The following is a 142,767-nucleotide window of genomic DNA, read 5'->3' as shown; positions in this document are numbered from 1 at the left end:
TCTTTGTGGATAAAGTCATGTAGGGTTTACAGTCAGCTGTTTTGCATCAGTTTAAGGATAGATTCAGTCTTGGAAATGTGCAGTTGAAAGAAACATTTCCTGAGTATTAAGTCAGTGTAATCCAGGCACCTAATTCACCAAGTCATACTTTGCCACCTTCAGGTAATAGACAGTACCATGACTCATTGGTGTCAACAACAGCCACAAATATAGCTCCAGCAATACTCTGTCACCTCCACTATGTCTAAAGCAGAGTGATAGCTGTGTTATTTCTGGTAGCTGTGGTGTGTGTGTGTGTGTGTGTTTGGGTAAGGCGGGGTGGTGGTGGGGTGGTGGTGTCTGCACTAAAATGCCTTTTGTGGTCCTCAAGTGTAGATTTATAATACATTATTCTTTTGTTTAACATCATCTTTTGAGACATAGCTTGGCTGTAATCTGCAAATCGGTGCTTAAAAATGTAATAAAGGGAAAAGGCTGTGGATGCACACCTTTACAAGAGGTGCAGGCTGTGCAGCAGACACTGATAATAGGCCCTTAAAATAGTGTTTCCTAGCACCAGTTGATTTTTCAATATCTCAATTTTGCAACTTTTCTTGTGGAATTTTCCACATTCCTCTATGTGTTTTTCTATGTAATTCATATGTACTCTATTCATTTTTTCAACTTCATTGATTGATGCTACCATACTACCATAAATTAGAGGCTACCCTATTTAAGACAGTATAAAAATTCTAAGTGTATCTAATTGATGTAATGAAAGTAACTTATGCTTCTGTATTACTTATTTGAGGAAAATAAATTTGCTCTGGTGAACACGATGATGTAATGTTGTTTATTTGATTTTGCTTCATCGTCTCTGGCTGCCAAAGAGTCCTATAAATACATGTGTTGGTTTTTATGCTTTGAAACTCTGATGAAAGCTCTGCCTGAAACACTGGTGGACAGTGAAGTAAACCTAAGATAAGTAGTCTGAGTGAGCGGCTTTCCTTTGTCTTTAAAAAAGTAATACAGCAACTACTGTGTGATCTGAGAGAAAGTGGAACACGCAGGACTTTTAACTTGGCTTGTTTTTCCTGTGTGGACTAAAACTACATTTTCCTCACTGGAGAGATTTTGGACAGAGGACAACTTTTGAACAATTGTCAATCAGGGATGTGTGTGATGATCAGTCAGTAAATTAATGTGTGGAGGTGTGCTTTGTTGTGGATGGGTAGGCATACAGTAGATGTTTTGCTGTAGCTGAATAATGATGATGGGTTGGGGTGGGGGGTGGGGGGCAGAGGAAAGTTAAGGGGGTCCAGAGTCACTTCCTGTCCACAGGACCCATAATTCCTGGCTGCACCCCTGCTCCTACTGTTTGTGCCTTCACAGTCCAGTAACAAAGTCACTTGACTATCAAGTCGGCTGCTAAATAGCTTACTGTTACATTCAAATATGACTTTGTTGAAAACTTATTTTAATGAAATCAGTTTAAAGAAATGTCAGTTATGATGGTTATTCTGGCCCAGTACACACACACATAAAAATGGGACGTGTATATGAGTGTTATTTTACCCCCGACTGACACAAAACTTGATATTTCTTAAATGCTGAGAGGGATGAAAGTCATGTTTGTGTCACAGCTCAGACATTTGGGTAGAAAATGTTTGGCCTTTCCGACTTCATCATCCAACTTTGAATGGCATTCTGGTGAAATTTCTGGATGGGATATTCATTTTGCAGATTCATGCAGAGGCATGTGAATGCAGGGTCTGGCCATATAAAGTGACCCAACGACCTCTGTTCATTTTTGCATCTTGTCCTGTTTTGCTGCCCTATTTCTCTCTCTCTCTCTCTCTCTCTCTCTCTCTCTCTCTCTCTCCCTCTCTCTCCCTCTGTGTGAGTGTGTTGTTTATTTGACTGAAGTGACTCATCACTCAATAGCACTGGGATCTATCTCCCAGCTCTCAGCCTCATCACAGCTTCCATTTCCCTGACGAACTAAAATTAGGCGAAAATTTTAGCACCAGCACAAACTGTCTCTCCACAGAAAGCCTTATTTTAGAGAAGCACCCCTCTGGTCTGATGAGCTGTGCAGTCACGCACAATCACATACGTGTGACACAAACACAGAATTCTTTATACTGTGTGTGTGTGTATGTGTGTGTATACATAGAGAAAGAGGCAGATAATATTGTAGCATTTAGTTCCTCTGGTAAATATTAAATTATTACTCAGCCCACGTGGTCGATGGTTTTCTGGGCCGTGCTTCCTCATAACCAACATGAATAAATAAGTGATTATTCAGCCACAAAGTCTTGGACTAGATAGCAGTGCCATTTAAAAGGAGTGTCGAGGAGAAGCAGTTTACGCTTTTTTTGTGCAATGCAGTAAGAGTAATTTTACTGCAAAGACACCAGTAACTGATCTGATATGTTTAGAAAAATAAATTAGTCTTGTTCAGTTTCTCTGACGACAAAAAATCAGTTTGAAGGGATTACATTCATTTTAAACACAGATGCTATAGTTAAAAAAAACAAACAAACAAACAGTACATTCTTTTATGTGTTTGTTTGATTGATGTTGCTGACTTTATGTTTGCTTTTTCATTTTTATGTTTGCTTGTTTGATTACTTTTGTGGATTACATGACTTTTGTTATTGCTTATAATGCTCATTGAGGTGAGATTTCTTCTATAAGCCTCCGGGTTTTTATTTTTAATCTCACCTGCACGTCTTTCTTCTTTTCTGTTCTTGATTTCTTGCCATTTTCGCTGTAGCAGAGCCTCATCAATGGTGGCAACGGCATCAGTGATCTTTTGCTTCAGGTCGTTGATGTCCAATGTGATTAAAAACTTTGATAACCACTGAGTACATAGAACAAATCTGATTAACATATCTCATCAATTGTTTTTGTAATAGATTTTTTAAATTGTAAAGAGACTTTGTGTTGAGTATATTGTATATTGTGGTACACAATGTTTGTTTTACGTTCTGTACCAAGAACTGTCTCCACCAGCCTGGCTGTGAGGTCAATAAAAGACAGTACAGCTCATTCATTTATTTTATTCACTCTACATCAAAAAAAAAAAAAAAAAAAAAAAAAAAAAAATCCATTGTTTAAAACCTCTGCAAAAATAATCAGTGCATCCCTGAGATCCCTATTAGTTTTATACCAACAGATCCATAAAAATAATCTGTAGACTCATCCTCAGTATAAACATGTATAAAACATGTGAACTCCTTCCCCAGGGCCACCATCTACAAGCTCCAAGGCGCTCCAACTAACACACACACTGGAAACGTTGATCACATCACAGTTAGTGTACTGAAGTCCTAATCTGTGATTATGTATTTGCAGAAGAACATTTTTAAAATCGCTTATATCCTTGACTTTCATTCAAGATCATGATAATGGTCAAATGTTAATATTGTAAAGCACTGTAGAAACAAGGTCCCATGTGGTTTCAGAGGAAGAGAAAAAGGAGTGAAAGAGAAGAAGGAGAGGAAGAAGAAGTAGTGGTGCCAGTAGAGAGTAAGTAGGACTTATCAGAGGTCAAAGAATAAATAAAACTGCAAACTCTGCACTCTGTAAATTATGCTATACTATGTATATACTATACTATAGTATACTATCTATCTTGTAGTAGTTTTGTGTGTTATGTTTTCAAATAACTTGATTTTACCACAGCACTACATTCATATGAATGCATAAGGATATGAGGGCATGCGGTGTTGTGGAAATAACACTGCTCTTTATTTGGTGAGGAAAGGATCTGATTCTTAAATTTGTGCCGTTTTCTGTCCAACAGCAGCTCTTTAAAATGCTAGAATGAGACCCAGGAGTCATCACACCTCCTCAGCAGCTGGGTGTGCTGAGTTTAATCCAGGAAATCAGACTGCAGCCTTGTTGAAACAACACATTTTCCTAAAAAAAAAAAAATGCATTCGGTACATCTGTGCTTGTGAATTTGTTCACACACACATATGCATCCACAAACCTGCCAGTGCTCTATTTTTGTTTTTTCTTAATTTCTTTCAGGCCACAGGAGGAACTGTGGACCCAGCCGACTCAGACAGGGAGCTACATGACCACACCATCTGACAGAAACAATTACATATGGTTTATATAAGAGGAAAAAACCTCCATAACATAATAACAAACATAGACATATGAATTAATCTAGCACAAACTCACAACACAGTGTTTTGCTATCTTTCCCATATTGATTTTATATTAAGAACATCATGTCCACAGTTCAAGCCTGATAAATATACAGAGGTCCTGGGTTAGTGCTACTCGGCAGTGACAACATCATACCAAAAATAAGTTTCTGAAAATGATTCCTTAATATCACTGACAAACAGCTACAGTAAGTGGCAAGTGATATGTCTACTTTGTCTTCATATGCGCTGCCAACTGTAAAACTCTGTGAGTAATAGGACTGCCGTTGCTGTCAGCAGATATCCACTGAAGAACTTTTGCTGAGAAAATCACAGTCCGTCCACACCACACCCCCGCTTCCCGACACAACAATTTTCACTGGAAGATAGAGGAAGAGAGAAAATGAATATCACTATATCAAGAGACAGTGAGTCAAAGGCAACTGGACTTGATTGTCTTGAAGACATTTTGCCGCTTGTCCATCATGAGGCTTCATCACCTCTAATGACTGGAGCGGAGTCCCGGCTGTTTAAACCTCTGAGGGTTGTTCACGCTTTGATGTCACATGAGCGTCACTCAGATCACATGTGAGTCGCTCGTGGACAGAAAGGGAAACAACAGAACAACTTAAGATGACATCATGCTCCGTGTGAAACACTCAACCTAATTTACATTTGATTTATTTGAACTGATCCACCTTTCCCCCCCGTTTCGGTTCATTATTTCTCCCTTTAGTTTACATGTACAGAATTTATTTGTTTATGTATTATTTTGGTATTATTCCTCACCCACGTTCATTGAGTTTTGCGGGTGCACCGTGTCCTGATGCTTTGATGTTTAATTGTTTGAGTGAATTTGTTGCCTTTGACTTACATATTTGAATTTTCATGGGGTGAGGACTTTCCCTTGAGGGGGACGCTGTGCGTTTCTGTGCTACGCCCCAGTGGCCTGCCCCACACTTCAGCTGCTGCCCCCCAGCACAGACACACACACACACACACACACACACACACTCACTCATATATACACACGCTAGTCTCAAGCACACATAGGTATGAATTATTGAGAGGTACCATACTATGACGTGTGTGGAGGTATTGGATTTCTACTGGGGGCCATATGCTGGAGTTGCTGGAGACAGGGCACGCACACACACACACACACACCATGATTTTATATGGGGAAGTGTCATTTGACGGCATTTTGTTTAAGGAGTTGTGCAGCATAAATGTTGCTGTTTACGGTATGTAAGCTGCTCCCGGGTCAGTCGATGCTCTTGTTTAGTTTGTCTCCAGTTTTCAAGAGGCAGGAATGTGTCTGGAGGCTAGAGGGAGGCAGAGAAAAAAAAAGCCCTTTTCTTCTTGTCAAACAGTGACCTTTAAGGTGCAGGATGGGTGTGGAGGTATGATTTATGGAGGTGTGTGTATGTGTGTGTGTGTGTGTGTGTGTGTGTGTGTGTGTGTGTGTGTGTGTGTGCGCGTGTGTGTGTGTGTGTGTGTTTGTATGCATGTCTTGTTTGTGTCAAGGATGGTCAGGAGGTAGGGAAAATGATCTCTCTTTCACACAAACACACACACACACACACACACACACACTTGTGCGCACGCACACACACACACATACACATAGAGGCGGTTGTGTGTGGGGGAGTGAAGATGAGCGGCTGGTATCTTAGCAACAGCACGTTAACGGAGGAGAGGGGAAAATGCATCGGTGAAGGTGGATGTTACACCAACCTACAGAGACTTCACACACATACACACTTACACACTTACACATTCATACAGACACACACACACACACACACACACACACACACACACACACAGAAACACCCCTAATGGGACAGTTAGAGTACAGTTGGTGCCCCTGGGTTTCAACAAACAAGAACGTAGATGTTAATTACCTTCCATCATCTGACTTACGTTTCACTTTCTCAACAATCAAGTGGGTTCTGTTTACATTAGATAGCTGAAGTCCTCAACCACATCTTTAATGATTTATTGGTAATTTATCACACTGCACAGGTTTAAGTTACACTGATGAAGGTTAACCCATTTAAAGAGACGTTGAGTCTCAGAGGGTAGTAGGATTTTAGGCCAACAAAGAGTGGTTTTCTAGGGTTTGACTTAATGGGGTTTTGAAGGAACATTTTTGGTTCGGTTTGTTCCAGTGGTCCATCTTTAAAGTTGACCGCTTCAGTATACAGAGTTTCCTCCAGAAACTCATTCCTGTCAGGGTGGAAACGCCTCCGAAGCACCATTTAGACCATCATGTGTTACTAGATGTGTCTATCTGTATGTAATAATGAGAGTTGATCTGAGCTCCCACACAGAGCAAAAGCCTCAAACTGCTCTTTAAAATGGCAGATCAGATGTTTTTCACCTTCTTTCAATCACACCTTTTTTTTTTTTGCTGCCGTGTCTCCCTCTCATTCTGCAACCCCACCCCACCCCGAACCACCCCCACCCTATCTCTCACTGCCCAATCTCATTTTGACGAAGCCTCTCCACTTCTTTTTCTCTCGCTGCCGCTCCCTCCATCTCACATCTGTTCACACGTCTGGGAGGTGTTTCCCACTTCCAAAGTGTGAATGGGATTGGAACCGCAAGGGGTGGATGGAAGGACCGATGGATGGATGGGTTGCTATATGTAGGGAAGAGACATCAGCAGGCTAAATGATGGATGGAGGGGAGTGTTGGAGATGGAGATGGTGAGAAGATGTTTGCATCTGGGATTTGACTGTTTTCTGACTTTGCACCACAAATGTACTTGGGAGAGAGGGAAGGAGAGGAGAGTTACTAGAAGACAGAAAGGAGAGGGGGAGGGAAGAGAGGAGGGGAGGTGGGGTAAACATTCGAGAGAGGGATAAGATGAGGAGGTGGACATGCAGAAAGGGACACCTGAGAAATATACATGAGCTTTACACCGCATTTGTCAAACTCAAGGCCCGTGGCACAGTTATATGAGAGATGACTTGATTTTCTATTCATTCTGGCCCGGTTCCCTTTTGCCCACAGCGCAGACACTACAAACTCCAACATGCACTACAACATCCTGTGATATCAACACCACAAAACACCTGCGTGGTCCAGCGGATCACTTGCATCAAGGTATTAGCTTGCTAGCTCAACAGCAAGTCAGCCAAAAACAGTGTCAAAACGAAAAGCGGAAAGTGGTGTTTTACAGACAGGCAATAAAGATGCAATGAAGATAAACCTGTCTGTCTCGTATGTGGCTGTATATAAGATGATGTTTGACTTTTGAGATAGTTTGGCATGTGGTGACCAAATTACCCATGCATGGGTATGATACATGGGTATGATATTAATTTAATTTCTATTTGGATTTCTGTGCCAGTGATGTGCATGTATGAGTAAGAACATGTAGGACTACAGAACATCCTTCAGCAAAATATCAGTTATCTGGTTATTTTTGATTCCATGTGATGAAACTATTTGTCGTTTGAAGGGACTCAAGGTCGGCTTGCAGATACAATATGCCAGAAAAAGGTATGATGCACTGCAGTCATTTTCCACTCTGTAATCAGTTTGGTTTCAGAGCTCTTTGTTATTTTTTTTATAGAAAGACATTTTGGGGAGAAATGTTTCATGTAAAATTCAAACTTGTGCATGAGTCATTATCTGTATTCAGGGCATATTTTGATCAAAAGAATGACCACTTTGGGTAAAAAATATTCAATAATGTTGGCCCTGTTTAGCTCTCAAACTGGTTGTGATTTTTTAAAATGGCCTCTTTAATATGCAAAATAATTTTTCCCTCTATAGTGCTAACTACCTGACTGGGAACACTGGTTTATCAATTTTTGTTCCTCCCAAACCTGATATCTTTGCACTAAAATGTTCTTACAGTAATTAATATACATCTGCCACATCTCCTGCTTATGTTGTAAATTGTGCCTCAGAGATGTCTCATACTACCTGAGCTCCTTGAAATTGTATCATGTTTTAAAAGTGTTATATTGGTGTGTTTTTAAGTTTGTGCCAGTGGTCCAGTTTCTCTCTCTGTGTTGTTACTGAGTTGCCAAACTCAGTAACAAAGTCCAAGTCAAGTCCCAAGCCTTCAATTTCCAAGTCCGAGACACCAAGGTCACATTCAAGTCGAGTCTCAAATCCTCGGCACTCGAGTCTGAGTCACCAGTTTGAGTTGAAATGATCCACACTGGAACAGTATTTTGCTCCACTGTCATTTTATATTTTTTTTTTATATTTTGTACTTTTCATGCCAGTGAATATAAAACCCATGAACGTGGAGCTCACAGGGTGGTGGAATTGTCTTCTCCACATCATCCCGTCACAGTGTGTGTTATAAGATTATTTTTAATTGCCTGTGTACATGTAGGCTTATACCACCAGATGATCAGCTACAAATTTAGGATAGTTCATACTGAACTCCTCTGTGTGTAAGTCTGAGTAGAAGTCTGAGTCATAAATATTCAAGTCTGAATCATGAATCATCAAAATTGACAAAATTGAGGCACGGCTCAGGCATCACAATACTGCACTTTACAAACACTATGGTCACAGCAAAAAAAAAAAAAAAAAAAAATTAAGGGCTTCTTTATCTCCCAGGATAGGAATTAATCTCGAACAAGGTTTGACACTGTAAACACTGCATTTAAAAATAAAATAAAAAAAAAAAAAAAACACTGAAAAACCATTGAATGTTATTTAGTTAATAAATGATTGAGGGAAATGGAAAGAAGACAGACAGAAGTGAAGGGCCTGTTATGAGGGATAGAAATAATAAATATTAACTGATCAAAATAAAGGTGATTAGAATGCATGTGAATTGAAAAACGATGGGTAACAATGGGTGAGAAATGAAAAATAGTGATAAATTTTCAAATGATGTGTTTAATTTAAAGATGATTTGATTAAAACAGTTGTGATATAATGACAACAGAGCCATGTTTCATCATTATTCATCATTAATCATTCACAACACAAAACTGCCATTTATCATTTAAGGAATGTGGCCTCAAGGGTGGGAGTAACCAAGTCACTGAAAAAAATGGAAGTGATAAAAATGCTCATGAATAAATAATGGAAGTGATGAAATGTATGTGAAGTGAAAAATAGTGATAACTTGTCAACTGATGTGACAAACTGATTTGATAAACCAACATTTGTCATTTACAGCAAGCAATTTTTGTGACTGTTTTTCATTTGACATTTATTTTTACCCTTCTATTTTTCAATTCACATGCATTTCCATCACCTCCATTTTTATCAGTTAGTTCTTGTTTCCTCCATCCTTCATAGGCTGTGACTCAGAATGATACTGATTTTCTCTTTTCCGTGCCCTGTAATGTTCATCCTCTTGGACTGTCTTTCTGTCTTGTGCGGTCAACTGTGCTGTAAAATATTTTTTTGTGAATTTCAAGGAGATAAGCAGTAGCTGAGGCAATCCCAGAGAGGGGAGGAGAGTTGTGAAGAACTGGGGAAAATGGTCAGAGAGGAAAGGATGGCGAGAAAAATGGAGGCTGAGGCAAAAGAGGAGAGGTTCACATTAAGGATCTATCACAGAGGGGTGAGACAAGAGCAGGGGGTCAGGAAGGAGGATGAGAGACAGGACAGCATTTAGAGATGAGAGAGGAGGGAGGGGTGACAAGGGAGGGTACTCGGTGTTAAAAGTAAGCAATATTCCACTCCCACTGGGTGTCATTACAGCGGCATGACTTCTGATCAGTGGTTTTAAAGGCTCCACAGGGCCACACCGCTAAGCTGGGCACCATCCTACCATCCTAAATGTGACAGTATAATGAAAGCAGTGTTAAAACACAGTGTTTTTTGTCCCCCTTCCGGTACGTCGTTTCACCTGCTGCGATTCCCAGCTTCTCACCTTCAACATTTTGACATTTTGACTGTTGTTATTTTAATGAAGGCACAGGACCAGTCTGCTGGAACAAAGAGATTCTTGGCTGTCGTAGCAGCTGGCTGCATTATTTTCAGGGTGATTTATAATTTCTCATTCAGTTAAAAAAAAAAAAAAAAAAGGTTTCCAAAGCTCTTTTGTTCTAAAGTGCTGTTCTCTGTATGTTTGTTTGTTTGTGTGTTTGTGTGTGTGTGTGTGTGTGTGTGTGTGTGTGAGAGTGAAAGAGAGAGAGAGAGATGCTGCATTAACATGTACTATTAAATATATTCTCCCTAGTTAATGGGAGAGAGTAAACAACAATTTACCGGCACAGCATGCTTCTTGTTAAATTTGAACAAATAGCCCACTTTGCGTATCTGTGCACCCATGCGCATATATATATATATAGATATATATATAGATATATATAGGATATATATATATATCTATATATCTATCTATATATATATATATATATATATATATATATATATATATAGATATATATATATATAGATATAGATATAGATATATATATATATATAGATATATATATATATATATAGATATAGATATAGATATCTATATATATATGTGTGTATGTGTACACACACACACACACGCACATATACATATGTGTGTGTGTGTGTGTGTGTGTGAGAGAGAGAGAGAGAGAGAGAGAGAGAGAGAGAGCAAGAGGGAGAGAGTGTGGGTGCCACAGTGAGGATGAGAGAAGGTAGCTAGTGCTGGGGCTCGATCTGTACCAGAGCCTGTCTGCTCATACAGCACACGCTCTATAATTGGACTCAGAGGAGCAAGAACATCCACCCGCAGGTTTCAGATTATGCTGAAATATGGCATATATTGCCATCATAACATTCCTAAGTCATATTTCTGTTTTTGTTATAAACCCACACTTGGTACAGGGGCGAAAGAAAATGAGAGAATGTAGGACGACTGTCTGCCAGCAGTGCAGCTCAGGATTAGGGCTGATCGGCTGATGTTATAGGCAATCTGGGAAATTCTGTCACAAAACAGCTTCTAGCTCGTGAGTTTTATTTCTACAAGCATTTTGTATCAAACAATGGAGAGCTCTTGAGGGGCCTCTGGCAGCTACAGTGTACACTCAACGCCCATATACACATACACACAAACACATTGTAAACACTTGATTATATTGACTCAAACACCATGCATTTGGATAATGGCATTTTCTTCATCTGAACTCATCATTCCAAACTCTAGCACAGAAAAAAGGCATCAGATTAATTTTTTTATTTCTGCATGGCAAACCATTTTAAGGTCTTTTTTAATGGACTTTCACCAGAAACTGCAAATGCTGGACATTTGGACCAAAAGTGCAATTATCTGGCAACAAATCACTTGGATTACACTGCACAAGCTGTTTGAAGAAAGCACTGAACATTTTATGCTTTTTAGAGCTATAAAAAGGTGGCCCAATTAACTTCAATAGTTCAGCAGAAAGCTGAGATGGAACTACAAGGGCTAACATGCCAAGGGTTTGGTTTTCCTACTAACTTCAGTAGAGTTTCAGCCGACATGAAGAAGACTAAACACAGACAGACATTTTTAACAGACTGTAACCCACCAGTGGTGAATCTGTGGTGAGGATCACTGGTGATTTTTCGCAGTCCTCCAGCCTTGGAGAAGCGCAGCTCCTGGTTAATAGCAGTTTGGAGCCGATGAGTTGCTGTTGTCCAACTGTGCAGTAAAGGCTGGTGTTGGAGGAGGCTGAGATGCTCTGTATACACAACAGAATGAGGATGGGCTCCAGCAGGTGAGGTGGAAGGGTGAGGGGAGATAGTGGGTGGGACTGTGCACAGCTGCAGTTTTTGTAGTAGTGTAGTAGCAGAAGAAATAGTGATCGCAGTATCAAACATATTGCATTCACTGCACAGACTGTATTACAGTAACCCATCTTTGAGACTTTGATTTGATTCGAGTGGACCTGAGCTGATCTGAGGTTCAGTGTTCAGCACTGTCACTAACAGCTAAAAACAGAAGTCCCCAGTTTGATTCCCAGCCTTCTTTGTCTGCAGTTTTCATATGTTCTTCATATTCTCCTGGTTTTCAAAATCAAATCAAATCAAAACACATCTAGGTCAGAAGGACTGGACACTTGAGACTGCACAACACAATGAATGAGATTGCCTGTCTGTCTCTGCTGGCCTTAAGATAGACTGGTGATCTGTCCACAGTGTGTCCCTGCTTTCTGCTCAGTGCATGCTGGGACAGGCTCCAGCTCCTCATGAATAAGAATAAGTCAGTGTAAAATAAATGAATGATCACAATCCATTCTCAAATAAGGTGGTCTATTTAAACGACCCCCTGTTACATCAACTCTCCTTACAGCAAGTGCTGCCCCCAATCTGCTTCTTGGTAAAGCTTTACCTTTGCCTCCCCAGCCTCCATCTGCTCCAGTCTATCCAGCTGAGCCTGCGGTGGCTCTGAAGTGATAACACGATGCAGTGCTGCTGCTCTGGCTCTCCTCTGTGTACGCTCTTGGGGGGATTTGCATTGCACCCCTGCTGTACCTTCAGCATGCTTGCTGGGTAAGCAGAGAGCAGCTTAGAGCACAGCCAAGAATGGGAAACACAACTCTGTTTCCATGTCCTCATGCAAATGGTTTTATCTTGCAACTTGAGTGTTCCTGACTGAAATTATTTGATTTGAGTAAAAAAAAAAAAAGAAAAGAAAAGAAAAAGAAAAAACAAAGAAAGAAATATAAATATCCATCCACAGTTGTACTCAGAATATAACACATACATGTGCTAAATACATTCTTTACTGTGGTCTTGGGTGTTAAACACATAATGCTAGTGATGCTTTGGTGTTCTACTGAATGACTGAGAAAATGTTTTGTTCCAGTAGCAGTCAGATTTTTTAATGATCACTTTCGGATGTGGCCTCAATCGACAGCATCTTTCAGCTGTTAATCATGTCTCAAATGGCTTTTCATTGTGTTGCTTCTGTTGTGTAATGTGAGTGCATTGTCTATTGTTTTGTTATCTGCATGCATTGATTTGGTGGCAAATGAGTTTCCCTTTGGGGAATTAATAAAGCTATCTATCTGTCTAAGAAAGCAGAAAAACTGCAAATATGCATTAGAAAAGCATTAGAAAAGCACATGGATGCTGCGCTGTAGGCATGATGGACATCTCGAATCAAAGAACACACAAGAAACTGACATACATGCACTGTTTACAACAAGATACAATTTATAGAAGTTAGTCATACAGACTGTAAACAAATAAAGAAACATTATATTCTGACAAATGATCTGCAACTTCCAGTGAGCAAATAAAAAATAATAATTACCAGTGAGATACTGACAAATATATGTATGTGCGCAAGATATACACTGTATACCAAAGGCAGAGTGTAAAGTATAACCTGTTCACCCACTGTTCTTACCAAAAGCACTAAAATGGGAACAAGTAGAAACCTCTCCTCTCCATCACACACCATGCTGACTTTATAATGAGATCCGTCTCTCTGTCTGCCACCTGATCAAGGTGCTACTCTAGGGAACTTTGCTGTTGCTGGAGACTGCAGAGGTTTGCTATTTTATGACCTAGAATTTCATAAAAGCATTGATGCTTCACAGACTTCACCAGCAACCACATTAATTTCGTTCCATTTGCTCCATTATAATATGAGATTAAACTGTATTGATCCCTGTGGGGAAATTAGTTTTTTTGCAACAGCAAACACTGATTGGATTCAGCAGAGAAATGGTAGCAGGACAATTGTGGGCTTATATAAACATGCTGAAGATAACAATTTATAGATTTACTTACAGTTATTACTTTTACAGATGTAATTAAGATGAGGTTGGAGGCAGTATTGCCCATCTACTGTAGATGTTAATCATAAATCCTGAATTTCAAATTTAAAGCCATAACACATTATATTATTCTGCGCCCAGCTCCTAATACACTGATGACATCAATACTGGATTGATGACAGCATGCAGGCATTTCCATTGTAAAATAGCCCAAAATATAGACGTCAGTAGTATCAGACTGTGTTTGGATTGAAAAAATCAGATATGATCAATCCAGTGTCATCCACCACTAAGATTATGGATACAATGCAGTTTGACTGATTAAACATATATTGTGTTATATGTCAATGTTACACAGATGGTGGCAGTAGCAGCAGCCCCATAGTCAAAATATTTTTCAGAGGCTTTTCCAGTCTGCCAAATATGATACTCTGGGGAAATACTGAATACTTATTTTGGCAAAGAAAAAATTAATATTGACATAAAATACTGTCCATTTACAGTTTCTCCGTATGGGTTTAGGCCAGTGGTACTCAAGAGAAAGACCTTCGCTCAAAGAGCAACAAATAATTTCAACTGTCAGACTTAACAATTGCATTACATTCATGAAATTAGTACTGATTATTTATAAATGTGATCCAGTTTTCAAAACTTTGTAGAGTAGATCTTACGTCTGCACTACTATCTGTGCATGTACCTTTTTTCAACAATGTGATACACACTGACATTTTATTTTTCACATTGTACTTGACAACATGAAGTCTGACAGGGGTTTCTCATCAGTGTGCTAAACTGTGTCCTTCATTTCATTTGGCTGAGATTATTAAAAAATCATCAAATTGCTATTGCCATTATGATTATTATCTCTGTTTTCTTGACATGCATGTCAGGCTGCCACACTCACACTCACACTCACACTCACACACACACACACACACACACACACGCATTGTACAGAAGTAGTACCCAGTATCTCTACTATTCCTGCTACTAATCATGATCTTAATCATAACAATAAAGAAAAGACACATGTCCAACCTACACCCTTCCCCACAGTGAGAATTAAGAACAAAAAAAGTGAATAATAATAATAATAATAATTATTATTATTATTATTATTATTATAGCTGGTGGCACAATTTTCAAACTTAATTTAACTAAGAAGACCTATTATGAGCATAATAGAGTAAAGTTTACAAATCAATCAATCAATCAATCAGACAATAGACTTTTCCCATGCAAATCTACTCTATGGTGTCAAGTGAAACAAATACTGTGCCAGCCTGTGACAGTAAAACAAGCAAAGTGACAGATTGTTCGGAACATTGTGCTGTTTGAGTTGTTCTGTACTTAAAATAACATAATTTACGCTCTTGATGACATATTAACATTACTGATGGCAGTGAAGTCGGCCTACACAGTGAGTGTCATCCAGAAGGAGGAAGTGATGTCATAATAATGGAATAATGCCAATTATAAAAGGCCTTGACTTTCCCAAATGAATGTGTGTCTCACTTGGGTGTTCATAACAGGTTTTAGTGATGCGTTTTTGGGCTGATGTACTGTAGCTAAGAATTTTACACATTCCATCATCCCATGTGAATTATTACTCACCTTCATGCTGAACTGCCTTTCTTCTCTGGCTTCTTTCAACTTAAGGCCCTGTGCTCTGGACGCAACCCCTGCATTTTGATAAGCCAGTGAAAGTTAAACAAAACTTGACCAGACTGACAGAGACCTTAAAGTGATACTTCACCCATAATGCATAATTTCTGCATCAAATACTCACTGTGTGCTGCCTTCAATCCCAGATTTAAAAAAAAAAAAAAAAAAAAAAAAAAAAAGTTTTATTCGTGAGATCTCATGGTTAACTCATATTCCAAAAATGCTAGCCAACTCTGATCCAGTGGGAAAAAATGGGTTCATAATTTCAGGATTTTACAACAGCAAAAAGATAAAGTGTCAAAAAGATTATTTTTCTGGCATTTCTGCTTTATTGTGACAGTGGAGAGAGACAGGAAAGGCAGGGGAGAGGGAGGATGACATGCAGCAAAGGGCCTGAGGTTGGATTTGAACCCAGGATGCTGCGATCAGGGCTCAGCTTTGGTGCATGGTACACATGCTTATCCAGTGAGCCGCTAGGGTGCCACTCAAAGCTTTAATTTGAAAATCTCACACTCATCATGCTGTATCATCCAAGTCTCTGGTATCCAGTCATGAGCTCAGTACTTCCAAAACACCTTTCTTTTCGTTCAAATCTTGCTGCAAATCCTGCACAGTCATGAAGCCCGTATGCACAAGTGTGTCCTTCCAAGCTGCACCATTCCTCTGGTGGCAGGAGCCTTTAAAGTGCACCATCTTGTGTGAAACACACATGCTTGTGCACGTGTGTTTCATGAGGATTTTGCAGAAATGGTCATGAAGGCTTGCATACTTGTTACAGAAAACTGCATTATGGGTGAAGTATCCCGTAAAGGTCCTCTGGGGCTCTATGCAACGTGTGTCATCTGCCAATAGGAAGCTATCAGTCAAACCCCAGGTGCCACACAATTTATTCTGTTCTCTTCCATTCTATTGATGTAATGTATGATGAACACACACTCTTATCTATTTCATTTAACTGCATGCTAACCTTTGAATGTGTGTATTCATATGGGAACTGTAGCAACCTGCATACATACACAAAGTGGTGTGTTTGATGTCTGAACAGCCTGCTCCCTGTCACATCTGACTTCTCATTTAGAATTCATCTCATGTTGTTGTTTTGTCCGGTAATTGTCTGAGTGTGAAAGGTGGCTGCAGTGTGTATGAGTGTGTGTGTGTGTGTGTGTGTGTGTGTGTGTGCGTGTGTGTGTGTGTGTGTGCGCGCCTGTGTATGTGGTGGTTGAGTGGCTGTGCCTAGTATTCACGCTTCATTATGAGATGCAAAGTGTTGCCATAGTGAGCACAATTCATTTGGGCTCATTATGTGGCCATGGTGGCCTGGCTGCAGAGCTGTCATTAGCGGTGCCTTACATGGAGGTGAAGGACTCTGCAGCTCCTCTCCAAAGTTGCAGTGGGGGATGGGCTCTGTGGACAGGTCCCTAAATTGGAACCAAACTGTTCAAATGAGAGGTGCGATTATGAATTCCTGATGCCACTGTTCCTTAAAGCAAGGCAGAAACCACAGAAACTGCAACAAGCATATCACTGGATCAACAATCCACTGTAAATCCACTGTAAACCTTTACACTATCAAAGAACAGCTAATGGTGATGTTGCGTTCTCAGGAATAATAATGGGTTTACTATACCTTTAACAGACTAGAATATAATGCAGCCACAGCTTGCATCTTTGTTGGTTTCCTAACAGTAATGTGTGAAACACAAACGCCCTCTTCAATGTCTGTTTTGTAATTTTAACAACCAAACACGTCACCATTGTATTGTTGTCTCTGCATCCTCGTTTTTTTAATGACCAAAAAAACTTTCTGCATTATCACAAATGCTCTCTCCACCTACATATGTAGCCCACAGACAAATGGAAGAAATTCACACTTACTTTATGGGTGTTCTTGAAATACTTTCTGGGAAACATAGAAAATGAGAAGCTGAAATTGAAGCAGACAAGACAGGATGAGGGAAAGGTACAGCAAAAAAAAAAAAAAAAAAAAAGCAGATTACAGCACTTCATCACAAAATAACTCCTTGAATGTACTTAACATCACAGAGTGATGATATGTCGATTTCACCACTTTTTTGCTTTAACTGAGAAGAGCATCAAAGTAAGATTTGTTTTTGTCTGAATCTGCACAGCCTCACAAGTGGATTTTGAGTGTGATCAATCTAAGAAAGGGGGCTGATGACCAGCCAGTCGATAGTTTCAGGAGCTGAGGCTCAGCTCAGCAGCTATAGATGCTCCTGTCAGCTCCGATCAGTGTGATGGAGCAGAACACAGGCAAACACGGCAGCGCACCGCGCCACAGGGTTACTGCTGTGTCAGGAAAACCAATATCTGTCTTTGGTAAGCCTCAACCTGACAGTATTCTGTTTAACAATGGAGGCATATCCACCCATCCACATTGTGGTCCTGCGAAAACCTCCTAATTTCAATTTTGGTAATGTCCACGTTTTAACTTAAATGGAGGGCATATGCTCCTCTCTTCTACAGTGTTTGGACTTTTTCAACACTTTCAAACCTCATTCAATAAAGTCAAAAATACATGGTGGTCCTGATAAAAACAAGGCTGCTTTTCCTCTATTATGCCAATCTAACAGAGGCACTGATGAAAATGCACCTTTTCTGTTGCTATCTGTGTTTGTTCGTCATGTGGTTAGCACGTGTTAGCAACTAGCCAGCCTATCACTCAGCCCCTGGGGAACAGCGTGGGAGCTTCATCTTTAGTCAGTGACAGAGGAGATGTGCACACTTCACTGACCTTGAAAAAACATTGCAGTCTTTCAAACTGAATGAATAACTCACTCCTCCTCTATCTCCTTTTGTCTTGTGTCCATTTAAGTCTGGGCACTTCTGGGGGAAAAAAAGTATTTTTCTTATCTGCATGTATCTCTCTCTCTCTCTCTCTCTCTCTCTCTCTCTCTCTCTCTCTCTCTCTCTCTCTCCCTCTCTCTCCCCCTCTCTCTCTCTGTGCGTGTGTGTGTGTGTGTGTGTGTGTGTACAGCAGTTTTGTACTGACCCTGTTCTCTTCAATCTATATTAATTGCATATTTTAGTTGGCAGGGATGCACAAGACAGGCATAAGATTGGAACGCATTCAGAGGTTTCCTTGCTGCCTTACAAACATCATCACATCCTCGTCATCACAAAATTGAACAGAATTGGAGGAGTAGAGGTAAGACCCTATAATTTAGGCTGATAGGGATCTATTGCTGCTCAGTGGTACCATGTGTTGGTAGTTTTCCCATCTCTGCTAAACAACAAATAAGAGATGGGAGACTGTGTTTTACTGTGTGTTTACAGAGACAGTCATCCTGTTGGATGATGTTCATTATCACTTGCTGTGAGTGAAAATCATTTGGGCCGTCATTCAAACGGTTCTTGGGAGCGTCTGATTGTTAAATGTGTTGGGCATATTGTCTCACGGGAAAACACAGCCCATTATCCCTAGATGAGACTGTATCTTTTTCTCATTAAAAGGATTTAAAGATAGACCTCAAGAGACACATTACTAAAAATTAGAAAAAAACACATCGATTTTACATGATGGCGGTAAACTCATGTTTCTGTAGCTCACTGAATAAAGTAAGACACCTCCATCACCAGGGTTAGGGCTTTGATGCTGTATGTAGGCCAAAAAATAGTCAAGCAAATGGAATATGTTTTAACCCAAAGCTATAATATAAACCGACGCATGCAACTTTGTTTTGCCAATAGTTTCTGAGTTAAAGTTTCTCTGCTGAGTGTCCAGAGGACATCGGGCCCATGCTGCTCCAGCTCTGGTTCACTGAAATGATGTAGATTAAAAAAAAAGCCCCAGGAAAGAATCTGTTGCTTTTATGGGAATTCAAATCTAAGCAAAGCACAAATGTTTGACCCTAAAGGCCATTATATATAAAATGCAAAAACCTCTGTGGGGAATCGAGCAAATGCAAGATAACAAAATGAATGGGAAAAAATGAAGAGTTTTGATCTAATATACAGTACAGGCCAAAAGTGCAAAGCAGTAATCAGAGCAAAGGGTGGCTATTTTGAAGAAACTAGAGTATAAAACACGTTTTCAGTTATTTCACCTTTTTTTGTTAAGTACATAACTCCACATGTGTTCATTCATAGTTTTGATTCCTTCAGTTAGAATCTACAATGTAAATAGTCATGAAAATAAAGAAAACGCATTGAATGAGAAGGTGTGTCCAAACTTTTGGCCTGTACTGTAGAGTATAAAGCGTTGGAGAAAAAGTGGCCCCTTTTATTATACAAGCAATTAGTGGCGCAAAATAAAGACAACATTTTAAAATGTGGCACTTTTTCAAAGGTTGGTCGAAAAAGAAAACATCTTTTTTCAGACTGAATTCTCTGTATCAGTGGTGGAGTTATGTACTATGCAGAGCCAAGAAACTGCTGGTTTTCATGCCAGCGAAATCATCAGCCAAAATAGCTGTGTAGTATACCAAATACAGACAATACTGAGCTGATTCATGAGTAAAAATCCCTCTATGTGGCATCACTTCTGTAAATCAGAGCAACACTAAAAGCTTCACACCAAACAAGACTAACTACACACAAGAAAAACATGTTGTCCCCCACCAGTGGTGCATCTGATTGGGTTTTTGAGAAACTTCCATCAAGAACTCGTGACAAGAGGTCCTTGTGATCGGCCCTGACTGCTTTGCTAAAGAGGTTACTTACTGTGTTGTTCCCCTCACTGCTACAACATCAAGACCAACCTTAGGAATCTTTGTGTCAACTTTGAACATCACAACAATAAACTTATTCAGTCTTGTTTCTCTCAGTTTAGAAATATTGCTAAAATCAGACTCATTTAATCTTCTGCTGGCATGGCACTACTAAACCATACCCGCATCTTCGCTCCTTTAACAAATCCACCGAAAATGCAGCTGCTGGGCTGGTAACCAAAAATAGTTCCCAGGGCCACATCTCTTTCCTTCATTGGCTCCTAGAGGAATTTAGAATTGACTTTGTATTGCTTGGCCCCATAGCAGAGCTGTTGGGGCCCCTACTGTAGTCGTCAGTAGGGGCCTGTTATGTGGGGTGGCTTTTTCATAAAACGTTTTCCCTGCTCTGTGTTTTCCTTTTGTCATTCTGTTTCAGTTATCTGTCTTACCTCCTGTTTATGTATTGCAAATTCAAATTCAAGTGTATTTCGAGCTCAAACCACTATTTAGTCCACATGTTTACAACAAACAAAACAGGACGAAGCCCCCGGACTTTAACCTTTGTAGCAGGCAAGAACACACTCCCCGAAAAACCCACAGATAACAGGGAAAAGGGTGGAAATGTTGAGAGCGACCACAAAGCGAGGGTGTCACTTCGCAGCCAGTCAGGTGTGGAAAAGCTGCCCACCAGCTGGTAAGTTGTCAAATTAAATCAGCCAGTTACACCGAATAAAAAAAATCACATTTTTATTCTTCTTTTATGGCCATTTTATGGCCATTTTATATGAATAACTTTGTAACACTGTGTTTTAAGGGTGCTGTATGAAGTTGTTATTATTATTGTTGTTGTTGTTATTGTTGCTGTTGTTACTATTATGAATATTATTATTATTATTGTTTATTATTATCATTTTATTATTTGACAGGACTACTACCTACCTATAGGATTACTATAATCATACTGTGTTATATCAGTGAAATGATGCGATTAGGACCATCAAGTTGTTCATCCGCACTTCTATTCTATTCTATTCTATTCTATTCTATTCTATTCTATATTAAATTATATTCCATTCCTCTGGTGGCAGGAACCTTTAAAGTGCACCATCTTGTGCACACAAGATTCTCTTTTATAAACCTGTCAATAGACTGGCACAGAGTTTCTGCCAGCTATTACCAGCAGTGAGCCTGAGAGACAGCCTCCAGGCCACGACTACACCTCCCCCTATCTTCTTACCTTGTCATCCTTAACCTCTGCAATGTGAGGCAGGCAGAGTGTCAGTCTGTTCCGAGATAGAGTTGCTCCCCCACCCCCTCCATCACAGGCTCATCATCCAGGGAGAGGCAGCAGAGACAGGCTGGCAGGGAACCCCAGGGAAATATCAGGATCCAACCTGTAAGAAATGGAAAAAGTATGAGAGATGAAAACAGAGAGGCAGAGAGGGAAAGAAAGCTGAGCTGAGGCGAGAGAGGGAATAAATCGGTCTGACGAGAGACAAAGAGAGGGAGACAGCCAAAGTGCGGGAGATAGAGAGCAACAGAGGCAAAAAGGGAGTTCGAGGAAGGGAGAGAGGAGGAGGAAGGAGAGGAGGGGAAAAGCAAAGAGGGAGGAGAGGTGAGCGGTGACAGAGAAGCAGAGAAATGGTATTTAGATGGAGGCAAATTGAATCAGCTCTGCACTGGGGGCCCCAGGGCAGAGAAACAGATTGAGACGGTCATGTCAACACACAGAGATTATTGCCGCACAAACTGTGTGTGTGTGTGTGTGTGTGTGTGTGTGTGTGTGTGTGTGTGTGTGTGTGTGTGCGTGTGTGTGCGTGTGTGTGCGTGTGTGGTGCATGTGTAATATGTAACACCATCACTGCCCACCGTCACTGTCTTCTGCCTCACACCATGACAGCCACTCCTCCTGTCCTTGGGTGAATCCAGGCAAGTTTACAGACACACACACACACGTGCACACGCGCACACGCACACACGCACACACACACACACACACACACACACACACACACACACACACACACACACACAATATGCGTGAAAAGGGAGTCAGAGAGAGACAGCAGGAGGGGGAACAGGAGAATGACAGTGGTGTCACGATACAGGTCAGGTATGTGAAATTGTCTGGCTTTTGACCAAGCTATCATGAACATGTGGTAACAGGATTATAGACGCTGATGGAAAATATAGCAAAAAGTAATCTGGCTAGCAGCATGTGCAGCTCTGAATCTAACAGATGAAATAAGTCAAAGTCACACTGAGAAAAGAGAGGCTTATTTGGAAAGTCACTCTCACTAGACACGCGATGATGTGCCTGGTGTGAGCCTGGATGAGCCCATATGATAGGCTCCTAATTTACACATTCTTAGTATATTCATCTGTTTTCTCCTGTAACCATTAATGACTTACACATAAATGAAGTTTGAACCATCTGATACTGTCCTGCTTTCTGTCAAAGTCCTCGCTTCAGCTCCAGGCAGTTTGCTTTCAGGACAAACATTTTGGATCAACTTTATACATGTTTAAGTGAAAAAATAGAACCACACCAAACACAGAAGATCAAGAGAGTAAGGCCAAGGAAAAAGCCCAAGCTAGCAAAGTTTAAAAAAAAAAAAAAAAAGCTTGAGAATAGTGAGTGAGGGTTCAGTGAGGACTTGAAAGAGTCAGCAGGGAAAGGTCTTACGAAGGTATGTTCACACTGTCAGCTTAGACCTTGTGTGAAGAACAGCCTGTGGACCTATAAAGGAATACCTGAGAAGCCTGGGGTTTAGCAGGTCTGATATGCATGAGGCAGCCTTATTTATTAACTGGCTTCTACATAATTGTACGTTATAAGTAATTGAAAAAAAGATTTTTTGTGACAGTACTGACTTGTTTGTCAAATATAAAATCTGTCAAAAAACACACCAGGGTTCTAGGAGTAACACAGAATATATATAATATACTTTATTTTTAATTTATAATAATTAAGAGAAAACAGTGGGGCCTAGGATAGACCCTTGTGGAACCCCAGAGGAGAGACTACCCAGGGAGGAAGAGAACATGCCTTTTCTGATTTAAACAGTTCTTTTGCTGAGATAACAGTGCCAGCCAATGCAGCACACAGCCTGCAACACCAATCCCATACATTTTGGTTAATGAGAATGATATAATCTGTATCAAAAGCAACACGACTGTCCAGAGGAATCGGGATTTCAGGAGGTGACCCATCCAACAGCCTGAAACTCGTGGATATCTAGATCCTGTGGATCTAGTTTGTGAAGTTCAGTTCTACATTTGTGCAAGCAGAAACATTGTGTTAAATATGTAGAGCAATTTACAGACGAATATTGTCTTTGGCATACATCTACGGAGTATCACAAAATTTTAGTTTCAATGTTTTATTGATGCTTGTTCAATACAAAGAAGGTACCATAATCAGTAATGGAAAGGCACAGAGTATCACACGATTTGACGAAATGATACAAAGTGTGAAACGCAGGATGGATGTTGTGGACATGAGTTAAGTGCAGGGTTATGTGACATTAGCACGGAATCACACACACTCCTACATTGCACCCAGATTATTTCAATGGCAAACTACTACCTTTTTCTGCCTGTCTCAGCCACTTAATCTTTTCATAGTGGGAAAGCAGATTTCTCTCACTTTTAGTCCACAGAGCATGCTACTTGCATTTTAAGATATCATGCTCTGTTAGATTGCCCAGGCGGTCAAAGGAGACAAATGAGGAGAGGCACTAGTCCAGGTTGACATTTGCGCATGAGGCATTTATTCAGATCACTGTGTACAACAGATCTGCTCAACACCTTCCAGCACAACAACACACAACAGACTGGCAGCCTTACAGTTGTGTCGGCTCTAATAATTGGCAAATACCGTTCACAGGGTTACTTCTGACACGCATATCTGCACACATAATTATACCATAAATATTTGCCTAATGAATACCAATAAATATCACATAAAAAATACATTCAAACAGTACAACCAAACTCCCCTATACTCACTTCCTGCTTGGTGTTACTCTCCTGAAACTAATAATAGGTGTGCAAGCCTCTGGGGAATTCTTTTGCCCAAACACCCTGGGGGAAGCAGGACAGGTAGAGATAGGTTTGTGCACAACACGGACATTTCAATTCAGCGTTTCCCTTAGCTTAGCTGAGTCTTGCATTACACCTCTCATTAACAAATATTTCACTACCATTGAGTCATAAGTCAAAGTGCATTATTGGCTCATTCACAGGCGAAGGACGAGGTGGAGCAGCCCAGTGTTCCTGCGACAAAACACAAAATTCTGCATCACAAAGAACAATCAATCATCAATAAATACAGTTTCTTCAAACACCATGTGTTTGTTAATTCAACTCCTGTGATAATTTATGCAAACTTGAGCATCTAGTAATAATATTTACAATTAACTGGAGATCTAGTAATGCCAAATTGCATTATATGGTCATTTCATGAAATTTTGTGAGACCAGGCTTCACACACTGTTCAGATCAATAGACCTGAGCCAAATCAATACCATACTTGTTTGAAGAGGCTGAAAAACGGATGTCTTTCTTTCCTTTACAATTCTGTCTTTTCAAAACACCCTAATAATCAATCAGGAACCCAAGGAATCTATGTAGATGGTAAACTTGAGCGTCAGAGCCGTGAGCATGAGTGTTACGAGTGCAGGAGACAAACTCTGCAGCCTGCACTACAGTTTGTCTTGCAGCAGAAACCTGACAGTTTTTGAAGAAAATTTCAAATGAGCCCAGTCTTGGCAATGACATGAGCATTCATTTGTTTTCTGCTTTAACACCTTACATTTTGGGGTGTTTTCATATTAAATTTTAGGTAGATGTGTCTGTTCTTGAAAGTGGCAGGGCAGTGCTATCAACATTACACATTTTCCCCCTTGAATTCCTTTAAATTCATTTAAGATGCAATAACACTTACATTATACCACCACATATTGTTGGAACTGGAAGTGCTTTTTGACATATGCTGAACATATATTTTGAATTTTGCATTGATTCATCAAATGGTTGATGAGTTACAGTTGTTTTTCCTGAAAACTAGCATTTCATGTATATTCAGCAAACTATCTGAGGGTGAATGGTGAGGGGAAACAAATTGTGGAACAATAAACCAAAAAAGTTTTTGGACAAAATGTAAAATAGCAGGAAATCTTCCCAGGTGCACAATAGGCATGGCTTACATGGATAGATGTGAATCCAGGAAAAAATTATTTTTGTTGCCATCATTTATCATTCAGGAGTCACTGTATGGGCCAGAATGTAAAATGTTATTATAGCACCAGCATCAGGCCAGTTGGTATTTTGCTGCTTAAGCAGTGGGTGAGATTTCAAACCTAGATGCAAATTTTGATCAGTGTTGGTCTTAGAGTTTCAGAGACCCTGATACTTTTTGTGGAGGCGAATGGAGACCCAGAATCAATCATCTGATCAATCAGGACTCCAGCACCTTCAGTGCTTGAACCCCCAAGGACTCAATTAAATAGCCATATTTTTAAACCAAAATATGATTTGTTCTTGTACCACAAATTTGCATAATATTAAAGTTAACATTTTGCATAGCATGTCTCCTCTAAAGGCCTGGTTGTCACTGCACCTCCTATACATTTTGAATCGAGGTGAGCTGTTTGTCTCGCAAAATTATGTTTAGTGTGCAGCCACCATCATGCTTTATGAGTTACGCAGTGTGTCACTTTGATATGTTTTGAGGACTCTCAGCACTAATCTTACCATGTCAAATTCCTTGATTTATTAAAAGTAACATGAGGGATTGAGGAAAAGTCTCTCTGATCCTGATGAATGCTGACCGCAACATCATAGGCATTTATCATCATCAACAACAACAGAGATGGTTTTGTTCTCTGCTGTGCAACTGAGCCCACTGTGCTGCTATATTTAGTTTGCCAGCCTGCTCCATAAAAACATAGCTAATGATGAAACTAGGGCAGCCCACAACACATTCTCCCAATGACAGAGTCCCTAGCAACCTGCAGCAATGCTCCCTAAAGGCCTTGTTGTTAATAATAACCCCAAAACATGCTTAAGTCATTTTTCAGTGCCATATTTTGCTGGAACGGTAAGCTAAGTGCTAACCTGAATGATTTTTCAAATGCTGATTGCTGATAGTCATGCACAGCACGTTGATCAACAGGCATTCGGTATGTTTTCTTAACTGAGCTTTGTAAGATAGATGGGCAGACTGATGATTGATCAGTGTAGTAGTTAAGCTAATCATTATGCAAACACTGCACCAAGGAATCTGTATTATGTGGAGTACAGAGCACACTGACAATACAGTAGCAGGGTTGAAAAACATTAGAAAAGTGTGAGACATCTGTTTCGCGTAACACTAGATAGATAGATAGATAGATAGATAGATAGATAGATAGATAGATAGATAGATAGATAGATCATTAATAATGAAATGTAACAAAGCAAATTAAGAGCAAATCAAGGTAACTTGAATATATTCCAATATTTGAAATATTCAGGCTAAGTCTACACCATGACTTCCTTCCACAGAGGATGAATTACAGTCTGATGACACTGTGCACTGGTGGATTGCTGTAATGAATAATTAACCAGAGGGAAATTGTGATCACTTTAATGGAATCAGCCTGCTACATCACTACCATGGTGGAATAGTCAATCATTTAGTGATCAACTCATATTCACATCTACACACATGCAGACACAGACATGCCCTGGTGCAGACACATGAACATGAATGCACACACACACACACACACAAAGACCAACTGCACTGCCACTACCAAATTGTATAATAATGTGATGATCTTTAATTTATTTCATTTTCTCTCCAAGTGGAGCTCAGAGGGTTTACTAATAAGAATAATGACTACAGTTCATCAAAAACAGAGACCCAGCAGGCCAAGAGCCAGCAGTCACAACCACATAAACATGATTTGATCAAATATTGGCTCTGTTTTCACCCCAGACAGAGCAGCCTTGTTAAAATAAAATGTATCTAACACCATGGTATGAAATGTCTGCATTTTCTGCAAATGTCTTCCTTCTGCCAGGATCTCTTGATGTGTCACATCCATGCATCTACTGTATTCCTCTCTCATCCACCCATCTCCCTCTCCTCTGTTCGCCACCCATCCATTTATATATATATGTATATTTTACCTGCTACACCTCCCCCCACATCTACCCACAAATCCAGCTTTCCCTCTCTCCCTCTGTCCATCCATCGCTCTGGGTGATGTGGAGGAGTAATAAACATAATGTCAGAGAAAAGAAAGATGTCATGTTGTAGACTTATCACCATATCCCTGTCTCCGCAGATGAGATGGTGCTTTTGTTATTAACAAGGTTGCCCGGAGCTTCCTACGCATTGCGTCACCTTCTATCTGAATGGAAATCAGAAATTTGATGTGTCTTTCTGATGCAGTCAAAAAAAAGAAAAAAAAAAAGAAAAAAGATCCAAGTGCACTGTTTTTATTTTTGGTTAAGCACTGTCTCTCCTCCCTCTCCGTCTCTTTCTTTCTTTCTCTCTCTCTCTCTCTCTCTCTCTCTCTCCCCTCTCTCTCTCTCTCTCTCTCACACACACACACACACACACACACACCCTATACTTCACAAGATTTGTATTTTATGAGAAGGCACTTCAAAGGTTTTTGGAATAGCAATGAATTTCCAGTGCATGCTTTTCTGGGTAATTAATGCCAGTGAAGTCAACGTTGATATTCAGCTACCTAGGCCATCAGTCCAACATGCTCATGCTCAGTACACATGCTGTCTTTTGTGCTTGCACACACACACACACACACACACACGCACGCACACACACACACACACACACACACACACACACACACACACACACACACTCTAAGGTATCTGTACTGTTCATCTCCTTCCTTGGCACTTTTTACACCGACTACAGGTTAATTGGGTAATCCTGAGTGGATGGAGAGATTGGTGGCCTAGATGAGACAGAGAGAGACAGACAGTACAAAAGACAGAGAGAGAGAGACACAAAGGAAGGGGGTGAGGGGCAGCAGAGAAAATAGCAAGGGGAGAATGAGAAGACGAGGGGGCACAGGGACCAATGTGCGATCTTCTCCCATCATTAACCGATGGCTGGGACGGGTCATTAGCTGAGTCTGTCCAGAACGCTGCTTGCATGGTGCAGGATGAGAAACACCTGCTGCAGGTGGCAGATGGCTGAATGTGGTGCCTAGAACTAGGGACTCCTAGAGTGGGATTGAGAATAATCTGTTATTCATTATTCTGCAGGATGAAAACTAAGGGGAAATGAAATGAATTGAAAAATCATCTTAGCAAAAAAAAAAAAAAAAAAAAAAAAAAAAAAAATCACTGCTAAAAAATCAAGAAGGCATTGCCATGCGAGGCAAAAATTCTTGTAACTTCAGTTTTGATGATTTATTTGTTTTGGCTGCCATCAAATGCCCATGTGAATGTGAATCTAGTCAAAACCAGTTAGACAGATAAATTAAAAAAAAAAAAAATGTTGGAGAAGTGACTTCCTCACATGATAATATCTCCATTCACTCATCATAACTACCAAATAAGTGCCATTAAAAAAAAATCACCTATAATTTTCAGTGAAAATGAAAAAAAAATCACTTTTTACTTGCTGAAAAAACAACTTGTATTTATATGATTTACACAGTTTAATGGTGTTTATAATGTCTACGGGTTACATGGAGAGTGAAGATGAGGCCACATAGAGATGCAAAAACAAAACAAACCAAAAAAGAGAAACAATATTGCAAACAATATTGTACTGTAAATGTAAAGAGATCAAAATGAGATCAAAATATTGTTAATGAAACAGAAGCATTGCAAGGAAAAAGAAGTACAGCAAGAAAAAGTAGTGTGTTGAAAGATATCATAAATACTTTCATGATACCTTTTTTCAATACAACACTTTCATCTAAATATTTTTGTTTACTATCTTTAACTATTGTTTGCAACATTTTTCTTTTACTTGCAATGGTACGTTTCCTCATTTTGACTTCAAATCAAAGGAATGTATAACCAGTGAAAAAAGTAAAATTTAATGTATTATGTATCGACTATAAATTTCACATCCTACATTTTTGTTCAGCCTTTCTTTCCTTTAAATACCCTATTCTCATAGCTCACCTCAGTTTGTTATCGTTCTGCTCTGTTCCATGAACTAAACTCCTCGACATCTATATCAGCTTCATAGGGTGGACAAGTTATTTTTGAAAGTACAAAGGTAGGTAAGCTGAGATGAGGTGGCTACCTTCCAGTGCTTCACATGTTCCATGTTGCAGCAGGTAAAGTTTTACCAGCCTAGTGTTCAAACCGTATAAGTGGGCAGATGATCTGTTTAGAAGAGTGCCCACTCTTTAAATTCTATTTCTGTGTCTTGGCCAAAACACAAAGAGCCCGCCAGTTTGCCGCGTATCAGCCAGGATCGTCTGCAACACACACACACACACACACACACAGAGCGAAAGCGAGAGAGAGAGAGAGAGAGAGAGAGAGAGAGAGGCAGCCTGCCAAACACTAGCCAAGAAAAGCTATGCACAGGAGGGATTTAGTCAAGTGCTCATTTAAATATGCGCGAGCAACAGACTGTGGAATTTGAATGAGATTATAAAGGGAGAAGGGGTAGGATGAATTTCAATTTGAGAGCATTACATGTACACCCCCCACCCCTCCTCCAACACACACACACACACACACACACACATGCGCGCGCCAGAGGTGGGATAATGACTCCCAGCAATGAGCAAGGAGGGAGGAAATTGGCTCCACTGTTGCCACATAGTGAAGCCCACCGGTTATTATGGCACGACAGCCCGTCCCCTTCCATTTCTTTGTGGGCACACACACACACACACACACACACACACACACACACACACACACACACACACACATATATACACACACACACACACACACTTCTATAGTGTGAGGAAAAGGTTCACAGAGTATCATATCTGAGTGCATCTCTCTACAGCAGCCCCCCGCGTGTCGCCCCACTGCAGTGGAGCACACTGCACCTCCAGAACCTTCTTATCAGATCACAAACCCCTAAGCACTCTGTGTACATTGTGTGTGTGTGTGTGTGTGTGTGTGTATGTTTGTATGTGTGTGTGTGTGTGTGTGTGTGTGTGTGTGTATGTTTGTGTGTGTTGAGGATGGGGGGGTCTGCCTAATGGAGGCTTCAAAGCCAGCAGCAGCAGGTTGAGGGAAGACATCGAGGAGGAGGGAGAAGGGAGGGAGGGAAGAGAGGAAGAGAGAGAGAGAGAGAGAGAGAGAGAGAGAGAGAGAGAGAGAGAGAGAGAGAGGCAGACAGAGAGAAGGGAAAGGGAACACAGCAAGTGACAGAAAAAAGAGCAGGGGGTGTGAGAGGGAGGAGGGGAGGGAGGGGGGGAGAGAGCAGATTGAGAGATGGAGTGGGAAGAGAGAGAGTGCAGCGGCAGGGGAGGGAAGAAAGAGGGGGAGAGAGAGAGAGCGAGAGAGGGTGTGAGAGAGAGAGAGTGAGAGAGAAAGAGAGAGAGAGAGAAGCGGAGCTTTACCCAACAGTGCTGGTGAGACAGAAGTTTCAGCTCTTTGCCTCAGCTGCACACACACAGCCGGGACAGATCCTCTACATCCTCCATATACTCCAACACACACACACACACACACGCACACACACACAGAGAGAGAGAGAGAGAGAGAGAGGGAGAGGGAGACAGAGGTGAGACAACTCTATCTCTTCTTTATCTCCACAGAATGGCTGTCTTTTTTAGCCCTGTGCATGCTGCAATATTGAATGCCTATACTGCCATGTGAAGTTGCCAGTGATGGTTGTAGCCCAAGTTGAGTGTGTGTGTGTGTGTGTGTGTGTGTGCAGGCGTGCTGGCTTTACTGCATGGATGCTGGTGCGCCAGTGTGGCTTGGATGTGTCCTGGCGAGTAAATGTCAATGCAGATGTAGTAGTTAAGGAGTTGGGTGTGTAACGCAGTATGGTGTTTATCCCGGTACAGCAGAGTAATTTTCTGGACAAACACTCAGCCCCGGGGTTTAAGTGTTACTCTAATATTAATGATGGCTTTCCAAGTGTAGCGGTACGCGCTGCGTGCTGTGCGAGCGCCTATACCGTCTGTGCGTTCAGCAGTCCTGCCGCGTCTGAGCGGCATGCATTATTTATCTCCGTTGATCTCCAGAAACAGCGATACCCCAACAGAGGGAAAGACAGATAAATGCACAGTGAAGCCATTGTGTATGATAGCTGGACTGATACAGTGAGGGCAGAGGGGCTAACCTGCCCCACTTAAATTTTCTGCTCTGCTTTGTCTTGTTTGTTGTGTGTTGGCACAGTAAAGGCACGACCTGCAGCGTGGGAGAAATAATGTGCACGGTTTGTTTGTCTGTGATTATCTCTGGCTCTGATACGAGATAACTCCACGGCAGTACTAGGAGGATTTGAATAGGATCGGAGTGATATGCATCTTTCCGTCTTCCCTTATCTGGATGTGTTTTCTCGCTGCTCCACTCAGAGGAGGTTAGGTCCTTTTGTCTGCAGCTATCTTAATCCGGCAGTGTAACAGCAGCTCACAGGGACGCTGCAGGTTACACATGCATGCTCCCCTACTTTATCAACTGACTCACTGTGTGTAGATAGCACATTTGAGAGCCCCCCCACCTCCTCCTCTTTCTCTTAGTGTGTGTATGTGCGTGTGCGTGTTAGCTGTATCTGCCCTCTTTTTTTTTTTTTTTTTACCTAGAGTGAATTAAGGCTGCGCTAATGTTGTAATCCTGGAGTGTGCCGCTCTCACACCAACCAATTACTCCCCATCTCTCCCTCTCTCTCTACCACAAAGTCCTTCACTCGCTTTCTCTGTGTCTCCCACCCACCCACACCCACCCATACAAACTCTCTCTCTCTCTCTCTCTCTCTCTCTCTCTCTCTCTCTCTCTCTCTCTCTCTCTCTCGCTTTCGGGACAATTAAGGTAACAGATTGTCACAATTTAGTCTTTCCTGACTTCCTTCCTCACAGTAATAACAGTGTTAGTCCTTAGCTGTAGGATCAGATCAGTAGATTCAGTAGATTTTTGGTGATGATCTAGGATTTTTCTGATATTTGATGCTTTTTTTTTTTTTATTTGTAGCCATAACAGCAGCATTTATGTGCAGGCAGAGGAGTGCGAAATTCAGGATTTGCAGCATTATACACATGCATGCAAGGTTTTGTTGAAAAAAAAAAAAAAAAAAAAAACATCAAAAGATAAAAATACTTACGTAACACATTTGCAGCTTTGCAAGTGAAAGAATTATTCAGTGTTTCCAGAGGTAAATTTCCTCCACTGAGACTGTTATTATGTGTAGTAGCAGTAGTAGAAAATGTGATTAAACATTTGTGTAGCAGCTTTGCTAAAACATTAACAAAGTGCTTTATAGAGCAATAAAAGACAACATGTTTGAACAGGACAATTATTTTCACAAATAAATGAATCAATATAAAATACAAAGAACTGAGAACTTGTGAGTTGTTACAGCATGTTTTATGAAAATGCCAAGGACATGATTGATTTAGTTTTTCCACTGAACACTGGATATTATTTCAAATTTTCAGTGTTGCCTTTAAGCTTTAGCTCTCATACAACCCAGGGTTTTTTGATAATGGTTCACCCAGTATTCAGCCAGCAATAAATAATTACATATTTAAGTAAGACTTAAACAGATATAATAAATATAAAAATATGTGGGGAGAAATCCTTTTGTACAAAATAATACTATTTTTGCTACATACCCCAAAGATGTCATAGATGTCTAATACATTTTCACTTCCCTGTTAGCCTTATTTTAGCCTATATAACATTTAGGAGTCTTTTAAATGGCCAATCATCGTAAATTTACTGAGCGTGTAAGCTCATCATGCAGGCTGTTCCACAGCATAGGGGCTCTAATGGAGAGAGCTCAGTCTCCTGTGGTCTTCAGTCTAGACTGGAACAGACAGCAGGGCTCTGCCTCAGGACCTCAGGATGCAGTCTGGCTTGCAGGGAGTTAAAAGGTCAATAATGAAGCTGGAAGCTACATCACTTGCTTTAGAGGCTTTAGAGGTAATCAGTAAAATCACTTCTGAAATGAACAGGCAGCTGGTGAAGGAAGGCTGAAATTGGGCTGAAGTCTTTGCACCAAACATGGAAAAATGGTAAATGAATGGTAGTGGTTATTTTTTTATTTTTATTTTTATTTTTTTAATGCATAACTTGTTTCATCTGCTTGGAGTCAAAAAGCACCAAGTTCTCAGCTGCAGGTTTCACAGTACCCAGATTGCTCCAGGTCATATTTTGAGAGCCAGAAGGACCAAAAACAACATTTTAAAATGTATTATGTCAGCACTGGAGAGAGTTTTCAGGCATCCAGCTCTGAATATATCTAAAAGGCACCCATGCACGCTGTCAGGGCTGTTGGTGCAAGTGGACTTTGAAACGAGGTATACTGGGGTGTCATCTGCATAGCACTGAAAGGACAAATTGTTTTTGTGAATAACAGAGAGATCCTTCAGATATCCCACTGGTTATATATTGGTAGGGGAAAGAAGAATGGAAGTGTTACCGGCCACTACAGCGATTTTTGTTTTGAGGAATTCAAAGTCCACTGTGTCCTTATTTCTCTTTGTTTTCTGGCACAAAAAGTCTGTATGATTTTGAAATACAAAACGCATTATAACTGAACGCTGAAGGTGCGAAACAAGTAAGAACAGCTTGGAACATGATGAAGCGACAGGAAGTGCAGCAGCAGCGATCACAGGTAATCTTTGGGTTTGAAGTTGGCTTAACGCAATTTTGAAACGTTATTAATGTTCAAGATCAAGTGAGGGAAAAAATCCACCTGAGTGCACAATGAGAATGAGACCATTAATATGTGTAGTACTCAAGACCGGTCTCGAGTACGAGGACTCTGGTTGTAGTAGTAAAACATTCATGTCTGATTCACTGAGCATATAGTAGATGACAAGAGAGAGCAAGAGAGAGAGAGAGGGAGCAATAGATAGAGATGGAGAGAGAGAAAGAGAGATACCAGCAGATTATTTAAGCATTAGCTTTGTGACACCTAAAGGATTGGATTACGGTGAATGTGTTGGCAAAAAGCAAGTCATCAACTGATCCCTGGGCCGAGAGATATGACATGTCATATTTCTCCACTGAGACCGTGGAGTGTCTTTTACGTATGTCACTGCTTATAATCCCTGTGTTGCTGCACTAATCTGCTTCCTGCACAATCATGAAAAGCACACCCATACACACACACGTTTGGATTACTATACTATGTCACTGACCTTCATTCAAAACCGCCAGCTGTGGCAGCTGTGGAGGGCCGTGAGCAGCTGTCAAATCAATCAGAAGTACAACACTATAAAACAATGATGTTCACCTATATTTGATTTTATTTTTAACTTTGGGGGGAAAGAACTGAATGGTCGATTTGGCCTGGAAACACTGGCATTTCAACATACACTCTTGTGGATGTCAAATACATACAAATGGGATCGTGAATGGAATTACTGATTAGCTTGCATTACAAAGAATGGGCCACAGAAGTGTGGATTCTCTGAAGGTCAGAGGGTTGGAGGTGACACTGGACAGTTAGATGGAGGAGACAGAGCGAGGAGACTATCCCAAAAGGAAACCTTTTGGATTTTCAAAGTTAGTGGTTGCTGGACTAAATGAGGCCTTAGACTATAATGTTTTTTGTGATGCTTTTTGGGTTTGGGGCTTATTAGTTTATCAAGGGAACTATTCTTTGCCCTCTTATATTTTTTTATAAGAGGGCAAAGAATTTTTAAATTGTCATATCATGTTTTCCTTATATTTGAGTTTTATTTGAAATACACATTATAGATGGAAAGTTGAGAAATCATATTTCCTTTGTAATTACATACACTTGTAAGACTGGACATTGCCAATTTTATTGACCATTGGTGCATTATGGTGGCTCTAGATGGCAGCTCTTGCACCAAAACCTGATGTTTACTGATGTGTTCTTGAATGCTGAAACCTTTTCCGGTATCAAACTCCATTGTTGCTGCTGGAAATATCTCAGCATGACATCACATTGTCTATGTTTAGTCAGGTACCCATGGGAATGAGAAATTTACACCATCAAACAACAAAATGGCCCAGAAATGCAAGGCACATCATCAGTAGCAGGGTGAATTTTCATGTACACATGCACACACACACACACACACACACACACACACACACACACACACACACAGACACACACACACACACACACACACAAGCAGTCAGCCAGTTCAGTCTGTTGCCTGGCTCATGTCTTGTCTGTCACTGGTGGATCGAACCTGCCGTGTTTTCCTGTTTTTATTTCACTATTTTTATATTGTGTTGTTTTAACTTCTCTGTACAGCACCTTGAATCTACCTCTGTGTATGAAATGTGGTTTATAAATAAAAGCGCCTTGCCTAGGAAGACGGCAGGTTGCTGCCGATGCTGTTGCCCCCCGCCCCCCTGCCCCCACCCCCTTTTCAGATGTATCAGGTGAACTGACAGGACTGGGAGAGCAGTCTTGCTGCTCCAGGCTTCTTTTGTGCTTTGACAGTGGCAGGAGAAGAAGACGTTTACAGGATGGATTAGAGCTCACAGAAATGGATACCCTCTGTTGTCTCGCTTCAGCTAACAAGCCTGGCTGACACCTCTCTGTTTGCCATCTCCCTCTTTTTCCTGCTTCTCCCGTCTTTCTTTCTGACTTTCTTTCTTTCTTTATTTTTTCTCCTTCTTTTTTTCTTTCATTCTTTCTTTTTTCATTATTTCCTCACCCCTCCCCTCCTCTTGCCTTCAGTCCCCTGGCTGGTCTTGCGTCTCCAGCTGAGCAGACAGCTGACAGCACGGTGACAAGTGTTGAGGTTGGGAGGATGAGAGGGAGGGAGGGGAGGGAAGAAGGCATCTGAACGGGGGACTAATGAGAGGGACAGTAGCAGCAGGGGGCTGTCACTGCCCCTCCAGATAACAGCCCTCCTGACTCGCTTTGATATCTGTCCCAAGTGACCAGGTTGCTCCATCCTCAGCCTATACTGGCAGGGCGGAGGGAGTTTATTATCCAACCATGCACTGGCCTGTTTTCCTCCTGGAAAGGAGGAAGAGGAAGAGCAGAAGATGGCAATTTCATACAAGACTCAATACACAAGACATCATTTGCATGGGCTAAAGCAGGGCAAAAATGAGCTTAACTGTGGAGGAGACTTATTGGGAGGATGGCATGGTTGGCATTGTTTTTTCAAAGGGTTTTCGGCTGCCAGTTGGTGACAGTGAGCATAGCATTATGCGACATATGGGTAAGATCATGCCGTGTCCAGGTTGGACGTGCTCCATCATGAAGCTGCCAGAAACACCGATGAACACTTGAATAGTGGGCTAAAGGTTATATACCCGTCTGAAATGGGAGATCCTGCCCTCCTTTGTAAAATCAGTAATTCGGTGTTATTTTCTTCAGCTGAGAAATACTGACAAAATAGTTCTTATAATTCAGCGATAGGGAGAATATCATCCATGCTTTTGTGGCTTAAGCTCAGATTCACAGTTGGAGTACGCAGGTCATGCACCTGCATCCTTCAGCCAAGATTTCCCTTATTCTGCTCAGCCATGTGGGCCTGATGCTGTGAGTTTGGGTTGTGCAGGGGAGAAAATTTAAATGACACCTCTCTTCTCCTGCTGACTGGGTTGCCAGGATTCTGACATTTTTGTGAATTAGTAACTCTCCGCCAGCCAGTCACATTCCCCTTGAGAGAGGCGTTTCTTTTGAGAAATTATATTCCAAAAGAGAAATGTAGTTTAAGACAAATAGGCATAAAAGCTTTACCAGATCTGATTAAATAATAGCATATAATTAATTAGTATATGGATTTGCATAATTGCACTGAGTAATTGGTGTTTTATTTATGATTTCAATTTAAAGTTTTAGAAAATTCTGCAATGGCCTGAGATTTGAGGGGTTAACCATATTGAATAGCCAGGCAAAATAAAATGAAGCCACTTCAGACATCACATAGTAGACAGGAATGTCCATTGCGAGGTAGAATCCTGGAAATGTCAGCGAACGCCTGGAGAGTTGCCCCGCTGCTCGAGAGGTGCCTCGTGAGAGTTTCAGTGCACAGACTACACTGAAGTTTGGATATCGACTTGCTCAGTTTTCACTAAATCCACACCATGTGCATTTAAATTGACTCTGAATATGAGCCTTACCAGTCAATTACTGGATGCATCCCTAATTGAAACTTCTTGCCGAGTGCAGAAGGGGCAATTTTGTGTTCGTCTGCACAGGAAAAAAACAAGCTACAAGTTTTGTAGATCTCAACTAAACCCAACACTGTGAGATAAAAGTAAAAGGGCCCGAAAAAAAGGATTTTCGTTGAGACATTTCAACAGTCCTCCCTCAGCTTGGGGCCTGGAGTCAGAGCCCCTTTTCTTGCAGTGTGGTGTCCCAGAGCAGAGTTGAGAGGCTACATCTGTACTCATGCTTGATCTGTGCAATGCAAAATGCAAAAGTTAGTGCAAAAAATGCTTTACAATGGGAATCTTTGATCCATCAGCACTAAGCAACGAACACTTTGTAATCGCCAAGGAGTGTGTCCTTCAGTATCAGTGCCCACTTACTGTAGGCATACATACTTTTAGTTCCCCTCATAAGGCGACACACCCTGATAATGGACCTAACCCTACACAGGAGTGAGTGCTTTGATGTCCATCCTCTATTGAAGGTGCACATTTTGATATTGACTTCCAGTCAGAACTGTGAACTTTCGCATCCACCCTTCCTCAGAAGCCTGTGCTTTGATTTTGCACTCCCAGTAGGTAGGAGGCCCGCTGACGCTGGCTCACCAGGAACTTAAAACATCAATCACAACCTCCAGCTTTCATGGAAAAGAGAATGGCAAAATTGATCATTATACAATCCTATGTGCTGGGATTATTCTCAATTTTCCGGTGGATGTGTTATCCTATTTGTCTTTTTTTGCAAATTGATAGGAGGAATTCAAGAAAGGTCTGGGCATTTTGTATTCTATATAATAAGCCATTTTTTAATAAGGTTTTGACACGCAGCAGACCCTCCTGAAAAAAACAAAAACAAAAACAAACAAACAAAAAAAAAACACAGATGAATAACATACAATATTGATTTGTATTGTGGTAACACTCAGTTGATATGAAAGGGCACTGAATTCTACAGGAGGTTTCTGTGCTTTCTTTGTGTGCCCTATAGTGTGCTGAAACACATGACATCCATGATAAATGTGGGTGCTCTTAGTGTTGGACGCTTTTAGTGTTTACTGTTGGTTTCCATCAGGAGAGACTAATTTGAGTGAACAAACAAAAGCCTTTGCCGAATAAAATGAAACATTTATTGATCAGGGAGAGCGGATGCCATTCAAACAGGGGGAAAGGGGATAAATCCCTTGAAAATGGTGCCTTTGGAACCTTTACAATGGAGGTGGTGGGCTGCAAGAGCTAGCCAGAAATGAGTGAGGTATACATAAAGATGGACAAGTACATGAGTGGGAAGCTGAGATCCGGATTGGTGGAATGAAGGACCTTTACAGGCGCGTGAGCTGTGTGGTGGTGTTACGCAGAAGGAAGTGCCTTAGAGGAAACAGAAAAAATATGAACAAGCCCATGGAAAACAGCCGACTCTTGATATGACTGGTCTCTCTGATTGAATGTGCATTACACAACATAATGATGCTAAAGAGTAAAAGTAGCGGTAAACAATAGTTTTTGGTGTTTAAAATAATAATAATAATAATAATAATAATAATAATAATAATACTGCTTAAAGGGAGCTAGTGTTGATGTTTCTTGAATTTCTTGGTCCATTTTGCTGTTTGGTGGTATTTTCTTTCTTTCACTGATTGCCTAACTGGCCAAATGTGCAAGATGTGTCCAGCAGCCATTATAGAATTTGATAGCAGAAAATGTTTCAGCTACCTTAAACATCAGAGAAATGAGAAATGACCTTTCCAGAGCCACCATTTTGCACCAATGTTCAGCAATGATACAGTGAGAAATCCACTGCAGAAGAGACAGAGAGACCAATTTCTCCACTGACAGCAGGATCAGTAAACCAGAATGCAATGTAGCCAAAAGACAGGGTGTGTGTTGAATAAGCGGCGACTCGCTTTTTGTCGACTAGAGAAGATGTTGCTCTCTTGCTCTTGCCGTCACTATAACTACTGCTATCTCTCTCCACCTACATGCATAATATGGAACAAGTTATGGTATGTTCTCTGTGGCTTTTCGAAAAGCATTCAGAGACGTCTAAGAACTAGACAGACAGGGCAGGTTGAAAGACAGTGTGTGTCATCACAAAATAACTCCAGGAATGCATCAAACATCGCAGACTGATTATCAGTGTAAGAGGGTCTGAGGTGAAGTGTTTAATCGGTAATAGTGTCCTTGCGGTACGAGACGTAAGAGGAGGCGAATTGTTATAATGGCGAAGTAATGTTACTCATTGCTTTTGGGAAAATGTCCTATTCTATTTACATGGCCTTCAGTGTCTAACGCTGTTACTTATTCATACAGTTTGATTAGCATCCACTCTGCTTAAGGCAGAGTAACAATGTAACCTTTTTCTCAGCAGGATCGGGCTTTTTATTCTCTCAGCAGTCCTGTCAGCCAGGGATTTGGACCTGCTCTCACTGATTTAATGTCTGTGTGGATTTCAAGCTTGTGTTTGAAAATTCCAGCAAAAGTCATTTTCAAAGGTGATTTCAGCTTCAGGTGGTGTGGGAGTGAGAGCGGCAGCAAGCCAGTAGGGTTTCTTTTGACGAGAGGAGAGGGGGTTTTGGCCTTGAGCTTAAGCTTCACAATGGATGTTTGTCTAAATACCTGAATACCTCCTGCAGCTATACACTTTCCATCCTCAAAAAATGACATTTAAGAAAGGACACAGACGAAGCCTTACGGCCTCTGTTTTCACTTTCCCTTCTCAGAAATGACAGGAATTATATATGGGGACTCCCATGTTGCTCGCTAGCTGCTTATAGAAAGCTTTAGTGAGCTACAGCTTGTTTTTGATAATGCAGTTGCAGCTGATAAAATCTACATGGTGCTTGTCAATACAGAGCAAATCTAGTGGAAATTTCTCTCTTGTAATTGAATGAGAGAGTATAAGAAAATATGCATGGTGGAGTCGATGCATAATTGTCTGTGCGCCCATGTGTGGATATGTCTGTGTGTGTCTTTACATATTGATATTTGTGTGTATGATTGTGTGTGTGTGTGTGAGAGAGAGAGAGAGAGAGAGAGAGAGAGAGATGAGTGATTCTCTGTTATTTTGGCCTTAGCGGAGGCAGGCAGCCATGCTTGCCTATACAATGGAACAATAGCTCTCTGTCTGTATGGCTTTGATCTAATGAGAGAAAGAAAAAGGGCAAGCAAGAGAGAGAGAGTGAGAAAGAGTGAGAGAGAGAGAGAGCAAGATTGTTCAGGGAGGTGGAAAAGGGATGGATCATGCTGAGATTGAAACAGTGCCGTTTCTCTAAGAATTGATTTTGCTTTGGCATCTATAACCTTGCTCAAGTCAGGATTTGAGCAAAATGTTTTTGAGAGCCAATACCAATATTTTTAGACCAAGTCATCGATAGTGATTTTTGTGCCAATGTTAAAAAATATTAAAATCTGGCAGTTTTCACTGCAAACAATCCATGTCATTGCGCAAAAGCCTTTGAAACAAAATTTAGATCATTATGGGACACTAGCCTCCACTGCACTTTAAGTCTCCACTGTGAAAAAAAAAAGAATAAAAAAAAATCAAATTCAAATGAAATAAATAAACTGTCTAAACAAATACAAATTTCATAGCAGGTTCTAAAGTGGCCATGGTCAGTTCAAGTTCACATTTCATAGGAATGAGCACAAAAATTCAGTTCACGCAGATTAAAATGAACTAGTTCACATTCAGTTTACAATTTTGAATTCTGAACTAAGCTCTGCTTTGAGCTACTCTTTTTCAGTAGAACCGCCTCCACGCATCCTCCGCCACTAATCCACTGCCCAACTTCCCAAACTAAAGAAATTATTGTATGCTACTATAGAATCACAGACAGGGATTACCTTTAAAAGCCAAGGAAAATCAATGTGAGGATATGTTTTACCACTTCAACAATTTGCCATATGCATGTGCCATATTGTAAATATTTCCTGAGACTGGTTGGGTGATTCAACTCGATGTGTCAGTGCCGATGTGGTTGATGTTGGACACAGCACAGTTTGCACAAAATGTGAGATTTTTTTCTGCCGGTATCTATACCAATTGCCAAAGCTGCCAAAAATACCTGTATCTCTAAGGATTGTATCTCTAAGACATGTATGTCTAAGGATTATTTTAGCTCACTATGTCCACTAGAAAGGAAGAGGTATTTAGTAAAGCTTTGTTGGTCTCACATCGTGTTCTATGAAGGGGAAACTGAACTGAATGATTCAGTCGGTTTAAATTCCACTTTTTACAGTATTCTCCAGGGTTACAGTTGACAAACCACAGCAGAGAGGAAAAACAATGTTTATGGCCACAACAGACCTACAGTTGCTGTGCTGTTGATAGTGCTAATTAGTCAGTGACTAGGGCCGAGTTAACTAGGTGTTAACGGTAATGCTCCTGTCAGCGACTTTAACCAAAGCGCTGACACCGGGCCCCGGGCGCTGAGCTGTGACTGCCCACTGAGCGATCAAATGCACAAGACATATTTCAATACAGGAATCAATCAAGTATAAAATTAAACTTAAAAGCTAACCTTGGGCAATGGGTAAGTAGGCCTAAGCTCACTTGCAAATATCATCCACTACACAACAACACAAGATTATTTAGATAAAAATAAAATAGTTTGCACTTTCTTTGATAAAACAGTTAATTTGATATTTGACTTATTAGAGATAAAAGGCTTGCTACACATATGAAGGTACTGAGTGTCAAGATCCCAGTTTCCCCTCTTTTCTCTCCCTAAAGGCACATTTTTTTTTTCTGTTAAGGACCTTTATAAAACTTGATTCTGGATTCTTGACCTTGTTTTTTGTGCTTCCCACCACACATCAGCTTTTGGATTTTTTTCAGGCTTGTTAATAATTCAAAATTGTAATGAGACACGGTCACACAATATAAAGTCAATGGAAAGTGATCGTATGTTTTCCCCTCTTGGGTGGGCGGGACTTATTTATCTCTCTCAGGTGGATGGACGATATCCAGTGTTCATTTAAAGGCCAATCCTGGCCAATATTGGTGCAAAGGCATGGTCACACGCCTCCCAAGGAAATATTTTCACTCTTAATGCATTGAGAAAGTATAGTGTGTGTGTGATCAGGTGGGCATTCCATTAATTTACTTTTTGAACATTTATTAAAACAGGTGCCTTGTGCCAAGTCTCACACAGCTCTACATACACAAATAGTTGTGGTGTAAGAAAATAAATAACAATACAAAAACTTAAGGCGGGTTACACATACTTTCATATTCACCCCAGATTATCCAGTTATATGTTTACAGTATGTTTACTTTGCAAGGTAGGGTATAACAGAAGACCATCTCTCTAAATAAATGTCCCTCCGGTCGATATTTTAAAAATTAACTAATAGCTACAACTCCTCTGTGATGTTATTAGCTGCTAGCAGGCTAACCAGTTGGCACATTATGTGCATAAGTTGACTATCTTGTCATCTGCAGTTGCTCCTTGGTTATTTTTGTATCCTACTGAGAACAGTTTTGTTCTGTTATAATTGGCCTTATAGTTCATGTCTCTTGTAGTATCCAATGTATGTTAGAGTTCAATGTTTCTTGTATTATTCAGAACAGCTTGACTGCTAGCAGAGGGCAGATAAAGCTGGAGCCAGACATATTTTCTCTATCTTGTTTGCTAGGTCTGTTGCATTAGATACACGCCCAGTCAACATCCACACACTAGCATCGCACATTCCAGCAACAAGGCATGGACACTGGTTGGCCTGTCCATGTCGGGTAACTGGCCAATTATACTCGGTTGCATGTAAGCCCAACCTATGTACGGGGCAGGCCCAGCCCAAGAAGATAAATGTGCATCATTTCCTAATACCGGGGTTCATCCTGATAGAGATCCGGCGAGAGCTCTGTCATTTTGAAACCAGCGCTGTCTTGCTTTATATGTGACCAAATAAATATTATATCTGAGAGTTGAAGATTGACTCCGGTCTGTCCTTGCATTCAACAAAAGAATCGGGTGCTAACAAATTGGTTTGTACAAAACTGGTTAATGTGATGCCACTTAGATTGGGGCCAGCTCCATGTTGGATTTTCATGTCAACATGACCAAAGCAGCTTTTCTGTGAACTAGAAATGCAAATGCGCAGGTCAGACTTAGCTATATGTGAACTCTGGAGCTGCGTCCCATGGTGGCCTTCTTAAAACCTGCATATATAAGGAAAATTAACTGAATTTCTGTAGTGCTTTTCTAGTCTACTGACCACTCAAAGTCCTTTACAGTGTTTGCCTCACATTCACACTGATGGCAGAGGCTGCCATGCAAGCTGCCCATCAGGAGCAGTCAGGCTTCAGTGTCTTGCTCAAGGACACTTAGACAAGCTCTCTGGAGGAGCCAGGGATCAAACCAGGAATCATCTGTCCACCAGACAACGGCTCTACCTCCTGAGTCACACCGCCCCCAGCATGTCAAGACAAAATACATCGCACAGGGTCACAAAGGCTGTCCCATTTCAGAGGCTGCTCAAAATGCAGCTGATGTGTGGCCTTCTTTTGCTGGGATTTGAAAACACATTTAAAGACTGCATCATTATGAGTGACCAGTGAGTGACTCACTGTGAACTAACAGGGAATCCGGCAACATAGGCGTCAATTAGGTATGGCAAGGTATAGCAGCTGCTATACCTTGGGAATCAGGTTCAGCCACAAAATATAATATGCACTCATTCAGGCTTATTTGTCTACGAGAAGAAAGTAGTCCTGTGATAGGTCCTGACTGCCCGTCAGTGAATATGAGTGAACTTGTTCATTCCTCCATGATTTACAACTGTGTGTTGCCAAGCTGCTTTAGATAAGAGCCCAACAGCCTGTGGCCTAAAAATGATGTCTGTGATTGTAGGTGTTTTTTTTCCCCAGTTAATTTACTCAACCATATTATTGAAGACTGAAATCAGCCTGTGTGGTCAGGCCTTAGTTCTTTGACACTACAACAAATTCGCCTGTTTTTGTGCCAAATTTGCCTTTTGTTTTGCTTTTTTGAACACCCCTTCATTACCTATAAGAAATTAGCATTTAATTCAATGCATTTCTTTATATTCTGTAATTTAAGCCAGTGACTAATGATAATTGGACCCCTGCTCTGTCCAAGGTGCCAAAATATGCGCCAGTTTGGATAGGATGAAAGCTGTTTCACTGCTCTCTCTTAATCATGCATTGCATGAAAACATTGTGTTGTCAGTGAGAGAGAGAGAGCTATATGTCTTTTAAAACAGTTTTCAATAGAATAGCAGCTCCCTCTGTTTAAGCCTGAATCATGCAGTAAATACCTTAAAACTTCAATTAACAGCTTGGGCTTTTATTTGCTTCAGTCACTGAATACAACCAGTCTGTATTTGGGGCAGGCATATAAGAGACCTGCCTTTACTTCCTTTTGTACATTACTCTTGCCCAGATATGAATATTAGGTATAGGTATGAATATTACCTGTTTAAAAATGAGGCTAACTAATACATATTGACTGATTGACTGCAAATCCGCGAATCGAAAACTGCATCTGTGATAACTGCAAAAACAATTAGACCCAGCCTCTAATTGACAGTGGTCTTTATTTATAAAAACAAGTAGATATACCTGGTCAGTAAAAGGGAGTGGTTCATATTTTTTAAATCCCATCGTCACTGAGTATTCCTGTCACGTCAAGTCACATTGCCATACCTTGACTTTTGCTGAAACAATGCCCCTGTCCAGCTGACCAACTGATTTAAGTTTGTGCGTGCAGGTTAGCCTTCGGTCCTCTGTAGGCCACAGACTACGTGGAGGGGGCTCTGGAAGCGAGATACAGCTTATGTGAAGTTGGAAGGATGACATTGTGTTACAACTACAAGTAGTTTTTTCATTTGCCCTTCACGTGTTTTTAAGTGTAAATAAATGCACGCACACACTCTTACCACATCCAGAGTAAACAAGACAGGTGTGAAAGCACCTTAACTTTAGTTTTAGTCTCTGAAGAATTTTGTGAGGAGCACTCAGTAAGGGTTAAATAGACTCGTGTAACATCAAGGTGATGACACTGCTGCATCTGCACTGCAGCAGATGAAAATATGAAAACGCATTAACAGGTGCTCAGATAGGAGCACTGCAGGAATCGAGGACTCAAAGGTAATGCAAACTAGTAATCCTCAGCCTGCCGGTGAGTGTCGATGGAGTGGTGAGTGGTTGTTTTGGCGTAAAGTGTTCTGCTTCAGTCTGAGGGCTAATGTGTTTGTTATCACCTAGAGCAGATGTCCCAGCATGAAGAAAAGATTCTCTCACACACACACACACACACACACACACACACACACAACAGAAACACTCATACATACACATTTGAACAGATGCACCTAAATATAAATATGCGCATGTGCACATGGAGTCAGATACACACATACACACACAAACTCACAGCTAACATTCATGCGCATGTGTATTTAGCTGCATGTGACCCACACACACCTTATCGTCCCTACCACGCACCTTTACACCAACAACCACACACACAAAACTACTCACAAACCTACTCACACAAACACACATACCTAAAGTCACATGTACACGCTCAGACTCGCCTAAATACACTTCTGCACATGGACACACACTTGACACCTAAAGGCACATGTGCACACAGGAACATGCATCTTTTTATACACACACTTACTGTAACAACAACCTACGCAGCTGGAACAATGAAGACAATCACGCTACCACACATACTCTAAAATTATATAGCGGCTGTGTACCTACCTACACACACACACACACACACACACACACACACAAACCAATAACAGAAACACAGCTGAAGAGAAAACTTCACACATCTCATATTTGATTCTAAACTGCGCTTCCCCCAAGAAATTTTTCCGTATTTGTTCAGTTTTCATTCTCATCATCTCTGCATCTCTCTCCCTCCTCCTCCCCACTATTCTCTCACCCTCCATTTCCTCTCCCTCCTTCTGTCCTTTTTTTTTTTATCCCTGTCTCAATCATCAGTTATTGATCTATCTCCAGGGAGGAGAAATCAGCCAGCTTCTCCTTTTCCTCCCTCTATTTTTAGACACTGAGCAGGTCTGTGGGAGAGCCACAACCAGAATGATGTAGAAGAAACACGTCTGATATACTGAGCGATGGTCCTTAATTTGATGGCCAGCTGATAAAAAGAGTCGATTTCTGTAATAATGAACGATAAAAAGCCTGAAATGAGACGGGCAAGGTTCACCTGTCTTCAGTTCAGTTTTATGCAACCAGTGACTGGATGAGGATGAGCTCACCGATGTGCAAATGCCTTGAAGTTCCAATTTTCCCATTTTTGTTTAAATCTGTGAATTATATGGCGCTTCAGGGGTTGAACAAACGTTATGATCCTTGAATCTATGAAACCCTTTCTGAACTTATTCTGTAGTTTCAAAAATGCATGAAAGTCAACCTAAAAATAAGGCTGTTTGTTCAAGATAAGATGGATAAGATGACCTTTTGGAGACAATGGAGTTCAGCTGACAGCTTTCGACTATATTGAAAACTCACACATAACTGATCATCTGTTTAGATACCTTCTGCTCCCCCAGAAAAAACAAAAAACAAAAACGCTGTCCTCACATTGCTCCCTTGCATCCCTCCATCTTTTTGTCAGAAGGGCACATCTATCCTTTAAGCCTGAGCAGACTAACTCAGAATGTCAAACATAATTAGAATCACAGCCATGGAAACTTTGTAGATACTAGAGAGCTGATGATAGTGTTCGGAGGCTGAAATAATTACCATGCTGTCGAAGGCAAATCTTTTGTTTTGTAAGGATAAAAGTGATGTTGCATGATATCTTAAATCAAATTATATCTGGACACCTCAAGTTCATTGATTTCTGGACGGGATGTATGTTTAAATATCTTATTGTCACTGATGAACCGTCAAAGAAAACAGTTTTTTTTTTCATTGCTAGCGTCTCCACTGCTGCCCTTTGCACAACAGGCATGACACCAGGCCACAGGGCTACGTGGCAATGCTGTTATGAGTGAGGTTCTTCAAGTCTTTTGAGGTTCTTCACATGCTCATAAGTCGCTATCTGATCCCTTGCCTGAGGACTTCAAGGTCTAAAAACACCATAAAGCAATATGACATTGCTCGCGAAAGCCCTCCCTTGGCACTTTATACACCATTTGAAAACAAGAAAAGTCAATTGGGTAGTTGCTGGGGCCACAAGATGCCCTACTTCCCGATACATTTCTACAGTTTCTACCAGGAGCATGAGCCCTCTGGCAATATTGCTCCCAGGGTACCTGGGGTATGCACAGCACAGCTGTAATTGCAATTGTTGCTCGGCATTAGAGGTGCACTATGCAAAGTTGCTGAAGGCTGATTTAAATGAGGACCGTTCACACTCAACTGACAAAAAAAATGTGGAATAAGCAAAAAATGTATTAGTGAGTCAGGCCAATTGTATAGTCAAACTGCATGCTTATTCCATGTTTTTGTCATTTGAGTTGAATTAAGGTTAAGGTAATCCATTCTTAATCTGAAGCCATGGCTCATTTCCACAAAAAGCAATCTTTGCCTGTCCAGGTGACAGGTGAGCAGCTGCCCCACGTAGAGCAGTTCAGGTGTCTTCTTCACCTGTAAGGGAAACTGAGATTGACTACCTGTCAAATGCACGTGCTGTATCAGAGCATGAACGTGAAAAGAGAGCTCAGCTGCACAGCAAAGCTCTTAAATTGTCACGGTTGATGATAGCATTAGGGGTACATGAGTTGTTGTATGACTGGATAGTTGCTGGTTCATATTCGCAGACCAGCAGGGGATATTTTGTCAGGGAAAGTGAACTGGTAATATTCTCCTCTCGTTGAAACAACTATCATCTGTGCCCTTCAGCAAGATCATTAATTTGTACCTGCTACTCATTTGTCAACTGTAAAAGACTCAGCGGCCCTTAAGTATGAATGTGTGAATGCCGTTCAATAAATTTTCACTGGCTATAGGTTAAGGTTAAACAAAACACATTCATCATCCAAAAACACATGGAAACATCAAGAATAGCTGTATGTAACTATGCAACAAAAATGGCTAGATCTAGGCTACATCTAAAACATTTAAGCCATGGTGTATTGGTGATGCTTGAAAAGAGTAATTTTATTCTATTCTATGTACTTCTATTCTGTTGCTCATTCCTGTGTTTAGCTCCCATGGGTGCTCATTATGGAAGAGGATTGTTTGATCTGTTCTTTCATTGCTGTTTGAACCTGCAACATCAGACTCTCTAAGGATTTCAGTCTATCAACACGACAGAGTCAAACTGCTGCCATTACACAGACAAACAACCATGATTTCTTAGCACAAGCTGCCATTAAATGAGCAGGCTTAGCTGGTACATTGTTAATTTTGTGGCTTTTTTAATATAAGGGTTTACTAAAAAGCTTTATACTGTTTCATACAAGAATAATTACTATATTTGCAGTGAGTTGCTACTCAACCATTCTTACATTTTGGGAGAATAGTCTTCTCTCCACAGAGAAGGGACAAGTAAGCACAATGAGACCTCCATGATAAATTGTGCCTCAGCCCCTTAATTACAACTAACCACTGCTGTAATTACAATCCTTTGAAAGAAAATGATTTAGTATAAACACCTAAGAAGAACATTTCGCTTAAACATTAATTACTTTAAAGCCACCGCACTGACATAATGCTCCTTTGGTAATTGTTTTGGTGCAGCTGTTGCTAGAGTCAAATCCATCCGAATCAGACAATACATTTCATGTCATTCAATGAGCTGAGATGTATTAGTATTATCTATTTATCCATCCACATTGCATCCATCAAGTGCTTGTTCAGCTGTGTGGACAATACCACAAAAATAGAGCTTGGTATAACAACCAAGTGATTAACACCCATTATAATGATTATATGATAACCATTATAACTATTCAGAGTAGCATAAATCAGTCTTATGTGTGCTACATTTGTAGATTTTCTTTTGCCAGACCTTTGTCTAATGGCTACTAAAGGACATCGTTTTAAGGTCCCAAGTCCTTTCTGTGTTCAATATACCTAGGCTAGAGCAACAATTGGGTAAAAAAGCTTCCGGGTTGCTGCCCCGCTGCTTGTGACGACATGCAAATGGACTTAAAACTAAAGGACCAAATATCTCCAGGTGAATGTAAACCAATATTAAGAGCTATGGAGCCACTGGGTCCTGTCCTCGTCTCACTGATTGGACTGTACTTGGACGGTTTTCCACCTGGGGATGCTGTTGTTCTAGTTCTTTCATTTATTATTATTTATTTATTTAGTTTGATCCATATCATGATCTTAGAAACACACCTTTATCTTGAAATTCCCATGGCACATCTGCAGCAACATTTCTGTCCAAGCACAACGCCTTCCATAATGTTCAAATAGTGCTGGTGCCAGGTAGATAATGTTGGCTACGGTCAGCAGCCAAGAAAAAGGCAACAATTACATCTACTCCCCAGCAGGGAATAAATCAAAAGCGTGGAAATATTTTTCAGAGAAAAGACGGGTCAACTGACAAATCACACACCATATGCAAACAATGTCAGCACGAGATAAAATACTCAGGAAACATGTCGAAACTGTGCAAGCACCTAAAGCAAAAACACAATGTTGTCATGTAACTGACTGTGTTAAATGCATGAATGACATCGTCTCATATTGAATCAAAAACATATGGTAACTGAATTTGCAGAATCAGCAAATGTCGTATCATTGTCCAGAGAATTAAAATAATACCTATTGTGATAAAACCTGTGATTCACACCCCTAGTGTGTGTTTGGAACTCGCCACTGTGCTGCTTTCTTGACCAAGTCACACTTGGAAGTGAGGTTTTGACTCTCATTTGGTTTTCCATCTGGCTAAATAAAGATTAAATAAAATAAAAAAACAGATTTTTATGCGACAGATGTGAAATGTTTTAATTTTTTTATGGGATTACTATATTGATCCATGATCCGTTTCTTAAGGACGAGCAGGTTTGGATCAGGATTCCACTTGTGAAAAATACATCATATATTCCATGTGGTCTGTAGTTCCCTGATCTGAGCTGACAAACTGCAGCGAAAACAGCTTCAACCTGCTGGATCCTGCTGTAGGAAACGTGGATGTTGCTCCCCGGGGTCTGGTCGCTGTGTACATGATGAGCTGTATTCTTTTGTGTCGAGGGTGCTTTGAGAGTGCTGACAGCTCCACCTGTGCGTCTGCTTCCTGTTGGTTCATTACAGAAGGACAATGAGACAATGAGAGAGCTTGTCTCTGCTAATAAAAGACATTATTATCTCCACTGAGAGCAGTTTGCTTGAACGGTTTGGACAGAGCACAACAGAGCAGAGGGTTGACATGTTTGTGTGTGTGTGTTGTGCAAAATGTATGCTTTCCTCATTATGTGTGCGAGTTTTGTCAGTGCAGCTACATACGTATGTTTTCTGTCCCCATTTCTCCAGACCTGATGCCTCTCTCACATTACCAGTCAACATGTGGTTTCAGTGTCTCATCTCAAAACTCATATGCATGAACTGATTGAGATTCAAGGTCTTGTCTGATCCGTTAATGCCCACATTTCTACCAAATGAGGCATTTCTGCGGTTCTGACTTGAGATGTTTGGTTTGACAAGTCGGGAGCCAAACCGAGGCTTGATCCCCCTGATAGGCAGCAGGCACTGAGCGAGAAAGAGCAGAGAAACTCATAAAATGTAGCACTGTTTGACTGAGGATCTGTTATGACTAGTGATGAGTTGTGAAGCATAAAATGATGTTGAGAAACAATGATTCTGTTTCCTGGAAATGGGGGGAAAGATTGCACTTATTAGAGAAACAGTCATTGTTGTAATGCATGAGCAACAATGAATCACAACAGTCCTCCGGCACTGGCTGAGTGAGAGCAAGTTGGTGAGACCAAACTGCAGAGCAGAACAGACAGCCGAGTGGATTTGTGCTCCTGCTTTCAGCATATGTTGTGTTTTGTGTCATTCAAATGTTTGTTTGTTTATAGCTTTAGTGGCATTGTAAAGCAAAAATCATCCAAAAAGACATAACACAGTGAAAAAGCACAAAAAGACAAAAAGTCATAAACCACTTGATATTTGGATTTTACATTTTTTTTTTTAGCTCATGTTAATTTGTTTATCAAAACCTGATTTTATCATTTATGTGATACTGCTAAGTATCACAACACTCTTTATACTGGTGTTCAAGTCGCATGCTGTAAAACTTCAGATTATACAAAACTGATTTTAAAATCTTGCATATGGTTTGTAGAGCACTGAGCAGTACTCTCTATACTGCTGACATTCATATTATAGCGCATCTCAAAAAATTTGAATGTCATGGAAAAGTTCATTTTGAAATATTTCAAGCTTTTTTGTTTTAATTTTGATGATTAGGGCTTACAGTTCATGACAATCAAACATCCAGTATCTGAAAATATTAGAATGTGACATAAGACCAATCTAAAAAAGGATTTACAGTACAGAAGTATCGACCTTCTGAAAGGTGTGTTCATTTATGCACTCAGTACTCGGTCAAGCTCGTGGCATGGAGGTGGTCAGCCCGTGGTGCTGCTGAGGTGTGATGCGAGCCCCAGCTGCTTTGATACCTTCAGTTGTCTGCCAGCAGTGGCTCCCAAACTTTTCTTAACCAAGGCACCCCTGAAAAAATTCACTCCCCCCGAGGCACTCCAACTCTTCAAAGCCAAAAAAAGAAAACAAAACAAAAAAGCCTCAGAGCTTGAATTAAAAACAATACACCATTCATTGTTCTGAAAATGTGTATTTAAAATGGATTAGTGAGTTACAACAATTTCCATCATCCACTGAACAAACAGTCATGTATAACTGATAAACTCCTGGAAATGAGAAGAATAAGCCTATAAAAACTTCAGCAGCATTTCATTTAAAATTACCAATGAATAAAATATTATGAATAATAAGTAGGCTCTATGTTTTGGCTGAAAATAATCCCTTTGCGAAAATGAACCTCTCATTTCAACCCTCATTCTGAGTTATTATTACTTTGCATTTGGTTTTAATAAATATGAACTTAGGAATAATGATCATAACAGAATGATCAGGTTGAAAACCATTAGGGAAATGGAGAGGAAGAGAAAACAAAACAAAAACAATGTTGGGCCCATTAATGGGACACATGCAGCTGCTTTTGGGAGCAGAGTCTCTCCTGGGAGGGAGACTCACAGGTTTTGCTCCCCTGACGGCCACATGTGTGTCACTACTTTCCTGAACACACAGTTCCTCTAAGCTCAAGTCACCCTGATAGGGTAACCTGGATGGCCTGGAATTATATTGTTAATATTCGATGCTTATTTAGAGTTTCAATATGGCTGATTTATAGTTTGAGGAGTCTTGGTTCATGTGACTATACTTCTACAGACAAATATAAAAGAAAGAGACAGAGCTGTTCATCATCAAGATGTGTGCCAGTCCTCTATTATGCTACATTTGCTTTCTGAGACCTGCTGATGGTCACATGTATCCTAGTAACATTGATTCAAAAACACACACAGAAAACTCTGTTACAAAAGATATTTTCAAGTTATTTTTGACAAACAAAACAGTAAAATCCAAGCAATGGAAGCAAATGTTTATTTTATAATTATTATTAATATTTATTATTTTATTTATTTATTTTAAACAAATAAAATGTCTTGGACTGACTTTATAGTCCAGTAATTTTAGGCCAAAATTGGGGTCAACCTAGGACAAATTGCAAGAGAAGCAAACTCAACTGATTTTGTATCCTCAGTTTGTCCTGAGTGAGGGAAAAAAAGTCCCAAGAAATCCCATTGGTGGAAAGTTTTGAAAATCACCTATTTATGACCACATATTACCAAATAACACCGTTTTTAACACACAGGGGAAAGGGGTTCAAAATTTATTTTCAGATATCACTATAAAAATTCACAAGATGATTACACACACAAAGACAAGAAAAAAAGTCAATTACAAGTTCTTTGAATTATTCTGTTTACACATGCATATCACACATTATCTGATTTGATATGCGCTAATAAGGAATATAAGGAATAAATGCCAGAAGAGACATTTAAACAATGAATTAAAAGGTTGCTATATATATAGTAACCTTGAATTAAAAGGTTACTATGTAACAGTGAATTAAAAGGTTACTATATATATAGTAACCTTTTAATTCACTGTTTAAATATCTGTTCTGGCATTTATTCCTTATATTCCTTATTAGCGCATATCAAATCAGATAATGTGTGATATGCATGTGTAAACAGAATAATTCAAAGAACTTGTAATTGACTTTTTTTCTTGTCTTTGTGGGTGTAATCAACTTATGAATTTTTATAGTGATATCTGAAAGTAAAATTTTGAACCCCTTTCCCCTGTGTGTTAAAAAGTGTTTTTTGGTAATATGTGGTCATAAATAGGTGATTTTCAAAACTTTCCACCAATAGGATTTCCTGGGACTTTTTTTCCCTCACTCAGGACAAACTGAGGATACAAAATCAGTTGAGTTTGCTTCTCTTGCAATTTGTCCTAGGTTTTTTCATAAAATGACTGGACTATTACTGTTCCTGGACTGGATTCCTGTTCCTGGGCTGGACTCTTCTTCCCTGTTTAGAGCGGAAGAGCAAAAAGACGAGGTCAAACACTCGCATAAGGCTGGAGAGCAACTACATTTAGAAAGTGGCTGTTCTGACCTTGGTTCTGTGAACAGCAGCTCTACTAGACAGCAGATTGCAATGTCTTCCTTGCAACAACTTTCAGTTCTGTTGTAATGAAGATCAAGAGACCAGATGTCAAAATATTTCAAAAGTATGGACCAACACTGTTTCATAGAGCACAGCAATGGCTGTGTGAGGAATAGGGATGTGAATGTCCATGAATTTAGAAGTCGAGTACTCTTTTAGATAGAAAAAACAGTCCTCGAGTATTCACTTTAAAATGACAAAGAGAAAAAAGAACTGATATGTGCATGAAATTTAGACTTACCTCTATTCAAATAACCAATAAAAGCCCTGCTTTGCATGGCGAGTAAAAATAAAAGCTTGCTGTTTAACAGTTAAACAACAGCCCACATAAAAAAAACACACAAACCAGCGCTCGGGCCCTAATTATCACCGCTGTGGTGTTTGACTGCATCCCACCAACAAGGAGAGGCAGGCTCAGCTGAGCTCAGGAAGGCTACAGTGCCACCATGTGGATTCAGCTGGAACTGCCAGATTCAAGCAAATTTGCAAATTTGCTGATTTTGACAAGTATTTTGCTGGTGAAGTAGCATAGTTATATAACAACTACACAGCATGACAAGTGTGAGCTTTTAAAAAGAACTTCTGATAGCATTTTGCTGTTGTAAAAGCAAGGACCCTCTTTTCTTCCATTGGATCAGTAACAGCTTGTGATTTTTGATTTTTGAAGTATACCATGAAGCTTTAAGTAAAACTTTCTTTGGCAGGGAAGAGAGCACTGAATCTACTTGGTGCAAACATGCTTTATAGATTACGTAACGCACTAATTCAGGGTGTGTTGTGTATTGTCTAGTGCTGAGATCTTACCGAGTACGATGAGCCTTGGAGTGCTTGGCAGGGAAGTTTCCTGCAACACAAAATAAACAGGAAACACTGTTAGAAATTACAAGTATCATACTCATAGGGCAACACACACAGCAAGGAGCTTGTGTCTCTTCTTGAGAATTCACAACATCAACGGCATCTGATCTCCACATGAGAGAACTGATACTGAAGAAGGCAGCTTTTTTTCTTTCAAAGTCGTACCATCCCTCACATCCTCAAGCACATTTGGATCTTCTGGTCAGTGCATTATTGACACATTATGTTGCTCTCTAACTGATGGCAGGTCCAACAGGGCTTGGAGGGTCTTTCACTGGGACATTCTGGCAAAACCGCTCATTACCAGAAGCATCAAAACCAAGATGAACAGGCTCAACATAACTGAAAATTGTCTTAAAATTTGGTATCTGATCTGAACAAGCGCTCATTACATATCCTCAACTAGTTCTCCGTTGATAGTCCATCTATGATATTACAGATCCCTTCATTAGAAATATCACGCTTTGGCAATTCTTCTTTAGGTCTAACAAATCATTGTGACATTAAGACCTTTATAGGACCATTTTTTAATGAAGACTGAAGGATATTAAGATTAACGTAAAGTGCAATGTATACGATCCAATGCAGAGATTAGGTTTTAGGTAGCGTTTAAATATTGTCATGGGTGGTACAGTAAATCCAGCCATTACTTTTCTCCAAATAATTTGTAACAAGTACATATAAGGACTTTCTTACATTTGTCTCAGCTGGTCAGGGTAACACGTATGACAACAATCAACAGGGTTAGGTTCATCTAGTATAGCTGTTTTCTGATGTTTCTGATGCAAAAGAACTTGAAATTAAAAAAAAAAAAAAAAAAAGCTGGATGAATGAAATAAGAAAAAAATGTGGACATCAAGAAGTCAAACATTAATACTAGTATTGACTAATATTTGTAAAATTTAATGTAAGCCGTTTACGACATTGGATCTGCAGACACCCTGGTTAAGTGACTAATGATGATTTAATTCACAACACAACACTTGCTTAATGTCGTGATGACATTACATTTTGCATGGTGGAGTCCAGAATGTGTGTAGAGGAGTGTCACTTATTGAAATACACAAAAAGAGCTCAGCTGATGTGCACGTTGTCTTTTTTTTTTCTCAAGTACACATGTAGCTAGGTTTCGAATATGAAATCTTGGAATGGTATGTGGACTATAAGAAACAATGAAGGTGTTTATGTACCATTATTCTGTTAGACTTAACTAATTAACTCTCTTGGAAAGGTCACTCACCTGACAAAGACAGGTGAAAGCAGGTGACAGTGCCTTAGCGGAAACACATAACTTAAACCTTTGCATGTTCCCTGACACTGAAGACTTTCTGACAGGCGCTGAAAGGGGAAACAATTTCTCTCATATGCCCGATATGCAACTTTGAATGCTCACAGAGACTTAACCAATGTGAAGATTTAAGAGTGCTCCTCCTTCTGAAAGAAAGCCGACAAAGGCTGAAAAATGAAATTTCTTGAGACCCGTGTGCTCGAGTTAAGCTCGCAAAAAAGTCTGCAACTTAGCTCCTGCAGTCTCCGCAGCTCAGAAAAACATTACTTAACAAAAATTACACATCCTATCAAAAATGTGGTGTTTAAAAGTCTTCTCTGTGTCAGCGTGGCCCACTTCAGTAGCGAGGACTCCCGGCAGTCAGCCAGAAGAAAACCAGTGAAGCTTCTCCAAATGGAGCTAGCTAGCTCGCGCACAATCACACACCAACATTCGTCTCCGAATGTTCCAGCAAACTGGTGACGTCATCAACGACATGTTGCCGGGTAATAGTGTATGGGATTGTTATCTTGGCATTATGACGTAAGACAGTTTACGGGCCAGGAGGCTCTCTCTCTCTCTCTCTCTCTCTCTCTCTCTCTCTCTCTCTCTCTCTCTCTCTCTCTCTCTCTCTCTCTCTCTCCCAGACCACATCACCGAGTTGGTCAAGGGCCGATGTGACATCGCGTGCTGTGTGTCGCTGACGTCACAACAGGAGTGCGTAAATACCCGTTGACTTCAGGGAAGGTTGTCCACTACTCTAATCCCCCCCCAAACGCACCACACCCACACCACACCATCTCCGAGACAGGCCATGTCTCAGAGAAACAAACAAAAGACCGCCTCCGCGCGCCACGAGCCGCGAGGCACGGCTAAGACCACGCAGGCCAAAGCTGCAGCGAAAGCTGCGGGCCCGGTGAAGAAGACCGCGCCCCAGCAGGCTGCCAAGCAGGTCTCCGCGGTCGCAGCCAAAGACACAGCAGCCAATGCATTCTTTGCAGAGATTGTTCTGCTAATGGATGCAAATGGCAGATTTGTCCAGGAGGAGAGACTCTTTCCTGGGCAAAAGGTTGCCAAGCTGCTGTGTCCAGACATAAAATCTGTCTTGGACAAACTCACCAAGGCTAATTTTGGCGCACCCACCCACTTTGTGATTCACACGGGTTCAAATGACCTGTGCTCACAAAAGGTGGAAGTGACATCCTCTCTCATTAAGATGATTGAAAAGGCACGCAGGACTTTTCCTTCATCTGAGATTGTGATGTCCACCATCCTACCCAGGGTGGATGCCGACCCAATGATCATAAGAAAGGTCAACGAGAGCATCACCAAATACTGTGAGGAACAACAACATGTGCATGTTGTACATCACCCCCAGGTGCAACGAGGTGATCTGTACGACCATGTACACCTCCAGAAAGATGCTGTGCCTGTCTTTGCTCGGGCACTGAGAGATGTTACACTGAAATGCAAAACAGCAAAGAAGGTGAATGTCTCCCAGAGGAGCCAGGGTGCAGAGACATGCACTAAAGACCTCAACCCTGACCTGCAGGGATCTCCCTCTCAGCAGAACCACAAACAAACAGCTGAGAAGGTGAAGATCGCTCAGGACAAACTCTGCAAGCAGAATGAGGCTGGAGACACCCTCACTAAAGACCTCAAGCCTGACCTGCAGGGATCTCCCACTCAGCTGACCTGCACTGAAACAGCTGAGGAGGTGAAGATCACTCAGGACGGAGACTGTGAGAAGAGTGAGGCTGGAGAGACCCACACCGACAACAGCAAGCCTGACCTGCAGGGAGCTCCCACTCAGCTGACCAGCACTGAAACAGCTGAGGAGGTGAAAATCTCTCAGGACAGAGTTTGCGAGAAGAGCCAGGCTGGAGGGAAATCCGCTGAGGAACTCCAGCTGCAGCTCCAGAGGGCTCTCAAAGTTGTGGACCAGCAAGCCACGAGGATCCGGGCGTGTGAGGAGGAGTCAGCAGCTCTACATGAACAACTGATGGAGCTTAAGGAAGTTGTCCTCATGCAGCGGGCCACCAACACCAGGGACGAAGCTGACGCTGATGGCAAGATCCTTCCACTTCAGATGGAGGTTATGGAGAAGGACCTCAGCGAAAGAAAAGCTGTCCTCAGAGCCACGCAGCTGCAGGACGCCCTCGAAAATGAGAGGAACAAGATCCAGAAGCTGGAGGAAAAGCTCCTTGCTGCTCAGAAGACTGAGCTGGAGTCAGTTAAGACTGACCACAGCATCGGCCTTCTCGAGCTGCAGCTCCAGCAGCGCGAGGAAATGAAGTCCCTTCTCCAGGCTCAAAAAGACCTCGAGCAAGCCCAGGAAAGGAAAGAGCGAGAGTGGGCCGAGAAAGAAGCCACCATGCTGGACAGGATAGCCGAGCTGGAAAGAGAGAAAAGCCAGCGGAAGACTAAGAAGTCCAGGATGTGGAGGATCATCACCCGCCCATTCAGAGCCTGCTTCTCCAGCAAGACCAACAACTAGGAGGCCTCCGGAGAAGACCTCGAGCACCCTACCATCTGTGCTCACACACACATACACACATACACCCACAATCCACCACACCCACAACCCACCACACCCACAACCCACCACATCCACCACCCCGATACCCTCACACTTTTCCCATCCCTTTCTCCCCAATTAAAAATAAATCACATAAATACAACACTCCCTATAATTGTATTTCTGTAGAGTTAGAAGCTCCACCACAGTCAACTTGTGTGTGTGAAGCAAACAGTCATTGTGTGGTCAGATATAAACTCTCTGTCTCTCCTCCACAACCAGACTTTGAAATGGAAGTGGAGTCACTGTTACTCTACAGTCATCTCATCTTAGAGTCACATCATAATAACCGTAGAATACTAAGGTTGTAGGTAACATTTTTTGTAGACACAATGAATTGTTTTGTTTGTTTGTTTGTTTGTTTTGAAAAATGTGGTGTAGATATAAACTTCAAATGAACTCCGTCCATTTACAGAATTCCTACTCGTTTCTGATGGAGGTCAATAGAGGTCATCATCTTAAATTATATGATGGTGTGCACAGCACTATGCCTTGTATTTTCTACCATCTCCAAGTGTAATGTGGGCTCATGAATAAAACAACGCTGCAGTCTTCAATACACGCCGTTTACTCCAGCAGGCTAACAGTAAAGTAAACAGTTGTCAGTAGTGCCATAGTGCAGTGCATTTCAGCAGGAATCATCTTGGCTTTCCGGCTCTCTGTACTCAGTGCCCCAAGTTCAACTAGTACCTGCTTTACAACAGTGCCTCCTATTGGTGTAATTTAACAGAATACAAATGATGCAGCACAACATCTCCTAACTCTCTCTGGAAACAAATCACACTCTTGAAAATAAATAAGTGCCCGCAGTAAAGAGCAGATCACAAGAAGTAAAAACCTTGTACAGTAAGGTGAGACTGTAGTTATCTAATGGAACTAAATGCAAATATACACAAACACTCCTGTGGTTCCATGAGCACAGGATAGTGGGGATAAGACAGCTTTACATAAGGCATGTAAGAATGCATATTGTTCTTATTGCTTGCTTGTTTGCTTGTCATGTTGTTTGTGTGCCTCATGTAAAGGCACCATGAGTTGCCGCTGTGTGAGAAATGTATCATACAAATAAACCTGACTTGCTTTGGTTGACTGAGATCAGGACATGAGCAAAGGCACATAAAAGAGGACATATTTGCAGTGTATGTTACTTAAAGCATCTGAGTATTGTTCACATTAAGTCCAAAGACAAAGAGGGCAAAGGAGAGCAGCAACAGGAAGTGGCAGTGATCAGGGATGTGATATTCTTACAGTGGTGTGGCGCCATGTTGACTAAAGTAAAAAATGACCATCTTCTGGCCAGCATGTCTGTTCAACTCAACAGCCAGGAAGGACAGATGGCTTCACACCATGGACACAGCTGTGTCACAAGGGGATGTGGTTGGTTTGAGTGTGTCTAGGTTGATTTGGTTATTCTGGTACAATAACCCCTCTACAACTCGTCACTGTAATAGGGTGCTTTATTATTATTATTATTATTATTATTATTATTATTGTTGTTGTTGTTGTTGTTGTTGTTGTTGTTGTTGTTGTTATCATTATTATTATTATTTATCACAGCAAATATTAGACTGTTGTAATAGGCATTACTGCAGTAATTTCAGTGCTATAAATGTATCAGATCATTCAACTTTCAACATTTTAAATTTGAAAATACCATAGGCACTGAATAGATTTTATTTTATTATTTTATTTTTCAGTTTGTAAACATTTTTTACTTGGTAAACAACACTACTTTCCTGAACATACAAATCCTGCCTCTTTCCTCAAGTTGCTCTGACAATGTAACCTGGATAGTCTTGATATTTGATGCTTATTTAGAGTTTCAAAATGACTGATTTATTCTTTTAGGAGTCTTGGTTAATTTGATTCTCCTTCTACTGCAAGCCTTTTAAATGATCCAAGGGTTGTAGCATTGAGCATGTACTGATACTTTGTTTTCACTAACAGCAGCAGAGATTTCAACTCAGTTTTGAACTGATGTTCAACAATCACACAGGGAGAAACACATTTCAGAGGAAGCAGAGATACCAGTTTCTCCACCAACAGTAGCCCCAGCAGATCAGATTGTAATGTGGCCGCATGTTTTCCTCAACTGCAAAACATCTTGTTCCACTGGTGCAATCACTCTTTCCTCCTGCCTGCAAAAAACACAGCTGAAATACTCAGTCACGTTCGGGCTGAGGGGTGTTTGGAGGGCATATTTGTAGGAAATCTCTAACTGCAGTGCAAGACAAGGCAGGTTGAGGCAAAGTGAGAACACCAAGAAGTACATCACAAGACATCAACGCCTCACATCACAAAATATCTTTCACCAAACATAAAAATGAAGATATAAAACAGCGCAAGAGTATCCAAGGGTGGAATTTACTTATAAGAAGGACTTAATACAAGCCTAAAAGATTGAGGATTGTGGTTATAAGTGAAAATAAAGATGTGTTTCAGTTACTAAATGGCTTTTCTGATGCATAATGACATTTGCTTTTTGTATCCCTCAACAGTTATGATGTTGCTCCCAGTGAACTTGCTGGTTGGCGTGCTGTGCCTGAGCCATGCCAGGAGTGTGTGGGGTATTGCCCGTCTGTTGGATGACACGGAGCTCCGCTCAGCTTTCTCAGTTGCACGCACAAACAGCATGGAAGGCGGGCCCAAGATGACAGTGACCTTCGACACAGTTTATGTCAACATTGGCAATGATTTTGACCCCAAGACTGGCTTGTTCCGCTGTCGTATCCCTGGGGCTTACTACTTCTCCTTCACAGTGGGAAAGTTTCCGCACAAGGACCTGTCTGTCATGCTGATGAAGAACAGAAACGAGGTGCAGGCCATTGTGTACGAGGAAAACTCTGGAGAGGAGAGGAAGGTGTGTTGACCAGCTGGAGGGGGAAATAGAAAATGAACTGTTAAAAGAAATATTACTTTAAAATTCTTAAAACCCAGCCTGAAGCAGAGCTAGGGCAGTTCATTTGAAATGGCAAAGATGTCTTTCCTCAATTAAAAAACCAAGAGTGTCAATATCCTATGGTATAAAGAAATACTCTGGCGCCTCACTCACAATGAACCAGACTGTCTCAATTGAAGGAAACCAGTCTGAAATCATACAGATAAAGTGAGCTCTATTTTAGGATGAATTTTACAAAGTATTGTGTGACTCAGCAACGCACCTCAGCTATATTACACTGCAATATAGCTCCTGCTGCTGAGGGTATGTATATGTTTGGGAAGGGGAATGAAAGCACAACAGAACATGAATGCAGAGCTGTGTGGAGTTCATGACTGGATAATGTGTTTGTGTCAGTGCCTGGATGTAAAACAGTTTCAGATATTACTCTGTAACCAGGGCAAATAATTCTATGCTACTCCTCAGGTGCAGAGCCAGAGTGCCATGCTGCAGCTGGAGTTTGGTGACACCGTCTGGCTTCGTCTCCATGGTGACCCTCGCTATGCGCTCTACAGCAACACGGGACACTACACCACCTTCAACGGATACCTCGTCTATCCTGACACGTATGACTATCAGACACACCACCAACAACAGCACCACCCTGCCTACAACTCTCAGCAGCCCCAGCAGGAGAACCTCCCTCTGTTCAACAGCAACCAGGACACACACCACACACTGCCAGGGCAGACCCGACCCACAGAGGAGAAGAGGCTGGAGCAAAGGGAGGAGTACGCAGAGGAGGAGGGGGAGGAAGAGGACGAAGAGGAGGACCAGCGCTCTGCCTTCTCAGTGGGGCGTACCCAGAGCATTGTGGGAGCAGACCAGGGAGGCATGCCTCAGCACCAGCCAGTCAGTTTCGACACAGCGTTTGTCAACATTGGGGAGGACTTCAATGTGACGGAGGGGGTGTTCACCTGCCGCATTCCCGGGGCCTACTACTTCTCCTTCAATGTGGGCAAGCTGCCCCACAAGACCCTGTCGGTCAAACTGATGAAGAACCGACTTGAAGTGCAAGCTATGATCTATGACGACAGCCAGGGCGAGAAGGCGCTGCAGAGTCAGAGCTTGATGCTTTCCCTGAAACCGGGAGACACTGTCTGGCTGTACTCCCACCAGAGAGATGGTTTTGGGGCCTACAGCAACCATGCCAAATACATCACCTTCACTGGCTTCCTGGTTTACCCTGATCTCCCCGCCACCATCAGCCAATCACAGGCAGACAAGAAACCCTAGCTGCAGCAAGTCGGGTAGGGATTGAACATTATGGGTGAGCAAGTTGAAGCCAGGAACTCATACAAGACGGAATCATCTCAGAATCCATAAACCGGGTTTTTGTAGTGTTTAGTTGGGTAGTTTGTGAGTTGTAAGCTGAAGCAGTTTTGGCACTGAATGTTGTTTTGTGGTTGACTTTGACGCTTCCTCTTTGTATGAATTCCTTGGTGAAGTCACAGGGACTCTGAACCGGGTGCAGAGCTTCGAACCACTTCAGTGAACAGCTCTTCGTAGTCCAGCTGAAGGCTACCCAGGGTTTGACTTCACACTCAAATCTACAATCCTCAGTAACAGTAATGTGAACATAAGTTTAATAGGTTGCCTCAAAAAGGTTCTGATGAAAAATTAACTCAACTCGCCCCCTTAGCAGTCCAAACTTTACTGAAGTCTGTAGGAAAACCAAACAAATGTATGTTAGCTTTGTAGTTCAGCCTTCTGCCCAGACGACTGAACTTGGCCATGTTTTTACAGTTCCAGATACAAAATTTCAATCAAATGTGTCCTAATAGCTTGTGCAGCAAAAATGTGTTTTGTAGCCAGACAATTGCACTGCATGTCCAAAAGTGCAATATGAACCTGTTTGTTTCCTGTGTTTTTCTCACTGACAATGCTTTGGTGTGCCTAGCTTTGACAAAGCTCCTCTGTTTCCCTGGACTTCCAGTTTTAACGAATGGGAAGAGTTTTTTGGTTTCAGTTTCTGCCTCAGCCCACCCTGCGGAACATGTTTCACCTGGGAAAGAAGACAAAAGATGAACATTTTATGTTTTTGGAGCTGTAAAAGATGGTACTATAAACTTCAATGGTTCAGAAGAAAGCTGAAAATGGAACTACGAGGGGAAACTCGCTGAGTATTTAGTGGTTCTATAAACATCAGTGGAGGTTTGACAGGGGATGAGTAGATAATGACTGAATTTTCATTTTGAGGTGAATCATTTCTCATCCTTCTCAGCAATGCAACGTTTTTTGTGTGTACTTAGAAATCCCCTTTCTTTATGTCTTGAAAGGCATGTGAAAATAATATGGACAGTTTGTTTTGTGTCAAAATGAGTCTTTCTTTTCTTCATTTTGGAGTGTCTCTCTCGCCCAATACTTGGCCACAACAGGAGTGAATAACAGGACAAAACTGACTCTGACCGAGTTTTGGAAAAAGCAGACTCCATATCCATCCTGTAGCCACTGCTGACCACATGCCACCCCTATGCCTGCAGGGATATGGACCATGATTTGATTTCTAATTCTAGCAGCGTTTAATTCATTTCTTCAGATGGCGACCACTGTGGAGAAAATTGAATTGCCTCTCCCGGGCCACTGTAATAAGCAGGTCTGTTTAATTTCACACTGCCGGGAGACAGATAATGCTGTTCAAATTATAATGAACCTTGACTTTTTGAAATCACCTTCTCTGTTTGAGAGGTGTCATTTGAAGTGATACTTCACTTTGATAGGACATTTACATTTTTTATTACTTTACTTGATGTGAATTTAGTAAAGCTCTAGCTGCACCAGTGGTCTAAAGTGTATTTTAAACAGCATAACAGCATAACAGTTTGTGGTTCACAAGGGTTGAGCTGCGACTTAAAAAATTGTCAGTAGTCAGGGAAAAAATTAAATTGCAGCAGGAAAGGACACAGATTAAAAAAAAAGGAATTCAGACTAGAGTTTGGATTTAAAACGTTTCTATTTGCTACATTACAGGGCTGTACAGACAGAAGAAAAATGTACAAAATGGCATAACAATTTAAAACAAAAGATCTACACTGAGTCATTGTTGTTAGTTTATAAATTCAAAATATGTTTTTGTGTCCTACTTTTTTGAAAAGGAGGTGAGTGAGTGTTTTCACTGGAGTGTAGGGACTCAATATTGATGGTGATCTAGTTCAGGAACCCACATAGGGGCATGCATGCAAAAATGTACAATGTTCCATTAAAAGAAAATAAAATATCAATGTTATCTTGTGGAAAATGATACCATATGCTGGTCAACACATTTCATCCAGACACTGCATTCAGACTCAGGCACTATGCACTAGGCCTGTAAGAAAACACAAAATTCAAATTAGATCCCCTGGTACATGTAATCTTCCCTAAATGCAGCAAAATACTAAAAAACACACAAAGGTGAAATCAGATTACGTTAAGTCAGAACTGAAAGAGTACTGCTGCCATGGGAAAAGGTGAATTTTCTTCCATGTAAGAAATGTCTCCCACCTGACAGTGATGCAATTGGCACCGGCAACTTCTTCGAAAACCAATAAGAGGGAGAGAGTGTCTGCCGTCACACTCTCCCCACGTCTCCTGTCCACCATAGTGTTACTAATGGACAATTTCCCATCTTTTATGGCTGGAATGACTTCTGAGGAAGTGACAACACTTTGAAATGCAATGCAGTTTTTCACTTTATGAAAATATACTGTGAGACAGCCACAGTACATAAAATAATATACTGTCTGTCACAGTACACTCCCCTGTGGTTTTTCCATTTCAGCCTCAGTAACTTGACTTGTGCATAGTGGTGGACTGGCACAGGCCATAAAGTGGACCAAATGGAGGCATGATTACTTTCGTTCTGCTATAAGGCAGAACTGACCCAATCCAGTAAGTAGCGGTCAGTCTGTGCAGCTGATCAGCGCTGAAGAGCTTGTGAAACACCTGGACAGAGGAGCTCATGATGTGTGGAGTGATTTGAGCAGAATTCATTGACGCACTCACAAACACTTGTGCCATGCATGCATATAATTGAGAATACAACAGAGTAAAAAATAGGTTACTTTCTACCATGATGGCTGAAGCGCTCCACAGACCCAGTCAATGCCTGTTACCATGTATTTCTCTTAAGTGAATATCTGTACAGTAATTGATATGTTGGATGTTTTTGATCTGTGCTCGTTTAATAATGCTGATGAAAGGATGATCATTGTATATTAGATACCTCTGTATGAGACAGACATGGGTCAAAATGTGGCACACACTTTCAGCAACTTCCCTGAAATTCACTGCATTTGCTTGGTACAGTAGATCCAAGTGCCAAACTGCTCACCGTCTATCACAGAAGCACAAAACCCGACTCACGTCATCCTGGTCGCCGTAATTGAATCCCAAAAACAGTTAAAACAATAATGGAAACACTTTGACCCATATCTGTTTTTAATAGTCTGGCTTATGCTGACTCTTGGAAATGTTTTGAATATTTCTTACATGTAAAATGAATGCTTCAATGACATGTTTGGCAAAATAAAAACTAAGAAATGTGAGTGCTGCATCTTTTATTGTTATGGCAGCACATCCTAGCAGGTTATTTCTATATTAAGTGCTCTCGGTCAGAACTTCTGAGCAAAGGGACAAAAGCAACCGCAGTCATGCTGCAAATTCCATCAGCATTTTCAATTTTGATTGTCTGTTCTTTGCTGCAAGCCATTTCCCCATCTGTGCAGACACAGCGGCACCTTCTGGACAAATGTGGTAGGGCAAATTTATAGCAGCCATTCATGCAAGGCTGGAAACATGTTTGTGATTTGATTTTAAGTCACATTTTAAGTTACACACACACACATACAGGGAGCCAGTGTGTGGCATCACACACACTGGCAATGATGGGAAGAATAGGACTGATCAAAAATACAAGATGTGCAGACTGAACAGGAGGATGTCATTTCTTCTCAGGGGCCTTGTCACCGGCCTCCAGTTTGGGCGCAGCGTCTTTGGGCTCTCTCTCTCTCACAGGTTCTGCCACCACGCGCTTCACCTCATCATCGTAACGCACCTGCCAAAGGAAACATGCCTCAGTTAGCCGTGTGCACGCCACTGTGCACTGAACTTCAGAGTAATCATCTAATTCAAGGACATTTTGGTGATTCTGTGGTCTTGTTTGGTAAGGACTTTTAAAACATCCATTTTCAAAAAATTTTAAAGCTTTATTTTATTTTTCATTTGTTAAGGCCCATGTGAGTCAGATCCATGTCAGCGAGGGGAAAAAACAATTATGAACCACAGCATTCAACAGAGCCCATGTCTAAAGCAACTGGGCACAGCTTGCATCATGTCTGTCTTGTTCATTTCCTGCCAATTCTATTACATTTATCTGGTGGACAAACAAAATGAATCACCCACATGGAGACCCAGAAGTGGAAACAAACAAACAAAAAAACATTCCTTCTTTAGTCAAAGCGCATGGCTCTGGCAGGGCGCACCTCAACGTATCCTGAGAGGGGGAAGTCCTTCCTGAACGGATGGCCCTCAAAGCCGTAGTCTGTCAAAATGCGCCTCAGGTCAGGATGGTTGGCAAAGAACACACCAAACACGTCCCACACCTGTATAAAAGCACACACACACACACACACACACACACACACACACACACACTTTTAGACAACAGAACCATTTGAAGGAAACAGAAAGTACATTGCAGGGTGACCGAGCGTTGTGAATGCAATAACATGCCATCACTCCATCAAACCTCCATTTTTCCTCCACTTAGCTTAGATAGAAGATAAACAGATTATTTCTTTGAGATATCCATTTAAAAAATGTGAAGATTTATTAGCTGCCAATGTATATTTGTTTGCTTTGAAACAGAAATACTATTTTCGACAGCTGGATTAATGACAGTAAACTGGAGGGCGTTTTTTTTTTGTTGTTGTTTGTTTGTTTCACACAGGGTTTCTTACAGTTTCAACAAGTTAGATTTGACTTCCTAAAGACATTTTTAAGAAAATTCTGAATGCAATTTAAGACCTATTTCATGGCCATACAGGCAAAAAATTAAGAAGGATATGAATGAGAATTGGAGTCCCAGAATTACTTGTAAAATTAATGAATTTCATCACTGAACTGAGCATTCAACCAGACATGACTGTTCACGTAAATGTGTATGCAAGAGTAGTGTGTGTGTTTACACAAGAACTAGGCTACATTCTTCTGAGCTCTCTCTGAGTGGAGACGCCACATTAGCCCACACACCACATCACTGCACACTAACTGGGTGTTCTCTGATAAATTTTGACTGGGCTACACAGTTTGCACTGGTGGTTACTGGTTCCATGTTGGTTTCATTTTGTAGTTTTGTTACCGTGTGATCAACACGAATTTTCCCCAAAAACACATGTAAAAACAGGACAGAAGTCAATGCAACTTTATAAAAATAACCCTAAATTCATTTTTTAAGACAATTAAGGCCTAAGATTCAGGTTACTGGATTTTCGACTAATAAAAAACTGTTTTAGGAATACATGTATGTTGCTTAGTAACTTTGTAAGCTATGCATAACTGATTGAGGAATGCATGCACATAGCCAACGTAACAGAATTTGGACCAATCTCATCACAGCCTTGCTCTTGTTGTGTTTGTGTTGGCCATATTCATCTACTAATGTAACACTGCTGCAGATCAATAGCAAGTTCAGTCCCATGGCTGAATTACATAAAACCTCCATCACCCTCACCCTCTCAGCTCAGGCCAGATATTGTATTAACATCCAGACCCAGAAGCAATATGGCAGCGCCTACACACTGCTGGCATTATGTAACACAAGTATTATATAGTGGGAAAGTTATTGCTTTATGGGGGAAGTTACAAGAATTAATAGGCCTGAGCTGATGGAGCAGGGGGGGTGGCGGTCGGGTCTCAGTGGCAGTCGGACTGAGTTTGCTACTGATCTGCTGTAGTGTTACATCTCTGCATTTTCTGCACCTTAACCCTTGTATGACCCCTGGACATTTTTGTCCATTTCCAAAATTCAAAACTCCCTCACAGACCATCCTCACCAGAGTTGATTTTTGGTGAGGGGGTGTCATTTTGGGTGAAATTTCAAAATCTCAACTTTCAAAATCTCTCAGCACAAAAATCCATTATTTGACCCTGTAATGCATTTTAACCTATCCATGACTCTTCATGGACAAAAATGTCCATTTTCTAGAAAGTGACCAACAAAAGGTCAAAGGGGGTGACTCAAAATAATGCACAAAAAAATCACACCAGAGCATCCTGGATATAAGGATGAACCTCTTCCTCGACATTACTGCCGGGAACATGTCTCTGCCATCTTTTCCTCAAAGGCTAAGGATGTTTTCTCCACGAGACTTGTAGACACCAGCCAACAGGAGAAGACCGAAATAGGCCTGCATCTCCAGTTTGTCTACTGGTGTCTATGTTGGCATGACCCTTTGGCCCTATGAAACAGTACCAAAATTTCAAATGTCATATTGCAGTCATCAGTATTATCACGGTATTGTTAAATTATAAAACTGAAAATGCTATCTAAGAAGTGTAGTAGTTTTAACTTACCTTCTTCTTTTTCTCCTTCTTCGTCCTCATCCTCTTCCTCAGCTCCTTGGCCCAGCACCCACTCCTGATCCAGCACATCATCCGAATCTGAGGAGTCTTGGTCAGAGACAAGCACACTCCCCCGTGTGACCTTTTGGTGGTCACTTTCTAGAAAATGGACATTTTTGTCCACTTGAAGGGTCATGGATGTAACTTTTTTGAAGGGTAACTCAAGGGTTAATGAAATGCATGGATAGTCAATGGGAGAGTGGACAGGGCAAAACTTTTCTCTACTCAGAAGAATGGAGGGAATCACCAACTGTAGCAGAAGTACATGAAACTTGTTGAGGGAAAGTGGAACCAAAGATGGTTAGTGATAAATATCATTTTTCATAACTGTCTCCATATCTGGTGAAAATCACCGACTGAAAACTGCAAGAGGAGTTTTCCTTTACTTCCTTGTTCAGAGTCAAGTATGATCCTACATGTTAACCACCAGACTCCCTGAGGAAAATGCACGCCACAAGTAGGACTGGGCGATATGGCCAAAACATTATTATTATTATTTTTTTTTAAACATTTTATGATTTCAATCTGGATTGTACTTGTTTTCCACTAACCACTACTACTAATTGATGGGAGTCTTTGGGGGCATGATCATGTGACTGGTGATGTGTTTAAGGACACACATGTGTGAACTGGGCTTGTTTGACAGACCTGTGCTGTGCTCCACCTGCGCACACATCAGCATGCCTAACCTGATATTTTTTCATGTCTGTGGGAAAATACTCACAGCTCACTGTACTTCTACACTTTGGAAAGTAATTTTATATTCTCCATCCTCTTGTTTCTTTCCCCAGCGACTTTGTGCATCACAGTAGTCACGTTTATTTGTTCAAGAGTTTTCTCAGCCACTTTAGGTGAGCCTATGAGGCCAGCACCTCTCAATGCTAACGCCAGTTTGCATGGAGCCTGTCAGCATGTAGGATCGTCACTGGCTGCTGCTTGTTGTTTCAGATCATAACGAGTGTTTTTCAGCTTGACAGCATCAACAGATAAATGAAAGTACACAGAATGGATGTATGCGTGCTCGGTAGTGTCGATTATCACCAGGTAAGATGGTGCCAACCCTCTTTCCTCTTGTTTTCCAGTCGCTAATCGGAGCTCATGTCTCGTCCAGCAGCAAGCGAGGTTGGAAAGCACCGAGAGCAAACGTGAGTAGAGAGCGGTGCTGCACCGCCGTGTGTGTCAAAGTGATGGAGGTTTTCCCTCTGAAGTGCTAGAAGCAGACTGGTGTTTGGTTTCACTGTTTAACCCTCATTTGTCCTGTGCCCTCCCTGCAGCCACAGTCCGGCCCAAGGATGCTGTCAGTCACAATCAGCTGGCAGCATTTGGGGAGTATGTGGCCGAGATGATGCCCAAGTACATCCAGCAGGTCCAGGTCAGAGCAGGTTCAGTGTTGGGCTGAAGAGCTGCACCCAACTGGCGTGTGCTCTGTAATGTTGGACAAAACAGTGGCAGTGAAATGTTTTTGCATGCACACACAGCTCTTTGGGACTTAGTCATGTAAACATACTTGGCTTAGAATAACTTGGGTGATCTGAACCTCATGATTATGAGAAGCCTCAGTGAGATGGTGTGCAATTCTTTTGCCATTCGTCGTGCTTTAGGGAAGTACTGTGTGCACTATTAAGGCAGCTCAAAGTCCTACGCAGAGAAAATTTAGTGTGCAGTTGTACACCAGACAGTACGACAGAAGTCACACAGACATCATGCTTGTACAAAGCACCAGCACACGAGTTGAGCTAATACACGTCAATATGTAGATTACAGTAGGGATGTGCAACATGTACAGAATCATATATCACAACATTTTTGACTAAATACCTCAATATTGATATTGTGACATTATTGTAGGGACGACTGCGTGTGCTTTCATAAGACATTTACAAACAAGAGAATTATGATAAACAGTCATTAGTATTTTGAATATGATGACCAAGCAAGTGAGACAAATAATAATAGAACAGCTGTAACAGTCTAATAAGTTCAGAAAATTGCAATTCTCTACTGTAAATCAGCCGTTAAAACCAGAAAAACCATCACTTGTGCCATAATGCGATATTGCGATATTTGAAATCCCAGACAATATGTAGTTTCATATCACAATATCGATAAGATATTGATATATTGCCCAGCCCTTGGGTATGTAGGGTACAATCAAAGAGTAGGTGTGTGTGCAATAGTTTTATGGCACGATGTGCCTTAAAACCTACTTGTTGATTATCCTGCATAGACCACGGTCATATACAAACAATATGTCGGAAAGAAGAAAAAACTATATTAAAAAAAACTGATTGGTGTGTTTTCCTTCCCGGTGTGTGCTGACACAGTTGATAACGAGTAGGCTTTGACAGCTGTGCTTTTTAATGTTGCTGTGGTTACATGTTGAGATATTTATGCCAAATATCTCAATAGAGATGCGATTATATGATATGACTATGGATTCACTCTTATTTGAAATTTTAATTGTAGCAACAGTGAAAATTGAGCACTCTTCAAAAAACAACATAATAAAAAAAATGGTTGTAGAAAATGCACTTACAAAAAAAAAATGCAGTTTTATTGATCAGAACAGACCAATCACTCGCTTACGCTGCATTAAGATAAATTTTGAAAAATTAATCAAACATTTTGCTGCTTCAACACAATAATTGAACAATATTTTAATTGTAGCAACAGTGAAAATTGAGCACTCTTCAAAAACAGCATAATAATACATAATGGATGTAGAAAATTCAGTTACTTCACAAATTATTTTATTGATCAGAGCAGACTGTCTCACTGTCTCAGGCTAACTCTAAATTTCATGTAGTCCATATGGTTTCCTTTTGAGATACTAATATCTCACATGTTCACATCTATAGAGTGATACGATAACGATACATTGTTCAGCCCTGAGCCAGACCGTGGTGTAAAGTAGAAAATCACACACTCAGTTGTTTGTCTGCAGCAACAGATCTATCTACATGAACTTAGTGGCATATAATTTAATTGGCTGGTAGGTAGGACTGGGTAATATATTGATGTTATATCGATGGTGATATAAGACTAGATATCATCTAGGATTTTGGATATTGTAATATTGTGATGTGGCATAAGTGATGTCTTGTTATTTGTCCTCTACCTGCTTGGTCATCACATCCACATTACTAATGATTTTGTAACCAAAAAATCTCACAGCATAAATATTTTGTGAAAGCACCAATAGCCATCCTTACAATATTGTCAAAATAATAATATTGATGTATTCGGTGAAAAATATTGTGATATTTGATTTTGTCCATATTGCTCAGCCCTGCTGGTAGGTCTGTACCAGTGATGATGTGAATTTTCTAAAATGAACACATTTGACTCTCTAGACATGTTTCCATTATTCCTTTCTGTTATTTGTCTTGTCATGAATGCTCTCACAACAAATAGTTTCCTGCTAGCCCTGCAAGTCTCCCATCTTTTTCATGCTGTTGTTAAAATTACATTTTCAAACCCTAACTCTGTGATTCTGTGGATGGTTGCTGCAAAACAAAAAATAAGTGCTGGACTGTTTTAGAAACAGGGTGTCGATGAATCCTTAAACAGTCCGAAAATGAAATTTTAAAAAATATTGAAATTTAAGGTCTCTAAGAAGTATTTAAATGTCTTAACCAGTTAGAGGTCTTTTCCCCAGGTGGTTGTGCTGCATGTGCATTTTTTATTTTAGTATAAAACAAGCTTAGTAGTACAGTATGCATCTCATCTGCTTTACTAAACCCAACTTCATCAGTTAATTTAGTGCTATCATTTTTGTGATACTGCCAGTTTAGTTTCAGAACTTTCATTTCATTTTCTGTTCGATCAGAAATAGGCTGTTTTTGCACCTTTGTTTCCATATTTAGATCTTTGAATCAGTCTTAAATTCAATTCTAGGCAGCATTAAAAGGCTTTCTGAAACCTTGAGATGCTCTGAAAAGGTATAAATGGTGTGTGTGTGTGTGTGTGTGTGTGCGTGCGTGCGTGCGTGCGTGCGTGCGTGCACAGGTTACTTGTTACAATGAGCTGGAGGTGATGATCCATCCTGACGGGGTGATCCCTGTGCTGACCTTCTTGAGGGACCACACCAACGCTCAATTCGGGAACATGATCGACCTTACTGCTGTCGACATCCCCACACGGCAGAATCGCTTTGAGGTAGGAGCCAGGCTGCTCAGCCACACACACACACACACACACACACACACAGCAGAGCCATCCATTAAGCACATACACAAGCATTTCAGAGCAGCTTTGAAGTGGCACAGCTGATCCACAAACACAGTCACATCTCAGACGTGTTCACCAGAGAATGGAGCAAACAACGCAGAGACAGTTTGTCATGAGGAGACGGTTTTGTCAAACCTGCCAACCTGTGAGCTTTCTGTGCTCTGAGGAGGCCTTTGTTCATTTAATGCAAAATTCACTCTTGGGTATATTTTTGTTGTTTTTTAGTAAAACGAGTTGACACAGTTAACAGTTTTATTCTTTAATCAGCAAAAGAAGGATAGGAGATAAAAAGTAAATGAATCTCTGGCAGCTTCAGCTGTAGGCCGGGGTGGGTGCACATGTGCGTACAACTGCTAAGTCTAAGCAGAGATGCTTGAATATAGGAATCTTTTGGGAGCAAAGGTTATTATTAAAGTCTGTATTTCTCTATGGCCACATTTAGAAAAATGCATGCATGGCCTCCCATTTTCCATTTATTCTCTTATCATTGATTCCAGGGAATCCTTTATTGCTCAACGATTTGGTTATTGTATTTCAACTCAACCTACTAAGCAAGGATGACGTACAAATTAATTTCACCACCAGCTGACACCTTAATCCCTCTTACTCCACATATTTATATATAAAATAAAGTGTGAATGCCCCCTTCAGCACTTCATCAGCTACATATCATCACTTGCTGTGTTTTGAAAGCAGGAGCGTGCTCCAGCTTTGCTCCGAGCAGATGGTAGCAAACGTTGACTAAGTGAAGTTAAGCTCTCTGCCAGGAAAAAAAAAAAAAATGTTGTGCCTGTTTGACTCTCTGCATTCACCACCGTTTACGTTAATTAAAGAAATCAAATGTCAAATGACATTTGTTTGGACTTTGATCAGGAAGCAGTGACGAGAGAGGCAGATGTATGACATGCACAGCAATACACAAAGGTTTTCTGAATCCACGAGCCAGAAAACAAAAACAATATTTAGGACATATTTTATGAAACTTTGCAGCAGTAATGTATGAGGAAACAGCCTGTTTCTGCATCATGGTTTCTTATTTCATATTTATGTCTCCTTTTACAAAAGAATTTAGGCTGATTAATGATGAAGTGCTAATAATTGTTTTTTTTTTTTTTTTTGTGTGTGTGTGTGTGTGTGTGTGTTTTGTTTTGGCAAAATCATTATTGCTAGTTACAAAGCTAAGCTAGCAAAGCAAAGCTAAAATTAGCCAAAAAATAATAATCTTTCCTGTAATGTAATTTTAAATATATAACAATAATTAGTGCCTCGGGGCCGCACCGAGCCACTATTGTCCCTATTATAGCAAAGCTATAGGGGACAATAGTGAATTTAATAATGACTAAGGTCATGGGGCAAAGCCCTGAGTCATTATTGTTATCCTGTGTGTTTCTTATTCTTCTAATTTCGACTTCCTTTTCTGTAAAATTTCGGTTCGCTACTCCTCCCACAGTTTCGAAAAAACCTATGACATTATTGAAAATGTCCCATCCACAATGAATGGCGCACATTTCGCAAGGCCCGTATGCCTACACCATCGAGAATACCTCGACACAGTCAGTGGACGAAATGTGCAGCTTGGTCAGATCTCCTAGCCAGCAAATTTTGGTTGCAATCGCAGTTACAACATAAAAAAGATTTACATAAAATGATTTCAAAAACATAAAAAGATTTCAAAAAATCCCATAGGAAATGAATGGGGACTTTGAAGCAACATATCTCGGTCATACGGTCACGCAGAAACGTGAATCAAACTTTAAAAAGGTGACATTGACCAGGACTATTTTTGGTGTAAGGGATATTTTCAAACAATTTACCGTTTTTTTTTTTTTTTATAAAATCACAGTTTAAAGTTTGACACATTTTCCCGCCTCTTTTTCAGTTTTCAATGTGTGTGTATGTGGAAGTCGTTAAGCAGCTAGAGTGGGGCTCTAACTGACAGATACCTCTTTTCCTTAGCACCAGTTCTTTGTTTTTACACCGCCCAAGCTTGGGCCAAACTGGTTCCAAATCAGTTCCAGGCAAGCACGAACCGATGACACGACCCACCACGTCATTGGTGGGCGGGGTTACAGACCCAAACGGGAACACAAGCAGTATTTGCATTGCTACGTCCATTTGTCGTCGATGTTGGTTATTGTGATTGTGATTCCGAGCGAGCGTCTCGCACATCACGTTTTCCGCTGACGTAGTGGCTCTGACTTGGCTCCGGTTGGCTCTTGGCCGGTGGAAAAGCAAACCGGTTCTTTGTTGGAACTAGTTAAGCACCGGCTCTAGCACCAGCACTGAACTAGCACCAGGTTCTTTTTGGTGGAAAAGGGGCAAGAGTGGGGAGCTGGGGTGAGGATTATCCAAAAACAAAAAAAAAAGTAAATCGCCCTCACGGGCACATAGTGTGAAGCACGCACGTCATTTTTTCCAAAGTGGTAGAGATTTATGTCCTCTCTCACACGATGCATCTACTTTTACCGTGAGACCAACAGAATTTGAATGGCGAGCCTCTAAAGACAACATGCCCCTTGGTTTTTTCTCCAATAGGCTTCAATGTTATTTTTCAGAAGAACAGAGCCGTATGGGGTGCCGAATGTAAAAATTCGATCACCATTTTATCGACAACATATTTAAAACATTTAGCTCACTTTCCTCACATTTAGCTCATTTTTCTTTCATTTGAGACAAAAATTCATGTAAAACAGCATGTTCTATAATTGTTAAAAAAATGTGTACACATGAAAAATAAATATAAATCTAAATGTTAAATGTAAATCTAAATGTTAAATGTAAATGTTAAATGTTAAATGTAAATCTAAATGTTAAATCTAAATCTAAATGTTAAATGTAAATGTAAATGTTAAATCAGTCGCCAAGTGTAAAGCTAAATATTTAGAAATTATGCAAATTGGGCAGGTCAGCGCCTGTCGTCCACGCCCCTGGCAGTAGCCTCAGATCATGTGGCCCCGCCCACACCACCGACTGTGGCTCAGTGGGTGAGGCGAGGTGTAGAGGCAGAGACATGGCGTTTCCAACAGAGGAGCTCGAGAGGGCCGTTGTGGCCGGTGTGCGGGCTGCACTTCAGGGAATAATTCCACGGGTGCAGTCCACACAACAAACGGTAAGTGAAGCAGTTGAATTTTAACTTATTAACTAATAGGGCTTGGCAACCGACGTCACTGCGCAATGCATTCTGGGACGTAAACAATAGCGCGCCGCCATTTTGTGTGGCCAGAGCAAGAGAAAAACAGAGCCAACAAGACACAGTAGCCTATTGAAAACTTTTTCAAAACTTGTTGTAAACGATGTTGAAAAGTAGATTAAAGGAAACAAACGTACCATACAGAGACAAACTTCTGCCGAACTCAATTAAACGGTACACAGAAAAGATCTCGTTAATCGATCATTTGGATCCTTACGAGGTGCCTGCGACAAACTGGAGTCGAAACCCCGACGCCTTACCCCCTTTGACCTTTCCTGATATTTTTGTGTACCTAGTCTGTGGCGTCAGTGCATACACAGAAGATCAATTTAGGAATTATAAATCCATGGAAGCCCATGTACAGTTCACCAACGGCTGGGTCCATGATTTGGAGGTCTGCAAACCACCAAGCTGTGAGAACAGTGTCGTTCGCACTAAGGTGTGTATCATCTTGCTTACCTACCTGTGATTAGTGAGACATACATTATTAGGCTACTACACAACATGTAACCATATTATGCCCTGGTGTTATAATTTGCCGTATAGTTCAATGTTTCTTGCATTATCCAATGTATTACATAGTTCAGGGCAGCTTGAGCCGCTAAGCAGAGGATAGACACAACAGGAGCCAGATGGACTTTCTCTATCTTGTTATTTAGGTCTGTTGCATTAGATACACGCCCAGTCAACATTCACACACATAGCATAGCACATTCCAGAAATAAGGCATGGACAGTGGTTGGCCTGTCCATGTCCGGTGTTACGGATTAACTGGTTTCCGTGTTAACTGGTGACCTTTGTTTGTAAACGTCGGGCGTTTCTCGTGGCAACAGCAGAAGGGTGTACTACGAAGCAGGTTCAGTGGGTTAGCGAGGTATGTTGAGTCTAAAGCCAGGCTTTCCTGTATCACGAAGGTGGCTCTCTTTTAACCCGGCTAGATCATCATGGTAACTTATGCTTAACTCATAACCTGGTCCCGACCAGGTTATGAGTTAAGTTTAATCCCGCCCGGATATAAAAGCGGCGCTATCTCACCCAGGTGAAATCACGAAAAGTAATTTTGTCCGGTGTTTGGTGGCACATATGCACAATGCAGGTATACTATTAGTGGTGCACAGACTTCACGTTTGTTAGAAATATTCCGTTGTATCACAGACTTTGTTATAGTAGGCTACTTTTTTAAAGGAAGCCCCTTATAACGGTGACTGTCACGGCATCCGAATGTGATGATTGGACGGGAGCAGCCAGTGGTGATTCAAACGCACTCCAAACGCCAAATGAGCAAACAAACATCAACCGAAATGGCTCCATAATTCAAGTTAAACTTCAAATGTAACGAACAATTATCTGAAACTACTGACAAGGAGCTCTAAGCAGCGGAAATAGTGGTCAAAATTGTCATGTAACCATGGTAACCACCGCCTGCTCCGTCCGACACTGCTAGACTCACCCACACACACCTTCAGTCACCTGACTTAACCTCAGGCTTTACCTCCAATTCCGAGGCAACACTCCCATAAAGCTACTGAAGTTACATATTTCTAAACTAAAATTCATAATACTGAATGAATATTGCAGCAGTTATTTAAAATGGCTATAACAGTGACAGAATCCCCCTTTGTGCTTCCTTTGAAATTAATCGCCAGCTCTCCTCTCTCGTCTTATTTGCGGCCACAGTGTTGCTCTTAGCATTAATTTTATTTTTGAAATGTTCATAGCTTTCCATGAGGACAAGCTGCTCCTCTTGTGTGAAATCTGCAGCCCGTGAACGGTCCATTTTTCACGGAAGTAGAATCATATGACGCCAAAACGCCCCCTTTTCTGTGAACGCGCACAGAGCACAAAGCTGACAGCCGGACTGAACAAACCTTGATGAGAACCACCGTCGTGATACCACTTAACTTTGACTGGAGCTTTAGGTTTTGTTGAGCCTGATAGTGAACACAAAGCCTGGGTATGTTGAGCCTCCTTCGTAGTACAGCCCTCAGATGTTCTAATCACGGCAAGGGGACGCAGCTGAAGTATACAAGACCTGGAGGAGGCCGTGTTGTTGTAATTGTCTGACATGTATTGCATTGTCAGACAAAACCCGCAACAGGTACGATAGCCTAGTGGTCTAATTAAATGACTTACAACAATTCTTTTAAGTTTCACACCCGGTATCGAACCCCGGGTGGATAATTTTTTATCCACCCGGTCCAACCTCTGTATGGGGTAGGCCCAGCACAAGAACATAAATGTGTATCATTTCCTGATATCGGGCTCTTTCTGACTGAGGTCGTGCGACAGCTCTGTCACACTGAGACCAGCGCTGCCTTGCTTTATATGTGACCATAATAAATATTGCATCAGAAAATTGAAGACTGACTGCGGTCTGTTCCTGGGCTTTCAACAAAAGAATCGGGAGCTAACACTGGGTTTCCGTTATCCAGTAATTACCGGACTTTATTTATTTATTTTAGAAGTTACGCACGTGAGTCAGTTGACAGCACTCATTTTATTTGATATAGCCTACTTTTAAATAAAAAGATTACACTATAAATTGACATGCCCTGATATCATTCTTATATAGCCTGAATATAATTTTAAGCTCAATAAATTCAGATAATATTTGACCGGAATTTCAAACATTTGTCCGGTAAATTGAAAACCTGCCGGTCACATTGTCTGGTGCCAATTTTTTCTAGCAGAAACCCTGATTAGGCCTATACTTGTCCCCACTGCTCTTTCCAATTACTGTTGTTATCTATGTACACAGGTCATGCACTCGCAGCGGTTGAACGAGCCTCCTCTAAAGCCCTGGGTCATTGTGAGCAGTCGTGGGAAGGTTCAGTGTGCACACTGTACCTGCATGGCAGGGATAGCAGAGACCTGTACCCATGTAGGTGCTCTCCTATTTAAATTGGAGGCAACAGTTCGGATTCGTGGCACAAAGACTGTCACTGATGTGCCAGCATACTGGGTTTTGCCCAGCAACGTCACCAAGGTTCTACCAGAGGTGGGGTATAAGATTGACTACACCTCCTCAGCTGCTCAAAGGAAGACATTGAACCAGCGAATAAATGAGCCCACCACAGCGCCAGCCATAAGGAGTCGGGCACAGAAACGGAAAACTCCCCCTGGTAAACTTGAGGATTTAACACCACTTCTTGAGACGCTGCTGCACCACAGCAAGGCCGTTGGTTTGTCAGGTATGGAGAAATACTATGCACACTACACACAACACACAGCTGCTGCGCCGTCCTCTGGTTTACCTCCATGCCTGGCAAAATCCCTGTTTGATGACAGCATAGATGCCACTGACCTGTCTGTTGTTCTGCTGGCCTGTGAGAAGCACATGGATGCTGTAAGTGTGACTGATGAGCAGGCAGTAGCTATAGAGAAGTACACCAGGCAACAACATCAGTCGTCTGCATGGTATGATTTCAGAAGCGGAAGAATTACAGCATCAAAAATGCATGCTGTATGTGCCACGTCTCTGGAGAGGCCAGCCCGCACAGTTTTGATGCAGGTGTGTTACCCCCACACACAGCGCACAATATCAACTGTCCAAACCAGATGGGGCATCAGTCATGAGGGGGATGCTAGAAAGGCCTACCTGGAATCCATATCTGCATCTCACACAAATCCCAAAGTCGAACTGTGTGGCTTCATGATTAACAGCAAATTCCCTGAAATCGGAGCATCACCAGATGGCCTTACTATGTGTGAATGTTGTGGGAAGGGCTGTCTGGAAGTGAAATGTCCTTTCAAGTATCGGTCCTGCAGCATTCAGCAGGCATTGGATATGAAGGACAAAGACTTTTGTCTCCAGTGGTCCTCAAATGACCTTCAGTTGAAAAGAGACCACCGCTTCTACACACAGATCCAGACACAGATTTTTGTCACCCAGTCAAATCACTGTGATCTTGTTGTCTGGACTGAAAATGATTTTGCTGTGGTGTGTGTCTCTCCAGACCAGGAGTTCTGGGAACCTCATCTGCAGAAAGCACAAGAATTCTTCAAGAAAGTGTGCCTCCCAGAACTTGTTGCTAAATACTACTCCAAGGATACAGCCCCATGTTCCAAGTGAAAAAAGAGCAGTAGCAAAGAAGTGGCCCTTGTTTATGAGAGAAAGCAGTAATTATTGCACTTTGGCCTACTACTGTATGTGTGTGTGTATGTCTGTGAATATTCTCAGTAATACGGGTAATGATGCATGTGTGTGGAAGGTCCATCATCAGAGGTATGATACTGCAACAGGTAACACACACACACACACACACACACACACACACACACACACACACACACACACGTGTGTAGAGTGGAGCAAGGTCAACTTGACTTTTATCATAGATTTCAGAAAACATTTTGCTTCTCCAAGAGGCTTCTTCAGTTCTGGTTGCCTGGCAAGAACTCCCAGGTATTTTAACCTCTGTGGGGTCGTTGTTAGGGTTGTCAATACCACTGGGTGACAGTGCTCCTGGGTGTTAGCGATCATCGTCGAGAGTCATTAGGGTCACCGGTTGTCAGTGTGGTCGATCCTTGCCCCATGAGGTCAGAGGTGATGGGTGTTTCGATCTCCTGGGGAGAGATGAGAGGACCGTGTTGAAGATGGGGGATAGGTGGTGTCTGAGGCCCCCTCCTCTGTTGAGTGATGGCTTCTCTACTTTCACACACATGGCCTCTGTCACTCCTCTTTCAAACCACCTGTCCTCCTTGTCCAGAATGTGTACATTGTGGCGTTCAGAAGTGTGCCCCTTGTCTTTCAGATGTAGGTACACTGCAGAGTCCTGGGCTGAGGAGTTGGCCCTCCTGTGTTGGGCCATGCGTCTGTAAAGTGGTTGCTTGGTTTCTCCAGTGTATAATTCTTAGGGCTGTAGTCTGTTAGTCGACTGGTCGATTTATTGGTCGATACGTTTTTGGGCCTGGTTTTCCGAATATTTGCTTAATTAAGAACGTTTAATGAACATTTAGTCCTCTACCATGTCAAAAACGTCGTCAGTGTGGCAGCATTTTACCAAAATAGATGGAGAAGAAGGCAAATGCAAACTTTGCAAACAACAGTTTGCATATCACAGATCAGAGACTAACATGGCGTATCACCTAAAAACGGTAAGCTAACATGTCTGCGTTAGGTTGCTCTGTCGTATATAAACAAATCAGAATTGGCATATTTCAAAGTTCTAGTCTAATAATTGTTTTATAACTGCAGGTGCACACACTCGCGACAACGGAAGCTTCCCCCAAATACACCACCACCACGCTTGATGTTAAGCCTCCTCTATCATCCAAACACAAAAATGATATCACGCAGGGCATTGTCGATTTTATTGCACCGGGCAAGTCAGCCTGAGCCAGAGGCTGGAATAATAGTGGAAGGTCCTGTCAATTATTATAACACATGACAAAAACAGTTGTCTAAATTATGTTGCATATACCTCAACAGTTCTTGTGCTGACGTCACTAGACATAGTACATGACACAGTACTATTTTCAGAAATCATAGACCATGATATTTCGTAGGTGCACATGATGCAGTGCTGTCAGAGCCGACCGACTTGAGTGTGTCATTCAGTGCAAAATAATTAGGTCAAAAACGATTTAATATACTGCACATACTAGTTTTTGTTTATTTACATTCATTTAGGCGGACAAGGCTACCAAGTGGGCTACTGCCTAGTTAATTAATCTAAAAACAGTAGTAGTAATAGTAGTTTTGTTTTTTGTATTCCCGCCGCCCCTCAATTAGTTGACTTTTGGTCAAAATTTCAGGACTTTAGTCAACCAAGATTTTCTTTCGTTGGCTACAGCCCTAATAATTCTGTGCATTCTTCACTGCATTGGACTGCATGCACCAGAGGCCTGTACCATAAAGGATAATTTAATATTTTAATATTTAATATAATTTTTGTATTTTTTATATTTTGATAATTTAATATTTATTTGATATTTAATTTAATAATATACTATTTAATATTTTCATGATAAGAGCTCAGCAGGTAGAAAAGGCCCACCTACTGACCAATCAGTTCTCTTGGAAAATGGCCTGCCCATTTGATGAGAACTCAGTATATCTAGGAGCACAACTTGTGCACCTTTTTTTCCAAGTTAGACTGAGTATTTTTTCCCCTTTCTTCTTCTTCTTTTATAAAATTAATACATTTTACGTAGACTTCTTATTTTAATTCTGTTTGTTTTTCTCTCACATTTTTTTCAAGTTCGAAGAGAAGAGGAAGAAGGAATTCTTCTTGTTTTTTGTTTTTTTTTTTTACTCATGACTACACTGTCCAACCAGAAATTGATTTTGTAGACTGATGTAGTGATTTTTAAAAAGTATTTTTGAAAATAAATGAGGGGAATTTAATTCAGAGGGTTAAATAAAAGTCTGATAAAATACACGCCAGCCTCTGGGCTCCTTTAGGTTTCCATTAGTTTGCTCATATTTAGTATTTAGGGGGTCTGCCCTTGCTTTATGGTACCGAAAATCCGGATTGCGGATGTCTGGTTAAGTGAAGCCAGATAACTAAGAGAAACCCCGGGTATGTTAATTCAGCGTTATGGTACAGGCCCCAGGTTGCTTCTCTTTTGTTTTGGTGTGCAGTCTGTCAGGTGGACCAATTTCTGCCTTAGTGTGTTGCTGGGTTTGAAAAACACAGGGATGCGGTGTTTGTTGAAAAAGTTTCTCCGGTAGTCCAGCCACATAAAGCATGACAACGTTGTTTCCTTTTCCTCCTCTTTTTCTGGGACTGTGCACAGTCCCAGAAAAAAAGAGAAGAAAACCTGATATCCTAACTGGACCTTTGTCTTAGCCAAGACGCAACAACATTGTCATGCCTTATGTGGCTGGAGTATTGGAGAAACTCCGCATCCCTGTGTTTTTCAAACCCAGCAACACACTAAGGCAGAAATTGGTCCACCCGACAGACTGCACACCAAAACAAAAGAGAAGCAACCTGATGTTTGCAGTCCAATGCAGCAAGGAATGCACAGAATTATACACTGGGGAAACCTAGGTGACCCTAATGACTCTCGACGATGATCGCTAACACCCAGGAGCACTGTCATCCAGTGGTATTGACAACCCTAACAACGACCCCACAGAGGTTAAAATACCTGGGAGTTCTTGCCAGGCAACCAGAACTGAAGAAGCCTCTTGGAGAAGAAAAGTCCCATTGACCTTGCTCCACTCTACACACGTGTGTGTGTGTGTGTGTGTGTGTTACCTGTTGCAGTATCATACCTCTGGTGACACTCACTCCCTCCCTCACTCCATTCAACAAGCACACGTTTCCTCTGGCCTTACAACAACACTTGGACACATGTTAACTAAAATACAACAAACATTCACTATTTTATCCAGAAGGGTAACCTCTTCATCCTCACAGGGAAGCAACAAACTTATTGGTATTCTCTTATGTAATAGTGTATACTTATTGTGCAAGCTACCTATTACCCTTTCTACATGTATCCTCAGGTGTGCTATAGCATGGGTCGCTTTGATGTCCTTGGCATCCATCCAACTGATGGACCTTCCACAGAGCAGCAGGGAGAGCAGTGTGTGTGTGTGCGTGTGCGTGTGTAGTGGGGTTGGAACAAGGGAACTTTGTGGCCTGTGGCTTATATGATTTGTACCATTATACTGTGTTCTGTGTTGACTTTGTTCTTATACTGTTGCCATTCATGGCCTTCTGGTTTACACTTACCGTTATGCCCTGTGGCCAATTTTAAATGGCAAAATCTAGTTTATTGTGTCATGTTGTCACATTAAAAATGTGCGAAAGATGCTGTAGTGGCAGATCAAGTCTTAGTCGTATGAGTGTGAGTAAAACCATTTGAAACTGAGTCAACTTTTTTGCAACTGGCAGGAGGGACTGTACAGCAGTAAACATTGAGAACAAAATAGCAAAACAAGGCAGTCCTGTATAATATCGTACCTTCTCTGTATTATCTTTGAAAAACTCCTCATCCATCTTAAGCTTGTTTAACTCGGACCGAAGCTCCCTATTTTCCTGCAGAAGACGGGTTATTTCGGCACTGCTTTGTTCACAGAACTGGCATTCTGCTCTTAGCCTCTTAGTAGCTGGTTCATCGGTTTCTGTCTGCGGGCATGTCGGTCTAACGCTGTGGCTGTGACCTCAGAGTGACCTCAGAGTGACCCAAGTGGAGGGTTGGAGCCCAGTCTGGATGAGCCTCATACATCTCATATGCTGGTTTGTCACTTAGGGTACACTTTATTTGTTGTCACTGTTCAGGGTAAATATTGTAACACTCAAGCACAGAAGGTCTTTTAAATAGTTTTTTGAAATTTTTTTTTTTTTACTTGACTCAATATATTATCATTGCTTTCTATGCACTAAAGCCAGTTTTAAAAGGCAAAATCTTTATGTCATGTTGGCACTTTGTTATTTACTGTTACTACTCAGGTTAAATGTGACACAGATCTTTTACAAGAGTTTTTAATAATTTTTTTTTACTTGAATCAATATATTATCATTGCTTTCTATGCACTAAAGCCAGTTTTAAAAGGCAAAATCTTTATGTCATGTTGGCACTTTGTTATTTACTGTTACTACTCAGGTTAAATGTGACACAGATCTTTTACAAGAGTTTTTAATAATTTTTTTTACTTGAATCAATATATTATCATTGCTTTCTATGCACTAAAGCCAGTTTTAAAAGGCAAAATCTTTATGTCATGTTGGCACTTTGTTATTTACTGTTACTACTCAGGTTAAATGTGACACAGATCTTTTACAAGAGTTTTTAATAAGTTTTTTACTTGATTCAAAGAGTATTAGCATGTTACTTGAAATACTGTACTTGAAATTCAGTAATTCAAAGTAGTTCAACACAAGAAGCACAACAAGAAATGTAACATTGTACTTTGCAGTTTTTTTTTATTAAATTGTCAAATTATCAAACTGTCTTTAAATTCATCTTTAGTATTTACAAAATAGCACACAAACATTCATGCAAACCATGTTCAATCTAAGGTACCACTCACTCCCTCCCTCATTCCATCCCTCACTCACTCATTCATTCACTCCCTCCCTCCCTCCCTCACTCATTCACTCACTCACTCCCTCCCTCCTGGCAAACTGGAATCTATCACAAGCATACTGTATGTCCCTTTTGGAAAATATTGTACAGATTTATTTATTTATAGTGGCATTAATTTAGACAAAAATCACTATGCCCACCATGAGCTTCTAGATATGCTTCACAGGCAATGAATAGTTATACCTGAATGAGACTTAACATTCAAGTAGAAATACATCTTGTTTACTATATGGCCTACACTTCAAAGTTGGGATTGGTTAGCTGCTGCCATACTTTTTTTTTTGGACATTATCTGTTTTAGACTGCCTGGTGCTCTGTGAAGACACATTTGCCATACCAAATACAAGCAAAGCCTTGGCAGAGATGAATAAAAAATACCCGAGGATGTTGTTTTATAACACACATCTGGCCTCTTTTTCAGGGTGTCACCCTGGAAAGACTAAGATGCCATTATAGGTAGAAAGAAGAAACAATACAGACATGACAACAGTGTTGGGAGAATGCATTCACTCACTCCCACACTCACTCATTCCCTCCCTCATTCATTCAGTCACTCACTCCCTCCCTCCCTCCCTCACTCCATTCAACAAGCACACGTTTCCTCTGGCCTTACAACACTTGGACACATGTTAACTAAAATACAACAAACATTCACTATTTTATCCAGAAGGGTAACCTCTTCATCCTCACAGGGAAGCAACAAACTTATTGGTATTCTCTTATGTAATAGTGTATACTTATTGCGCAAGCTACCTATTACCCTTTCTACATGTATCCTCAGGTGTGCTATAGCACGGGTGTCTTCGACATCCTTGGCATCCAGTTGACATCTGCCTTTAGTGAAAGCAGGGATTTTCACTTCTGCACACATCATCCCCACACTGTCTTTAATATCAAAGCCTCGGTCTGCTAACACTAAATCACCAGGCAAAAGTTTGCCAAGCAGCCCACAGTTCTCAGTTATGTACTTATCAGATGCTCGCCCCCCCCATCCCTTTGAAAGAAACGAAATTTGGCCTTGTGGTGTTACTCCTATTAAGTACTTCATGGTATGTGTGCCTTTGTAGTGGGAAAATGACTGTGCACGCGCCTTTAAATTTGATGGCCTCTCTGTTCGTATCTCAAAACAGTCAACAATAATTGCAACTCGCTTTCCAAAAGCTTCTACAAATTGATGTGGCATTGTGGCCTGTAAACAGTGCCTCTCGGGCCAGTACAGCAAGGGAGTAAGGCGTGCATACAGCACATCTATGGTATCGGCAAAGGTAGCTGATAGAGTTCTGCGTGACACATTAAAAATGTGCGAAAGATGCTGTAGTGGCAGATCAAGTCTTAGTCGTATGAGTGTGAGTAAAACCATTTGGAACTGAGTCAACTTTTTTGCAACTGGCAGGAGGGGCTGTACAGCAGTAAACATTGAGAACAAAATAGCAAAACAAGGCAGTCCTGTATAATATCGTACCTTCTCTGTATTATCTTTGAAAAACTCCTCATCCATCTTAAGCTTGTTTAACTCGGACCGAAGCTCCCTATTTTCCTGCAGAAGACGGGTTATTTCGGCACTGCTTTGTTCACAGAACTGGCATTCTGCTCTTAGCCTCTTAGTAGCTGGTTCATCGGTTTCTGTCTTTTCTCTATTTTCCTCCTTTTCTGCAGCTCCTGCCTCTGCTTCATCCCCATGCTCGTCTTCCTCTGCAGCTCCTGCCTCTGCTTCATTCCAATGCTCGTCTTCCTCTGCAGCTCCTGCCTCTGCTTCATCCCCATGCTCGTCTTCCTCTGCAGCTCCTGCCTCTGCTTCATCCCCATGCTCGTCTTCCTCTGCAGCTCCTGCCTCCGCTTCATCCCCATGCTCGTCTTCCTCTGCCGCTTCTCTGACTCCATCTCCCTTGGATTTTTTCCTGTGTTGTCTCTGTTGTCTGCGGGCATGTCGGTCTAACGCTGTGGCTGTGGCTGTGACCTCAGAGTGACCCAAGTGGAGGGTTGGAGCCCAGTCTGGATGAGCCTCATTCATCTCATATGCTGGTTTACCTTTTGGGGAGACAACAGTATCTATGTTGAAAAAAGTATTGCAGTCGACAGCGGGCATTAGGTGCTTCAGATCCAACTTAAGTTCAGCCTATGTGGTGAACAGTACTCTTACAGGTGTTATAAGGAGAATTTCTCATGTTTCACTCAAAGTCATTAAAAATAGCTCTATACTTCCGACTGAGTTACACCTTGGAATATCTTAGTGGCTGAGCAGAGTATTTTGTTTTGATTACATCTATTCGGCTCACTGTGTTTGAACTAGCCTTCCTAAGCTAGCCCACTTTGCCGCAATGCCGACAGAATAGTGCTTCGTTACAAAATGCAGAGGAACTTATGACTACTCCACTCGGGAACAGAACAAAATTAGAACAAATAACCATTTGCTAAGTGATGTTTATACACTCACCCGAATGAAAATGCCTGGAACACACTTTCAAGGATCTTGGGACGTGTGAAAAATTTATGTCCGTGCGTCTTATGGCGGAGATCCAGGCCATCCGTCTTCGCTTGGTTACTTCGGAGACAACACTCCCTTGATTGTGTCTCCAGGCCGGAAAAGAATAAAATGAGAGTTCGTTCTCTACTTTTTGGCCCCGTCGATCGTGTGATCGGACATCCGATCACACAACAGGTTCTTCCCATGGCTGTCTTATTTTGGGGTGCGATCTTCTTGGTGGTCTTCTTGGCGTGCAACAACGAACAAGTGGCCTCACAATATGGCGATTTCTCCCATCAGCCCCTGCGGCGCTCCGGCCGTGACGTCACGCCCCCATCCCCTATTCAGGACGGAGTTCCTGTTAACTTAGTTAGCCAGCCGACAAGCTAACGTCACCGTTTGTCAGTGTGACTTGGATGCTAGCAAAGGTTATGTGATCCACAGTAAAGATTAGCTATAGCTATGTTTGAAAAACGTAACCCCAGTTAACCACAACTTACTGGTTACCAGTAGCAACAGTGACCATGTTTCATGTCTCTCTTTTTCAAGACCCTTTTTTGGAAAAATACTTTTTATATGGACAGTAGCGGTTTTAGGCACGGGCGAAGCGGGAAGCCGCCCAGGGCGGCATTTTTTCATGTCACGTGGGGGGCGGCAGGAGCGGGAAAAAAATCATCAGCGCTGCAAAGCAGTTTATATTACCATATTCATCCGAATATAAGACGATATTTTTTCCATTGAAAATGCCCTGAAAAAAACGCCCTCGTCTAATATTGGGGGTCTAAGCAAATACACATGTATTGTACTTGCATATCAGAATCAGAATCAGAATACTTTATTGATCCTCAGGGGGAAATTAGTTTTTGTTACAATAATATGTTCCGTGCTTGAATACAGCACACTTCCACCGGCCGGCATCAGGTGTGCGCCGCCACCCGGTTGAATGTAGCAGCCAGCTGACATGCCGCTCCAGCTGGAGGGTTAGGAGAGTGTGTGATTTTGTGAATGAGAAACGTTAAGAGGGCTGTGATGCAGCAAAAAGCGCTTGAAGTTGCCACAGAGCTATACCCCGCACTGAGTTTAAAGCTAGCATGGGCTGATGTCGCAGAATGTCCATATAAAAAGTATTTTTTCCAAAAAAGGGTCTTGAAAAAGAGAGACATGAAACATGGTCACTGTTGCTACTGGTAACCAGTAAGTTGTGGTTAACTGGGGTTACGTTTTTCAAACATAGCTATAGCTAATCTTTACTGTGGATCACATAACCTTTGCTAGCATCCAAGTCACACTGACAAACGGTGACGTTAGCTTGTCGGCTGGCTAACTAAGTTAACAGGAACTCCGTCCTGAATTAGTTAATAAGTTAAAATTCAACTGCTTCACTTACCGTTTGTTGTGTGGACTGCACCCGTGGAATTATTCCCTGAAGTGCAGCCCGCACACCGGCCACAACGGCCCTCTCGAGCTCCTCTGTTGGAAACGCCATGTCTCTGCCTCTACACCTCGCCTCACCCACTGAGCCGCAGTCGGTGGTGTGGGCGGGGCCACATGATCTGAGGCTACTGCCAGGGGCGTGGACGACAGGCGCTGACCTGCCCAATTTGCATAATTTCTAAATATTTAGCTTTACACTTGGCGACTGATTTAACATTTACATTTACATTTAACATTTAGATTTAGATTTAACATTTAGATTTACATTTAACATTTACATTTACATTTAACATTTAGATTTACATTAAACATTTAGATTTACATTTAACATTTACATTTATATTTAACATTTAGATTTACATTTAACATTTACATTTAGATTTAACATTTACATTTAGATTTAACATTTACATTTAGATTTAACATTTACATTTAACATTTAGATTTACATTTATTTTTCATGTGTACACATTTTTTTTAAACAATTATAGAACATGCTGTTTTACATGAAATGAAAGAAAAATGAAAGAAAAATGAGCTAAATGTGAGGAAAGTGAGCTAAATGTTCTAAATATGTTGTCTATAAAATGGTGACCGAATTTTTACATTCGGCACCCCATAGAGCCGTTTCTGTTTTTCACTGTTTTTTACATCGCTCTCCTGTCCACATTTTAGACCCCAGGAGCACAAAAATACACCGAGTGCTTCAGGAACCCCTTGTGGTGCTCAGGGTCTGCTCGGTTTTCTGATAGGAGTTACCGTTTTGGCACAAATTAGCCAAGAGTAAGTGCTTCGCCAAGCACAAAATCTGCTCTCTGACTGGCATTTCTGTTACGTTGCCTAGCAACCTAACTGCACTTTCCATGCACACAGACTCCATATTGCATTGCTTTCAGTTGCATTGCTCTATTCTTACTTTTTAGTGATTAAGACAGAGGTCAGACAAGCACCCCCTGACAACGGCACCCGAGGCACTCTCAAAATTTCCGTGGGGGAATTTTCTAGTTAAAAATATCATCCTCTGGACTTTTTCCCCACTAATTTTTAATAATTTTTAAATCATTTTTTCTTTTTTTTATTTCCAATTTTTAGGTCTTGTCTTTTTAGTTCATCTGCAGGTCATTTTCTTGTATCCTTTTAACTAATTTCTTGAAAATCTTTGGGTTATTTCTTGCTACTTGCCAAGTTTTTCCCGCGTTTTTGAAAGAAATCAAGCCAGTTTGCTGCAAAGCATTAAATGTTTTTGAAAGGCTGCGTTCAGACGCTTTACACAAGCATTCAAGCAAGAAATCTGTCGTCGATCCAGGTTTCAAAGGGCTGATGATGGAAAGTGATTATTTTCAGGTTGAGAATGTGTTTTCACTGTTTGTTGTGTTTGCTTTCCAGATTGTGTACAACCTGCTGTCCCTGCGCTTCAACTCTCGTATCCGCATCAAGACGTACACAGACGAGCTGACACCAGTGGACTCTGCAGTCTCTGTCCACAAGGCTGCCAACTGGTATGAAAGGGAGGTGAGTCAAAACCTGCACACTCACCAAAACAACAAAAACAACAACAACAACAACAATAAGAAAATGAATGCCAGCCCTGAGATTTAAGATGATCACATTTTGCATTTAATTTGTAATGGGCATAAATTCTTAGAGTGGTGATGGTACAAGCTTTCAAGAGAAAGGAGAGATTGGGTCAGAGCACCGGCATCTAAACAACAAATTTAAGACACATTCCTGTATGTCTGGCATGTTTTTTTGTTTGTTTGTTTTTTTAAGTGGAACAGGCTCATATTGGCTGTGTAGCATAGCCGAGTGAACACACTCGCTGCAGAGTAGAACCTAGGTTCAGCATCTACTCTAGAAATACACAATGAAAGTACAAAATGGACGGACACATATTCAATGATCTACCCAGCAGTGTCAGATTATTATTTTAATGTGTGCACAGATGTGAATGTTAAACTCAACAGTCATTGATCATTCTGTCATTGTCTTTTGAGTTGCTGAATTTAAAGCACAGTGCAGGCCTGTCAAACAAGCCCAGTTCACTCATGTGTGTCCTTAAACACATCAGCAGTCACATGATCATGCCTCCAAAGACTCCCATCAGTTAGTAGTAGTGGTTAGTGGAAAACAAGTACAATCCAGATTGAAATCATAAAATGATTAAAAAAAAAAAATGTTTTGGACAATCATAAAATGATTAAAAAAAAAAAAAATGTTTTGGACAATCATAAAATGATTAAAAAAAAAAAAAATGTTTTGGCCATATCGCCCAGTCCTACTTGTGGCGTGCATTTCCCTCAGGGAGTCTGGTGGTTAACATGTAGGATCATACTTGACTCTGAACAAGGAAGTAAAGGAAAACTCCTCTTGCAGTTTTCAGTCGGTGATTTTCACCAGATATGGAGACAGTTATAAAAAATGATATTAATCACTAAGCATCTTTGGTTCCACTTTGCCTTAACAAGTTTCATTTACTTCTGCTACAGCTGGTGATTCCCTCCATTCCTCTAAATAGAGAAAGGTTTGGCCCTGTCCACTCTCCCATTGACTTCCCATGCATTTCATAAATGTGCAGAAAATACAGAGATGTAACACTACAGCAGATCAGTAGCAAATTCAGTCCGAAATTCATTCAATTTACAAGTAATTCTGGGACTCCAATTCTCATTCATATCCTTTGCACTTTTTTGCCAGTATGGCCATGAAATAGGTCTTAAATCGCATTCAGAATCGTCTTAAACAGGTCTTTAGAATCTACAATGGAAATAGTCATGAAAATAAAGAAAAAACATTAAATGAGAAGGTGTGTCCAAACTTTTGACTGGTAGTGAATACATACATACATACACAAATACACATATATATACACACCTGCAAACAAACATACACTTGCACTCACACATATAAATATATGCACATAAACATACATATACACATACATACACCTATATCCCCGGAATAATTTATTCCTAAGGGTAAGCATACTAGATAACAGCACATCATTATAGAGGGAGAAGAGTAAGGAATCTTTAAACAATTCATGCAAGATTCCAGTCCAATAAGTGCTCAACAAGGAAAACCGTCAGTCACACCATTTCAAAAACATAAGGAACCGGCATTCAATACGTCCTTAAGGAATTGTAAGTGCTAAATGTAAAAGGTCTCCCCATATAGTATGTGCTATCTCCATGTTAGCTTACCACTTAATAAGAGAACATTAAGCCTAAATAAGATTCATATCCCAGTATTTATTACCAATGTTGTTAAATATATAAGAGAGATACATTCAACTCAACAGCCATTTATTTACATATGTTTTTGTGTTATAGTCATTATCTTATTCATATAAAGAGACTTTACTAATGTTAATATTTATTTGTTAATTCTATTTATGTATAGTTTAATTATATGTACAAACTCTGTGAGATAGTAGAATGGTGACCCCTCTCCTATAGCCTGATTTGTAAGATGAACAATACACCTTAGAAACCCCCATTCTTTTCAACTTTTCATGTTCTACAGAGTTAAGGTGCGTTTCCTGTAAGAACACAATATTATTATTCTCCTTTTTCGTTTTATTCAATATCTTGCTTCTCTTAATCAGATTCAGAACCCCATTTATATGAAATGAAATAATTTCAAGGTTATGAATAGCCATGGTCTCCTACATGTGTTGCATGTGTCTGAGTTCTCCCAAAACAGTGACTAGCTTTTAAAACGTCATATATCCCAAAAACTCTTGTGAACATCAAGAGATGAACATAACCCAAGAAGAACAGTAACGTAATTCTTGACCAAATGTTCTTACATTTCTTACATTATTTTGCTTCCAATGTTGATGCTTGTTCTGCATGAGCCTCTGAGGGGCTCCAGATGTAAGAGTACCCATAAAGGAATATCCTGCTCTTTGCAAAGAGTAGGGCCCTTTGAGATGACTGAATAACTCTTAAAGTCATGGCTGAAACATTTTTGTGTCACGACCCTTTTACATAGTTTTAAAATAAAATTTAGGAGTCTAACAGGTCAGTTTGTCAGATTTGTATGGTTCAATCTAATTTAATTTGAAGTTTAAAGAGTCTTTCAATCTCAAATAAAATTAGATTGGCCAATCCTATTATGTAGACATAATATAATAAGGTGCAAACCAGTATAGACTTATCTGCATCCATATCCTATCCTGTGCTAATGGCAACAAAGGAGTGTTTGTGTATATTAGTTCCATTAGACAACTACAGTCTCACCTTATTGTACAAGGTTTTTTACTTCTTATGATCAGCTCTTTACTGCTGGCATTTATTTATTTTCAAGAGTGTTTTTTTTTTTTTTTTTTTTTTTTTCCAGAGAGAGATGTTGCGCTGCATCTTTTGTATTGTGTTACATTTCACCACTAGGGGGCACTGTTGTGAAGCAGGTACTAGTTGGGACACTGATGCCCCTTTTCCACCAGAAAAAAACTGGTGCTAGTTCGGAGCTGGTGCTAGAGCCGGTGCTTAACTGGTGCCAACAAAGAACCGGTTTGCTTTTCCACCAGTCAAGAGCAAAGTGGAGCCAAGTCAGAGCCATGTCATGACGTCATCGGAAAACGTGATGACGGGTGCGCGAGACGCTCGCTCAGAATCACAATAACCATCATGAATGAATGAATGATACTTTATTAATCCTTCGCAGGGAATTACATTGTCATGGCAGCTTCATCACTTCAACACACATAAAACTGCACACTCATACAATCCAGCGGCTGCAGCGTCTCTGTCTCTGTCCGCCCGTGCTGTCCTGAAGCCGGTGAAACTGATCAGAGTCGGGGATGATGTTGGTGAGCCGCGTCTCAGTCAAGCATATAATGCTGCGTTCCCGATACAGTTTCTGGCCCCGGGTGGAGCAGGATCTGGATTTATTAGCGATGCAAATACTGCTCGTGTCTTTACAAGCCTACATTTCAATACAGTGGCGAAAAACGCAATTATTGCCGGCTACCTGTCGGATTCGTGATCGGATCGAATGACAGCTATGTTTAGTTATAAAACGGGTGCTTCTCATCCTTAAATGTAATTTGCTGAGCCGCGTTCCATGCCATTGTAAAATCTGTATAATCCATGGCTTCTCGGGGATTATTGTTTATGTTTATAGCGTTCGCAGTTCCTGTTTTGTTTTTGTAAGCCCGCCCACCATTGACGCGGTGGGTCGCGTCATCGGTTCTTTCTCTGGCTCCTGTTTAGCCCCTGCTCGGAGTCGGTGCTTGCCTAGCACCAGTTTGGAACCAGTTTGGCACCAGTTTGGCCCCTGCTTGGGCCGTGGAAAACCAAAAAACTGGTGCTAAGTCAGGCACCGGCTCCGAACCAGCCCTGGTGGAAAAGGGGTATGTGTACAGAGAGCTGGAAAGCCAAGATGGCTCCTACTGAAATGCACAGTACTATGGCACTACTGACAACTGTTCTGCTGGAGTAAACGGCGTGTATTGAAGACTGCACTTGCATACCATCATATAATTTAAGGTGATGACCTCTATTGAGCTCCATCAGCAAATGGACGGAGTTCATTTGAAGTTTATATCTACACCACATTTTTCAAAACAAACAAACAAAAAAAATCATTTTGTCCACAAAAAATGTTACCTACAAGCTTAGTATTCTACAGTTATTATGGTGTGACTCTAAGATGAGATGACTGTAGAGTAACAGTGACTCCACTTCCATTTCAAAGTCTGGTTATGGAGGAGAAACAGAGAGTTTATATCTGACCACACAATGACTGTTTGCTTCACACACACAAGTTGACTGTGGTGGAGCTTCTAACTCTACAGAAATACAATTATAGGGAGTGTTGTATTTATGTGATTTATTTTTAATTAGGGAGAAAGGGTTGGGAAAAGTGTGAGGGTATCAGGGGGTGGTGGGTGTGGTGGGTTGTGGGTGTGGTGGATTGTGGGTGTATGTGTGTATGTGTGTATGTGTGTGTGTGAGCACAGATGGTAGGGTGCTCGAGGTCTTCTCCGGAGGCCTCCTAGTTGTTGGTCTTGCTGGAGAAGCAGGCTCTGAATGGGCGGGTGATGATCCTCCACATCCTGGACTTCTTAGTCTTCCGCTGGCTTTTCTCTCTTTCCAGCTCGGCTATCCTGTCCAGCATGGTGGCTTCTTTCTCGGCCCACTCTCGCTCTTTCCTTTCCTGGGCTTGCTCGAGGTCTTTTTGAGCCTGGAGAAGGGACTTCATTTCCTCGCGCTGCTGGAGCTGCAGCTCGAGAAGGCCGATGCTGTGGTCAGTCTTAACTGACTCCAGCTCAGTCTTCTGAGCAGCAAGGAGCTTTTCCTCCAGCTTCTGGATCTTGTTCCTCTCATTTTCGAGGGCGTCCTGCAGCTGCGTGGCTCTGAGGACAGCTTTTCTTTCGATGAGGTCCTTCTCCATAACCTCCATCTGAAGGTGAAGGATCTGGCCATCAGCGTCAGCTTCGTCCCTGGTGTTGGTGGCCCGCTGCATGAGGACAGCTTCCTTAAGCTCCATCAGTTGTTCATGTAGAGCTGCTGACTCCTCCTCACATGCCCGGATCCTCGTGGCTTGCTGGTCCACAACTTTGAGAGCCCTCTGGAGCTGCAGCTGGAGTTCCTCAGCGGATTTCCCTCCAGCCTGGCTCTTCTCGCAGACTCTGTCCTGAGAGATTTTCACCTTTTCAGCTGTTTCAGTGCTGGTCAGCTGAGTGGGAGCTCCCTGCAGGTCAGGCTTGCGGTCGTTGGTGTGGGTCTCTCCAGCCTCACTCTTCTCGCAGTCTCCGTCCTGAGCGATCTTCACCTTCTCAGCTGTTTCAGTGCAGGTCAGCTGAGTGGGAGATCCCTGCAGGTCAGGCTTGAGGTCTTTAGTGAGGGTGTCTCCAGCCTCATTCTGCTTGCAGAGTTTGTCCTGAGCGATCTTCACCTTCTCAGCTGTTTGTTTGTGGTTCTGCTGAGAGGGAGATCCCTGCAGGTCAGGGTTGAGGTCTTTAGTGCATGTCTCTGCACCCTGGCTCCTCTGGGAGACATTCACCTTCTTTGCTGTTTTGCATTTCAGTGTAACATCTCTCAGTGCCCGAGCAAAGACAGGCACAGCATCTTTCTGGAGGTGTACATGGTCGTACAGATCACCTCGTTGCACCTGGGGGTGATGTACAACATGCACATGTTGTTGTTCCTCACAGTATTTGGTGATGCTCTCATTGACCTTTCTTATGATCATTGGGTCGGCATCCACCCTGGGTAGGATGGTGGACATCACAATCTCAGATGAAGGAAAAGTCCTGCGTGCCTTTTCAATCATCTTAATGAGAGAGGATGTCACTTCCACCTTTTGTGAGCACAGGTCATTTGAACCCGTGTGAATCACAAAGTGGGTGGGTGCGCCAAAATTAGCCTTGGTGAGTTTGTCCAAGACAGATTTTATGTCTGGACACAGCAGCTTGGCAACCTTTTGCCCAGGAAAGAGTCTCTCCTCCTGGACAAATCTGCCATTTGCATCCATTAGCAGAACAATCTCTGCAAAGAATGCATTGGCTGCTGTGTCTTTGGCTGCGACCGCGGAGACCTGCTTGGCAGCCTGCTGGGGCGCGGTCTTCTTCACCGGGCCCGCAGCTTTGGCTGCAGCTTTGGTCTGCCTGGTCTTAGCCGTGCCTCGCGGCTCGTGGCGCGCGGAGGCGGTCTTTTGTTTGTTTCTCTGAGACATGGCCTGTCTCGGAGATGGTGTGGTGTGGGTGTGGTGCGTTTGGGGGGGGATTAGAGTAGTGGACAACCTTCCCTGAAGTCAACGGGTATTTACGCACTCCTGTTGTGACGTCAGCGACACACAGCACGCGATGTCACATCGGCCCTTGACCAACTCGGTGATGTGGTCTGGGAGAGAGAGAGAGAGAGAGAGAGAGAGAGAGAGAGAGAGAGAGAGAGAGAGAGAGAGAGAGAGAGAGAGAGCCTCCTGGCCCGTAAACTGTCTTACGTCATAATGCCAAGATAACAATCTCATACACTGTTACCCTGCAACATGTCGTTGATGACGTCACCAGTTTGCTGCAGGACGAACATTCGAGATGAATGTTGGTGTGTGATTGTGCGCGCGCGAGCTAGCTCCATTTGGAGAAGCTTCACTGGATTTCTTCTGGCTGACTGCCGGGAGTCCTGGCTACTGAAGTGGGCCACGCTGACACAGAGAAGACTTTTAAACACCACATTTTTGATAGGATGTGTAATTTTTGTTAAGTAATGTTTTTCTGAGCTGCGGAGACTGCAGGAGCTAAGTTGGAGACTTTTTGCGAGCTTAACTCGAGCACACGGGTCTCAAGAAATTTCACTACATCTGAGATTTTTGGCTTTCCAATCTTAAGGCACGCCGGTTTTTTCTTTTGTTTTCTTTGGAGCCTTTGTCAGTTTTCTCTCAGAAGGAGGAGCTGCAGCGAATAAAAACGCCAATTATTTCAGCTACATGCGGGAAAACTGGTAGGCATAAAATATGTTTTCAAGTGCAAAGAGTGTCGCTCTGCAGACACAATTCCTAGATGCATAAGTGGAAAATAAAGATGTGTGAGTTACTAGATGGCTTTTCAAATGCATAATGATGACATTTCCTTTTTTGTATCCCTCAACAGTGATGATGTTGCTCCCAGTGAACTTGCTGGTTGGCGTGCTGTGCCTGAGCCATGCCAGGAGTGTGTGGGGTATTGCCCTTCACACTTCTCTTTCACAGTGGGAAAGTTCCCGCATGATCATTGCATATTAGATACCTCTGTATCAGACAGACATGGGTGAAAATGTGGCACACACTTTCATCAACTTCCCTGAAATTCACTGCATTTGCTTGGTGCAACTGCTCACCGTCTATCACAGAAGCACAAAACCTGACTTATGTCATCCTGGTCGCCGTGATTGAATCCCAAAAACAGTTAAAACAATAATGGAAACACTTTGACCCATATCTGTTTTTAATAGTCTGGCTTATGCTGACTCTTGGAAATGTTTTGAGTATTTCTTACATGTAAAATGAATGCTTCAATGACATGTTTAGTAAAATAAAAACTAAGAAATGTGAGTGTTGCATCTTTTTTTGTTATGGCAGCACATCCTAGCAGGTTATATCTATATTAAGTGCTCTCAGTCAGAACTGCTGAGCAAAGGGACAAAAGCAACCACAGTCATGCTGCAAACTCCATCAGCATTTTCAATTTTGATTGTCTGTTCTTTGCTGCAAGCCATTTCCCCATCTGTGCAGACACAGTGGCACCTTCTGGACAAATGTGGTAGGGCAGATTTACAGCAGCCATTCATGCAAGGCTGGAAACATGTCAATATGTTTGTGATTTGATTTTAAGTCACATCCAAGGGTAATTTTAAGAGCATCTTGCATTAGTACAGGCAAAAACTGACTTTCTCTCCTTTACATCCCATTTGATTGGTTTACACACACACACAGGGAGCCAGTGTGTGGTATCACACACACACTCGGTCATGATCGTGATGGGAAGAATGGGACTGATCAAAAATACAAGATGTGATGGTTAAATTGGATGGATTTTTTTTATGCACACCTACTGTTACACCATGAGGAAATCACATTAGACACACGTTATATCTGGAGGCAGAAGTCATGAGATTTTGATTGCAGAAAGGGAGTCTACACTTAAAAGTATGTACTTTAACAGGTTGTCAATCGATACAGCCTGCAGCCTGCAGTCATGAACACACCCACGTTAACCAAGTTGCTCCTAATATGAACCACAGGACCACAATCATCGATTAAGGAGCATTTTATTGGTATTTTTATTTACATAAATATTTCAAATGGTTCCTAGAAGGGACAGTTAGTGAATGTTAGAGACAGACAGAAGATGGTGATGGTGTTCATTTGCAGACTGAACAGGAGGAGGTCATTTCTTCTCAGGGGCCTTGTCACCGGCCTCCAGTTTGGGCGCAGCGTCTTTGGGCTCTCGGTAGGCGGGGAACACCTCCCAGGGGGTGCTGAGGTCAAACTTCCTGAACTCCTGCGTCAGCTCCACAGGTTCTGCCACCACGCGCTTCACCTCATCATCGTAACGCACCTGCCAAAGGAAACATGCCACGGTTAGCCGTGTGCACGCCACTGTGCACTGAACTTCAGATTAATCATCTAATTCAAGGACATTTTGGTGATGTCCTTGAGGGATTGTTTGGTATTTAACAAGGACTTTTAAAACATCCATTTTCAAAAACTTTTAAAGCTTTATTTCATTTTTCATCTGTCAAGGCCCATGTGAGTCAGATCCATGTCAGCGAGAGGAAAAAACAATTATGAACCACGGCAACAGAGCCCATGTCTAAAGCAACTGGGCACAGCTTCCATCGTGTCTGTCTTGTTCATTTCCTGCAAATTCTATTACATTTATCTGGTGGACAAACAAAATGAATCACACACATGGAGACCCAGAAGTGGAAACAAACAAACAAAAAAACATTCCTTCTTTAGTCAAAGCACATGGCTCTGGCAGGGCGCACCTCAACGTATCCTGAGAGGGGGAAGTCCTTCCTGAACGGATGGCCCTCAAAGCCGTAGTCTGTCAAAATGCGCCTCAGGTCAGGATGGTTGGCAAAGAACACACCAAACATGTCCCACACCTGTACAAAAGCACATACACAAACACTTTTTAGACAACAGAACCATTTGAATGAAACAGAAAGTACGTTGCAGGGGGACCGAGCGTTGTGAATGCAATACCATGCCATCACTCCACCAAACCTCCACTTCTCCACTTCGCTGTGATAGAAGATTAAGGTTAAAGTAAAAACACGCCTTAAAAAAGACATACTGTAGTTATACTGCAGACATAGTTAATCCATTAAACAAAGCTACTGGCAATAAATGCTGTATTTATGGATCCATGTTGTGTTGTTTGGTTGTATATTTTCTTTAATTCTGTGGATAAACTGTGACATCACAACATACTGTATTTCCAGTGCAGCTGCAATGGAGTTTTGTAGACATCAACAGCATGTTTTTAGTGATGCAACACAACAAATGAACGGATGAATGGACACCTTTTTTTTGAGATGTCCGTTTCTTAAAGTTTCAACAAGTTGAATTTGAATTTCTAAAGACCTGTTTTAAGATGTTTCTGAATGCAATTTAAGACCTATTTCATGTCCATACTGGCAAAAAAGTGCAAAGGATATGAATGAGAATTGGAGTCCCAGAATTGTAAAATGAATGAATTTTGGACTGAATTTGCTGCTTTTAATTCACTGTTATATAGTAACCTTTTAATTCAAGGTTACTATATATATAGTGACCTTTTAATTCACTGTTTAAATGTCTCTTCTATCATTTATTCCTTATATTCCTTATTAGCGCATATCAAATCAGATAATGTGTGATATGCATGTGTAAACAGAATAATTCAAAGAACTTGTAATAGACTTTTTTTCTTGTCTTTGTGTGTGTAATCATCTTGTGAATTTTTATAGTGATATCTGAAAGTAAAATTTTGAACCCCTTTCCTGTGTGTTAAAAACAGTGTTTTTGGTAATATGTGGTCATAAATAGGTGATTTTCAAAACTTTCCACCAATGGGATTTCTTGGGACTTTTTTCCCTCACTCAGGACAAACTGAGGATACAAAATCAGTTGAGTTTGCTTCTCTTGCAATTTGTCCTAGGTTGACCCCAATTTTGGCCTAAAATTACTGGACTAGTTGAGGCAAAGTGGAACCAAAGATGCTTAGTGATTAATATCATTTTTATAACTGTCTCCATATCTGGTGATATACTGAAAAAGTCAATTACACCACTTTGTCAAAAAATACTTGAAGTGAAAATCACTGATTGATGATATCCAAAATTGCAAGGAGTTTTCCTTTACTTCATCGTTCAGACGAGAAATATGATCCTACATGTTAACCACCAGACTCCCTGAGGAAAATGCACACCGCCGGCAGGGCTTGGCGATACGGCAAAAATTTTGTTGTTGTTGTTGTTTTTGTTGTTGTGGTGAATGTGCAGGTTTTGACTCACCTCCCTTTCATACCAGTTGGCAGCCTTGTGGACAGTGACTGCAGAGTCCACTGGTGTCAGCTCGTCTGTGTATGTCTTGATGCGGATACGAGAGTTGAAGCGCAGGGACAGCAGGTTGTACACAATCTGGAAACGAAACACAACAAACAAACAGTGAAAACACATTCTCAACCTGAAAATAATCACTTTCCATCATCAGCCCTTTGAAACCTGGATCGACGGCAGATTTCTTGCTTGAATGCTTGTGTAAAGCGTCTGAACGCAGCCTTTCAAAAACATTTAACGCTTTGCAGCAAACTGGCTTGATTTCTTTCAAAAACGCGGGAAAAACTTGGCAAGTAGAAAGAAATAACCCCAAAATTTTCAAGAAATTAGTTAAAAGGATACAAGAAAATGACCTGCAGATGAACTAAAAAGACAAGACATAAAAACTGGAAATAAAGAGAAAAAAATATTTCAAAATGATAAAAACTAGCAGGCAAAAAGTCTGGAGAATGATATTTAAAATTATTATTATAAATTTAAAATTACGTTACAGGAATTTTTTTTTTTTTTTTTGGCTAATTAAGGTCTCAGCTGTTTGTGAAATTAATTTGTATGTCATCCTTGCTTAGTAGGTTGAGTTGAAATACAATAACCAAATCGTTGAGCAATAAAGGATTCCCTGGAATCAAGGATAAGAGAATACATGGAAAACAGGAGGGCATGCATGCTTTTTTCTAAATGTGGCCATAAAGAAATACAGACTTTAATAACCTTTGCTCCCAAAAGATTCCTATATTCAAGCATCTCTGCTTAGCCTTAGCAGTTGTACGCACATGTGCACCCACCCTGGCCTACAGCTGAAGCTGCCAGAGATTCATTTACTTTTTATCTCCTATCCTTCTTTTGCTGATTAAAGATTTAAACTGTTAACTGTGTCAACTCATTTTACTAAAAAACAACAAAAATATACCCAAGAGTGAATTTTGCATTAAATGAACAAAGGCCTCCTCAGAGCACAGAAAGCTCACAGGTTGGCAGGTTTGACAAAACCGTCTCCTCATGACAAACTGTCTCTGCGTTGTTTGCTCCATTCTGTGGTGAACACGTCTGAGATGTGACTGTGTTTGTGGATCAGCTGTGCCACTTCAAAGCTGCTCTGAAATGCTTGTGTATGTGCTTAGTGGATGGCTCTGCTGTGTGTGTGTGTGTGTGTGTGTGTGTGTGTGTGTGTGTGTGTGTGTGTGTGTGTGTGTGGCTGAGCAGCCTGGCTCCTACCTCAAAGCGATTCTGCCGTGTGGGGATGTCGACAGCAGTAAGGTCGATCATGTTCCTGAACTGAGCGTTGGTGTGGTCCCTCAAGAAGGTCAGCACAGGGATCACCCCGTCAGGATGGATCATCACCTCCAGCTCATTGTAACATGTAACCTGCACACACACACACCATTTATACCTTTTCAGAGCATCTCAAGGTTTCAGAAAGCCTTTTAATGCTGCCTAGAATTGAATTTAAGACTGATTCAAAGATCTAAATATGGAAACAAAGGTGCAAAAACAGCCTCTTTCTGATCGAACAGGAAATGAAATTAAAGTTCTGAAACTAAACTGGCAGTATCACAAAAATGATGGTACTAAATTAACTGATGAAGTTGGGTTTAGTAAAGATAGAATGCATATTGTACTGCTATACTTGCTTTGTTTAAAATAAACATGCACATGCAGCACAACAGCTAGAAGAGTCTGATGAGTTCAGAAAACTGAATCTCTTCACTGTAAAGCAGCCTTTAAAATCAGAAAAAGACATCACTTATGCCACATCACAATATTACAATATCCAAAATCCTAGATGATATCTAGTCTTATATCACCATCGATATAACATCAATATATTACCCAGTCCTACCTACCAGCCAATTAAATTATATGCCACTAATTTCATGTAGATAGATCTGTTGCTGCAGACAAACAACTGAGTGTGTGATTTTCTACTTTACACCACGGTCTGGCTCAGGGCTGAACAATGCATCGTTATCGTATCACTCTATAGATGTGAACATGTGAGATATTAGTATCTCAAAAGGAAACCATATGGACTACATGAAATTTAGAGTTAGCCTGAGACAGTGAGACAGTCTGCTCTGATCAATAAAATAATTTGTGAAGTAACTGAATTTTCTACATCCATTTTTTATTATGCTGTTTTTGAAGAGTGCTCAATTTTCACTGTTGCTACAATTAAAATATTGTTCAATAATTGTGTTGAAGCAGCAAAATGTTTAATTAATTTTTTAAAATTTATCTTAAGGCAGCATAAGTCAGTGATTGGTCTATTCTGATCAATAAAACTGCATTTTTTTTGTAACTTCATTTTCTACAACCATTTTCTTTATTATGTTTTTTTTTTTTTTCACTGTTGCTACAATTAAACTTTCAAATAAGAGTGAACCCATAGTCATATCATATAATCGCATCTCTACTGAGATATTTGGCATAAATATCTCAACATGTAACCATAGCAACATTAAAAACCACAGCTGTCATAGCCTACTTGTGTCATGCACAGCACACATCGGGAAGGAAAACACACCAATGGATTTTTTTATATGTTTTTTCTTCTTTCCGTCATATTGTTGGTATATGACCGTGGTCTATGCAGGATAATCAACGAGTAGGTGTACTTTAAACAGTTTTAAGGCACGATGTGCCTTAAGACCGCACACACACCTACTCTTTGATTGTACCCTACATACCCAAGGGCTGGGCAATATATCAATATCTTATCAATATTGTGATAGGAAGCTACATATTGTCTGGGATTTCAAATATCGCAATATCGCGTTATGGCACAAGTGATGGTTTTTCTGGTTTTAACAGCTGCTTTACAGTAGAGAATTGCAATTTTCTGACCTTATTAGACTGTTACAGCTGTTCTATTATTATTTGTCTCACTTGCTTGGTCATCATATTCAAAATACTAATAACTGTTTATCATAATTCTCTTGTATGTAAATGTCTTATGACAGCACATGCAGTCATCCCTACAATATTGTCACAATATCAATATTGACGTATTTGGTCAAAAATGTTGTGATATATGATTCTGTACATGTCGCACGGCCCTACTGTAATTTACATATTGACGTGTATTAGCTCATGAGGTTCAGCTCACCCAAGTTATTCTAAGCCAAGTATGTTGTTTACATGAGCAAGTCCCAAAGAGCTGTGTGTGCATGCAAAAACACTTCACTGCCACTGTTTTGTCCAACATTACAGAGCACACGCCAGTTGGGTGCAGCTCTTCAGCCCAACACTGAACCTGCTCTGACCTGGACCTGCTGGATGTACTTGGGCATCATCTCGGCCACATACTCCCCAAATGCTGCCAGCTGATTGTGACTGACAGCATCCTTGGGCCGGACTGTGGCTGCAGGGAGGGCACAGGACAAGTGAGGGTTAAACAGTGAAACCAAACACCAGTCTGCTTCTAGCACTTCAGAGGGAAAACCTCCATCACTTTGACACACGGCGGTGCAGCACCGCTCTCTACTCACGTTTGCTCTCGGTGCTTTCCAACCTCGCTTGCTGCTGGACGAGACATGAGCTCCGATTAGCGACTGGAAAACAAGAGGAAAGAGGGTTGGCACCATTTTTCCTGGTGATAATCGATACTACCGAGCACGCAAACATCCATTCTGTGCACTTTCATTTATCCGTTGATGCTGTCAAGCTGAAAAACACTCGTTATGATCTGAAACAACAAGCAGCAGCCAGTGACGATCCTACATGCTGACAGGCTCCATGCAAACTGGCGTTAGCATTAGCTAACTCGAAGGTCAAACCCGAGACATCTGACCGTTGAAAATAGGACAGCGGGCTCTTCAGAAATACATGTAAGGATGCCACCCTTGTTGATTTACTACTGCAAATACGGCGTTAGTCCAGAAACGACTTTCTAGTCCACTTACGGCTAAAACTCCTTCCAAGACCCCCGCGGACAAACCGCATCAACGACGCCGCCATGTTGCGCTGGTGTCGTTTCTTCCTCTTTGCTCCTTCAATGAAAACAAGACGCGCTTGTTGACCCCATGTCGCCACCTGCTGGCCTGGATGAGGTGCGACAAGAGGGTTGCAGCATCACTGGGTCGGATTCAGAAAAATGTATGGTTTTGTTGATTTAATCACCGCCCCTTAAAACACATAATTACCATGACCACACTCACTACAGTCACCAAAATTAGCCTCAGTGACATTGCTTCTACGTTAACAGCAATTGTCTATTTTATGGATCATATGTATTTATAATTTGTACCCTCTACTTTGCACCATTTCGTGTCCCTTCATATCCTTACACCATGTGGCATGGGGCTACACTTTCTTACAATGCACCTTGTTATACATTTCTTGCCATAACGTCGTATTACCAAAGCAAAATCTATGTAAAACACTAGAATACATTAATATCTGTCACAAGAATTTATTAATACTGATTGCCAGTATTTGAAAGTTGTAATGAGGTATCATATGAAAGATGTAACATGTCAATAAAGTGTACGATTCTCCAGCATATTCAGTACTGTAAAGCAAGGTTATTACAGTCCTCCGTTAACCATAATAACCAGGACTTCAATCACCAACATTAGTCTGTGACATTGCTGCTACATTAATAACAATTGTGTATTTTCTGGAGCATATGTATGTATAATTTGCATTTCCTACTTTGCATTATTTCATAACCCACGTGTGAGAGAGGGCTGCACTCTTCTTACTATGTCATATTACCAAAGCAAAATCCATGTAAAACACTAGAATACAGTATTATCTCTCATGACAATTTTATTAAGCACTGATTGAAAGTTGTTGATAATTATGAGGTATCACATGAAAGACGTTACATGTAAATAAGGTGTAGCATTCTCCAGCATATTGAGTACTGTAAAGACCTCACAGCCATAACGCACGTTAAAATGTGTTCCTACTGTCCAGAGGCGATGAGCCTCTGGGGAGGAATCCTATCACAGGAAATCTTCGGGGTTTCCCATGTTATCTCAGTGCTTTAAGCAGATGCATTCCTGGCTGAAACAGGATGTTGCGGCAGGACATAACGCGAAGAGGGAAAGTTGAAAAGACTGAGAACGCTCTGTGTAGAATCTGAACGTCACAACTTCCAAAAAGTCCATAAATTCAGCCACGAGGACTCAACCTTGGTGTCTCAGGAACACCAAACATTGCCCTGACCGTTGTGAAATTGAAGTTTTAATATACAGGTAATAGGAGAACTGACAGGATGTGTACATTTTTTGATATTATTGGTTTGAATTTTTTTATGCTTGTCTTCTGATACATGAAATACCCACTAAAAAAGCCACTGCTTTTCAATGGGTAATACTCATCAGGATTTTGTTAGTAAAAAATATAAGAAAATGCACACTTTTGGGTGATTTATTCTTAAATAAGTGTACATTGCGATGTTGAGAATTGGCTAAAAATGTGAAAATGTCATACATCATTTCACTGTGTCTTTAACAAGGCTCTAAGGCTCGTCTTCACAGCCCTGGCTGAAATGCAACAGGTGGCCGGCGGCCCCTGTGGACTCTCAGCTGGACTGCCCTCCACAGACTTGATGGTGGTATTTCCTCAGCATCTCCATCTGAGCAGAGCGCACCAGGATGTGCGGTCGAATGGATGCCAGCATCTGACAGGCTTCCTCTGGAGTCCAGCAGTGTAACTGTCAATGTCAGGCAAACACAAAATTATACATGATGTGCAGAGAAATCACTGTTTGGCTTAAACTGCTATACTGACTCCCAAAGGAAACATTCACAGTAAGTAAGCAAGAGTGCTGACCATGCCTCTTTTATTAAATAATACACTTTACTCACAGAGTAACTAAATCAACTAAAATGCCTCTCATGTTGTGCTATCGGTTGTTGATGTTTTGTGGGGAAAAGGAGACATGACGTAGCAGGAACAAAAGATTTTTTCTCATCATGACTAGAGTACTTCTGTATAGTATAAAACCCTGAAAAACACTGATTCTGCTTACAGCCTTAAGGATGTCAGCGGGAAATGGAGAGGCGTGAATCAGTAGTTACAGCAGTTGTACACCAGTTTCCTTATGAGCACTTTCTTCCTGCACGTGCAAACACATAAACAGCTGGTAAGAAATCCAAATAAGGGTATGCATGGCCCAATAATCTGGTTTCTCCAGCAGAAATCTACCTGAGTTAACTGGGTTTCTCTTAATTCCTTGAACCCGTCTATGGAAACCGATTTTTCTTGTTTACATGACAACTCAAAAACTGAACAGGTCTATGAGAGGAATGACCCAATTACAAAAGTGCATGTAAAAGCCCTGACTGATTGTCTATATGCCCCTAGTGGCCGTTCAGTGTCATAGCAATGTCTACAGAAACTAAACCAGGATCATTTACTTGCCTCACAGTATACACACTTTGCAACTATGACACAGTGTCCTTCTTAACATATCTCTCCTCTGCAGTCAGGTCAGATGTGTGTGTATTTACTGCCATTAAAAAGGAGGAGAAACACACACCTGAAGTGGGGAGTTGCAGGCTTATGGAACAGACATGAGAGGGAGTAGAGAGAAGCCGCAGACTCTTAACTTTGGTGCAAAAGTGTTTATTCCAAGATCAATCCTCCTGTAGAAGGGAGTATGAGCTGAAATACTGATGTTAGCTCATGTTAATTCAGTCGGTCAGTTCTGATCTTTAAATAAACACATAATCAGAGTTGAGTGTGTGCGGATTCCCTCTTCTCCCTCTAAAAAGGACAAACAACCAAAGAGTGACAGCACAGTGAGTCATGCGCGGCGTCTACCGACCCGTATGAGGTAAGCAGCAGCCAGCGTGGCGCTGCGGGAGCGTCCGGCCTTACAGTGCACGTACACGCTGGTTCCCTCCTGTCTGTGCTGCAGGGCAAACTCCACCCCTCTGTGGAGGTTCTCCAGGCTGGGAACCCCGGTCAGATCCACGGTGCTCAGCCTCAGCTGCTCCACCCCAGCAGCCTGCCACTCCTGCAGGCAGGCACAGCACACTGAATCAAACGCACCAAAAATCTCTTACACAGTTCATCAGTCTGACCCTCCTTCAACCTGCCTTATCTAAACCTGCCTCAGTTGCAGAATTTCCTGTATTTCACAACATTTCTTTAAACTTGCTTTCAGCACACATGTAGGTGGAGAGAGCAACACCAATTGTAAGACAGTAAGTTTTCCTATCCAAGAAAAAGTATCAGACATGTTGAGTTGTTAACTGAGGCTCTGCTGCTGTTGGATTCTGACAGACTGACACCCAAACCTCCTGCTGATGTTACTGGTGATGTTTCAGAGAGCTGCCACTTTCTCTGCTATCAAATAATGATGTAGCCACACTAGAAAAATATCGATGCAGCGTCAACAACAAACAAAATGGGCCCAATGTGTAAGGTACAGGATATTAGCTGGTTTTGAACAGTTTTAAAGTGTTTTGGTGGGTTTCATTTAAACAGCATGTACACACTAGGGCTTGGGCTTTTTTAATCTTTTTTTTTTTTTTTTTAATTACTGAATCAATTTAATGTTAGCTTCTTAAGGGGTCTAAATATCGCTCCAAAGTTAGGTTAAATTTTGATGAGGGCAAATTTTCAGCAGGGGTCCTTTGACCTCTGACCTCCAGATATCTGAATCAAAATGGGTCTATTGGGACCCACAGGTCTCCCCTTTGCAGACATGCCCACCTTGTGCAAATCCCATACACTTTCTGCTATCAAACATCATTGTAGCTACACTAGAAAAAATGCTGATACAATGTCATACCACCTACATTTGACCACAGGATTTTTTTTTCTTTTTCTGTTGTCCATTGTATTTTTTTTCCTTTTTCTTATTTTTTCCATTGTATTTATATATTTACTTATGTATTATTATTATTTCATTATATTTTTATCATTCATGTTTTCATTCTTTAATCTCTCTCTTCTATCATGTTTAATTTTTATAATGCCTTGTGCATGATTGCATCTTGATTGTGTTGTTGTATTTTCACTGTACTGAATTCAGCACGAAAGGTGCTATATAAATAAAGTGTGATTCGATTTGATTTGAAGTGTTTAATTTAAACAGTATCTATGTAAACCCTGGATGACAACCAGCTGCTGCAGTGTAGCTGAATCCTTTCTCTAGCCAGAGTCAAACGCAGCGCCCTCACCTCTGCTGAGTTGCAGAAGTATTTGGTTTCATACTCCTCATTCATGGTGATAACCCCTCGAACATTTTCTGTGTCCACCAGCTGGAAGTCAGAAAACAAACAAATAAACAAAAAACGTCAGTGCCAGCTTCAGTTGCTAGGAAACGTGATGTCAGAGGTTGACAGAGAGAGGTGCAGGCAGTAGATGCTCACCTGTTTGGTCATGGACCTGAAGGGCAGCGCTCCCAGGATGACAGTCTGGTCCACCCGGTTGAACCACCGCCTGGACGAGACTTTCTCCATCACCACATTGTAAGCTAAAGTGGGGTAGAAGAGCAGCCTCGCTAAGGCTCCCGACATGACTGCGCTGTCTACACACCGGCGCCCAGGGCTCCTGCTTAGGTAAAGTCAGCTACCAGCTCAGGACACATGCTGCCCTAACCTCATCACCACGGAGAGACTTGTGTTCAGCAGCAGGAGAGTACTACTTCCGCACTAGGACCCGCCCACCGAGCTGCCATTGGTTTATCGAGTTGTCCTTCCGAGCGTGATCAGGAAGTTAATGACTTTAATTTAAACAATGTTGTCATCGTCTGTTTGTGACTTGAAATAAAGATTTACAGAAAAAAGAAAAAGATGTTTTATATATATATATATTCTTCGTTAGGAGTCTGTAAACATACTTCAGTATGTAAATATAAAAATGTTAACCTGCTGTCATGTTGACTTTTTAATGCACTATTATAGAAAGGGTAAACAATTGTGAAAACTTAACCCCTTACTGCCTGAATTTATTTACAATTATCTAGTGGTAGAGTGCTTCCAGTACAATTCTTGGTATGTGAAATATGCATCAACAGCATCAGTGGGATAAATACACCACCTCGGCTGCATTAAGGCTGGAAGTGGTTTGAAGCGAATTTGTGACAATAGTCTACAAGGGGTTAAGCATTGGTTGGTATTGAATCCCTTACGCTTTCCAACACATGTGTTAGGTCCAAGAGCTTCATGTCATTATTCTCTTTTATAGAGGTAAACAAGACTGATCTTATTGTGGAGCTCATTTCAACAAACAGAGACAATGAAAAGGCATTTACTTTTAATTGCATGGACAACAAGCTGTAACAAAATAGCTACGTTGTTAAAAATGGTGTCCGTGTAAATAAAACTTCAAACTGTTGCCAACACCAATACATGTCAAAATGATATTTTACAGTCATATCAGCCCATTTAAACATTAACAGTAGCTTAATACAAACAGTTGCACTGCTATGACGAGAACAATTGATAACAAAATGTACACAAATTCATGTATATAAAATGCAATATTTGTGGAGAATGTGGATGGAACATAGCATAAGTGTACAATTACACTAATACACTACAATAAAATTCCTAGAAAGTGCAAGTCATTTATAATACATTTGTCCTGTGACTCTAGGTTGCATAATTAAAGAGAGCTAATCACTGTTTAGCTTCTTTTAGTGTGCAGTACAAGATGTCGACAATATCTTATTTACCAATACTTTTCACATGCCTACTACTGTACAATATGTGAGAGCCAACATAGTGTTAGTTAATATATATGATACAAACATTTGTCCCCTAAAGGATAGTGATACACTAAACATTTTTGGCAATGCAGATGGACCAGATATGCCCAGCAACTGGCAACAAAGAGGAAAACATGTTCCTGCGTGAGTGGACTGCTGCTTGTCAAAGCTGCCAAATAAGTTTCCCTGTTTATCACCGCCTTAACACTTAATATATATATATATATATTACCTTCATTTACGTATAAAAGCAGAAAGCTGCAAAAGGTAGCAATCATCTCAAAAGTGTTCAGAACTTGATCAGAAGGACTACAATAGTTCAGCCGAGCCAGGCACCGTTGAAGAGGACACATCAAAGGTTGGAGATGGTAGAGTTCAGGATGTTAGGTTGGACTTTGGTGTTAGAGGCCTTGGACAGGTCTCGCTGTGAAACAGAAAAAACAGGCATAAGGAGGTTTCCTCCAGCATAACAACAGAGGAACGTTTGACATTCATAAGCAATCTGTAATATGACATAAATAGACCCTTTTCATGTTTTACATTACAGGTCCATGGCTTAAAACAAATTTGCACACTGTATCAGGCATGGTGCTTAAAAACATTAAGCCTTGCAGGCTGTTAATGCTGTTAGTGATCATTGGTGAAAAATATTACAAGCAAAAAAGTATCACACAGTTTAACTATTAGGAGTCGAATTTGAACATTTTTAAAAACAGATTTACAGAAACAAATCCACCCTCAGGTCTTGTTACACTGTTAGATATCAATGTCAAGTTTACTGGATTCCTGTTGTCATTTTGTGAAGTGCTGTCAGTTACTGTTGTACACACTTCCCCTCAACGTGCCTCAAACATTTCTACTTCACTTAGTAATATATTACATTTCCCATTATGAATTTACATGCACTTTAGTAATTGGATTATTTACCTCTTATAGGAAGTTATCTGATTTTTCAAGAGCCATGCAAATGAGAAAAAACGTTTCCATAATCGACAGCTAGCTTTCTCTTGGAGAAACATGATCATTATACCAGGTATACAAGTGTGCTGATTTTGGAAAAGCTTGGGAGGGTAAAAAGTCATTGTTCTACATTGATTGAAGGATATTTAGTTTTATATCAGTTCTGTCTGATGAAAATAGGAAAGAAAAAAAGGAAGGAAAGGAAAAGCACATCTGCTCTCATCAGGGAAATCAACCAGTTATTGAGGAGTTCATGTACATGGGGCTTTTTGTTAATCTAAATTAAGGTAACATGTAAAAGTGTTAATCTGATTTCTTGTGTGGATGTAAATGTAGTAGGTAACAGCAAGAAAGTAAGTCTAGAAAAAGTGACAATTGCAACTCATAGTAAACATAACATCTGGTGGCTACATTGCATTTCTGCCCCTGTACCTCTTATGCAATGGATTTCTCTGTATGACTCTAGAAAGACACCTGCGCTCTTCAATTGTGAAGGACTAACACCAACTTGATGTTTACTGTTGATATTTTAGAATGCTGAAATACTTTCTTTTAAACATCATTACAGGTGCTAGAAATATCTGGATGTGATGTTGTGTCATATATATTTGGGCAGTCATGCAAGGAAACAAGAAAAATACACCAGAAAACCAAATCAGTCTCGCAAATACAAGGCACATCATCAAGAGTTGTTTTGCAACTGTGTTTAAGGGTGGATTTTTTTCCTTTGATTAGTGTCATGCAGTTTAACTAACTGGTATTAGTCCATATCCCACTGGGTGTTAGAAATCCAAACACACCTTGACTGAACAGATTCAGTGCTGATCAAGTCCTTCTAAAACATAAATTTATAGCATTAGCATTTTCGTAACAAAATCTAATAACTACATGTAATTGTGTTGTTGAGCTAGAATGAGAAAGTGCAAGGGAAAATAATTAGAAACTAAAATGAAAATTACCACAAACTCAGAATATGTGCTGGCAACAGACGTTATGCTGAAGTTATGCTGTGGGCTAGCTGCGGTCAGCAACGCACCACTCAGAGGGGTTCCCTTGACCTGGGCCATGTTCTCCTTGTTGCAGCCCTGCAGTCCTGGGTTGGGAGGTTTACTGCAGCCTGTCATCCGTGCTGTGGGGATCTGGATGATACACATCACATGAGATGGAAGAAATCAGAAAGCAGAACCAATTTATCATCTTTACATATGATTCTGGTTGGTTCTTCATCTGTCTGTCAAACACAATGACACAACATTTGGCAACATTTACACACAGGATGCCTTTCTCGGCCCTTATCAGAAGGAGAGCAAGACACCAAATCATATGGGTACTGATCAGTTTTGCCTATAACATAATATTAACAAAAGTTAATATCTGGTCCTAGACCGGCAACCCACTTACAGAAACAGATTATCATCACAGCCAATAAGTCAACCTGTAGCACTTTGTAACTTTCTCCAACTGTGTGCACGTGTAACGTTTCTCTTCATTGTCCTTCTGCTTGATCATAAGTGAGCCTGCTATCATGTTACACCACCAAATAGGCCATCTAGAGGCCTCGGTTAAAAAAAAAAAAAAAAAAAAACATTTTCCATTTCACTAGACTGTATATCCCATATTTTGCTGACATGGACGAATGCCTGAGCTTTCTGGCCACAGTGCTGTTTTCCAATAAATTATCAGGGAATGTGAATCAAATTTTCAGCTTTTTCCATCTTTATGAGTTTAACTTCTTTTATCTTGAGAACTAACCTTATTTGCAGAGAGTGGGGGGCGGGGCACAGGTGAGCGACAGACTGCTCCACCATAGGCTGAGCGCATGGTGCTGTTAGAGTTGGCACTAGACATGGAGGTGGCATTAAGCTGGTAAGAGATGGCAGGGCAGACAGAGCGAGGATTAGTGCAAACAGAGCTCACATTAACCCAGTCAAGATGCTTAACAAGGCTTTAAGGCCAAGAATATACATTATAATGATAAAGGTAAGCCATGCATTGGTTTCATGCTATTACAGGACGCATGACTGAATGTGAATGTATTACCTTTCGTGATTTACCGGGGGTAGTGGTGCCAAGGAATCTGCGTTTGGTGGGTGTTCGTACCGCTGTACCATACAGCATATCCTCCTCTGTCTGTTTGCTCTTCTTGAGATGCTGTTGGGATTTGCAGAGGTTTCATCATACTTCTCAGTCAGTTGTGTCAGACAGAATAATAATAATAATAATAATAATAATAATAATAATAATAATAATAATAATAATAATAATAAAAACTCACCCTCTCTAGTTTCTCCTTTTCCTTCTCTATGCGGTGCAGCTCCCACTGTTGCTCCACGTACTGCAGAAACTTCTGGCTGTTCACTAGAAATTCCCGTCCCTGCTCGCTTTCCCACACATCTATCTGGGCTTTCAGTTTCTTTTCAAGCTAGATAACACAAATACATAACCAGTATATTATCATACATTCCATGATGCTGAGACAAGTGATGAAATGTTTTGAGTAAGTGTGACCTCCAAATCTTACCTTGGGCAGGCTTTTATGCAATTCAGACCTCTGTTTCTCCTCTTTGAGAAGATTCCCTCCTCTGTTAGTGAATCTGGTTGGATCTGTGGCTTTTTTCTAGGGATGACATGGAAAAGTGAGACAGATCATAACCTTTTCCTAATATGAAGCACTTTAGAAAGCTAACAAGACTGCCATAACCCAGTCTTCATGACATTGTGAGTTTCTGTTCAGTGAATAGAGCGAATCAAGTCAGAAATCATGTTTTGTTTTGCTAGTTTTTAAATAGGCATTCTGTCTCATGTTTTTTTTTTTTTTTTAATTAAATAAATTCATTCCGTTTGCAATATGAATTTTTTTAAGCAGTTAAGAGGGGCTGTATTTATCATAGTAAAACATTTATTGTCTAATCTGTTTAGTTCTGGTTTAATCACACTGATGGATTGGTTTAGTTCTGGACAGTTTTGTTGCATTGAATTTGTGGGGCTTTTCTTAGAGACAGGTGTTGGGGAAAAGTGCCCTTTCCTCCTGGAAGAGAGCTCACCTCCAGCTCCAGGAAGAGTCTCCAGCTGTCCTCCCACTGGTGAACCCCTTCAAAAAGCTCCTTGTGCTCTTCATAATGTTGCTTCAGACGCAGGATCTCAGCATCATGCAGACTCAACAGGTCCTCAGTAAAATCCTCTAAAATAATAAAATAGAGCTGCTGTATTAACCTTATTTTTTCCACACTCCGGTGCTATTCTGATACAAGCTGGTCAAAATCTAATGGCAGACTCATGGACTCACCACTAAAATATGGTGCAAAGGCCTGCCGTTGATCAATGCTAAAGAAGCATTTTTCCCAAAACACAGCTATCTCAGACCGGATGGCATCGGTGACGTTGCGGATGTTTTGGAGTTTAAGCTCCTCCAGACGCTGGACTTCTGCTCGTAACTGATGTGGAAAAATTATGAACAAACTGAACTAAAAATACCAATCAATAAACCAGTAGCCAAGAAAACTAGACTGGCTGAACCAGGCAATCTGGAACATACAGGACACTCAAGGTTTTTTCTTACCGCTTCCAGGTTCCTTTTCTTGGATGTGACCATGTGTTCAGAAAAGGCCTGTCTCTCTTCCTCGGGGACCTGCAATCTGTTCCACAGCTGCTGTATCCTCTCTCGCTGATTCTCACACATCGCCTCATTCTCTGCCTTGCGTTCCTCCAGCTGCAGCACCAGTGAGGCAGAAAGAGGCAATTAGCTTGTACACACAGCTTCTCATATAGTAATGCAACTGTGAAAGTGTCAGCAGCAAGACGCAACACTCCGTTTGGACAGACAGTGTGCATTGGTACTGCATTTCAAGGATTTTCCATGGTAACCCTGATAATATATGGTCTGTTTCCCTATCAGTGACCAAAGTTTCATTTGATCTAACACACTGCAAAATCACCTCACCTGACACAGGAGCAGTTTGAGAGATGTAATATTTTCTCTTGAGAGGCAGAAAGACTCCTCATCCTCACACACAATGTCCTTCTCAAAGCTGGTCTCAGGGACCTGGTCCAGGTCTTCCATGCACAAGATGATCTGCTTTTTGAGGTCCACAAACTCAACATACCGCTTCTCCTGAACAGATAGAGAGCAGCATGCCATGTGGTGAGGAAATCATCCTTTTCAGAATTTAAAATCAAGACATTTCTGACAGCTGACCCCAATATCAGACATCACGACCAGAAATCTATTCCCTACAGGTAAGCAAAGTTATATTTCTACTGCCAGGAGAAAACACTGTATGCCAAGATTTCAGAAACTAACAAAAACAACATGGTTTACAGCTCGCCAACAATGCATTTTTGTGTTTGTCTTGGTGGTTTTTGAAAAGGTTTAGTTAACTCATGGGTTGCAGATCCCTTAAAAAGATTAAGACATGAAGGGAAACTCAGATCACCAATATGCAATGATAATGTGAAATATGGTGGTATTTTGTCTACTCCCTGTCTGCCACCACCATCTATAAACTGTAAACATGAAAAACAAGATCAAAACAACATAAACCCCACTGTTTTTCTATTCATCTAGTCAAAATAACACCACAACAAAAATGGATATTCTAAAAAGGGCGGTCCCTACCTTTTCTGAGGTCTGGCTGGTAATGTGCTGGCGAAAGTTTTCTAGCTGTTCCAGTGAGGGGACAGAATCTGAGGCAATACCATAGGGCATGCAACACAAGATGTCAACCAGGTCCTGGTCCTTCTCCACCAAGGCCTTGAGCTGTTGCATCCGCTGGCTCTTCTCCTTCACCAGAACCTCCACTCGTGTGCGGATGTCTTTCTCTTGCTGGAGCATGCTGATACTCTCCTCCTCCTGGATATACAGAAGAAACAACAACAAGAAACTGACTTTTCACATCTCCTTAAGACAACTTCCTCACCATCACTAATGTAAGGTCGAGGCTGTTAATCATCGGACAATAACTAATGAAAAAAGATGAGTGAATCCAGTGGATAACCAGAAAAAAAATGAGCAACAGCAAGTGCTACCTGCAGGGAATGTGATGTCAGCAGTATCAGTACTTAATCTACGTTGTTAAGTAATGACCAATCTATATTCAATAATATGAAGGTTTAACACAGTTGTTAAGTTAATAAGACAAGTCTGCAGCTTCTGGCATTAATAATGGGTGTTGTTAACGGGGACCATTTATTCTAAAAGGTACATTATGTTAGCAAAGAAAATGTTAAAGTCATGGTTACCTCAAACATAGGAAGCTTAAGTTCCAGGCAGAGTTTCTCCATTTCTTTTCGGCATTCCTGAATACTAGTTATTAATCTCTTCTTCAGAGATTCCTCTTCTGCAATCATCATATCCAGCAAATTCTGGTAGAGAAAGAAATTAGTCTGTATCCAGAAGGGTGATGCAACAGTTCAAAATATTCAAGCCTACTGAACCGAATTTTAGTAGCTTATCTTAGTTGCTTGTTAGAACAATCTGACCTTTAACCATCCCATTAACTTCAAATTTTCTCATATTTGTTATCAACTGGGGACAATTTGACCCCAGCAATTCAAACTTCTAGGATGTCTATGGTTATGTTTGGCCCCTAAAGCAGAGGGAAGTTTTCTGAAGATTATAATTGACATGTTATAGTTCCTCAGTGTCATGCAAAACAACTAAAACAAATGTGTGTGAAATATTGACATTTCTTATCTACTTTATACAGCTAAAAAAAGTCTTGGATCAAACTGACCATAGAGCAACAGTGATGTGTACATTAAATTAGGACAAAGTCATTCAATATGAAGGAAAGAAAATCAGATGTTAAATTGAATGGGGTCCAAATGACCAAAAGATAATAGGAGGATTAAGAAACCAAAACACTGCATGTAGTTTCTGAATAGTCTACCAATGCCTTCTCTCATTTCGGCTTTGAATGAGCTCCAGTGATAGTTTCACTCAAGGCTGTTTTGTTCTCGTACAAAGTCCCACCCACATTTCTGTCTCTCTCACTTACACACACACACACACACACACACACACACACACACACACACACACACACACACCACAAGGTTAACATTCACAAGCAACCTGTTCGCCATTGTCGAAACTTTTACAAATCCCAAAGAAAAGTGATTAAGTTAAAAAGCGTAATCGGTGCTGTTCCAATTGAAATAGCGGCACCGCAAACCCAGCAGCAGGTGCAGTCCGCAGGCACAGCAGCGTCAAGCAGCTGAAACAGCCAGAGGCAGGAGGCTTACATAACAATATTATGTCTCACCTTGATGTGGTTTTTCACCACATTGGTTCTCTGTAGTCTTTGGTCCTCCGGGATGCCAATCTCTTCCCAGATGTCCTTCAGATGGCACAGGGCTTTATTCAAGCATGCCACAGACTCGGCTGCGAGCACCTCACTGACACGGCGAGACAGGGAGGAGACGTTTAGAGCAACCAGTTCGTTCAAAAAGGAGGCGAATCACAGTGCGATTATGTGGAATAATATGTGAGCTATCAGTAGTGAGATAAACACAAATATTACTCGGCGATTTAACTAACTTTACCTTCTTGTTTAGCAGAGTTAGGAGCTAGCTCCTTAGCAACGCCATCTGACCTAGCTTTCAGTTTGACGCGAGACAGCAAGCGCGTTTCACTAATTATGCTAACAACGGCAATCTTAATTTTACACCGTTTAAATTCTATCAGAGTCGACAAATATACAATAAATATCATCGTTACCTCTTTCTCATCGTTGGGTCCCAGGCTTTGTTTAGATTTATTGTGTATTACAACAACCTAAAACACGGAGACACAGAACGAAATGTCCCTTCCGTCTGTGCTGTCCGATCCGTTGGTACACAATTCAAAATACGCGTGCTTGGGGATTCTCCTCTCTGATTGGCCGGTGGTTCGAGTGCGGTCACGTACGACGTCAGCGCCGACCGGTGGCAGTTTCAGCTGGGAATCCCAACAGAAACCGCCCATCGCTCACCGCTCATGAATAAAACGAACACACTGGTGTCAACCTGGGTGCGGTGCGTCTGCGTCCTGTCACAGCCACCTAAATAACAGATACTATTGTTGGCACACTGAAGAATGCATCTGTGACATAAATTATTTAAAAAAAAAAAAAAAAAAAAATTCAACGAAGAGTAAAGTGTAGTTGTATTAAAAGCATTTATTAATTTTATACATTTTTTTTTTTTTACACTTGATTCGCTATCATACATGGCCAGCAACTTCACATTTTCCCATTGGTAATGCCAGTGGCTGTTAAGACTTGACGTGAAATGTGACGGCAGGAATGTCTGGAATATCTGTCCATCAGAGGGATGCAGTCATTTGTCCTGGAAGTCAGTCAGGATTCATACATGGTTGTCCAGCATGGCCTCTATGAGTCTTGCACTGTTTGTAATCGCAGTTGTTAGCACTATGAATTTGTAACCTAGAAAAAAAAGAGTTTATTAAGGGTTTATTAAGAAGATCCTGTATCAGTATGTCATCATGTTTTTATAATCTTTCACATTCTTTACAAGGAGAATTCCAGTGTCCTTTAGAGTTACAGTACATGTATTATATTATACAAGGAGTTTCTGCTTCCGACAATCTCTCTCTCTCTCTCTCTCTCTCTCTCTCTCTCTCTCTCTCTCTCTCTCTCTCTCTCTCTCTCTCTCTCACTCTCTCAGATTAATTATTCATCTGGGGCATTTTAAAGTCTGTGTAAGTTGTTTTTAATGTGTACAAGAATTAATGGCAGCAAATGGCTGCTTCTGAAGGAGTATTAATGAGCCCTGGTATGTTTGTGCTGACTGCAGACACCAGCAGGAAGAATGGAAAGAAGCACCCTGGATAACTGGCACAAACTTGGCAGAGAAAAAACAAAACAAAACAAAAAAAAACAACAACAACTGGTATTGTCCTTTTCATAATTTCAGAATTCATCACCAGCATTCTCAGATCAGGTCTTTTTTTTTTTTTTTTTTACCTCTCTCTCTGCCCAGGAAACGTAAGGCTGAAATCTCAGAGAAGGTGCAGCCACCGAGGAACATGACCAGGATGATGCGTTGAGCATCACTCTGTGGTCTTAAATCAGCTCCATTGCTGCCTGATGAGAGACAGAATATTCAACAGTCATTTCAGAGAGGTCACAGTGTAGCTACAGGTCAATGTGGCTGAGCTCTAACTGCAATAAAGGACATTGTTAATATTGCCAGTTGAAACAAATGGTTAATGCCGTTGTAAACTTGATGTCATTATCATGTCTAACCTGTGACAGCAAATTCATGCCCGTTGAGCAACCTGGTGACTTCTTCCAGGCCTGTCCAGCCGTCTCGCTCCAACACCTACACGTGACAAATCAACAAGGGAAAAAAATCCTTTGCATTAGCATTATTAATCATTTCTTAATCATTGCCTCTCACCATAGTGAGCAAAGCAGTTGTTTAAACGGATCTTACATGCTGGTTTACCCACCTGCTCAATGAGTTTGCAGCTAAGAGGAATATAGGCACCGCTGAAGATGTAAGCCATGTCTCGAGGAACACGCAGGTCATATTCTTCATCTGACTTAGGCACCTTAACAGAAAACAATAATTTGATAATACAGTTACTAATGTTACACAAAATTTCCATCTGGATAAATCATGATAGCTTTTTAACATCTCAATATATTTTACAAGTCAATATATTTTCTATTATTCCCCATGTACTGCAGAATCTTATACAATCTAGCAACAATTTTATGTAAATAAAATAAATTAAAATAAAATCACTAGGAAACATTTCATATTATCATTATACATCAGAAATTGTGTGTGTTTTATTGAAGTCCGATGAAAAGAAACTATTATAACAAAATGTCTATCAACATAAGGAGCACTGAAATAATATTCATGGTGTAATTAAATCACCAAAATCAGGAACAAAAAAATTGTATAAATAAATAAATAATAAGTAAGGTATCAGTGATTTTAGGTGCTTGGGGGGGGGGTTATGAATTACTGGAGTGGTAAATATGCACAGTACACACTTGCACATTTAATCTCAACACCATTTGAGATGCACCACACACTCTAACAACAGTGGTGAAAATACAAGAGGCCCAGCTCTTAGTGAGGTGCTGTCCCTTTTTTAAAAAAAAACCAAAAAAAAAACAGCAATGTCATTCACTTACTAGACTGAGTCTTCGGCTCAAGGCTCTGAAATTGCTCTTCTTTGCCAAAGAGGAGAAGGCATCAGTCAGCTTTCCTGCACAAAACAATAAGTGGACAATCACATGTGTTTATTAAAATGTCTTTCAGCAGCACAGGACCAGATAAGGAGAAGTAAGGGTGAGTCACAGTAGAGCCTGTTTTACCTGCAGTTTTGTCATTGACCAGTTTGCCCATTTTGCTCTCCATGACAGTGAGAGTCTCCCCTGGCTGCTGCTCCACCAGCAGTCCCAACTGCTTCAGGTTGGCAAACGTGAGAAGGTGGTCCACTCCATAGCTCTGGCAAGGCCATGCAGAGTTCAGGTTATTAGAAAACTGGTTCCTCTGGTGGGTCTAGAGACCACCAGCAGTTCCACAGCTAAATTTGAACTGTTTTTTGTCTACTAAGTCATATCTAACAACAAATATGCTTTCATATGTGGCTCATCAGGAAAAAACATCAGGAGGCCGGGGCTGCGGTCCAATATCTATCGTCTTTGAAAAAACAAACAAACAAAAAAAAACTTGCGAATCTCTGCATTAGAAGACCCAATGCCACAATTTCAGAGTCTAACTTTCTCATGTTAAGACTCACCTGTAGATATTGTGCTTTTAATGATCGATAATCTTTTGGCAGGAGCCCTGTGAAAAAATATAAAGACAAAGGACATAGCTGTTATTACAGTACGAGACAAATTTTGATTCTGCTCCGGTGCTGAATATCAAGACGACTCACCGTTCTCCGTGAGAGACAGAAGACAAAGGAGCCTCAGACTTTCTATCATGGAGACCTTGAGGACATAAAAAGTGAATAACAGAACAAACCCAACATCTAAAAGCAAACTTTTCTGTGATGGTGTGATCACATGTTACCATATTCTACCTTTAAGTAACTCACCTGTCTGTTGATGTGTTCCTCTATGAAGGAAATGCATTCACGGATTTCAAACCCTTCAAGTAAGGCTGAAAGAGTAACAGAAAACAAGATAGAACCAATGTATCGAATACCAACTGTAAACCACCAAGGCTTTCCAAATTTAAAAAGCCAGTGTGTAATCAGTTTTGTAGAACTACCTGGTCTTTCTAGCCTAGTCTAAATTAGCACAGGTTGAAAACATCTGGTTTTTAAACCCATGTAAAACTCTTAATCACACCAGGGCTGGTCATGTGAAATCTATTTGCACACTGTAGCAAAAGCAGGATGTGCATCCTTAAGGAAACTAAGGTCACACATACTGTAGCTACACTGAAAATAATAAATGGCACAAAAGCATTTGTGGTGGTGTAACTGGTCCAAACCAAACCTGATGTTGGATTGCTGCAGATCAGATTTTAGCCACAGTGGGTTGAAAATGTGATGAGGTCTAACAGGTTCATCTATATTTCAGACTTGCAACGTGCAAATTGTTTGTGTGTTGTTTGTCTGTTTGTGTGCAGTTGACATAAATTAACGAAACACCAATTTAAGTAAAATCACAATAGCATGCAGTAATCTCACAATGCTCTGTCTTCAGCAGCTCCTGGAAGTCCTGCTTTGTTTTCTTCTTCATCATTGATTCACTAGCACCAATATCTGAAAGAGAACATGCTTTTCAGCAATTAACTAATACATATATTTGATGAGAAATGACCATAACACTGTGGCACTCACGTAAACTCAGCAGCCGATGTTCTTGTTTTAACCCTTTTAGTTCCTCTGACACAAAAGTCTTCATCTGTTTTATGTCCATCCCACGACGTTTCTGGGGAAATTAAGAAATGAGACATAAATCAGAGTATAATGAAACAAATCAGATAATTCACCATTTGAAAACATTACTCTGGCAAGTTCTGAGACCTGCTTATACGCTGCTCTCACTTTCACTTACATCATATGCCGTCTGGAGATTCCTGGCTTTCTGACTAAGGAAGCCAAAGACATTGGAGAAATGCTCGTTTCTTATTTCATTGAATACCTGCAAGACATGTGAAAGGTAAAGGAGGCACTTCCTGTCAATGATGAAAAAATCCAAAACAAAACACAACAATAGATTGGTATTTCTAGAAAACACCCTACCTTATCTTGAGAGTTCAACATCACTTTTATACTTTTGTCAGAGGAGGTCACATCAGGTCCAAACTCCACACATCCTACAGGACAAAGGATGTGATCATAAGACTACACATCAACACAGAGCCATACACAGAGACGTCCGGCACCATAATATTTTGCATGTGGTAAATGTAATTCTATTTTGACAGGTAACTTGCTAACAAAATGTGAGGCCCTCCAAGTCAAGGGAAAAGATTTCATGGTAGACAAACACACAAATACACACTGAACACAGAAACTGTTCACAGTTTACTGCTATAACACCTACCACATTTGATTCTGAATATGTCATCCACTAGCCCTTCATATACCACTTGTGAGCACAGAGGAGTAACAAAGTCCACATCTGCAAAGACAATGAAAAACTGTTAGGTAGAAAAGCACAAAATGGGAATAACCTGCAGAGGGATACAGGACATCATACCTCTGTCAATGAGGAAAACAGTTCCGACTTCAGCCTGACGAGCTTTTTGCTCTCCCTCCTTGACCTGCTCCCTCCACGATTCATACACCATCTGGAATCAGCCACACAGAGGACATGCACAGAATTAGTGGAGGCTAAATTCTTCATCATGCCTTCATCATCAAAACCTTAGACAATCAGATTAACCAAGATCCTGTAACAGTCTCTGATCGTACCTTGGAACATCGTCCAATCCCGTAGACTTTAGAGAAGGGACCGTAGATGGAGTGGAAGAGATGCAGGGCGCTGCCGCCAGTCCTCACCCACCGCTGGTCTCCCTCCTAGTGAAACATAAGTTACATGGTTTAGCTTTCTCATTAGGCAGACTAGTTACACATCGAGCCTACAAGTATCCACTTAAAGGTGCCCTGTTATAGGAACTCATTGTCTATTTAAGTTCACATAAGATCAAATTTGTTAAAATTTTATATGATTTGGTGTTGAAATTTAAAACAAATTTATTTATACCTTTGCTACAATCCATCCCATCAGGTCATTTTCCAGCATTTGAAGCAGGAAAACTTCACCAAGCATGTTTACTTCATTCAATTTAAATGAGAGGAACTGCTGTTCTCAGCCAACCAGGCGCCACTATTGTGAATGTTGTGCCTGTAATAAATTTGTCTTCAAATTCATTAAACAAATTCCTTTGGTAACTACAATACATTTCCTTTGCTAAATATCATGAAGAGAATTATTCCTATGCTGAGCCATAATATACCGCATCTGAAAAAATGAAAATGAAAATGCAAACTTTAAGTGAACAGTTCTTGTGTGATAGAGTGGATGATGTTGGTTTAATAAAATGCTATACTGCAGATAAATCATAAGCATGGCTGTTGATTGGTAGCACAGCCCTCATTCATGTTCACATGTCCAGGACTTGGAAACTGGAGAGACAAACACACTGTCCAACTGTAGTGATGTGACTGACTCATTCACACTCAGAGAGCGGGACCAAGACTCAAAACAGCAAAAGACCGTATGGAAACAAGGCATTATTGTAACCGTTACTGTCTCAAAATGTTTACAGCATCTGGCACTTGACAGGGAGGGTATTTCCGACCCTGTGTGCATCGTTACCAGAAAGTTATCCCGAAAGAATTCTGGGAGCTCCAGATTGATGATGTCTTCATCCAGAGGAAGGAGATAGAAGGCCCATTCATCAGTGCTCACATCTGTGCAAAGTGGAAAAGAAGATTAGCGCTCACTTTCAGACACTGTGACTCTACTGTAATGAAAAAAAGCCAAATACCATGAAGACCTACCACCAAAGATTCCCTGTTCCTCCAACACCGTCTCACAGGCGTAAAACTGGACGTCAGGGAGGATGACAGAGTACAGTCAGGGGTTAAAGCTCAAGAATTTGACAAAAAAAAGATGGCAAATTATTTTGAGTAATGAAAGAATACACTGAAAAGAAGCCACCACCTTCTGAGGAGTAAATATGATCTTGTATCGTTTAAATTTCCCAGCTGCTTTGTCTGCATTGACCACATCTGGGAAAGGAGGGGACATAAGAAAATCATTTGTCTGAATTTATTATTTAAACTGAAAAAAAAAAAAAAAAAAAAAAAAAAAAAAAAAAAAAAAAAGTCAAACTGTGCACTTTTCAAATAAGATTCTCTAATTTGTTTTTCTAGTCTAAATTTTGTGAGATTTTAAGTGGTATTTGTTGTATAACATTAATTAACAGCATGTCAAATAAGTATTGCTACTTCATATGATTCTACTGAAAGACAATATGAGAATAATGTAATAATGCCAAGCCAGAGATGAAAAATGATTTGACTGTCCTTACCACAGACCCACTTAACAGTCTGGATTCTTGGACGGATCAGGAAGCAGAGCCTATGAGACAAAAAGCAGAATTGTCACACAGTCCAATAACGTGTGTGTCTACAGATGTATCTTAGGATGATGGGCTGCAGTGCTTACTGATCTGAAGTGCTGACAACAGGTTTGTACTCCACTTTGTAGAGTTTGTCGACCTCATGTTGCTGTAAGGAAGGGGGGAAAACAGTTGAAAATATTATCTGAACTGCACTGTACCTCCGTCCACTGTTGGGGTCACTCCGAAAAATAACATGATGAGGTTTACCTTTAATGTTGAGACATTAGCAATTCGATCCAAAGGGCTCATCAAGTCTGCCTCAATGAAGAGGTCCTTCTTCCCCGGCAGCTGAGAGACAAAGACAATAACAAAATACACCGATGACCTGCATGGTCTCACACCAACACACTGGTTTCAGTCAGCATCAGCCTTTTATTACGTACTGACTCTCAATCGTCCAATCCTGTGATCCACTGCTGCTGTAATGAAGCTTCGTCCCTGAGCTCAGCTACAGAAAAAGTCTGTATAGTTTATTGATTGATTTAATTGTTCCATAATGTTTTTGTAAATTAATTCTTCATTTAAAAGCAGGAATATGTAGTAAATTTTATTAGTCTTGTTCCAGTGGACACCATAAAGAGAATAAAATTATGAGGGCATCTCTGATTCCCTTTATATTTTTTGGCATAAAAATAGAAAATATTGAACGATGGCACAAACTATCAGCTCTCAGAAGCTTCAGTATAAAACACTCTGTATTTACCTGCCACAAGCAAACTCAACCGATAAGCATCTCTAAACAGACACATTCCAGTTCCTGACTGCAGAGCGGCTCACAACAAATCCAATCATGGTTTGTTGTGCATTAAAATTAAAACTGAAACCAAACCAACTACTACAAACACACATATATATGAAAAATACATCATGTGTTAGAGGAGACAAATGATAGGGACAAGCTGTACACACAACACTGTGATAATCATTTTCCTTTTTAACTGATTTACTAGCCAGTTAGGACACATAGACAGACATACACAGACAGACAGACACTGACAGAAACAGACAGGCAGACAGACAGAGACAAGCAGAGACAGACAGACATACACAGACAGACAGACACAGGCAGGCAATCAGAGACAGACAGGAAGACAGGCAGACAGAGAGACAGGCAGACAGACAGCACCTGTTCCAGCAGGTAGATGAGCTGGTCCCTGGCCAGCCTCTTGAGCACAGAGAAGTCTGGCAGCTCCGGTGAGTCTCTCCTGGCGCTGTGAGCCATGCTGGATCACCGAGACGGACTGGAAACACCGGCCCTCACTAGACACACAGGGAACACACGGATGTTACCACTGTAACACACTCTCTCACCACAGAGACGAAACACACACACACACACACACACACACACACACACACACACACAGGGGACTCCAATCTGTGCTGCAGCTAACCTCGACCGCTGCTTAAGCTAGCTAGCTTGTTGGCTAAAAACAACTCCGTACAAGCAGGACTGACTCTGACATACACCTCAGAATATCCGCATCAATAAGAAAATTCAATCACGACAACAGCCAATAAAATGGCGTAACATATACAATTTAACGCGTGTCTAACCAACAGTAGCCAGCTGTTAAATTACATGTCACTTTACCTTCTTCCGTAGTAGCTAAGTCACAGGACAGGACTGGACCCGGATCCTGTCAACTCGAGGTTGTTTCCCACCGGACGTCATAAAAAGTGCACCGGGTCGGTTTGTGTACTTTGGAGTTGGGACCACAGCTTCAACTCCGACACGACTTTTAAGCATTTAATGTGTCGCTAACTCCTCATAATGAATTCAGAAGCGGTAATACTGTTAGAGACGGTTAACTTTGCGGCAGAAAAACACCGAAATCAGCGGCGGAAAGACCCCGAGGAGACGCCGTACATCAACCATCCGATAGGTGAGGAGGCTCTGAGGCACACACCCTGCCACCTGTCATGTCTCTGTCCTCCTCACAAACACAGCTAATCTAATGCTCACAGTTTTGTTTTAAGGAGTGGCGAGGATCCTGAGCCATGAGGGGGCCGTCACAGACATCGAGGTGCTGCAGGCGAGTAGTCGCTGTTGTTATTGTTGTTGTTATTGTTGTTATTGTCATTAGGGTGGTGTCCTTCATTCTGCTGCTGAAACACACAAGTCACCGCTCCGCCCCGCACTCACTACAGTTTAGTAGATTTTTTTTTTTCCCCACTAGTTTTGATTTTTTTTTTATTATTATTATTATTTTAGTTTTCAATTCAGTTTAGTGTCAGTTAATTCTCCAGAGTTTCAGTTTGGTTTTTATTGTTTGAAAATATTTAGTTTTAGTATTAGATTTGTTATTATAATAAGGATGTAAGAAGTTCGGAATAGATATTACAGTACAAACCCAACACTGTGTGACTCCCCGTCTCAAAACCAGCAGCACCAGCCACCTCCTCATGCTGTTGTGTTGACGAATTTGACCAAATTGAAAACTATATAAAACTATATATATATATATATATATATATATATATATATATATATATATATAAACAGTGTTGTTTCTGTTAGCTTTCATTTTTTTTCTAAAGTCTGGTTTTATTTTTACTTCAGTTAAATATTTTTTTTTTCCACACGTAGTTTTAGTTTTTAGTTAAATATAATAACTAGGGCTGGGATGATATGTTTATCCTCTGATTCGATACTGCTGTGATACTTGGGTACTGATTCAATATGTATTGTCATTCTTAAGCATTGCAATTTGATATCATGATGTATTACATTTTTTGTTGTTTGAATGATCCTCTAGTTTGGGGATGTGAAATTTCATGAAGCTGTGATTACCCTAAAGGTAATTTTATACAGTAATGTCAGGTTCCTAAAAAAATGCTCTCACTACAATGAAATGGCTCCTATGGGGGTTTACATCATCACACATGAATAAAATGTGGCTCATAGAATCCACAAGAGTCTCAGCTTTCAAGTCAAACCCAACACTGAGCCTGGGAGGTGAGCCTGTCTGCAGAGGGGAGACCTATGGGTGACCAGGGAACCCATTTTCATTCAGAGATCTGGAGGTCAGAGGTCAAGGGATTGGTTTTCCACCTTCCCTAATAATAACTTGCTCTGCACCGCCCCTGTTTGTGTAACGTGACTGCAGGCCGCTTTGCTGCACGACACAGTGGAGGACACAGACTGCAGCATCGCCGAGCTGGAGGCAAAGTTCGGAGTGACGGTGGCGCGGATCGTCCAGGAGGTGACGGACGACAAAACGCTCCCCAAGCAGGAGAGGAAGCGTCTCCAGGTGGAGCACGCACCTCACCGGAGCCACCAGGCCAAACTGGTCAAACTGGCTGACAAGCTTTACAACCTGAGGGACCTCAATCGCTGCACGCCCAGAGGTGATCTCTATCTTACTTACTTACTTTTAGTTTCTCCCCTCACCTTTTAGTGCTGTCTTTAAGTGCTGCTGTGAATGTGATTTTATTTTTTTTACTCTATCCATTTCCTATAAATATTCATATTTTTTCTGCTATCCATCTATTATTTTCAGCTTTTTGTACCATGTTTATCATATTCACCATCTTTCTTGTTTAGTGTTTGTTCCTCTTTCTGCTCCATGTTGCCTGATCACGTTGCAGGGCAGCCTAATTGTGCGTTGTGTGTGTGTGTGTGTGTGTGTCAGGCTGGGCAGCGGAGCGGGTCCAGGAGTATTTTGTGTGGGCGTCCCAGGTGGTGAGAGGCCTGAGGGGCACCAACGCAGCGCTGGAGGAGAAACTGGATGAGCTCTTCAAGCAGAGGGGTGTGGAGCTCTGACGTCAGAGCCTGAGGCACACCAGGAAAAACAAAGACTCTTTAAACTCCAATTAAACTACATATTTTATTAAGCTGACTGATTTTGATTATTTGAAGTTTACAATCTAATTATTTTCTTGTTTGTGTTGATTTTTTTGTCTGAAGGGAAATAATAAATACACACTATGTAACAAAGGATATCTATTGTCTTACATGTATTTAACTCACAGACTTAATTCACATTAACAGCAACAAATAAATAACACATGGGCGGTGTGGGTGAGCTCTACATCATACAAACTGGGCCAAACAGAAATTCAGTAAAAATGATACCTATCAGATTGCAATGCAGAATACAATATCTACATTAATAGAAAGCTTCCAGTTTAACATTGACCTCCAACTGTATGAGCATTTATGAGATAAATTTATCAAATAATAAATACATTGGAGATTAAATGACTTTAAGGGAATATAAATTTACACCAGAGCTGTTTACACTAACACTCTTTGCAACCAGAGACTATTTAATTAATACTTGTAGTGTTTTTTTTTTTTTTTTTTTTTTTTTTTTTTTTGATTTTGTTTTTTGTTTTTGTTTTTTTTGCATTCATTCATTAATTCATTTTTATTTATTGAGAAACATTTTTCTGACAGTTCGTGTTAAGAGAGCAGAGACATGTTTCTGGTCGGAACACAATCCACTTCCTGTCGCCGGCCCGTCTTCAGTGTTACACTTCCGCTGCAGTGAGGAGAGGAAGCATCCGCCGAGCGTGTTTTGTCCAGATATTTAGTCTAGTTTTGCTGTGAAGGTAATTTGTTGTTCGGGCAATCATGTCTGGACGTGAGGCCCTCAACATGAAGCTGCCGCCGATCCAGTCCACGGCCGGAGCCGTGCCGATCAGGAACGAGAAAGGTGAGATTTGGTCGCAGCTAAAGGCTAACGTTAGCAACATGCTAGTGCATTAACGAACGTTACACGGCGCCGCGGTGTAAACCTTTAACATTTACTAACTTTTTATTCGGGTTTTGGGGTGTGGTAGTGGAGGTCAAACTGCACCAAACTCTTACTTATTTGTCACTTATACAATACTTTGCTGCCTGTCTTTTGTTTGTTTATTTGTTTGTTTGTTTGTGTTTTAGCTTTTTGGGCCACATAATAAACCCACGACGACTCCACAGTAACTGTTACTGTGTTTGTGTTTATTTACAGTGTTTACAGTGATGTTTGTTTGCCATGCGATGATGATGATGATGATGTGGCCGGGGGTCATACTTTACTCTCTGTGTTGTTACTGTTATGTCAGTTTGTAAAAGAAGCTTTATATGTGACTTTAGCTCATCATCAGATAAATGCGTCTTGCTCTGAATGGTGGATTAATATAAGTTCAGCATTTCATTATAAAAAGTTGTCTTCATCCTTTTCTGTTAAACTAACAGAACACACGTTTCTTTATGGTAAAATCTCAGAAATACTGTAATCTTTAATCCAGGATAAACCGGGCCCTGTTGTGTTTTGTGTATTTTCCGTGTGAAACCTCTCCACTTCTCATAAGCATGTCAGTCAATATTTGGATATTGAGGCTTGCAGATGTGTGAAATATTTGTCAAATGAATTGTGTCTGTCAGTGTTAAGGTCCATAACTCCTATGAGGTGTTTAGTGTCAAAAATTAATGTCAGATTCTAGTATTTCCCAGCTAGATTGTGTTTAACCAAGTGAAATGATTTTGTGTGTGAGAAACTTCATGTAAAGCCAGCTAAGTCTTTGCTGCTGTTTCTGTGGCCACATATTCAGGCAAGCATTTAATGTTCAGTAATGATGTTGTGTCACAGCTTTCACACAACAAAAACCTCCAATGACTTGCCCTTGATTTTCCAGGTGAGATCTCTATGGAGAAGGTGAAGGTGAAGAGGTACGTCTCAGGTAAGCGTCCCGACTATGCTCCAATGGAGTCGTCGGATGAGGAAGAGGAGGACTTCCAGTTTGTGAAGAAGGGAAAGGATGTGGAGCCGGAGCTGGAGCTGGAGGAGGAGGAGATCTCAGATCCACGTCTGAAACGTCTGCTCAACCGGGTCTCAGAGGACGTGGAGGAGAGGTATTTTCTATGAGGGCGCCAGGACGACATGCTCCAATAACCACTCACTTTTGTTCACAGCAGAAATGCTAATCTGATCCGACTGTTCTCCGCTTGTTCTTCCTCAGGCTTGCCAGACACAGACAGATTGCAGAGCCTGAGCTGATTGCGGAGAGCAGTGAAGACTCTGATGAGGGGACCTGGCATCCAGAACGTGAGGAGAGTAGTGAGGATGAAGAGGAGGAGGAGGAAGAAGTGGACGATGAGGTTTCTATCAGTTTATTTTTATAAGAAGAGTTCTCGGTGGAGGAAAAAAAAAGTGTTTGCCTTTTCAGGATTGGAGTGGTTCATCTTTACGTCTTTCTCCCTCTGTAGGAAATCGAGAGGCGGCGAGCGATGATGCGCCAGCGAGCTCAGGAAAGAAAAAATGAGGAGATGGAGATCATGGAGGTGGAGGAGGAGGGGAAGTCCGGGGAGGAGTCAGAGTCTGAGTCTGAATATGAGGAGTACACAGACAGCGAGGACGAAGCGGAGCCTCGGCTGAAACCAGTGTTCATTCGCAAGTAAGAATGCACATGAAGGGAATGCTTTGGCTCAGCACAGACGTACAAGTGTTGTCATTTTGATTTTTAGTCGATTCATTTTTGCCGCCAAGTATTGCCAGATTGCGGAAAAATTGTTTCTGCATCAACATTTTGTTACCATTATCAACTCATTGAAACATAAATGTTGTGTTCAACTTGAATCCCGTTTTCTCATCTTTATATCTTGTTGCAGCTCTCAGTTACAGTCCTAACAGATCAATGGACACTACAAACCACTCAAAGCGTGTCCTCATACAGTATTGATACAGTATTGATGTCGATGTAGTGAGACACTTATATAGCCGATTTTCCCTTGATCCATGACCTGACATGGTTTCACTGTCTGTTTCGCATTTTGCCCCACTTTCACAGTAACACATGTATAGAGGTATTAACAGCCACCTGACAGAGCAAACAAGGAACATCAAAACTATACAGGGTTCCCACGGATCCTTAAAATGACATTAAATTAATTAATCTAAAAATCAGGCCTTAATTGATATTTAAATGTCTTAAATCAGTCTGAAAGTCCTAAAAATGAGAAGTGGGATTTTATGAACGTTTTTTTTTTAGATAATTTGTTATATAATTTATTATTTATTAATTTCTTCATTTTGGTTAGAAAAATTGGCTGAAATTTCAATTCCATGGGGCATTAAAAAAGTCTAAACTTGAACTGTCTGTAAGCTGTAGGAACCCTGCTCGAGGAGAAAGGCCTGACTTCAGATCATTTTGAGGAAGACATGCTTCAGGTTGAGTTTTGGCGAGTCCCAGTGACTCTGTGGGACTGTATTGCAGAGCTGAAAATGGACGAAATAGTGTCTAAGTCTCAAAGTGCATTGCTGGCAACAAGGCAGTTATTAGCACCTCCTGACCTTAATGAAAAACGCTAAAACGAATTTTATTTTTCTGCATCAGGTACACAATCCCTTGCCTACTCCAAACAATTTCAGCTGTAACACTTTAAAACCACAGTGTTGAGTTAAAGTGCGTCTTTCTGTCCGTTTACTCCACAGGAAGGACAGAGTGACGGTAGCTGAGCGCGAAGCAGAGGAGCAGAGGCAGAAAGAGCTGGAGGCTGAGGCCAAGAGGCAGGCAGAGGAGCGGCGGCGCTACACCCTGAAGATCGTGGAGGAGGAGGCCAAGAAGGAGTTTGAGGAGAACAGACGCACACTGGCCGCCCTGGAGGCTCTGGACACAGACGGAGAGAATGAAGAGGAGGAATATGAAGCCTGGAAAGTCCGTGAGCTCAAGCGCATCAAAAGGGACAGAGAGGCCAGAGAAGCGTGAGTACAGATAGGATTTGACTCCCAAATATCAAACGTTATCCCTGGTTTTAGACAACAGTTGGATTGCAGTGTGAAATCATAGGTAGTGCAGGGCCTTTCATTGATACTGGAGCTCCTGTGAAGGACTTGATCAGTGCTTCAGGCGGTGATTTGTGGTGTTTGTTTGTAGCATCGAGAAGGAGAAGGCTGAGATCGACAGGTTCCACAGTATGACGGAGGAGGAGCGCAGAGCAGAGCTGCGCAACAACGGCAAAGTCATCACCAACAAAGCCTCCAAGGGCAAATACAAGTTCCTGCAGAAGTACTACCACAGAGGAGCCTTCTTTATGGTGAGTCACTTAGAAAGGGAATTTCACTAAGGTCTCTGCAGTTTGACTTTGACATAGTGTGTGTACTGTGGCATAGTGAAGCATGGACACACCTCAGAGGCCTACATCAGTGCTGAATGTGTTTTTGTGTTTTTTTTTTTTCTTCCAGGATGAGGAGCAGGAAGTGTTCAAGAGAGACTTCAGTGCACCTACTTTGGAGGACCATTTCAACAAAACCATCCTACCTAAAGTCATGCAGGTCAGCTGGATTATTTATTTTATTTTTTGTACGTCACATTTCACTATCTGGAAGGCTGGGCAGTATATTGGTATTATATCGACATTATGATATGACGGGCATTTTGGATAATTCAGTGCTGTGATTTGGCACACTCGTGGTCTTTTCCTGGTTTTTAAAGATAGATAGATAGATAGATAGATAGATAGATAGATAGATACTTTATTCATCCCCCAGGAAATTCACATAAGGCAGCATTACATTGAAAGGATGCAGTTTTCTGACCTTATTTGGGTGTTTGCCTCCACCTGCTTGGTCATCATATCCACATTACTAATTACTGTTTATTAAAAATCTTGCGTGTGCATTTCTCATGAAAGCACCAGTAATCATCCTTGCAATGATTTTGAGATATTCAAGGATCATCGTGATATTTGCTTTTATCCATATCACCCAGCCCCGGCTGTATGTCACATGCTTGTTTATTCAAGATGAGTCATGGCAGTAACATTACTGATCTGTTTTTAATGTATCACGTGTAGGCCTAATCTAATTAAAATCTTACCGAGCTGGTGGGAAGGTTTGACATCTGGGACGTCCCAGCTGGCCACTGAAAAGCAATGCATTATGGTGCACTATGTAAAACTGCATTGAAGTGAGGACCCTTTAGACTCATTTGGCATAAAACAATTGGATGGGAAATTTAACAGCTGAATCTTGGATGATTGTCAGTCGGCCTGACTCACTGAGACGTTTAGTTTATTCCATGTTTTTTTTTTTTGTTTTGACTAATGGTTTCTGAATCCAGTCAACCCTCAGTTTTGCATCTTTTCAACATGGTATCTCACAGTCTTTAACCTGCTCTCCTGTTGAGTATTTAAAGCATATTGGTATGGGAAATTTCCTGTTTGTTTTCCCAATGCAGTTGATAGCGAGTGACTGCAGGGTTAGTGATGTAATTCACTGATTTGACCTCCTGTGGTTTGTTTTCCCTCATAAGGTCAAAAACTTTGGTCGCTCTGGACGCACCAAGTACACCCACCTGGTGGACCAGGACACCACGTCGTTCGACTCAGCCTGGGCGCAGGAGAGCGCTCAGAACAGCAAGTTCTTCAAGCAGAAGGCCGCCGGGGTGAGGGACGTGTTCGACCGGCCCACGCTGAAGAAGAGGAAGACCTAAGTGTGAGGAGCTGGAGCAAAACCTGCCAGGCTCGCTCTCCAGCCTCACAGACTATTCTTAAAGACATTTTCGGTGGATCTATTGATCTCCATCCTGTTGGATTCAAGGATGCCTCGCTCTACTGGGTTGTTTTTATAGAATAAAGAAGAAAAATTGAGGCAAACTGACTCTACCCCCCTGATCTGTCCATTCACCAGAGAAGAATAAGATTAACCAAGACTTATTTGCATGAGTGCTCCTCAGCCGCAGTTTGAGAGTGGTTCTTATTATCAGTAGCAATACTTTTGCAAGACACAAAATTCAATTAGTTTTGATTCTTTTTGTCACGTCACAAACTGTAAATACATGAGTAAACAATTGCATTTCACAAATCCTAAGGCAAAAAAAACCTTAAAACGTTTCACTTGAAAGTTGACCCAAGACCTCAGAAAAACTGTTCAAAGCTGCTCTATTGAAGCTGAATGAGGGAACAATTTTGTGGATGTTGCGACAGCATTTCTTGGTTTTACTGGGGTTTGGAGAAACTTTGTAGCTCAGATGTGTTTTGCTCATTAGACCTCAAGTGTGGGTTTTGATGTAGCTCTTGACAGCTTTTGAAGACATTTGAAGATTCAAATGACCAAAACTCACTGCAGCAACAGGTGAATTCTGATTTTGGGTGAATTTTAACTCCATAACACAGTGGTTGAGTCACTGCATCTTAAAGTGAGCAAAGAGGAGATACAAGCAATATATTGATTGTGGACTGACCATTAATCTTGGTGAATCTTAATGATTTTTTTTTCTATAACCCAGATATTTCCTCAGCTGTCCACACTCATGAGGGCTTAATAGTGCTGTGATATAATTTTGTAAATACCATCTTGTATCGATACTTAGTATACAACTTCTTTGTATTTGTCAGCCACTATACCTCTGTATTTGACAGTAATTTTAAGTGTTTGTGAATAAAACACATTTTCCTTTCATTCCTTTTATTTTTTTCCCACATGGAACAAAATGCAGATATTAACACTTAACTATTGGCAAAAAGTAGGCAAGCCAAATGTCAAGTTTTACTCAGAAAATAATAATAAAAAAAAAAACATTGGGATAAAGAACACACCACCCAGTTCAGTTCAGCAGTGTTAACGCGACCCCTCGTAGAAACATGAAGCAGTCCCGTGTGTAAAAGCTGCTGCTCCTCAGGTGCCGAGGTCCATCCAGTCAGTTGGTCAGAGCCACCAGAGCCTCCACCACGTTGCCCATGTGCTCCCTCAGGCTGCGCTCGGCCACGCCCCGCGAGATCTCCATCTCGGACATCTGGACAGCAGCAGAACCAAAGACTCAGAATCTGAACTCACAACACAAACTCAACACTGGTACCACCATGTTTTCTCTGCAATCTAAAACATATCAAATATTGACTGAAAAATGTCTACCAGTAAAGAAAAAAGATTTTGAATAGAAACCTCTGACATTGTCCCAACTTAATTTAGAATAGAACAGAATAGAAGCCTTTATTGTCATTGCATCTAGACACAACAAAATTGTAGATGCTACTCCGAGAGGTGCAAAACACCATAAAAAAACAGACTTCAAACCACTATTCACACTCGTCACACATACATCATTCACACTCATCATACATGCACACATACAAAGAACATGATAAGCTGCCACAGGATAAGCTACCACACCATTTACAACATCATACATATGCATTAAGAAAAAAATATCTATATATGTCTATCTATATATCTTTATATCTATCTATCTCTATATCTCTCTATAGATAGATAGATAGATAGAGTTCATATAGGGCAATCACGGCCTGACTGTGATACCAAGTGCCAATGCAAGACAGCAGTAAGTGAGTCCAAGTACAAAGTTAGCAATAGATGAGCCCATGCTCAGTGCAAGATATGCATGTGTGTAGTGTCAAATGCAATTATTGAGAGTTTACACTAGTAATGGCCTGAGGAAAAAAGCTGTTTCTGAATCTGGATGTGTGTGTTTTGATGGATCAGTAGCGTGTGCCTGATGGCAGCAGCTGAAACAGAACATGGCCAGGATGTGTGGAGTCTTTTGCTATGTTGGAGGCTCTTTTAAGGTAGCGAGAGGTGGTTATGCTACTGAGGGAGGGCAGCGAGCAGCCAATGATTTATTCAGCTGAGCGTATTACTTGAGAAAATTTACATTATAAAAAGGAATAATAGAAATAAGTTAATTTAAATGAAAAATTTCTGCATCTATGCTGTCAAAACTGGTAAATGCAACACAATACTATGTTTGATATTTAAAAAATTAAGAACTACAATGATACCATGCCAAACAAGAAAAAAACGACACTCGTGACCTAGACAGCGTGGAGGCGTCTTTTGCACAGCAGGTTTTGATACGTTGGTTGCTCCTGGGTTCGGCTCCTGGCATCAGTTTTATCAGTTTTATCAGTAAGTTCAGCTCGACTGGGACTGGAACATATAGCGGGCTGTTTGACACGGCTCAATGTTTTCAGCTGTTTGACTCGTTCAGCTTTCAGGACGCATTTGGTCAAGGTATTGCATGTTCATGTACTGAATTCAAGACTGAATTTAATCACCAGAGGTATGGCAGTAGTGCTGAAATTTCACCTGCTGTGACAGCAACCACCTGTCTTACAAACTAGACAACCAGAAATGAAAAAAAGCTACACTGAAACTAAAAAAAAAAAAAAAAAAGGTTTAAAAAAAAACAAACAAACAAAAATGTGTACGAAAAACAAACAAAACAAAAACAAAAAAACAGGAACTGGAAACTACCATCTGTATTCATTTCAAGGTTCAGCCAAATTATTATTAATATTTTTTCTGCCTCTTTTATGTAACCATGTAACAATTCTTTATCAATCAAAACCTTTGGTACAGACAAATAGACAGATAGATAGATAGAGCACTGTACAGAGACACTGAACAAATATCTTTAAATTGCATGTCTAAATCTTTACATTTTTTCCTTTTAATTAGTTTTTTTTTTTTTTAATTACCAGTATATATATTTATCTGTATATAATTCTAACAGCATTTCCACTGTTTAATGTACACTTACTACACTTGCTTAGGCAATGTAAATGTCTGTTTCCCATGCCAAAAAAGCCTCTAATTAACCTTTAAATTAACAGAGAGACAGCCAGAGACACACACACACACACACACACACACACACACACACACACACACACACACACACACACACACACACACAAAGCATCCCAAAGTGGTTTAGTGAGGAACTTACGATTAGTTCTACGTCCTCTTTCTTGATGGTGACTTTGGCCAGCTCTTTTTCTCTGAAACGACGAGACACAAACAGTGAGCAGGTCCAGTCAGCAGCTCACGGGTTTTGTACATGACAGCTCAGCCTGCAGCCTCCCCTTCACTACAATCTGTCAGCAGGGATTTGTTTTGGTTTCTCCTGCCTCAACTCTCTGTCATTTTCCAGGTGTCACACCCCACACAGCCCCTTGAGCCCACAGCCTCAGCTCCCAGGTGTTGAGCAGCTCACCTGGAGGCTTTCAGCATCCACAATGTGTCTGATATTACACACACACACACGTGGTATTTTAATATTAAGGCTGGGTGAGTCAACACACATCCTACCTCTCTTGTTTGGCTTTCTGTTCTCGCGATCTCCTGTCTCCAATCACTGACATGGCCTGAAACAGAAAAAAACACCGGTACAGGATTAAAAACAAACAACACCAACAACAAAAACAGTTAGCGGTACTGCTGGAGTTATTGAATTATTAAAGTAAAGTAGCAATTATTAAAGTAAAGTAGCAACGATATGAGTTTATTAAGTATCTATTTGGCCACATAACCAGCCGCCTAATGTGAATACAGTAAAGAATCAGGGTTAGTGTATGACAACTTAAAACTGTGTATTTGCAGACTCAGTAGTAAATGTGGTCCTGAGTGGTGATGTGCTCCTCACAGGAGACCACATGCTGCCCGGCTAGCGTCGGCCCGTCTCACCGTTTCCAGGTCGGAACTGGAGATTTCCTTCTCCTCCGCATAGTCCGTGACTCTCTCCAGATCCGCGGCTCCGCTATCATGTTTCCGAGGCTTTTCCACCGGCTTCCCAGTGCAATTTTCCTCGGCTTCCAGGTCCAAATCGACGTCTCCCTCCGCCGCCATGTTTGCTTCCGTGAGGCCGGAACAAAGAGAAAGAAAAGGTTTGTTCCCCCCGGACGTCGGAAGGAAATGTGTGTAGCACCGAAGGGATTTTTTTTTTTTTTTTTTTTTTTTTTTTAAAGGAGAAATCCGCACAAATTTCGTTGGCCGGTGAGTATTCAGAGTTTTTGAGGAAGAATTTCTCTCTCAGAAAGCCAGAACTGAGACTGTTGATGGTGTCAGTCACACTTGTCAAACATTATGTTTTGGTAGAAAGTAAAAACCCTCACTGACTCCAAACTTAACCTGTATGAAGCCTTATAAAACATCTCTGCAAGATTAAATATAATCACATCAACAGTTTCTGAATTATGGGCTGTGGTCTATTAGGTGGTGTCACAGGTTATAGGATGACTGCAAAACAGATTGTCTTGGAGTCTGCCAATTAAGGGTTTCTACTTCAAACTGATGATTAAAACAACTTTAACTGCACATAACACGTAACACTTGAGTTTTGCTGAAATAAAGATAATAGTCCCACAGTTTATTCTAACACACTTGATGTGTTGAGACAGTAATAATGGGATTTTTTTTTTTTTTTTTTTTTTTTTGACTATTGGACTAATTGGACTACCTATTCATAGAAATAATATGGACCTACCTATTTATAGTTATTCACAGAACACACATAAGGGTGTCTTGAAGGTGAAATTTTTACTCTTGTTAAGAAATACAAGGTGATGTTTGTGCTTGACTTCATTTTATATCTCCTACATGGGGAACTCGTTTCAAAATGCCAAATGCTCAGTATGGTGAACTGATCAGGTGTTTGTTGGCTCACGTTCAGTTTTGCAGAGCACAAATGAATGGTGACAAAAGGAGATTATAGGGTTCACTGTGTATATAACCAGAAACTCCATTTACTGTAAATTACTCAGTAGAAGATGACACTTAGTGTGCAGTCATTTTGGCGAGCATATGTAAAATGTAATCCATGCCTCTTGTCTGATTTCACCTTACTTGCACATTCCCCAGAAAACTGACCTTTTCTATTTTGAGCTCTCTAAAAACAACTAAAGTTATGCATCTCAATTTTAAATCTCTGTGTATTATTTCATTCCAACTTAATTAGTTAACAAGTCTTTCTAAATAGGACGTTTTTTTCCCAGAAATATCAATCTAACAGATTTCCCACAGCTAAATTTGTATGCTGTTACACAACGCTTTTGGACCAAATCCATCAAATCCATCAAAATCCATTAAGGACGGTGATGCGCGAGGGATTTTCTGGGGACATGTGCACATTATGTCATTCACAGTTGTAATCACAACTTTGAATCAATGATCATTTTTGTCCTAAAGCACAACAGCTGCTAAGTTTACCATTTTTTGTCAATGCAGCCATCCCAGGCAGTGTGTCTTGATGGCTTATTTATTTTCTGATCTCTAGCTGTGGGGCTTAATTGTTGATGTTCACATTAATTAATTGAACTGTCCAAGACACCATGTGTAACATACTGATTTTACTGATGACGTGTTATGGCTGTATTGTCTGAAGGGCTGAATAAGACAGTTATGTGCTCTTTGACTGCAGCACTCAGTCACCACACGCTCCTCCTAGTGCTATTCTTGTCCATTATAAGGGGTTTACTTGTCCTTTTTATTGAGTAACCTGTCAACTGCTTCCTGCGTCTTTCAGACTTTCTTGTCCTTTCTTGTGCATTAGCCCTTTCAATCCAGCCTCCATAATCAGATTAAGGCAAGAGAAACCTCCTTGTGCCATTCAGCCCTGCCTTGGTCTGAAATCACATCAGCGCTTTTTGATTTTCCTTCATTCAGCTTTCATTCAGATCAGCTCGGGGGATGTGTGTGGTCGCAGGGGCCCGCAGAGATGGCACCAAGGCCTGTGAGACGCTGCTGTCGTCATGCCAACCCCTTCATCCTGCTGTATGACTGATCACCGGGAGCTCTCCTCACCCCAAGGCCTCTGGGAAGTGATGTCGCCGCGCTGTCTTCTGGGCCAGGTGAGGCTTTAGGTGAACCTGCAAGATCAGTGTGAAGGCACGATTAAAGGATGACAGCTACCTCTTGATATGGAGAAAAAACAAACACATCAAAGCATGGCATTAACTCAAATTTGTGCATTAATACATGATTTATGATTTAAGAAATTAGATATTAGTAGGATTCCCTGGAAGTAGGTTTGACAAAAGCTTGTGTAATTTACCACTCTGGTTTTGCTTTACCAGATGGACCGTTAAGACGTATCGCTTTAATCCCTTAAGGGTTTACATTTAAAAGAAAAATCCGCCCTAAAAAGCTTTCCACTTTTAGAAATAAACAAACAAACAATCAAAAAACAGCAACTGGTGATGCATTTTGCATTTTGGGTCCATTTTGTTGTTCAGTGATATATATTTATATCATTCCAGTGCATAACTGGCTAAAATTAGATGAAGCGAAGTCGTGTTGAAACAATTCCAGCACCTACAATGGAGTTTGACAGCAGAAAATCTTTCAGCGATGTAAAACATATGCAGTAAACATCAGATTTTGGTGTCAACATTAAGAGCTTCTTTTTCAAGCACCCATCATTTTGCACCAACATTCAACAAATAGACGTGGAGAGGTCCATTGTAGAGAGACAAACAGGAGCCTCAGTGAAACAAGACATGCTGCGTGTTGAGCGACGGGTCACGGTTACAGTAACCGTAACTCCTCAAACAATCTGCCCTCAATCTAAGGCCAGAATATGAGAAGGGCCAACGCACAGACGAATGAATGGGTACATTGTGTTGCTATGGGAATGTCAACATGACTCGGTGACTCATATACAAAGTCTTTATTTCATTTTAAACTTCAGTTCATTTTTTATCGCTCTAAATCTAAAATTGTGTCCATATACGTGTCATCAAAACATAGTTCGCTCAGAGGAAAGTCTTGGATAAACTATGAATGGAGACTTTTCCTCTTTCTTTGTCTGGCGTTGATCCAACTGTTATTACACAAGCCTATTGAAACCATAGATTGAATGCTTTCACGCAAGCAGTGATTTGCATCCTCTAATTTGCTTTTGTTTGCTCTCTTTGGCACCATTTCCCCTCTCCCACAATGCACCAGCAATTATCCTTGAGCAAAAGGGCCCCCAGGAATGCTGG

General features: G+C 41.0%; 9 protein-coding genes across 13 annotated transcripts; 4 read left to right on the top strand and 5 right to left on the bottom strand.

Annotated features, from left to right (window-relative positions):
• The first annotated feature begins 30,742 nt into the window (after positions 1-30,742).
• c1qtnf4 (C1q and TNF related 4) lies at positions 30,743-64,730 on the top strand. The gene is made up of 3 exons (XM_030048301.1): positions 30,743-30,901; positions 61,373-61,734; positions 62,239-64,730. The coding sequence occupies exons 2-3, from the start codon at positions 61,375-61,377 to the stop codon at positions 63,046-63,048; spliced, it is 1,170 nt and encodes a 389-aa protein (XP_029904161.1). The 5' UTR covers positions 30,743-30,901; positions 61,373-61,374; the 3' UTR covers positions 63,049-64,730.
• Positions 64,731-70,467: 5,737 nt separating this feature from the next.
• LOC115357230 (NADH dehydrogenase [ubiquinone] iron-sulfur protein 3, mitochondrial-like) lies at positions 70,468-91,376 on the top strand. Its single transcript, XM_030048647.1, has 4 exons — positions 70,468-70,559; positions 70,689-70,786; positions 73,423-73,572; positions 91,164-91,376. Exons 2-4 carry the CDS (start codon positions 70,757-70,759, stop codon positions 91,374-91,376), a joined length of 393 nt encoding a protein of 130 aa, XP_029904507.1. The 5' UTR covers positions 70,468-70,559; positions 70,689-70,756.
• An 8,136-nt stretch (positions 91,377-99,512) lies between these two features.
• Positions 99,513-105,852, bottom strand: ndufs3 (NADH:ubiquinone oxidoreductase core subunit S3). Its single transcript, XM_030048512.1, has 7 exons — positions 105,712-105,852; positions 105,298-105,360; positions 105,073-105,170; positions 103,025-103,174; positions 101,765-101,890; positions 100,253-100,372; positions 99,513-99,819 (listed from the first exon to the last, which is right to left on the bottom strand). Exons 1-7 carry the CDS (start codon positions 105,764-105,766, stop codon positions 99,649-99,651), a joined length of 783 nt encoding a protein of 260 aa, XP_029904372.1. The 5' UTR covers positions 105,767-105,852; the 3' UTR covers positions 99,513-99,648.
• Positions 105,853-106,564: 712 nt separating this feature from the next.
• Positions 106,565-110,415, bottom strand: ptpmt1 (protein tyrosine phosphatase mitochondrial 1). Of its 2 annotated transcripts, XM_030048704.1 has the most exons (5): positions 110,143-110,415; positions 109,951-110,031; positions 108,588-108,779; positions 107,790-107,876; positions 107,332-107,471 (listed from the first exon to the last, which is right to left on the bottom strand). In XM_030048704.1, exons 1-4 carry the CDS (start codon positions 110,287-110,289, stop codon positions 107,835-107,837), a joined length of 462 nt encoding a protein of 153 aa, XP_029904564.1. In that variant the 5' UTR covers positions 110,290-110,415; the 3' UTR covers positions 107,332-107,471; positions 107,790-107,834. The 2 variants fall into 2 exon arrangements, with proteins under 2 accessions (XP_029904563.1, XP_029904564.1); XM_030048703.1 differs by lacking the exon at positions 107,790-107,876 and having other exon boundaries at positions 106,565-107,471.
• A 591-nt stretch (positions 110,416-111,006) lies between these two features.
• prc1b (protein regulator of cytokinesis 1b) lies at positions 111,007-119,293 on the bottom strand. Of its 2 annotated transcripts, none has more exons than XM_030048710.1 (14): positions 119,161-119,293; positions 118,706-118,838; positions 117,681-117,803; positions 117,058-117,291; positions 116,383-116,553; positions 116,002-116,151; positions 115,729-115,876; positions 115,487-115,623; positions 114,964-115,059; positions 114,718-114,864; positions 114,483-114,593; positions 114,195-114,305; positions 113,402-113,581; positions 111,007-111,906 (listed from the first exon to the last, which is right to left on the bottom strand). In XM_030048710.1, exons 1-14 carry the CDS (start codon positions 119,169-119,171, stop codon positions 111,835-111,837), a joined length of 1,824 nt encoding a protein of 607 aa, XP_029904570.1. In that variant the 5' UTR covers positions 119,172-119,293; the 3' UTR covers positions 111,007-111,834. The 2 variants fall into 2 exon arrangements, with proteins under 2 accessions (XP_029904570.1, XP_029904571.1); XM_030048711.1 differs by having other exon boundaries at positions 113,479-113,581.
• Positions 119,294-119,579: 286 nt separating this feature from the next.
• Positions 119,580-131,253, bottom strand: vps33b (VPS33B late endosome and lysosome associated). Of its 3 annotated transcripts, none has more exons than XM_030077235.1 (24): positions 131,243-131,253; positions 127,186-127,300; positions 126,267-126,347; positions 126,104-126,165; positions 125,967-126,016; positions 125,597-125,664; positions 125,434-125,479; positions 125,249-125,343; positions 124,342-124,446; positions 124,127-124,217; positions 123,971-124,048; positions 123,667-123,740; positions 123,479-123,565; positions 123,262-123,352; positions 123,109-123,183; positions 122,509-122,573; positions 122,347-122,401; positions 122,206-122,252; positions 121,778-121,910; positions 121,595-121,668; positions 120,895-120,996; positions 120,689-120,764; positions 120,407-120,526; positions 119,580-119,866 (listed from the first exon to the last, which is right to left on the bottom strand). In XM_030077235.1, exons 2-24 carry the CDS (start codon positions 127,279-127,281, stop codon positions 119,787-119,789), a joined length of 1,851 nt encoding a protein of 616 aa, XP_029933095.1. In that variant the 5' UTR covers positions 127,282-127,300; positions 131,243-131,253; the 3' UTR covers positions 119,580-119,786. The 3 variants fall into 3 exon arrangements, with proteins under 3 accessions (XP_029933095.1, XP_029933079.1, XP_029933087.1); XM_030077219.1 differs by lacking the exon at positions 131,243-131,253 and adding an exon at positions 127,654-127,793 and having other exon boundaries at positions 127,186-127,319; XM_030077227.1 differs by lacking the exon at positions 131,243-131,253 and adding an exon at positions 127,454-127,610 and having other exon boundaries at positions 127,186-127,319.
• hddc3 (HD domain containing 3) lies at positions 127,800-130,000 on the top strand. Its single transcript, XM_030077299.1, has 4 exons — positions 127,800-127,945; positions 128,040-128,095; positions 129,170-129,410; positions 129,695-130,000. Exons 1-4 carry the CDS (start codon positions 127,834-127,836, stop codon positions 129,823-129,825), a joined length of 540 nt encoding a protein of 179 aa, XP_029933159.1. The 5' UTR covers positions 127,800-127,833; the 3' UTR covers positions 129,826-130,000.
• Positions 130,513-136,447, top strand: mfap1 (microfibril associated protein 1). Its single transcript, XM_030077287.1, has 8 exons — positions 130,513-130,720; positions 131,685-131,901; positions 132,009-132,147; positions 132,256-132,443; positions 133,481-133,750; positions 133,923-134,082; positions 134,231-134,320; positions 135,300-136,447. The coding sequence occupies exons 1-8, from the start codon at positions 130,639-130,641 to the stop codon at positions 135,477-135,479; spliced, it is 1,326 nt and encodes a 441-aa protein (XP_029933147.1). The 5' UTR covers positions 130,513-130,638; the 3' UTR covers positions 135,480-136,447.
• Positions 136,448-136,618: 171 nt separating this feature from the next.
• Positions 136,619-139,681, bottom strand: hypk (huntingtin interacting protein K). Its single transcript, XM_030077311.1, has 4 exons — positions 139,472-139,681; positions 139,097-139,152; positions 138,735-138,786; positions 136,619-136,781 (listed from the first exon to the last, which is right to left on the bottom strand). The coding sequence occupies exons 1-4, from the start codon at positions 139,631-139,633 to the stop codon at positions 136,686-136,688; spliced, it is 366 nt and encodes a 121-aa protein (XP_029933171.1). The 5' UTR covers positions 139,634-139,681; the 3' UTR covers positions 136,619-136,685.
• Positions 139,682-142,767: the final 3,086 nt, after the last annotated feature.

This window comes from Myripristis murdjan, chromosome 3 (assembly GCF_902150065.1).
Source record: "Myripristis murdjan chromosome 3, fMyrMur1.1, whole genome shotgun sequence".
Lineage (NCBI taxonomy): Eukaryota > Metazoa > Chordata > Actinopteri > Holocentriformes > Holocentridae > Myripristis > Myripristis murdjan.
This window is presented reverse-complemented; position numbering and strand designations above follow the sequence as displayed.

What these genes read in the sequence shown, in the direction of transcription:
- c1qtnf4 (XM_030048301.1), top strand. Translation starts at nt 61,375, where the DNA reads ATGATGTTGCTCCCAGTGAACTTGCTGGTTGGCGTGCTGTGCCTGAGC. An exon ending in ACTCTGGAGAGGAGAGGAAG is followed by an intron (nt 61,735 to 62,238) that starts GTGTGTTGACCA and finishes GCTACTCCTCAG; the next exon opens with GTGCAGAGCCAGAGTGCCAT.
- LOC115357230 (XM_030048647.1), top strand. Translation starts at nt 70,757, where the DNA reads ATGATGCCCAAGTACATCCAGCAGGTCCAG. An exon ending in AGTACATCCAGCAGGTCCAG is followed by an intron (nt 70,787 to 73,422) that starts GTCAGAGCAGGT and finishes GTGCGTGCACAG; the next exon opens with GTTACTTGTTACAATGAGCT. An exon ending in CACGGCAGAATCGCTTTGAG is followed by an intron (nt 73,573 to 91,163) that starts GTAGGAGCCAGG and finishes TTTGCTTTCCAG; the next exon opens with ATTGTGTACAACCTGCTGTC.
- ndufs3 (XM_030048512.1), bottom strand. Translation starts at nt 105,766, where the DNA reads ATGGCGGCGTCGTTGATGCGGTTTGTCCGCGGGGGTCTTGGAAGGAGT. An exon ending in AGTACATCCAGCAGGTCCAG is followed by an intron (nt 103,175 to 105,072) that starts GTCAGAGCAGGT and finishes GTGTGTGTGCAG; the next exon opens with GTTACATGTTACAATGAGCT. An exon ending in CACGGCAGAATCGCTTTGAG is followed by an intron (nt 101,891 to 103,024) that starts GTAGGAGCCAGG and finishes TTTCGTTTCCAG; the next exon opens with ATTGTGTACAACCTGCTGTC.
- ptpmt1 (XM_030048703.1), bottom strand. Translation starts at nt 110,289, where the DNA reads ATGTCGGGAGCCTTAGCGAGGCTGCTCTTCTACCCCACTTTAGCTTAC. An exon ending in TCAGGTCCATGACCAAACAG is followed by an intron (nt 110,032 to 110,142) that starts GTGAGCATCTAC and finishes TCTGACTTCCAG; the next exon opens with CTGGTGGACACAGAAAATGT. An exon ending in ACTTCTGCAACTCAGCAGAG is followed by an intron (nt 108,780 to 109,950) that starts GTGAGGGCGCTG and finishes GCCTGCCTGCAG; the next exon opens with GAGTGGCAGGCTGCTGGGGT.
- prc1b (XM_030048710.1), bottom strand. An exon ending in TTAAGCTTCCTATGTTTGAG is followed by an intron (nt 117,292 to 117,680) that starts GTAACCATGACT and finishes CTGTATATCCAG; the next exon opens with GAGGAGGAGAGTATCAGCAT. An exon ending in GACTCTTCCTGGAGCTGGAG is followed by an intron (nt 115,060 to 115,486) that starts GTGAGCTCTCTT and finishes TGTCATCCCTAG; the next exon opens with AAAAAAGCCACAGATCCAAC.
- vps33b (XM_030077235.1), bottom strand. Translation starts at nt 127,281, where the DNA reads ATGGCTCACAGCGCCAGGAGAGACTCACCGGAGCTGCCAGACTTCTCT. An exon ending in GGAACAGGGAATCTTTGGTG is followed by an intron (nt 125,344 to 125,433) that starts GTAGGTCTTCAT and finishes CACTTTGCACAG; the next exon opens with ATGTGAGCACTGATGAATGG. An exon ending in GCTGCAAACTCATTGAGCAG is followed by an intron (nt 120,765 to 120,894) that starts GTGGGTAAACCA and finishes TGTCACGTGTAG; the next exon opens with GTGTTGGAGCGAGACGGCTG.
- hddc3 (XM_030077299.1), top strand. Translation starts at nt 127,834, where the DNA reads ATGAATTCAGAAGCGGTAATACTGTTAGAGACGGTTAACTTTGCGGCA. An exon ending in GTACATCAACCATCCGATAG is followed by an intron (nt 127,946 to 128,039) that starts GTGAGGAGGCTC and finishes TTTTGTTTTAAG; the next exon opens with GAGTGGCGAGGATCCTGAGC. An exon ending in CAGACATCGAGGTGCTGCAG is followed by an intron (nt 128,096 to 129,169) that starts GCGAGTAGTCGC and finishes ACGTGACTGCAG; the next exon opens with GCCGCTTTGCTGCACGACAC.
- mfap1 (XM_030077287.1), top strand. Translation starts at nt 130,639, where the DNA reads ATGTCTGGACGTGAGGCCCTCAACATGAAGCTGCCGCCGATCCAGTCC. An exon ending in GCCGATCAGGAACGAGAAAG is followed by an intron (nt 130,721 to 131,684) that starts GTGAGATTTGGT and finishes TTGATTTTCCAG; the next exon opens with GTGAGATCTCTATGGAGAAG. An exon ending in ACAGAGGAGCCTTCTTTATG is followed by an intron (nt 134,083 to 134,230) that starts GTGAGTCACTTA and finishes TTTTTCTTCCAG; the next exon opens with GATGAGGAGCAGGAAGTGTT.
- hypk (XM_030077311.1), bottom strand. Translation starts at nt 139,633, where the DNA reads ATGGCGGCGGAGGGAGACGTCGATTTGGACCTGGAAGCCGAGGAAAAT. An exon ending in CCAGTTCCGACCTGGAAACG is followed by an intron (nt 139,153 to 139,471) that starts GTGAGACGGGCC and finishes TTTCTGTTTCAG; the next exon opens with GCCATGTCAGTGATTGGAGA. An exon ending in CAGAAAGCCAAACAAGAGAG is followed by an intron (nt 138,787 to 139,096) that starts GTAGGATGTGTG and finishes TCGTCGTTTCAG; the next exon opens with AGAAAAAGAGCTGGCCAAAG.